At 47.3% G+C, this 144,179-nt stretch overlaps 1 protein-coding gene across 1 annotated transcript; it reads left to right on the top strand.

Annotated features, from left to right (window-relative positions):
* Positions 1-36,902: 36,902 nt before the first annotated feature.
* LOC147114879 (delta-type opioid receptor-like) lies at positions 36,903-120,955 on the top strand. Its single transcript, XM_085992926.1, has 5 exons — positions 36,903-37,283; positions 37,874-37,971; positions 38,646-38,916; positions 99,713-100,065; positions 118,950-120,955. The coding sequence occupies exons 3-5, from the start codon at positions 38,654-38,656 to the stop codon at positions 119,474-119,476; spliced, it is 1,143 nt and encodes a 380-aa protein (XP_085849052.1). The 5' UTR covers positions 36,903-37,283; positions 37,874-37,971; positions 38,646-38,653; the 3' UTR covers positions 119,477-120,955.
* The last annotated feature ends 23,224 nt before the right edge of the window (positions 120,956-144,179 follow it).

The following is a 144,179-nucleotide window of genomic DNA, read 5'->3' as shown; positions in this document are numbered from 1 at the left end:
TTACAAAGCAACAGGAGATGACCTGGGTGGTGGAGGCAGACTCAATCTTATATTTCAAAAGGGAGTTGGATAAGTATCTGAAAGAAAAAAATTGCAGGGCTACGGGGAAAGGGCGGGGGAGTGAGACTAGCTGAGAGTTGGCACGGGCCAAACTATGATTCTATGATTGATTCTATGCCAATCCCATAGAATTAATGTGGCCTTGCTAATAGTTGCTAATGTGTTAGCTTCAGTGCCTCTATTGTTCTGGCCAACCTGCGATTAACACCTCGCATGGGATGATGCCGACCTGTCTGCTTCATCATACACCCCCATTGTCCCAACTAATTGCCAATATTAGCATATCCTAATTGGACAATGACCCCGAGATGTTTTGATTAACTTTGATGGGACACCTGTCAGAGCAAATTCTAACACGAGACACGTGTAATTTAGTTTTTGTAAGAGCTCTGAGCTGTTAGAGATTAAATATAGCCACTAATAAGGTTTATAAACCAGAAAAGAGTACCTGATTTAATGATTTTTTTAAGAGTTTGTTTGATTGTCTCATGATTTGAGATGGTGGGGTGGCAATATGGCATTATTGTATATATGCTTTTGAGTGGTTACAGTTGCTGTCGTTGTTGCTGCTGTCGTTGTTGCTGTCATTGTTGTTGTTGTTGTAAAAGTTGTTATTATAAAAGTTGTTGTTGTACAATTTGTTGTTATAAACTTTGTTGTTGTAAAATTTGCCCACTGACAAAAAGGAGACACTCAAAGGAGTTCGTGGCCTGCTCAGTGCAACAAAAATAAGTGGGAACATTGGCTGAGACACCACTGATCTTCAGCACTTCCTCGTCTACAGCTGCCAGTTGTTAAATCAATGGAGGACCATCTCTGGTTCTCTCACTCTGCCTTCTGCAATGGGGGAAAGAGCAGACCTATGAGTGACTGCAATGGCATGTGTTCACCTGATGGGTTGAGTATGAGGGTGACTATCAGGGAGAAGCATCACAACAACTGGTTCCCCCTTATCTATTCTGCTAGTTACAACCTCAAAAAACTTTAATGAATTCGCCAAGCATGATTTCCCTTTCATAAATCCGTGTTGACGCTGCCCAATCCTATTATTATTTTCTAAGTGCCCTGTTACCACATCCTTATTAATAGATTGTAGAATTTTCCCTACTAGTGATGTCAGGCTAACTGGTCTGTAGTCCCCGTTTTCTCTCTCCCTCCTTTCTTAAATAGCGGGGTTACATTTGCTTCCTTCCAATCTGTGAAAACCATTCTAGAATCTATGGAATTTGGAAAAATGACAACCAATGCATCCACTGTCTCTGTAGCCACCTCTTTCAAAACCCTCAGGCCATCCGGTCCAGGGGATTTATCAGCTTTCAGTCCCATTCATTTCTCCAGTACTATTGTTTTACTAATACTAATTTCTTTCAGTTCCTCATTCTCACTATGAAGGGATTTTTTACTAGTCCTAGACCTTTTAGGGCTACCCCGGATCAGGCATTTTTCTCAGACGTTCACTTTCAACTAAAGTTTGAGGTATCAAATCCTAAAGATGCTTAACTGGGTCTAAAGGTCCGGCCTATCTCTCCCTAAAGGAAAGGAACAACCCGAGAATGTTACCATCCTCCAGATAGCGCTTTTAATAAGTTTAGCTAGACTGTAGCGTTCCGGATATTATGGAGGTCCAGAAAACTCCATCAGAATTCTGCAACTCTTCACCAAAGAGTGTACAGAGATTGAGTTCGTGAGTTTTTGATACAGAAGTCTTATGTGAGACAATGCTAAAAATATATAGATTTATTAAAGAACTGACATGCAATTTACAGTTGGTGAATCAGCCAATCACAACTTTAACAGTTCTAAAAAGAGAAAACTTACTGGCCTAGAAATTCAGTATTGCCACGTTTGGGGCGCTACAGCTGGGCGTTTGCTAAATTTAGCATCGGGCGCAACTTAGCGCCACCTTTGCCGAAATTGAGTTGCGTCGCCCCAAGAGGTTGCTGCTGCGCTAAAGCAGGCGGTGCATGACTATCGTAAGGCGCTAAGCCAGCGAGCCGAGGTGCTACCACTGAGGGCGGGCGCAGCGCAGGTGCGGCGAGTTATATATAGATTGCAGGCAGACACGCTGGCGCCGGTCAGCTCTTAAAGGTGGAGGGTCGATTTGTTTTGCTGCCACGCCCTGCACACTGCAGCCCTGAATCTAGGCCTAGACAGACCTGCTTCAACAACTCAACGCCCATGACCATGGAGAAGGCCAGGGAGCGAGCGCAGCGCTTTAGTGAGGGTGCCCTGAAGGTTCTGGTTGGCGCAGTGGAGCACCGGCGACCTACCCTATTCCCTGACAGTGGCAAGAGGCTGCTGCCCAGCGAATACAGGAAAGCTTGGAGGGAGGTGGCAAACAGAGTGACCTCCAGCAGCATGGTCCCCAGGACACCCACGCAATGCAGAAAGAAGTTCAACGACCTCACTCGGGTTGTCAGGGTGAGTACCCTTTCCAGTATCCTCTTCATCCCTGCATGTGCACCTCACTTTCTGGCCAAAGGGTCCTGAAAGCCCCAATGCCCAGCTCTCATCCAAGACCTATGGGACTCTCATGAAAATCACATGCACATTCACCACTTTACATACTGTCAGGGCTATTCCACCATGGGAGGCAGTGCAGACAAGATGAGGGCGTGACACTGTCAGGGCTATTCCACCATGGGAGGCAGTGCAGGCAAGATGAGGGCTTGACACACTGTCAGGGCTATTCCACCATGGGAGGCAGTGCAGGCAAGATCAGGGCTTGACACTGTCAGGGCTATTCCACTATGGGAGGCAGTGCAGGCAAGATGAGGGCTTGACACTGTCAGGGCTATTCCACCATGGGAGGCAGTGCAGGCAAGATCAGGGCTTGACACTGTACTCAGAGCCCATCCTTTCTCTTGCAGGGCAAGCTGGCCCACAATCGCAGGCAGCAGCTACGGACCGGGGGAGGCCGTCCTGAACTTAATGACCTCAGCGACCTGGAGCAGCGAGTGGAGCGGATTATGGGAGGCCGGCTGATTGGCCCTGTCACCACTGGAGATGCTGACCCCGTTCTGGACAACAATGGTAAGGTCATCACCTTTTTGACCTCTCTCTTTCCACTTGGGCCTCACAGCAGCACCCTTTGCCACTCTCGAACCAATGCAGTGCATTGCAGCACTCATGCCTCCCTCGCTGCTGCCCTGTCCTCACTCTAAAGCAACTCTTGTGCCTCCCTGCTTTCAGATGCTGAATCGCCAGGTGAGGAGGCGGGCCCTCAAGCTGGCACTGTGAGTGAATCGGAAGGCGAGGAGGAGGAAGAGGAAGCCGGACCATCAGTGCCACCCTCAGCTGAGGCAGCCCATGGCCATGATGGGGACACGTCTTCCCTGGAGGGGAGCAGGAGGGAAGGGTCTGATGACAGTGAAGCTCCGGGGCCCAGCGGGCTGCAGCAATGCGGGAGGGGTAGGGAAGCTCGGCGGCCTTCTCCCCGGAGGGTGAGTTCAGCCTCAAGTCCTGCTACAGTGAGCGCAGAGGAGGTGCGGCTCCTTGGTGAAATGGGCGCCCAGGCTGAGCGCAGGCACATTGAGCTCATGGCTGCAGCGGCAAGGATGCCTGACTGCATAGAGTCACTGTCAAGGAGTGTTCAGGAATTCGGGGCAGCACAGGCCAGGAGTCTGCAGGACTTCGGGGCAGCACAGGTCAGGAGTCTGCAGGAGGTCGCTGCATCACAGGCCAGGAGTCAGCAGGAGGTCGCTGCATCACAGGCCAGGAGTCAGCAGGACGTCGCTGCATCACAGGCCAAGAGTCAGCAGGACATCGCTGCATCACATGCGGCTTCCAGCCAAGTGCTTAGTCGTGCCATGCATTCACTGGCTGGTCCGATGGAGACACAGATCAGGGCCACACGGGCACTAACTGCTGCCACCCTCGCTGGATCAGCCAGGAATCACCGGGGCCCTCGCCGCGCCGCAGCAGCCCAGCAGTCTGTGCTTCAGCAGATTGCTGTGCATGCTTCAGTGCTGGCCCGTGCGAGTGCCAGTGTCTTGGTCGACCAGGGAGTGCCTGTGCTCTGTCAGGTTGTCAGCATTCCTGCTGCCAACACTGTCACTCCTCCGCTGCAGCTGCCACCATCCGTAGGACAGACTGCTGCCGCCCAAGCAGAGTTGGAGCAGTCAGCAGCCGGGCCCTCGAGGCCCAGAGCTGGTCCAGGCCGTCCCCCAAGGGCATCTGCCGACTCACTACCTGACCCTCAGCAGCCTTCCCCCAGCCTTGCTGCAGCCACTGGGGTCCCATTGAGGAGGAGCTGCAGGGCGGGAAGGGGCCAATCGCGCAAGCGAGGTGGATCACCCTTGCAGGCCAAAAAGTAGGAGGTGTGGCAAAATGTTGAGTTTTTTATGAAGGCTGAGAATGTTGTGTTACTTTTTTATGAAGGCTGAGAATGTTGTGTTACTTTTTTATGAAGGCTGAGAATGTTGTGTTAGTTTTTTATGAAGGCCGAGGATGTGTTAGTTTTTTATGAAGGCCGAGGATCATGGTCATTTTTGTTTCACTGTTTTGTTCATTTTCTCCAGGTTGTGAGAGCCAGTTATGTGTCTGACTGTTTTTTGGGGGGTTTCTTTGTATTTGTTTGTCATGCGGGAAGGGCACAGAGTTTGTTAAATAAAAAATTGTCTTTATTCAGATTGTCCATGTTTGCACTTTGGACTATTTGTTGCCTTGACCGCTTCAGGGTTTGCGGAGCGGCTCCATTCATGTTCTTTCAATGGCACAAGCCATTCTCTGAGAGGGGGCCTAGACGACTTGCAATAAGCCGCTGACGGACGACCCTTGCACTTTGTGCCTCCCTCCCATCTTGGTGCTCCTCCTCCTCCTCCTCTGGTGGTCCTCCAATGTCTGCTGGCAGTGGCTGAGTCCTGAGGATAGCCAGGTTGTGCAGCATGCAGCACACTACAACGAAATGGGAGACTCGCTCAGGCGAGTACTGTAGGGCTCCCCCGGAATGGTCCAGACAGCGGAACCATTGCTTCAGTACGCCGATTGTGTGCTCAATGATGTTCCTGGTCACCTGATGGCTGTCATTGTATCGTTCTTCAGCAGGGGTGGTGGGCACACGGAGTGGGGTCATCAGCCAGGTGCACAAAGGATAGCCCTTGTCCCCGAGAAGCCAGCCTCCTGGGTGAGCCGGGGCTTTGAAAATGTCTGCCACAGAAGTCTAGCGCAGGATGAAGGCATCATGGCTGCTGCCTGAAAAGCGAGCATTCACAGCTAGTGTGAACTGCCTGTGGTCACAAACCAACTGCACGTTCAGCGAATGGTAGCCCTTCCAGTTGCAGTAATCCTTGGTATTCTCTAGAGGCGCTCGCAAAGCCACATGTGTGCAGTCAATGGCGCCCTGGACCATGGGGAAGCCCGCTATTCTTGCAAATCCCATTGCACGCTCTTGCTGCTTGCCCGGGGTCATGGGGAAGGAAATGTATTGACGTCTCCTTCTGAAGAGGGCATTCGTGACCTGGCAAATGCAGCAATGCACCGCGAACTGGGAGATATTGGCAATGTCCCCAGTAGCGGATTGGAAGGAGCTGGTGGCATAGAAGTTGAGAGCCACTGTCACCTTCACCGCCACCGACAGAGACGTCCTGCTCCTCAGCTGAGGCTGCAGATCTCTCTGAAGCAGGTGGCAGATCTCTGTGACCACCTCCCTTCTGAATCGAAGCCTTTGAATGCACTGCTCCTCAGACATGTTGAGGTAGGAGAAGTGCTGTCGGTATACCCTGGGAGGGTAAGGCCTCCTGTGCTGGCGCCTGTTGGCCCTTCTCCGTCTGGCCATGATTGGCACTCTCTCTCGGCGTCTCTGAGCCCTTTCAATGCAATGCAGAAACCCAACGTTTCCACCCATTGCAGCCCCCATTATACGTGGCCACTCAAGGCTATGGCACTGAGAAATAAATCCAACTGCAAAGCTCTGGCCTGAAGCCAGAAGTACCTGTGCGAGCGATGAGTCAAAGCAGAAAGCTCTCTCCCTTTGTCTCTCTCCAAATCTCTCTCTCTCACACAGAAGGAGTGGAACAAAATGGCTGCCACAAAGAATGCAGGAAGAGTCCCCTTTAAATAGTGCTCCCCCAGCCCCACAGCGACTGGGAACCGTTCCACTCAACCAGTTGCTGGGAGCGCCAGGCGCAAAGAAGGGGGGCGCCACTGAAGTTCTGGTTCGGGGCGCACCAAGGGCGTTGCACCATGAAATTACGTCAGGATCTGCACGTGCAGCTGAGCGGGCACTGCGGTTTTGCGCCACCGCTAATTCTTGACACAAGTTCATGAGAGGCGCACATCGCACCGTGCCCGGGCGCTAGCCGCTTCGCGCCCCACTTCTCGCCCTCTTAAGGCGCTAGCAGCTGGCGCTAACAACTGAATTTCTAGGCCACTATCTTTTTAACAGAGAATCTTACTTTTAAATCTTAACTTCGCTACAGTATTATAGTTCTTAAAGTTTGCTATACAGGATATCCATCAATATCAAATACCTTTGATCCCCAAGGTACAAAAAGTGGTGACTACAGAGCCGCCTCTGAAGCCGAGAATCGCTTTGCCTGATTAAAGTGAGTCTGTTATCCCATTTGAGAGTTCAATATTTATACTCTTTTCCAGTGGTATTTCATTTAAGGTTTTCTGCTGATGCAAGCTAGTTATCTCTAGTCATTTTTCTGCTGACCTCTGCAACTCATACTGCCACCTCAGCCAGAATCTTGTCTCATCGCTAGGTGTTCTAAGTTTACCATATAAAAACGGTGTGATGGCAGGTGTTCCTTACTTTATGTCATCTTTATGAGGGCAGATGTTGCTTCTTTATGAAGTGTAAATTAGAACACCTTATCCAGGGTGAACCATTGTTTTTTCCCCAAAAGGTCAACCTGTTAATAGAAACATAGAAGATAGGAGCAGGAGTAGGCCATTCGGCCCTTCTACGAGATCATGGCTGATCATCCAAACCCTAGCACCCGGTCCCTACACCGACAGCCATCCCACCCAAGCCCTATCCCCGTGTATTTAATCCCCCCTAACACTAAGGGCCAATTTTTTTATTATCATGGCCAATCAACCTAACCCGCACATCTCTGGACTGTGGGAGGAAACCAGAGCACCCGGAGGAAACCCACGCAAACACGGAGAGAATGTGCAAACTCCACACAGACAGTCGCCCGAGGCCGGATTCGAACCCGGGTCCCTGGCGCTGTGAGGCAACAGTGCTAACCACTATGCCACCGTGCTGCCTGTTGGAGCCCTTCACCTTCTATTTCAATAAGGTTATTTATTTCGGGTCAACAACTGTCTTATCTCAATAGCCAGAATGCTTTCATAACTATTTCATAGTTAGCTTTCTAACTTTCCCAATTTCCAGACCCAGTTAGCCCTGTTTTAATAAGGCCAGAATTCTTTCAGAAGATGGTGTATTTTCCTGACGAGGTTCGACGGCTGATCCCGTCACAGCCAGACCCTTGGTTCGCCACTACTTCCGGGAAATTTTTTGCGTCTTCTTCCGTGAAGACAGACACAAAGTCTGGAATTTTGCCGGTGCTCAGAGGGCGGGATTGGAGGTGGGTCAGAGGTTAAATTTGCAATGATTGACGGCGTGTTCCGAACCTGCCATGATCCCGCCTCCACGCATCTTTCCCGAATGTCGGGTCTCCGATTTACAAACGGACCCGACAACAAGCGGCGGGAAAGGGATTAAAGGCACTTAACTGCCTATTAAGTGGCACTTTAGAGCTATTTTCACAGGGTTTTTAGATTTTCCAGCTTCTTGGTCAGGTTTCACAATGTTCCAACAACACGGCAGTGAGCTGGAGACTTCACAGCTGCAACTGCAGTGTAAAAGCTGCACTCTCAAATCTTGTCATTTAGAAATCTGTGAGGTTGCTGATTGAATAATTTGGGGGGCATATTCTGTGTTTAGGCTGCAAGTATATGTTGTGCACTGTAGATCCACTGTAACCTGCATTGCTGGATTTTAAAGACGCACTTACCCTAAACTATGCCACCTCAAATTGCCAGCACACATATGGCAATAATGCCAAACCTTCATTCTACATCAATTTATTTATTGGCAAAGAACAGAAACTTTACAAATAAATCTATCATAATACCCAAGTGAGAGCCCTTGTGATTATTAACGTGACATTTTCCTCTTACGCATGCTTCTACATTGTGAGACCCCTGTGGCTTCAGCATATGTGGCGGCAGCCTGCTCACTTCCCTGCTGCTCCTGCTTAGACGCCTTTGGCGGCCGTCCTCTGGTATTGTGAGCCTTGGAGGGCCCCGCCAAAGTCTGCTCCTCCTGTGGCTGTGCAGGGGCAGACTCGGCCATCTCTGTTGGCTCAGGCAGATGGGGCTCTGACCGAGGGCTCGGCCGTGGCAAGAGAGTGTGAGCGCTTGGAGAGGATCCCCCACTTCCTTGTGCTCGAACACCACCGTCCCTTTCATGGGTCACCTGCACTTCACTGCTAGAAAGTTGCTGGAGAGCACCATGCTGCACATCGGTGGGGCCATGTGGACCCGTCTCTGTACTGACAGTCCTCATAACCAAGACGTCCATGTACCTTTGGTTCCTCTCCACGATAGTTGGCCTCCTATCCTCCATAGCTGCCCATCTATCTAGAAGAGCCACCATGTTGGCTTGTGTCTGGCAAGTTAGGTCCTCCATGGAGGTTGCCATCTTTTCCATGGCGGCACCTAGATTGCCCATAGCGTTCACCACGGCATCACTAATGTTTAAGATTGACTCCTCCATTCTCTGCACACTCGCAGTTACCGTGGAAGCAAACCTACTCAGAGCCTCCTGCACTTGTTCCTAAAGCTCCAGCACCGCTCTGTTTCTGGATGGCCCCAGAGGCTCAGCGTTTACATGCAGCTGAGCAGAGCTAGGAGCACACTGCATCCTCCGACGAGGACTCTCCACTGCTGTACCTGTCTCCAACATCTGCTCCTGCTCACTTGTGAGCTGTGATATACCAGGTGACAACACTACTCTATCTCGCAAAAAACCCACCAAGGTGTGCATCACTGCGCTGATGCTGGGTGCGCTGAATGCTCTTCTCCACAAGTGGAAACATTCGCTCTGTATCCACTCTATCAAAACCTTTCATAATTTTAAAGACCACTATTGGGACACCCCTCAGCCTTCTCTTTCCAAGAGAAAAGAGACCCACCCTGTTCACCTTTTCCTGATATGTATACCCTCGCATTTCTGGTATCATGCTTGTAAATCTTCTCTGCACCCTCTCCAGTGCCTCTATATCCTTTTTATAATATGACAACCAGAACTGCATGCAGTACTCTTAAGTGTGGTCTAACCAAGATTCGATGCAGGTTTAGCATAACTTCCCTACTTTTCCATTCTATCACTCTAGAAATAAACCCGAGTGCTTGGTTTGCTTTTTTTATGGCCTTGCTAACCTGTGGCACAACTTTTAGTGATTTGTGTATTTGTACTCCAAGATCCCTTTGCTCTTCTCCCCCACCTAGACTCCCACCCTCCTAGTGATAAGTGACCTCCCTATTCTTCCTGCCAAAATGTAATACTTCACATTTATCTGTGTTGAACTTCATTTTTAAAAATTAGTTTATGGGATGTGGGCGTCGCTGGCAAGGCCAGCATTTATTGCCCATCCCTAATTACCCTTGAGAAGGTGGTGGAGAGCCGCTTTCTTGAACCGCAGCAGTCCGTGTGGTGAAGGTACTCCCACATTGCTGTTATGTAGGGAGTTCCAGGGTTTTGATCCAGCGACGATGAAGGATCAGCGACATACATCTAAGTCAGGATGGTGTGTGACTTGGAGTGGAACTTGGAGGTGATGGTGTTCCCATGCGTCTCCTGCCCTTGTCCTTCTAGGTGGAAGAGGTTGTGGGTTTGGGAGGTGCTACCGAAGAAGCCTTGGTGAGTTACTGCACTGCATCTTGTAGATGGTACACACTGCAGCCACGGTACACTGGTGGTGGAGGGAGTGAATGGTTAAGGTGGTAGATGGGGTGCCAATCAAGTGGGCTGCTTTGTCCTGGATGGTGTCGAGCTTCGAGTGTTGTTGGAGTTGCACTCATCCCGGCAAGTGAAGAGTATTCCATTACACTCCTGACTTGTGCCTTGTAGATGGTGGAAAGGCTTTGGGGAGTTAGGAGGTGAGACACTCACCGCAGAATACCCAGCCTCTGACCTGCTCTTGTTGCCACAGTATTTATGTGGCTGGTCCAGTTAAGTTTCTGGTCAATGGTGACCCCCGGGATGTTGATGGTGGGGGATTCGGCGATGGTAATGCCATTGAATGTCAACTGGCGGTGGTTAGACTCTCACTTGTTGATAGTCATTGCCTGGCACTTCTGTGGCGCGAATGTTACCTGCCACCTCTCAGCCCAAGACTGAACGTTGTCCAGGTCTTGTTGCATGCGGCCATGGACTGCTTCATTTTCTGAGGAGTTGTGAATGGCACTGAACACTGTGCAGTCATCAGCAAATTTGCCAATTATTTGCCCATTCTGCAAGTTTATTAATATCCTCCTGTAATTTGTTGAGGTCCTCCTCAGTATTGACTATCCCCCCAATGTTGCTTCATCCGCAAATTTAGAAATTGTGTTTTTGATTCCAAAGTCTAAATTGTTAATGTAAATTGTGAACAGCAGTGGTCCTAGCACTGATCCTTGTGGAACACCACTACCCGCCTTCTGCCATTGTGAATACCTACGCTTTACTCCCACTCTGTTTTCTGACTTGAAGCCAGCTAGTAATCCATTCTGCTACTTGTCCCCTGACTTCGCATTCTCTTACCTTATTCATTAGTCTATTATGGGGTAGCTTATCGAAGGCCTTTTGAAAATCTAGATAAATTACATCTACAGCATTACCATTGTCTACTCTCTGTTACCTCTTCAAAAAATTCAAAAAGGTTGGTCAAGCTATATTCTTCCTTTTGAAATCCATGCTGACTATTCATTATTATACTTTTTGTTTCTAGATGTTCTTCTATTCTCTCATTTAGTAGGGATTCCATTATTTTACCTACCACCGATGTTAAGCTGACTGGTCCTTAATTCCCCGTTAGCTGTCCACCAGTCCTCTGGCACTACACCTTTTTCAATGAATTATTAAATATGCATAGTAATGCCTCTGCTATCTCTTCCCTAGATTCTTTTAAAATATGTGGATGTAGTCCATCCGGACCAGGGGTTTTATCCTCTTTGAGTTTAATTAGTTTATTTAATATATCCCCTTTTTTATTTTAAATGCACGTATCTCATTACTCATCTCATCATCCAATGTCATGTCCACCTGTTCTATCTCCCTAGTAAATACCAAAGCGAAACAATGATTTAATATTTCTGCCATCTCCCTATCGTTACCTGTGGTATTGTCCTGTCTATCCCTTAATGGCCCTATTCCCATCCCAACCTTCCTTTTTTATTGATGTGCCTGTAAAATATGTTACTATTTTGTTTTATGTTCCTTGATAATCTAATTTCATAGGTCCTCTTTGCCTTTCTAATTGTTTTTTGACTTCTCTCCTAATCCCTTCGTATTCTCTCTTATCATGCACTCCTCTGCTGTCTATGTACTTAATGTATGCCTCTTTCCTTATCCTCAATTGTTTCCTTATGTCTTTATTCATCCATGGAGTCTCATTAGTGTTTAGTTTGTTATTTCCTTTTAGCGGAATATATTTTTCCTGCACTCTGTTGAACACCATTTTAAATGTTTCCCATTGTCGTTCTACATTGTTGTTTGCCAATATTGTTGCCCATTTTATCTTCCCAAGTTCTATTCTCAGCCCCTCAAAATCAGCTTTTCTCCAATCTATCAATACATTTTTTGTTATACTTATGTCCTTCTCTATTACCATCTTAAAGCATATTATATTATGGTCACTATTGCCTATATGTTCCCCTAAATTTACTTCTCTTATCTGCTCTGGCTCATTCCCCAAAACTAGATCCAATAGCAAATTGTTGGGCTTTTCACATATTGGGTTAGAAAGGAGTCCTCTATACATTTGAGAAACTCCATTCTCTTATCCCCTTTACCTATCCCTTCTGTCCAATTAATATCGGGGTAGGTGAAATCCCCCATGATTATTATTCTATGTTTTTACTTATTTCTCTAATTTGTCTGTATATTTCTTCCTCCACCTCCCTTCCACTATTAGGTGGTCTGTAGACTACACCTATTAGTGTGATTGATCCTTTATTATCTTTTATCTCTATCCATATGGATTCTATTTTTGTCGTGCTGATATCTACGTCCCTTTTTCTACTGCCATTATGTTATCCATAATAAGTACAGCTACTCCACCTCCCCTTTTTCCCTCTCTATCTTTTCTAAATATGTTATACCCTGCAATGTTTAATTCCCAGTCCTGATTTTTCTGTAGCCATGTCTCGGTAATCTCTACTATGTCTGATTCCTCCCAATGCATGGTTGCTTCCAGCTCCCCTGTTTTATTATGGACACTTTGTGCATTGCTGTACAGACAGTTTAACTAATTTTTAATAAGATTTCCACTCACTTTATGTTTAACCATCTTTTTAGACTTCTGTTCTATAACTCTATTTGCTCCCTTGCCATCAGTGTCCTCCCTTACTTTATTCTTTCCTATGCTCACTTTTCCTGTTTTGTTTATATTTAGGCTGCTTACTTTTATTGTAGATCCCTCCCCCCTTCTTACTAGTTTAAAGTCTTTGCCACTTCCCTATTTACCCAGGTCCCATCCCGGTTCAGGTGGAGCCCATCCCATCGGTACATCTCCTTCATGGTGCCAGTGTCCCATGAAAAGGGACCCCTCTTTCCCACACCAGCCCTTTAGACATGTGTTAATTCTCCTGATCTGTCTGCTTCTGTGCCAATTTGCACATGGCTCGGGCAATAATCCAGAGATTATTACCCTCAAGGTCCTGCTTTTTAATTTAGCTCCTCCCTGTTCCTACCTATGTCGTTTGTTCCAACATGGACCATGACAACTGGATTTACCCCCTCCCTTTCCAAGTTCCTCTCCAGCCATCGAGAGATATTCCATACCCTGTAGGTAACACATCCTTCAGGATTCTCGTTCTTGGTTGCAGAGGATGATATCTATCCTACTAATTATAGAGTCCCCTATTACCACCACATTTCTATTCTGCTCTTCCCTGCCGCACCACCCCAGCCTTCTGAGCCACAGTGCCTTGGTCTGCATTGTGGCTGTCCTCTCCTTGTCTCACAGGTAGCGATTATTTCGTACCTGTTGGACAGGACCAGTGTCTGCAGGACCTCCTTCTCAACCTCTCATAAATCCCTGCTATCTGTCTTCCTAACAGTCACACACTCCGCTTCCTGAATCTGTGCTTTCCTCTGGGGTGTGACTGCATTCTGAATAAAACTGTCCAGAAATTCCTCCCCTTCCCTTATGTGTCGAAGTGTCTCCAACTTGCACTCCAGATCAATGACTCTGAGCCAGAGAGATTCGAGATGGAGCCATCTCTTGCAGACGTGTTTGCTCGGGACAGTCTTGCTGTCCACAAACTCCCACATGCTGCAGTTCAGACACACAACCTGCCCTGGTTGTGTGTCTGAACCTGACTAGCCTTATTTTATTTATTTAATTAGTTAAAGTCTTTATTCAATAATTATTTATAGTTATATTAAATAGTTTAACTAGTTAAGCTATAAATTTAATACAGTACATTATAGTTTCCTGCTCCTAGTTTAAACCACTGTCCTGGGTTAGAGAGAAAAGGTTGCTGATTTACAGAGATTGAATCGGTCAAATTCCATTTTTCTTAAATTATATTCTGGGATTTCTACTGGTGCTATGAGGATTGAATTCCAAGATCATTAAGATGGAGAATGAAGTAGTTCACTCAGAGACTAGTGTCCTCAATTTAAATAAAGGAAACTACGATGGTCTGAGGCGTGAGTTGGGTAGGATTGATTGGGGAATGTCACTCAAATGGTTAATGGTGGATAGGCAATGGAAAACATTCAAATACCACATGGATGAACTACAGAATTTGTTCATCCCAGTTTGGCATAAAAATAAAACAAAAAAGGTGACTCAACCGTGGCTAACGAGGGAAATTAGGGATAGCATAAGATCCAAGGAGAGGACATATAAATTGGCCAGAAAAAGCAGTAATCCAGAGGATTGGGAGCAGTTTAGGATTGAACAAAGGAGGACAAAGGGATTAATTAAGAAAGGGAAAATAGAATATGAGAGTAAGCTTTCAGGGAACATAAAAACCACAAAGGAGGACACAAATAACCTTCCAGAGGTGTCAGGGAACATAGGGTCTGATGAAAGGGAGGAACTGAAAGAAATCAGTATTTGTAGGGAAATGGTGTTAGGAAAATTGATGGGATTGAAGGCCGATAAATCCCCAGGGCCTGATAATCTGATAATCTACATCCTAGGGTACTTAAGGAAGTGGCCCTAGAAATAGTAGATGCATTGCTGATCATCTTCCAACATTCGATGGAATCTGGAACAGTACCCATGGATTGGAGGGTAGCTAATGTTACCCCACTATTCAAAAAAGGTGGTAGAGAGAAAACGGGGAATTATAGACCGGTAAGCCTGACATCGGTAGTGGGGAAAATGCTAGAGCCCATTAAAAAGATTTAATAGCAGAGCACTTGGAAAACAGTGACAGGATCGGACAAAGTCAACATGGATTTACAAAAGGTAAATCATGCTTGACTAATCTACTGGAATTTTTTGAGGATGTAACTAGTAAAATAGATAAGGGAGAACCAGTGGATGTGGTGTATTTTGACTTTCAGAAGGCTTTCGATAAGGTCCCACATAAGAGATTAGCATGTAAAGTTAAGGCACATGGGATTGGGGGCAAGGTATTGACTTGGATAGAGAACTGGTTGGCAGATAGAAAGCAAAGAGTTGGAATAAATGGGTCTTTTTCCGAGTGGCAGGCAGTGACTAGTGGGGTACCGCAGGGATCGGTCCTTGGTCACAATATATATTAATGATCTAGACAAGGGAACTAGATGTAATATCTCCAAATTTGCAGATGACACAAAGCTGGGTGGGCGTGTGTGCTGTGAGGAGGATGCCGAGAAACTCCAGGATGATTTGGACAGGTTGGGTGATTGGGCAGAAGCATGGCAGATGCAATATAATGTGGATAAATGTGAGGTTATCCACTTTGGTGGCAAAAGCAGGAAGGCAGATTATTATCTGAATGGCAATAGATTGGGAGAAGGGGAAGTGCAATGAGACCTGGGGGTCCTTGTGCACCAGTCGCTGAAGGTAAGCATGCAGGTGCAGCAGGCGGTTAAGAAGGCAAATGGTATGTTGGCCTTCGTATCGAGAGGGTTTGAGTACAGGAACAAGGATGTCTTGCTGCAGTTGTACAGGGCCTTGGTGAGACCACATCTTGAGTATTGTGTGCAGTTTTGGTCGCCTTATCTGAGGAAGGATATTCTTGCCATGGAAGGAGTTCAGCGAAGATTCACCAGGCTGATACCTGGGATGGCAGGAATGACGTATGAGGAGAGATTGGTACGATTGGGCTTGTACTCGCTGGAGTTTAGAAGAATGAGAGGGGATCTCATTGAAACTTATAAAATTCTGGCAGGACTGGACAGACTAGATGCAGGGAGGATGTTCCCGATGGTCGGGGAGTCCAGAACCAGGGGTCACAGTCTAATGATAAGGGGTAGGCCTTTTAGGACAGAAATGAGGAGGAATTTCTTCACCCAGAGAGTGGTGAACCTGTGGAATTCTCTACCACAGAAGGCAGTAGAGGCCAATACATTAAATATATTGAAGAAGGAGTTGGATATATTTCTTAAGGCTAAAGGGATCAAGGGGTATGGGGAGAAAGCAGGGACAGGGTACTGAACTTGGATGATCAGCCATGATCGCATTGAATGGCTTGAGGGGCCGAATGGCCTACTCCTGCTTCTATCTTCTATGTTTCTATGTTTCTGTGATCCTATCCAATATTCTGTAAAAACCATAAATAAGTGACCTTTCTTTCCATATATTTAAGTTTTACCAGTTTTCAAGCTGTGAGTACACAGCAAGATGTACTAACTGAAGTTAGTTCTTGGGGGCTGAAATTCCAATTGCCCCTCTCTGTTAATGGGGTGGCGGTAAATCTGCTGATGCCTGAAGGTGTAGATCCCTTCCCAAGTTGTCGGGATGGGGTCTTTGACATTGTTGGGGTGGATGCCAGTGCCTGCAAGGGGACAGCTGAGATGCCTGCTCCAATATACCCTTTTAAGGCAGCAAGACCCACAGTCGCTTTACATGAAATGCCCCTAGATCCTTCCTCGACCAAGGACAAAGGTGAGTTTATGCAGTCTTTCGGCACTAAAGGGGCTAATTGCCAGTGAAACAATACTAACTGATCCTCTCCAGGTTCACTTATCTTTGTCTGGAAGACTTTTGGCACCATTTTTAGGGTTTCCACAGAACTCGTGCCAACTTTTAGCTGGTGAATTTCATTAAAGTCTACTGAGAGCATAATAGATGGAATTCTCAAAGTAGCTCAGGAACAGTTTGCCCCTTTAAACTAGGCTAGGTGGACAGAAGATTCAGTCAACCACCAGAATTTCTCACAAGGGTGCAAATGGGGCAGATTCCCTGCAGATCTGGGTTCCATCCCATTTCTGGTCCTCTGACTCCACTATCTGCTTCACTTATGCCTCTGCCCAAATTGAATTTCAGGATACTAGTATTTAGCAGTACTGGGGTAGGGGAGAGTTGAGTTTAACTTCACTTAGGGTGGGTTGCACTTTGGGATCCTTTGGTCTGACATCACTGGAGTTTGTCAGGCTGCAGAGAGGGAACATATTGATAGAACTGGGGTCTCTTGTGGAGTTTGGCCTACTGGTGGATTTCTGATGTCTTTGAGCAGTGAAGGGAGAGGAGGGCATGGGTTTGACAACATTGGGTAGAGGTATTTCAGGTACAGTAGTACTGGTTAGTAACTAAGAGATCTCTGCAAGCATAAATTTGGTATTTTGTGATTAATTTCTGTAAGTATCTGTCTCTCTTTCTCTCTGTCTCATAGGTGTCAGTAATTAAAATGCTTACATTTTCTATCAACAAAACACTGGGACTGGCCATAATTAGGTGATTACATTCATAATTGAACTTAAAAAAAAATAGGCAGTCAAGTAAGGAAGGGGAAACGCTGTTTATGTGTGTATGCTTAATATGCTTACTGATGTTTACTCAATGTCAACTGTGGCTCAGTTGGTAGCATTCTCGTCTCTGTCAGAAGGTTGTGGGTTCATAGCCCCACTCCAGAGCCTCGAGCACAAAATCTAGCACTGAGGGAGTGCTGCACATTGGAGGTGCTGTCTTTTGGATGAGATGTTAAACCAAAGCCCCATCTGCTCTCTCAAGCAATGTAAAAGATCGCAAGACACTATCTCGAAGAACAGCAGGTGCATTATCCCTGGTGTCCTGGCTAATATTTATCCCTCAAACAACAGGTTATCTGGCTATTTATCTCATTGCTGTTTGTGGGCAAATTGGCTGCCGCCTTTCTTACATTACAACAGTGACCACAGTTCAAAAGTACTTCATTGCTGTAAAATGCTTTGGGACGTCGTAAAAGGTGCTGTATAAATACAAGTCTTTCTTTCAATATACTTTCTGAAAAGTATCAGTCAGCATCTCTGTTTTAAAAATATATATAAATTTGATCTGAATAAGGCTCTTGAAATATATCTTCTAATTTTACTTCAAATAATTTTAAAGATTATCAACCAAATAGACATAGTTACATAGCGATGGAGGAGCATTCGATCATTCAGCTTGCTAAATGTTATTGATCCACTGCCAGAAAATTGTGCACACTGCAATGCTCAAACAGCAGGATCTGTCTGTAGCTAACCATGCCATTGCTCTGTGAAAAAACATTGGAGCTGAAAATCTGTATGTCCAACATCCCTCAGGGAGGCTAGATGATGGGTGTTTTGGGAACAACACCACGTTGGCATTAAATGGGCTGTCCTTCTGTGGTTGGGGTTGAGGCACATTGTTGGGAAAGAGCAGAGGGAGCTTTACTCTGCATGTGGCTGCACTATACCTGACTTGGGAATAACAACAGAAAATGCTGGAAAAACTCAGCAGGCCAGGCAACATCTGTGGAGAGAAGTTAGAGTGCCATTTCGGGTCTAACCCTTTTTCAAACTGGAAAGGAAATAAAATAGATCGAAGGCAGGGCTGCGATAGAACAAAAGAAGTAAAAGAAGTAAAAGAGACATTAAGAGGTATTCAAAACCAGACGAGATGGTAATAGGACAGTGGAGACAAAAGACGGCAAGATTAGGTGTGAAGTGTACTGGCAGGATGGGAGACAGCTGCCATGTGGGAGAGAGAAAAAAAGGAAAGGGGGGGAAGGGAAGATCCAAAACAAAGGGGTGGAAAAAAAATAAGTAAAAATGTAATAGGGGCCGAGGTTATGATCTGAAATTGTTGAACTCGATATGGTGTCTGGAAGGCTGCAAAGTGCCTAATCGGAAGATGAGGTGCTGTTCCTCGAGTTTACATTGAGCTTCCGTGGAACAATGCAAGAGGCCAAGGACGGTGAGGTCCGAGTGGGAATGGAGTGGTGAATTAAAAAGACAGGTGACCAGAAGCTCGGGGTCACTCTTACGGACTGAACGGAGGTGTTCCGCAAAGCGGTCACCCAATCTGCATTTGGTCTCCCCAATGTAGAGGAGACCGCATCGTGAGCAGCAAATACAGTATACTAGATTGCAAGAAGTACAAGTAAATCGCTGTTTCACCTGGAAGGGGTGTTTGGGGCCCTGGACAGTGGGAAGGGGGGAGGTATAGGGGCAGGTGCTACATCTCCTGCGCTTGCACGGGAAGGTGCCAGGCAAAGGGGAAGGGCTGTTGGGGGTGATAGAGGAGTGGACTAGGGTGTCTCGGAGGGAGCGGTCCCTACGGAATGCTGAAAGGGGAGGGGAGGGGAAGATGCGTTTGGTGGTGGGATCACTTTGGAGGTAGCAGAAATGGTGGAGGATGATCCGTTGGATGTGGAGGCTGGTGGGGTGAAAGGTGAGGACAAGGGGAACCCTATCATGGTTCCAGGAGGGAGAGGCAGGTGTGAGGGCAGTAGTGCGGGAGATAGAACGGACATGGTCGAGGGCCGTGTCAACCACGGTAGAGGGGAATCCTCGGTTGCGGAAAAAGGAAGACATGTCGGAAGCACTGGTGTGGAAGGTGGCATCGTCGGAGCAGATACGGCGGAGATGGAGAAACTGGGAGAATGGAATAGAGTCCTTACAGGATGCGAGGTGGGAGGAAGTGTAGTCCAGGTAGCTGTGGGAGTCAGTGGGCTTGTAGTGCATATTGGTCAATAACCTATCCCCAGAGATGCAGATGGAGAAGTCGAGGAAGGGAAGGGAAGAGTCAGAGATGGAGCATGTGAAGGTGAGGGAAGGGTGGAAATTGGAGGCAAAGTGAATGAAATTGTCTAGTTCGGGGCGAGAGCAGGAAACGGCACCGATACAGTCATCAATGTATTGGAAAAAGAGGTGAGGGAGGGGACCTGAGTAGGACTGGAACAAAGAGTGTTCCACATATCCCACGAAAAGGCAGTCATAGCTAGGACCCATGCGGGTCGACTTCTCCACCTCCATCTCTGGGGTTAGGTTATCGACCAATATTCACTACAAGCCCACTGACTCCCACAGCTACCTGGACTACACTTCCTCCCACCCCGCCTCCTGTAAGGACTCCATTCCATTCTCCCAGTTTCTCCGTCTCCGCCGTATCTGCTCCGACGATGCCACCTTCCACACCAGTGCTTCCGACATGTCTTCCTTTTTCCGCAACCGAGGATTCCCCTCTACCGTGGTTGACACGGCCCTCGACCGTGTCCGTTCTATCTCCCGCACTTCTGCCCTCACCCCTGCCTCTCCCTCCTGGAACCACGATAGGGTTCCCCTTGTCCTCACCTTTCACCCCACCAGCCTCCACATCCAACGGATCATCCTCCACCATTTCCGCTACCTCCAAAGTGATCCCACCACCAAACGCATCTTCCCCTCCCCTCTTCCCCTCCCCTCCCCTTTCAGCATTCCGTAGGGACCGCTCCCTCCGAGACACCCTAGTCCACTCCTCTATCACCCCCAACAGCCCTTCCCCTTCGCCTGGCACCTTCCCGTGCAAGCGCAGGAGATGTAACACCTGCCCTATACCTCCTCCCTTCCCACTGTCCAGGGCCCCAAACACCCCTTCCAGGTGAAACAGCGATTTACTTGTACTTCTTGCATTCTAGTATACTGTATTCGCTGCTCACGATGCGGTCTCCTGTACATTGGGGAGACCAAACGCAGATTGGGTGACCGCTTTGCGGAACACCTCCGTTCAGTCCGTAAGGGTGACCCCGAGCTTCCGGTCGCCTGTCATTTTAATTCACCGCTCCATTCCCACTCGGACCTCACCGTCTTTGGCTTCTTGCATTGTTCCACGGAAGCTCAACGTAAACTCGAGGAACAGCACCTCATCTTCTGACTAGGCACTTTGCAGCCTTCTGGGCTCAATATCGAGTTCAACAATTTCAGATCATAACCTCGGCCCTTGTTACATTTTTACTTATTTTTTTTCCACCCCTTTTTTTTGGATCTTCCCTTCACCCCCCTTTCCTTTTTTTTCCTCTCTCCCACATGGCAGCTGTCTCCCATCCTGCCAGTACACTTCACACCTAATCTTGTCGTCTTTTGTCTCCACTGTCCTATTACCATCTCGTCTGGTTTTGAATACCTCTTAATGTCTCTTTTACTTCTTTTGTTCTATTTTATTTCCTTTCCAGTTTGAAAAAGGGTTAGACCCGAAACATCACTCTAATTTCTCTCCACGGATGTTGCCTGGCCTGCTGAGTTTTTCCAGCATTTTCTGTTGTTATTTCGGATTTCCAGCATCTGCAGTATTTTGCTATCGTACTACTGACTTGGGAATGTTTGATGCTGAGACTGTGGGGATTAAATTGGTCTTCCGTGACAACGCAAAACAGGCGATAGCGAATTGGCAGCCTGTTTTACACCCAGACAGGTTTCTTTTCCATTTGACTTTAATGGAAAAGAGAACTGTGTGCAGTGTACAGTGGGCTGCCAATTCACTATCGCACGCTTCACACTGTCGCTGAAGACTAGTGTCACATTCTGTGTGCCTGAAATGGGAAGAGTTCCCAGTCCTGACATCTGTCACCCTGATTAGATTAAAAATCACGTGCTCATGTCCTTCATTACTGTGCTTACCAGTACTTGTTGGATCTATTCCATTAACGCACCTTTGCTCTGCTGGCATCCAGGCATTGTCCTCATTTTTCATTAGCCTTCTATAGTTCTTTTTCCAGCATTCAGAGCAATGATAAACACAAACCATTTGTCTGTTGTTACTTTCTCTTGGCAGTCACTATTCTTTACCTATGTCTATTTTTTCATTAAGATTATTGAATACATGTCTATCGGCCCCTAGATTTTATGGCATGTATTCAGTTTGCTGAAATTTTCTCAGCAAAGTGTCAAAATTAAATTTCAGGATCTGAAATCACATAATTTTGTTTTGAAAATGTCTCCCTGTGCACCTGTGCCATACTATTCTCAATTCTTCCCATCGTTGGTGCCATATTCCCCTATTACAGTGCCTGAGAGGCAACATATTGGAACTTAACAAACTGAAACACTCCGCATGATGCCCAAATTACAAATGGATTTCCTGTATTGGTAACTGCAGTAACTTTGAAAAAAGGTCAGCTTGACTTAACTTTGACAAATATATATTTTAGTTGTCAGTTTTCATTCTATCATTCAGATTCCGCTGTCCTGGAATTCGGTCAATGAAACCAAATCCAAGTACAGTATACTTTCTCCTTCCAATGATAAGATTGTTGGGGCTATGATCAGCGTCTAACACTTGCATACACATTTTTGGAGAAACTATGAATTGCTAATGTGGAAGATTCTTTCCATCTGCTGTTTAGTGTTTGTCGTGCAGCAACTGAGGCAGTAAATTTCTTGCATTTGTTTAATGTAAATAGAATCTATGCATGATGCAGCCCAGTGGCTATCTCACACATGACCACTGCATATCAGATAACCCAATTTGGTCTATGGATATCAGAGGACCTTCATCATGAGTCTGCTGAACATTTTTCTAAGTCTTGCCTAACTATATTTAGTTAATCGTATTTATTACAAATTTGGCTACAGTTTTGTTGAAATGGCAATATTCATTAAAAGAGAAAGTAATTACAAAGAGAATCAGAAAATATTTTGAAATGTTACATAAGATTACATAGGATATACAGCACAGAAACAGGCCATTTGGCCCAACCAGTTCATGCCAGCATTTATGCTCCACTCAAGCCTCCTCCTATCTTTTCTCATCTAACTCGATCAAAATAATCCTCTATTCCCTTCTCCCTCATATGCTTATCTAGCCTCCCCTTAAATGCACTTATGCTATTCGCTTCAACCTTTCCCTGTGGTAGCGAGTTCCACATTCTCACCACTCTCTGGGTAGAATCATAGAATCATAGAATGGTTACAGCACAGAAGGAGGCCATTCAGCCCGTCAAGCCCATGTCGGCTCTCTGCAAGAGCACTTCAGATAGTCCCACTCCCCCGCCCTTTCCCCGTAGCCCTGCAATTTTTTTTCCTTCAGGTGCTTATCCAGTTCCGTTTTGAAAGCCATGATTGAATCTGCCTCCACCACCCTTTAAGGCAGTGCATTCCAGATCCTAACCACTCGCTGCGTAAAAAAGTTTTCCCTCATGTCGCCTTTGGTTCTTCTGCCAATCACCTTAAATCTGTGTCCGCCAATGGGAACAGTTTCTCTCTATCTACTCTGTCGAGACCCCTCATGATTTTGAACACCTCTATCAAATCTGCTCTCAACCTTCTCTGCTCTAAGGAGAACAACCACAGCTTCTCCAGACTTTCAACGTAACTGAAGTCCCTCATTCCTGGACCCATTCATGTCAATCTTTTCTGCATCCTCTCTAAGGCCTCACATCCTTCCTAAAGCTCAGAATTGGATACAATACTCCAGTTGAGGCCGGGCCAGTGTTTTATAAAGGTTCATCATAACTTCCTTGCTTTTGTATTCTATGCCTCTATTATGGATCCCGTATGCTTTTTTAACTGCTTTCTCAACCTGCCCTGCCACCTTCAACAGTTCTTTGTATTTTATGGGATACACATCATTGTAGTGCCACCACATTTTAATGCACTTATGGGCTACGGTAGTGTAGTGTATGTACCCGTCTACCTTTAAGGAAACTATTGTATGTAACCGTTCACCTTTAAGAGAACTACTTTAGGGGTGGCACTACTTGTTGGCTTCTGTATACTGTAATACCGATAGTGACCACACCAGTATATAAGTGTTGTGGCAGGATTGCTGGGGCAGATTCGCCCTGACCTTCGAATAGTAAAGACCTGTTTGTTTGTTACTTCTGAAGTCTGTGTATTTATTAACTGCACAACCCACAGACTTTACAGTGGCGACGAGTCCGATCGTACCCTGTGGCAAGACTACCAAAGCAACGAAGAGCGTCGAAGAGAGGCAACCGCCCTTGTCATGCTGCTGAAAGAAAACACGAGGCTGCAGCAGGAGGAAGGAGGAAGACTTAGCAATAAAAGCTTCCATCAGCAACAGGCACTGACTACCCTTCTACCACGGTGCAGAGTGAGCCGATCAGCTGGAAACAAGGCGGCCGCGGAGACTGTGAGTAGGGGAAGGTGTAGAGAATATCCGGAGGATAAGGGTTGTGCACTCGACCACGGTCGAGGGGGAACGGAGCCGGTCAGAAAGTCGGGTCCAACGGCGTCGTGAGACAGTCGGACCTCGATCAGCGGGAAAAGCCGGGCAGCGACCGCAGCCACGAAGCGCTGAGACTGGGAGTAGGCGCGGGAAGAGAAACCCAGCCGCAGCCGGGGAGGGAAATACCGGTCTGCGAGAGGACTGGGAGGCGAACAGGAACCGTGCGGGTGGGAGAGAGAGACAGAGCCGAGCAAGGAGAGAGAGACTGCACGAGAGCCAGTCCAGCGGCTGAGCTGTTCTCCACCAACGGGGTACCCAGAGCTGGTGGAACCGAACGTGTGGGAGAGAGAGCGACAGAGCCGGGTACGGAGAGAGAGACTGCGCGAGAGCCAGTCCAGCGGCTGAACTGTCCTCCATTAACGGGGGTACCCAGCGCCGGTAGAGCCGTGCGGGCGGGAGGAAAAGACAGAGCCGAGTAAGGGGAGCTGTGCGGAAGCCAGCCCAGCGGCTGAACCTGTCCGCTGTGGGGAAAGTGTACCCCTTCCACCAGGGAAGAAACGCGGGAAGCCGCCATTAGGCGGAGAAGACGACAGAAGCGGGAAACCGCCAGTGAAGTGGGCGGGGCGAGAAGGAAAGAGCGGGAAACCGCCATTTTCACGGGAAAACCGCCATCTTAGAAATAAACAAATAAATAAGAATACTTAAAGAAATACTTGTGTTGTACCCAAGGAAAGGAAGATGCCTAAGCGGGCGGACATCAACGAGTTTAATTCGGAGATAGAAGACTGGGCCATGTACGTAGAACGTATTGAGATACATTGTAAGGCTAACAAAATAGCTAAGGATGAAAAAGCTTTAACCTTACTTAACATGATGGGTGCGAAAACATTCGGGTTGTTGAAGCATCTTCTCTCACCAGCTAAACTGGCGGATCAGACTTTCGAGGATATGGTAGCAGTGCTGAAGGATCACTTGAACCCCACACCGTTGATGCTGGCTGAACGATTCAAATTCTACGCAAGAACACAGAGGAAAGACAAAAGCAATGCGGAATACTTGGTCGAACTGCGTAGGCTAGCGAAATACTGCCAGTTCGGAGGGAATCTGACAGAGGCACTGCGTGACAAGTTCGTATGCGGATTGTCCAAAGAAGGAACGCAGAAGCGACTACTGGAAGAAAATGACCTCACACTGGACAGGGCTGTCCTCATAGCGGCATCGCACGAAGCCGCAGCGAAAGGAACAGCGGAAATGCAGCTAAAGGCGGCGGCACTAGGGGTGGACCAAATTACTTCGAGCACAATAAAATGCTACCGTTGTGGGAAGACAACACACGACCAGAATCAATGCCGGTTTAAAAACCAAGAATGCAGGAAATGTGGCAAGATCGGGCACATAGCTAAGGTATGCCGGTCAGGAGCAACGCACAACAATAAGGAGTCACCACAAAAATGGTACGGGAAGGTGCAAGAGGTGACTAAGAAGAGTCTGAGGGAACAGAAGTCGGTCTCACACTCCAAATGCAAAGGACTGGACAGTCTGAGAATTCACAACGTGAGCAATGAAGCTGACCGACAAACTATCTGGATAACGCTACAGATTGCAAAGGTCCAAGTAAAAATGGAAGTGGATACCGGATCGGCGTTGACGGTCATGAATAAGCATGACTATAAAAAAAATTTCAAGCATATTCCACTACGGGATACGGAACTAGTACTACAGACATACACGGGGCACAAAGTATTCCCCATCGGAAAGATAGAAGTCAAGGTGAGATACAAGGATAAAGATCATCACCGGTTGGACCTGTATGTATTGCCTGAGGGACGACCACCACTTCTGGGACGGGAGTGGATCCGAAAAATAAAGTTGGACTGGCAGTCACTAAACACCATGACGGTGGATTCCGAAAAAGAGGATGTCAAACCTGAACGGTTGTCCAGAATATTGGACGAAGCTAAGGAGTTATTCCAGCAAGGACTGGGAACACTGCGAGGAATTAAAGCAAAGGTTAAGATTGCAGAAAATGCAAGCCCAAAGTTTTTTAAGGCCAGACCTTATGCAATACGACCAGCTGTGGAGGCAGAACTGGAAGAACTTGAACGATCAGGGGTTCTGTCAAAAGTGGACTGGAGTGAGTGGGCCACGCCCATTGTTCCCGTCATGAAGTCCTCACCAAGTAATAAGCCAGGGGGACCGGGGAAGGTCCGTATCTGCGGAGATTTCAAGATCACTGTGAATCCGGTGCTTCACACGGTACAATACCCGCTTCCGCGGATTGAAGATATCTTTGCTTCGTTGGCTGGAGGGAAGCATTTCACGAAAATAGATCTGGCTCAAGCATATCTACAGATGGAGGTCGAGGAAGAGTCACGCCAGTACCTCACCATCAACACTCACAGAGGCTTGTATCGCTACAATAGACTGGTCTTTGGGGTAGCTTCGGCGCCAGCAATTTGGCAGAGGGCCATGGAACAGGTGTTACAAGGAATTCCAAGCACGCAGTGCTACTTAGATGACATTTTAATCACGGGAAAAGATGAGGAAGAACACCTCACGAATTTGAAACTGGTACTCACCAGGTTGAAGGAGTATGGCCTTCGGGTCAATCGCAAGAAGTGTGAGTTCTTCCAAAAACGGATCTCATACTGCGGTCATGTCATTGACCGAGAGGGACTGCATAAGCCACCTGAAAAGATAGAAGCGGTCGTGAAGGCCCCCGCTCCAGGAAACGTATCACAGTTAAGATCATTCTTGGGGTTGATTAATTACTATCACAAGTTTCTGCCAAATTTATCCACGGTGCTGCATCCGCTGAATGACCTGTTGCGGAAAGAAACACCATGGAAGTGGAGTGAAGAATGCAAAAAGGCTTTTCGCAGAAGCAAGGAGTTGATTACCTCTGAAGAAGTGTTGGCTCATTTCAACCCAGCATTACCCCTTCGTCTAGCTTGCGATGCTTCCCCGTACGGAATTGGGGCAGTACTCTCGCACAGGCTACCAAATGGCTCGGAAAGGCCAGTGGCTTTCGCGTCCCGATCATTGACACCCGCGGAGCGAAATTACGCCCAAATAGATAGGGAGGCCCTCAGTCTTGTGTGGGGCGTGAAGAAATTCAACCATTACCTACAATGTAAAAAGTTCACATTGCTGACAGACCACCAGCCGTTGGTGTCCATATTCAACCCAAATAAGGCCGTTTCCACCATGACAGCACAAAGGTTACAAAGGTGGTCCGTGTTACTTGGGGCACACCAATACGAAATTGAGTACAAAAGGTCTAAACAGCATGGAAATGCTGATGGGTTGTCCCGCTTGCCATTGCCGATGGTAGAAGAAGCGAGTATAGTGGACCCAGTAGAGTTGTTCCACTCATCCATAGTGGAGTGTCTACCGATAACAAACTCAATGATTGAGAATGAGACAAGGAATGACCCGACTCTTTCACGAGTCTATGATGTAACAGTGGAGGGATGGCCAGCACAGAGCGAACCAACACTGCAAGCATTTGCACAGAGGAAAGAACAACTGTCAGTGTGTCGAGGAACCCTGATGTGTGGATCTAGAGTGGTGATTCCACCCAAACTCCAAAAGAAAGTGCTAAAGGAGCTGCACGAAGGACATCTGGGTGGAGTAAAGATGAAGAATCTAGCAAGAGCGTTTGTGTGGTGGCCAGGCATTGATGGAGACATAGAGGAGATCACGAAGAACTGCCTAGGATGTCAGAGGGTTCAGAACGCGCCACCCCAGGCTCCTCTGCATCCATGGGAGTGGCCCTCATCGCCTTGGCAAAGAGTACACATCGACTTTGCTGGTCCATTTATGGACTCGATGTTTCTAATAGCGGTGGATGCCCACTCCAAGTGACCAGAAGTAATTAAGATGACCACCACCACGACGGAAAAAACCATCACAGTGTTAAGGACTATGTTTGCTCGGAATGGCCTGCCGGAACAGATCTGTTCAGATAATGGACCACAATTTGTGTCTGAAGAATTCAAGAAGTTCTTAAAGAGCAATGGGGTTAAACATTACACGTCAGCCCCATACCATCCCGCCTCCAATGGATTGGCTGAAAGGTTTGTCCAGACCTTCAAGAAGGCCGTAAAGGCCATGAGTAATGAAAACATAAGTCTACAACATAAGGTGGATAGCTTTTTGTTGGCATACCGAAATGCAACACATGCGGTCACAAATCAAACTCCCGCAATGATGTTTTGTAATAGACGCCTAAGATGCCGGCTGGATTTACTAAAACCAAACGTCAGAAGAGACGTAGAGAACTGGCAATTCCAGGGCATGAACGACAGGGTCACTAGATCTTTCCAGATCGGTCAACGAGTGTTGGCCCGGGACTACCGTACTGAGAAATGGCAGCCTGGAACTATTGGGAAAAGGCTGGGGCCGTTGATGTACACCGTGGACATTGGAGACAATATAATAAGGCGTCATGTTGACCAAATCATAGGGTCCGCCACAAATGGGCAACCGACTTCACCACTTTCTCCGGGTAAGGTTGAGACTGAGATACCCAGAACACCTACTTCCGACCTAGTGATACTGGAGTCAGCTGAACCTGACACGGCTTTTCAAGCCGAATCGAACTAGCCAGAAGCACCTCCTAGCCCGCCTGAAATGACGACACCACTGCGGCGTTATCCGGACAGAATCCGGAAACCCCCAGAAAGACTGAATCTATGAACTGTCTTACATAAACCTGCATATATGTTAGAATGTATGTTCACTATGGACTTAGTATGTTGAAAGCTAAAAAGGGAGGATTGTAGTGTATGTACCCGTCTACCTTTAAGGAAACTATTGTATGTAACCGTTCACCTTTAAGAGAACTACTTTAGGGGTGGCACTACTTGTTGGCTTCTGTATACTGTAATACCGATAGTGACCACACCAGTATATAAGTGTTGTGGCAGGATTGCTGGGGCAGATTCGCCCTGACCTTCGAATAGTAAAGACCTGTTTGTTTGTTACTTCTGAAGTCTGTGTATTTATTAACTGCACAACCCACAGACTTTACAGGTAGCATAGTGGTAATGTTACTAGACTAATAATCCAGGAGATGTGAGTTCAAATCCCACCATCCCACCAGGGGAATTTAAATTCAGTTAATTAAATAAATCTGGAATTAAAAAGCTAGTATCAGTAATAGTGACCACGGAACTATCAGATTGTCGTAAAAACCAATTTGGTTCACTAATGGCCTTTCGGAAAGGAAACCTGCCGTTATTATCCATTCCGGCGTATATGTGACTCCAGACCCACAGCAATGTGGTTGACTCTTAACTGCCCATTATGACAAAGTACCTTCACCACAAGGACTGCAGCGGTTCAAGCAGGCAGTTAGGGATGGGCAATAAGTGCCAGCCTTGCCAGTGACACCCATATCCTGTGAACGAATAAATTATAAAAAGGTGATCATGGAGAATGAAAGGGAACAGCAACCAATAATACTTCAATCCAGTACTTGAAAAAAAAATTAATGCTCAATTGAATAAGATATATAAACTCAAGAGACCCTAAGTGAGATTTCTAAGAACATGCACCACACATGGGGCCTCACTTGCTAGCATGGATCATAAAAACAAATCAATGGTTGGAAAATTGAGAGATCTGCACCACCTAGGCTCCATTGGTGGCATGGGGTCTCAGATAACTTACCCCCAGAAGTTAAAATACTGGAGAACAGATATTCCAGTTGGCAGGATTGGACCCGCCAGTGTAGAATGAGCATGCAAGGACTGGGAAATTGGACAGGGATCCCTGTTGCTGGGCCTCTGTGCTGCCTCTCAAGACAGTACCACACCTGTGGTCTCCTTCCAACTTTCTTAGATGACTGCACATATGCAGAAAGCATCAGGGCCAGGCTGCCCTTACAGCAGCAGATGAGATGTAGACTGCAGCACGTTCCTCTGGGGCCTCAGCTGTTCTGAGATTCTGTCCACCGTAGTCCTTAAAAGTTCCTGGAAGAAAACAACACCCAGTCACCTTATATCCTTCTTTCTCTGAGGGTTCATTGAGAAGCAGCAAAATAGGAATGAAAGGGCACACAATTGCAGGCACCAAGGGGAAACATAAAAAAAAAAGTGGGAAGGCACAATGATCTTTTTGCATGAAAGTGTGGTAGCACTACAATGATGAGTGCAGTATTTTTGGGGGAAGTGCCTTGAATATTGGCCCTTTTGCTGTAGAAATAATGGTGAGGCTGTCAGCGCGCATTGTTAATAAAGTGTAAATTGGATGATACGTTAAACTGAGGCCCCGTCTGGTCTCAGGTGGACATAAAAGATCCCATGGCACTATTTCAAAGAAGAGCAGGGGAGTTATACCCGGTATTCTGGCCAATATTTATCCCTCAATCAACATCACAAAAACAGATTATTTGCTCATTATCACATTGCTATTTGTAGGTGCTTACTGTGAGCAGATTGGCTGCTGTGTTTCCTACATTACAACAGTGACTACAATTCAAAAAGTACTTCATTAACTGTAAAGCGTTTTGGGATGTCCCGAGGTCATGAAAGGCGCTTTATAAATGCAAGTATATCTATCTATCTAAATCGGACAGCCAATTCCGGTGACCGCACATGCACAGCTAAACATGGAAATCAAGAAGTTCCTGTTTGAGTTGCCCTGCTCCTCCAGAAGCTTAGCTACACCGATATCTCGCTGAGAGACTCGGCATTGAAATACATGGAATGCATGAAGTTGCAGTACTTATGTGATAGATTCCTGTTAAAAAACTCACCAGAAAAAGTTAGGCCTTGCCCATTCCAGTGTAAGTACATTTTTAATGGCATGGTAAGTCTTAATTACAACCAAACAGCCTCACAAGCACTGAAAATTAACTTTTACAAGTACCGAGTCTCATTCCTTCAGATTTTAATTATTGTTGGAGATTTTGAAAAACTTATAAATTTAAACTTTTTAAAAACTTTTTCATTCTGTCCTTTTTATCTCTGCCGCTTAACCCCATATTTTTTCCCTCTCTTTATTTTGTTTTCTGTACATGATTTGGCATTGAATTATAACTTATACTTCCTGGTTCAGACTCTGTGTCCCTGAGTAACAATTGTTCAATCTGACTGGTTAAGAAAAGACACAAGTACGATAGCAAAATACTGCAGATGTTGGCAGCTATCTTTTGCCCTGCCAGTACACTTTACACCTAATCCCAGCCTATTACCATCTCGTCTAGCTTCTAATCTCTTTTACTTCTTTTGTTTCTTTTATTCTTTTGTCCGATCGCAGCCCTGCCTCCGATCTAGTTTCTTTTCTTTCCAGTTTTGAAGAAGGGTCCAACCCGAAACGTCAACTCAAATTTCTCTCCACGGATGTTGCCTGACCTGCTGAGTTTTTCCAGCATTTTCTGTTGTTATTAAGAAAAGACACAGTTGCTTGCCCTGTTCACACAGGTCTCAGATCCCCTGTAGAGGGTGCCATGCTGAAATGGCTTTTGAATCACAGCAAATTCCAGTGCAAAAGCCCATAGAAAGTCTGTGGGCAATTGTAAGTATAATGAACAGTTGGCAGCATTCGTTCACCACTGACCACAAAATCTGGGCCAATATTTCATAAATAGTGGAGAGGAAATTTGTTTCTGATAGTCAATTATTGTATTTGGAAAGGGGAATATGGAGTTAGGACTGCTCTTGCCAGGAGCTGAGCTAGCATTTAGAAAGATGTCCTGCATTAGCTGTCATACTCAAAGTGGTGTATCTGTTTGAGAGGGGATGTCCACAGGGGACCCCTGCACTACCTGCCTGCACCTAGTACTCTGCCTGTTGGTCACCCCTTCCCTTTCTGCCTGTCCAGCCTCTACCTGCGGTGTGTCCAACTCCCTAAACGTGCTATTCACGACGTCCTCAGCATCGCAAACGCTCCAGTATGCAGCCATTCACAGCTCCAGTGCCACAATGCGGTCTGTCAGTAGCTGCAGCTGGATACACTTCCTGCACATGTAGTTGTCAGGGACACAGGAAGTGTCCCTGAGTTCCCACATAGCGCACGAGGAGCATACCACGTGGCCAGGCTGTCCTGCCATGACTTACCCTTTAATTAATTGAAATTAAATTAAATCAAATAAATCCCACCAATTACACTACAGTTAAATGGTTTACCAACAGTCCCTGCTACACCAGAGAGACCTTAGTAACTATAAACCACAGAGTTAAAGTTTAAAAAGAGAGAAATACTCACCAACCAATCACTTACCTGCTTTCTGGTGACGTCACACTTCGATTACTTTTTACTTCTCTCCCTCCCTCTGAGTTCAGGGACTGCAGATTAGTAAGCCTACCTGGTTTCGGAGCCGCTTTTTAAACTGCCGCCTCGGTCACCTCGTTCCCCGCAGGTCCGCTGCCTGCTGCCGCTGCTCTGAGGCCTACCTGGTCTCGGAGCTGCTTTTAAACCGCCGCCTCATTCTCTGCAGGTTTGCTGCCTCCCGCCGCTGCTCTGAGGCCTACCTGGTCTCGGAGCCGCTTTTCAACTGCCGCCGGTCAGCCGCCTCATCCCTCGCAGGTCCGCCCGCCTGCCGCCGCTGCTCTGAGGCCTACCTGGTCTCGGAGCCGCTTTTCAACTGCCGCCACTCAGCTGCCTCATCCCTCGCAGGTCCGCCCACCTGCCGCCGCTGCTCTGAGGCCTACCTGGTCTTGGAGCCGCTTTTCAACTGCCGCCGCTCAGCCGCCTCGTCCCTCGCAGGTCCGCCCGCCTGCCGCCGCTGCTCTCTGTTCCCTGTTCAGGTGGAGATAGAAGTGTGTTGGTTTCTATATGTGTCTGTGAAGGTGTATACTGGTGGGGGCTAAACACCTCTGTGGTACCTGATGAGTCTTGCCTCCCTGTATTCTTGCTCTTCATCCTGTAAGTAACAAAGCTAAAAGCACATTCCTCATAGCACCTCCACTTTGCCAGCCATCAAACCTGAACGCTGGAATTTACCCAGTCCCGTGCATATGGGTTTGGGGGCGGGTCAGCAGTAAAAAATCGCAGAAATTGCCAGCACGCCGGGAACCCGCCGACTTCTGCATTTAATTCGGACACGTTGCCCAGCGCATGATGGACCCGCTCGGGGGAGGAGGGCGACCTCATTGAAGTACTTAAATGCTTGTTGAGAGACCATTAAGAGACTTTTTAACCTCAGGTTTTGGCTTTAACTTCTTGCGCACGGGATTCATGCACCTTGGGAACCTCGCCTGTAAAGGGGAGGAGGAAGTTCAGTGGCCATTGTGCGAGTCCATTAATTGACAGCTGGGAAAAACACAAATACTCACACATTACACTGCCTTCTTGCCTAATGGAAAGGCTCTTGCTGACTCCATTTAGTGCAGAGATTTAGTTGTCAGGAGTTTGCAGGTCATTTCTGCATCCTCGGAGGGCATCTCACCACATTGTTAGTCACTATCAGAACATTGAGGGATTGGTCTTCTGATCTCCACTTTACCTGCCATCTATTACATCAGCATGGGTGCCACTTATGCTGTCTTACCTTCAATCTCAGAATCGGACCAAGATAAACCCCAGCATCAACACCAGCAGCAGCCAAAACACCAGCAGCAGCACCAACCACAACAGCAGCCTTCTCCTCAACGACCTGATGCTCCACAAGAGAGAGGGGTCAGCACAGGGCTGCACCGCACCACAGGTGATACCCCCAACACAGGGTATACAGGCAGAGGATGAGCTTCCTGGACATGACTGAGCAGCAGTGCTAAAGGAGGCTCAGGCTATCTCACCAGGTCATCGCAGACATTTGTAGCTTGCTGGAACAAGACCTGCTGCCCAGAGGACCTGGTGGACACACCTTACCAGTGGCTGTCAAGGTCTCCACCGTCCTCAACTTCTTTGCTTCAGGCTCCTTCCAGCAGACATTTGCAGGATCTCACAGTCAGCCACACACAGATGCATCACCCAGGTGACCAATGCCATGTTTCACAAGTCAGCCAATTATTTAAACTTTGCCACTGATGATGCCAGTGTTAATGAGCGGGTGCTCGGCTTTGCGGCTCTGGCTGGCTTCCCACAGGTTCAGGGCATCATCAACTGCACACATGTGGCCATTAAAGCACCCCCCTCATCACCCAGGATTGTTTGTGAACTGCAAGGGCTTCCACTCCCTCAAAGTGCAGCTCGTCTGCAACCATAAAAAAATGATCATGCATGTGTGTGCCAGATTCCCTGGCAGTTGTCATGACTCTTTCGTGCTGCGCCAGTCCACCCTTCCGCACCTCCAAACAAACTTATCGGCTGGCTGCTTGGAGACAAGGGCTATCCACTGAAGATGTGGCTGATAACGTTATTGAGGAGGCCAAGCACTGAGGCTGAGGAGCATTATAATGACAGCCACATGTCCACCAGATGTGTCATAGAGCAAGCAATTGGCATGATGAAGATGTGCTTCAGATGCCTTGACAGATCTGGAGCAGCCCTTCAGTACACACCAGCCAGGGTCTCCAGAATTATTGCCATTTGCTGTGCGCTGTACAACATAGCACAGCAGCGAGGATTGGAGCTGCACGATGAGCAAGGCGCAGAGCACACAGCCTCTTTAGAGGAGGAGGAGGAACAGGCAGAAGATGAGGAGGAGGAGAAGGAGGAATCTGAGGTGGAGATGGCACCAGCAGTGGTGCACATTGCTGCCCGGGAGGCCCGGGATGGCCTCATAATGGCCAGATTTATTTAACTTGTTCCAGTGCACCCATATGGCTGCCACATACTGTACTAAGTTCTCCACCCCCCACCCCTCCAACAACACTACAAAGCAGCCCTACAATGACCAAGCCATTCCTCTCACCCAAACCCCCATTGCTCGAGGTTAAGTAATGTTTCACCATTCACTCCAAGTGACAAGGCCACTTCCCAGGTAGCAGGCAAAAATGGACAAGACCAGAAAGTGGTGCAAAGAAATAAATTTACGTGCGTCATAAATAGAACTGAAACTTATCACAAACATTTTTTCATACATCCATTTGCGTACCCTTGTGCACCTAGGATTGTGTCTTTTTTCTTTTCAATGTGCTTCCAAGAGGTCCAACCCCTGTGGCTTCAGCAGAGGTGGAGGCAGGCTGCTCACTTCCCTGCTGCGACTGCTTTGACACTTTTGGTGGACATCCTCTGGGTTTTGGAGCCTGTGAGGGCCCCGCCAAAGACTGCTCCTCCTGCAACTGTGCAGGGGCAGACTCAGCCATCAGGATTTGGGAAATCATGTGGGGGTCTGACTGAGGGGGAGGCAACAGGGGAGAAGTGTGAGCACTTTAAGAGCCCTTACTTCATTGTCCCCTCTCAACATGGGCCACCCACACTTTCCTGCTAGCAAGGAGCTGGAGAGCACCCTGCTACACATCAGTGGGGTGATGAACGCCCAAGTCTACGTTTATATCCCTCCTTGAGATGAGATCAATGAGCGGCTGCCATCTGTTGTCCACAGCTAGCATGTTCTTGTTGGACTGGCACATTTGCTGCTCCATGCAGTTGGCCATCCTTTCCATGGAACAGCCCACGCCACTATTGCTTGCGAGTTGGTGGTGCTCATGTTGGAGATGGACTCCTTCGTTCTCTATACATTTTCACACACCGCGGCTGCAAAAGCTGGCAGAGCCTTATGCAATTGTTGCTGCCCCTCAAGATCACCCTATTTCTCGATGGCCCCCGAGGTTCAGCATCTGCATGCAGCTCAGTAGAGCTTGTAGTGTCCTGTGCCCTCCGGCAAGGACTCTCCACTGCTGTCCCTGTCAACACCAAAGGCTCTTACTCACTTGTGATGTGAGAGACATCAGATGATAACACTACTCTATCTCATGCAGGACCCACCGAGGTGTGAATATCTGCGCTGGTGCTGGCTGTGCATGGGTCTGCTGATGCTGCACCCTCTGATAATAGAGCTCCCTCTGAGGAGTTGTCTTCCTCCTCCGGCTGGACAGTGGTGGGGTGGGGGGTGGCATTTGATGGACCTGTGGGAGAGTAAAGAGATGAATTAGAAGTCTTATAATAAGAATGGGTAATGTTATCATTATGCACATGATGACATTTCATTGGATGCTGACATCAGTCACCATATGAGTGACTGTTGTGTGCCATGTAGCTGTATGAGATGTAATTCTGCCACCGGGTTGCTGGGAGAATTAGGAAATCCACCTTTCAATTTGGATAACATTTCTTATGAGGTGGCTTAGGTCTTCAAAATTTAAAGCTTCCCCTCTCTCCATCTCCCACCACCAGCAGCTCTGGAACTCCAGAGATCTCTAGGGCCTCCTCCTCTTCTGGAGTCAAATGACAGAAGACTGGAGGGCCACTCCAGTTCTCTGCCTCTCCCTATTGTTGTGCGCTCTCTTCTCCTGCAAGGAGGGGAAGAAGAGAACTTTGAGTGAGAGTGATGGAATGAGTGTAAGGAATGGCTGAACTACACTCGTAGAGGGTGATTATGAGGGAGTGGCATGACATTGCCAAATGGCCTCCTTCTGTGGTGTTACTTGCTATGGTTGCATTAGGATGAGGGTGAGCATCAATAGTGGTTAGTCAGATGGGGATGTGAGTAGGCACATAGACAGAGGGGGATGGGTGGACCTGCAAGGTAGGCTGGTGTGAGGAGTGACATGCAGGAGTAAGCTTGGGAAGGCAGAGTGATGGGGATGTGGTGATAGGCTCATCAGGATGAAGGTGAGTGTGGCATTGCACTCATCTTTCCTGACCTCATGAGATCATTGAATCTTTTCCAGCTCTTGAGCCACATCCTACTCATGACATGCCTGCTACTGACCTCCTCTGCAATTTCCAGCCATGCCCTTTTTGTCTCTTTGGGTGGTTGTTTTCGGCGATCGCCAGGAAAGAGGACTTCCCTGCATGCTTTTACTACCTGCATCAGAATTTCCAGGGAGGTATCGGTGAATCTTGGTGCTGCCCTCTGCCTTGTCTCCATAACCCACAGTTTTATTGTGTAACTGAAACCTCTGGGAACCACCTTATGCGCTCTTGCATCAACTTTCAAATGAGATGTGAGCAAGGCTGCTTTAAATATCCGCGCTGAAAACGAGTCATTGGTGATGTCATCAGACCCGCTCCATTTGATTGTGCTGGGAAACGCACTTGACTGTTTTAATTGGGGCCTTTGAGTTAAACGTGCAGTGCAGAATGCGCTGTTCAAATCGTCGGGTTCCCGATCTACTACGCGGTCCGCACGCATGTAACCCGACTCCAAAGTAAAGATTGCGCCAGAGTTTCGGTGCTCCACTGCTCCAACAATTGCCACAGACCCCAGTTCCTGCATTCCCACTGGCTTTGCCATTCACTAGGTTTTTGGACATAAAGCCATAAATTATTGACCCCATATTTGCCACTTACCTTTAGCTATCTGCAGCTGTATCTTTAAATGCGTAGTACTTTTTAGAGCTGCTAACCTGACAGATATTTCATCCCTCCAGCCCCTTGACAGCTGCCGACGGATTGGCCCAGGACGATCTGGTGGGGGCAGCTGCGTTCTGTTCTTGCAGGTGCAAAGTGATTGTGAGTAGATCCTGTTGGAAGATCAGCAGAATTAGGAAATCCACCTTTCAATTTGGATAACATTTCTTATGAGGTGGCTTAGGTCTTCAGAATTTAAAGTTTCCTTCTGGCCATTGAAATAGCATCCTACCCAGTTCTGGTATCGATGTAAATGCTTTTAAATAATGTACAGCCCCAACCCTTGGAATAAAACTCCCTTTATGGTTCAGCCATTTAAAAGTTGTAATGAACGTAAACACGCAAATCACAGTTTGTGCACTGGACAATCTGGAAATTAAAAACCATCACTTGCAGCCATCAAGCAAGGACCTTTCAGGCAACACTCTAAATAGCCGCCTGAGAGGATTGTTCTGCACTTTAATGAATGTAACATCATGCACACGTATTCCGTGCAGTGCAGTGAATGGATTTAATACTAATGCCATGAACTGTCTTCTTTGGAAAAGATTCACGTGTGTGAGTGTGTGATGGTGTAATAACATATTTAGGGATGGGAACTGAAACAGACAACATATCAGATAAACCAATTTTGCACAGGCCTCCTTTTATCATCACTCAAACTGCAAACTTGAACATTTTTTTTGGAACAGGCTTTTTCACCTTTAGAAATAAAAAGGACGAAGAAATAACTGTTGTGTGTAGAGACGGGATCCTGCAGTTTATTGAAAGATCACCAAAGCGCTGAAGGGTGAGTTGATGTGTCGACTGATACAAATGCATGATGTTTCATCAAGAAGTAATTTAAGTGCATGAATTAAAATGGTTATGTGGGCGTTTGCTAGATTTAGTTCACCACCAGTTCCTTAATATAAGATTGCTATGGCGAGCTCTGAAAAGCGGCAGTCAGTGCGGTTTTACAGAAGATGTACCAAATTCTCCGATCTCCAATAAACGCCTCGATTAGAGAGCGTCATCGAGTCGATGTCACGTTGGGTTTCAACTGCTGCAGCCCAGTAGCGACGGAGAGACGGTACCGGGGATACGCTGCCAGTTCTCAGATCCTGCAGCAAGGATCTCTCGCCCTTCACACCTCACCGTGCCCACATCAAAAGTTGGACAGTGAGAACGTGAGGCTTCTCCCCGCTTACTTCACTGTTAAACGGAAGCTTTCAGTCTCGTCTCTTCAATTAACCTGGGTGAGAGTTGGTAATCGGGCATGGTTTTGTTTAATTTCCCTTTAGCTAATATTTTTGTATCCTGATCCTTTATGTCCAGCATTGTAGGTTTTCCTCCTAAACCTGTTACGATTTGTATGTAGATTTCTGGTTGATTTTATTCTAATTATTTTTATTCTAAATATCCTATATTTTTCTGTTGAAATAATTGTCATATGTTTCCTTGTTTGTTTTTGCTTTTTTTGAGATGCGACTATGGGTACTCCAGTGGTGATTACGAGGGAAGACATGGGTTCCAAATATATGTTACACTCCTGTGACGAATGTAGCCCTGGCGTTATCCTAAACAGCACTTTCCCACCCATGTCTTACTATTGGGAAAACAGCACCGACTTCCTTGACTTTCACAGAAACGGCGCCGTGGGCAGCCTGGTCCCCATCATCATCACTGCTGTCTACTCGGTCATTTTTGTGGTGGGTTCGGTGGGCAACTGTCTGGTTATGTACGTGATCGTCAGGTAAGAGGCTTCAGTTCGTTTGTCCCTTTGGTTTGGCATTTCCACGGTTCCCCAGTAGGATGCTGAAGTTAAAGTTTCGGGGAGACCAAACGGACAAAGTAAAGATTAGTTCTGGAAAAATGTAAGAAGTGTTAAAGTAAAATAGTGAAAGAAAAGTTAGTTGGTGGAACAGTCTCAAAGGAAAATAAACAATTGCCATAGGTGTAACCTTTGTGAGGTGGAATATAAATGAATCATGGCAGGATGTAGATTAATAGTCATAACAATGTTGCCACGGGAATTTGGGGTTTAGTGCAACTTCTGTAATTATTTTACTTACAAAAAACAAAAATACTTGAGAATGACTAACGAGGTACAATCTCCTCTGTTATCCACGTTAATGGCTGCAGTCAAAGAACACACATTTAACACAATTACGCGAAGGCCAGTGCACTACCAATGATAATGAAATCCCTAAATCTCTATTAAATTGGACCAGACGGTTCGTTTTAGAATTGCAACGCCCCCAGATGGGAGCAATCGGCAGCAGCCGACAGATTAATCCAAATAGTTCTCACACAAATAATTGGACATTTATCTGTCTCAAATGCAATTGCAAAAATGTATATACATGAATTAGAGGCTGTGTTAACAATGTCATTATTTTTTATGCAGGGAGAGATTCAGATGTATTAACAAAAAAAACTGCATATGCTGGAATTCTGAAATGAAAGCAGAAACTGCTGGAAACGCTCAGCAGGTCAGGAGCATCTTGATGGAAGGTCATCAACCTGAAATGTTAACCCTACCTTCCTTTGTCCACTAATGCTGCCTGACTTGCTGAATGTTTCCAGCATTTTCTGTTTTCATTTAAGATGTAATAATTTGTGTTGAGAGTTGGTTTGTGAGGCACATATGTTTTATGTTATGAGCACATAAAATTGATTGCACAAAGGTGCTGATCTAGTAGGAAGAATGTGCCAGTGTTGCATGTAAGCATACACACACATGCTTCTCTGAAATGAAGACTAACTTCTCTATTATGTAGAAAGCATAGTCATCAGTTCCTTAGAGTATGCTGTACCCCAGTGTCCTAACAATCTGAATCCCAGTTTAAGTTAATCACCTACTAACTTTGACTCCAAAATTTTCAACTGCTGGCCGTCTTATTCTTGCCTGAAAAATGGGAGATTGGCAGTTGAAAATCTAGGGCGGGGGTCACCTTGGCTGCCCAGTTGACACCCAAGAGCCACCTGATGCAATTTTCAGGTAGGACTGTAAATGGGTGAGCATTACACCTGGCTGTTTGAGATGAATGGTTGCTTAGATATGCAATTCAGGATCCTAGTTTGCAATTTTCCGGCACAAATGGCCATGCTCCGCCCATTTGCACCAGCTCCTCCTGGCTCTACAAAAGTATTGCAGTCCGCTGCCGGTGCACATTCATCTACAACCCCCCTACCCCAGATTGGCTCCTCCTTCCCTGGCCTGACCTGTTGGCTGGCTCAGTACAAGAACTGGCCTATTTCCTGCTCTCTTACAACTGGAGAGCTGCAGTGGAGTGGCCCTTTGGTGCCTGCAGCTTTGGGGTTACATTCAAATAAGTTCTGAATGTGAAATGTTTTTTGACAGTCTTTGTGTGGGCAGAGTGGCTGCTCCACCGACTTCACACCCCTTTTGGGCAGAAGTCAAAAATTCCCCCCCCAAAAGTGTCCACAGTGAAGTCAATCCACAGCATTTTCCTCTGGATTTTACTATGTTGATTGAATTGAACAATATACCCACACTCCACCAACTGTTTGTTCAATACAGTACTCTTTTTGTCTTAAGAGGATGCATTGTGTTCGGCAACCACCTGTCATTTACCCATGTGGGTAGAATGAAGTTGCCACATTCATATTGGTTATCACTGGGGAGTTCAATAGATTTATCAAAAAATCTGTTTGCATATATACAAAAAGACATATTTATACATCCATAGGCCAGGTGTATAAACTCTTTTTTCCTTTTAATACTAGATAGACCTGGATATTGGATTGCAAGAATGGATATAGCAAAGGGTAGTGGGTGATTATGGCAGTAAATCAGAGATGATGCAATGGCAACAGAGTGGAGTGTACTGGCATATATAGGAATTTAAAATTTATGAATAATTGTTTGGATGAGTTTAGTTAACCCATTATTCCTTGAACATAAAGACCCTGACATTACATTGTGATATTAGCATACAAATACTTAATGTATTAAATTCCTTTGTCCATTAATATAGCAGGCAAAGGAATTTCATATGCACGTGTTAAATGTTTGTATGCTAATACCGTAGCATACTTTAAAGGAGTGCAATTTATATGAAGTACAGAGCATCTTTCTACCATTTTAGGTACATTTTATAATTTTAATTAAAAAGTCTTCTATTCCCAACAAGCTGCAAAAATAGGCAAACACCAAAATAAGCCTTTACATTCACCTCCATCTCTAACAAACACACACAAGTGAAATGTGTATATATATTAAACATCTTGTGTATTGTATACACTTCCTGTAACACTTACCCCATCACACATTTCCATATACATTTTATCAATCACACATTGTTAATTGGCTCCAAATAAAACAGAAGCAGATCAGAGCTGATAACATAGGGAATGTATGAATCAATAGCAAGGAAAGCAGCTAGAATACTGCCAAAGATAAATTACTGAGGACATATGAAAACAACCAATCAGGCAAAACTACAAATAAAATAAAAAAGACGAACACTCAAATTAATTAATTCTTTTTGAGAACATTTTGTTTGCCGTTTTTTTCTTAGTGGTTGAAATTTCTGATGTCTAAAATAAGATGAAAAAATTACACCTTTCACAAAAAATAATTGTCTTTGAATACATTCATCATTGTTTTTACTTGAAGCTTAGAACTGTGACTGTAAACTAAAGAGAAATCCTGCAGTATGAGAGTCTGCAGTGTACACAATTTATCGAGGTATTTCAGTAACACTTTGTCAACTCAACTGGAAAAATGTTTCTCTTCAGCTCTAAAGTTTTTGTTTTGCCAAACAATTTGAAGAAAAGCTTGAAGGAAAAATTTCAAAAATTCATTCCAGTGAAGGTTATATTAAATGGTGGTAGATTACCTGAGTCTTCAATAGTTTGCTGCAAACATGGATTAAAAGATCACGGGCTGCTACCTGTAATTTTCTGATTCATACTTGTGGTGAGTCGAGTAAATCACCAAAGGATTCACAAACTCTAGTTGATTTAAAAAAAAATAGAGAACCAGTGTGTGTGTAAGTATATGCATGCATATATGTGAGAGAGAGAAACAGGAACAGAGGCACACTTTAAATATGACAGACAGCACTGATCATACACCTGCAGCAGTTTTTGTCTATCACTGAATTTCAAACAATCTAAGGCAAATTGGGGGCAATTTTCAACTGCTGCCCGCCCTGTTTGTTTTGGAAAATGGGGGTGGTCAACAGTTGAAATTGGAAAAAACAATGCCCACCCATTGGCTGGCTGGCGCAATTTTTCAGGCAGGTAGAGTTCCTGGCCCCACAAACATCTTCAGGCTCACTGCTAGCCACGCTGTGGACTCACAGATTGCTTCACCTCACTCTTCGTGGCCTGACTTCATGGAGGAGCCACTGGATTCTCGCGGCCCCCACCCCACCAACCCGCCCCCTTAGTCTGCTCACTGAGCATTGGCAACTCGCCAAAAATATTTAACTGAGGCCTGACCATGAAAATGGTTCAGACAACTTGCTGGAGCCAGAAGGTGGATATAGTGTGAGCCTTGCTCACCACCAACCTATTGTGGACTGTATTTTACTTTGTTTTTGAAAGCGATTTGAATACAAACTCAAATTATTTTGAGTAGGTTTTCATTAAATTTTAAAAGTAAAAAGAATTAAAGTAATTTTTTCTTTCAGAAAGCATGTCAAGCTGAGAGAGAGAGAGGGAGGCAGAGGCAGTCACACTATCCTTTTGTTTGCAGTTATAATTAGAAAACAACTCACTGCTTCAATAATATTTGTTTATCCAACTACTGTGGGTGAGCTAAACAGTAATGGCCACGATTTTATTTACCTCGGCGGGTCCGTGGTGGGCGATGTCGGTGGCGGGTCCAGGCCCCGCTGCTGGCTCCATCCTGCTTTGTGAAATTACTTTCTGTTGATAGGGCTTGTTAAGCCCGCCCAGCGCATTTCCCAGCCAATTAGAGGAAGCAGGTCTGGTGACATCATTCATGACGCATCATCAGCCGGTTTCCTTTAAAGGGACCATGGCCAACTTTATTTTGACATTTGTGCTGTCGGTGTTCTACAACATTTGAAGTGCTGCAAACACTGATAATGGTGCAGGGCTGCACCCAGGTTCTCCCATGACTCCCTCCATATGCTTATGGAGGGAGTCAGAGCATGTAGGGAGGTCCTCTTCCCTTCCAATGGGCGGAAGACACCTCCCCAGGAGACCAACACAACCTGGTTGCACATTGCACTGGAGGGCACAAGCAGTGATAGGGTCAGGAGGACCTGGGTGCAGTGGCACAAACCTTTCAATGATCTCATTAGGTCATGAAATGTTACTACAATGCCACACTCACCTTCATCCTGCTGTGCCTCTCATCACATCCCCATCACTCTGCCTTCCCTACCCTACTCCTGCACATCCTTACTCACACCAACTTAACTTGCATGTCCACCCATCCCTCTCTCACTATCTACATTATCACATCCCATCTCATTAGCCACCCCTTACACTCACCCTCATCCTAGTGCAATCATACCAACTAACACACAATGGTAGCCACTTGGGTGTTTTATCCAATGTTCATGTAAAGTTTCTATTAATGTGCTGTTAAACATGGAAACCTTTATTTTCAACACTTTGCATTCTTGGACAGATTTGTGTGCACCTTTGGAAGTGGCTTAGTGAGTTGCAGTGAATGGTGAGACATAACGGTACCCTCTGCAATGCTGGTGAGTGTGAAAGGAATGGCTTGGACATTGTAGGGATGCTTTATGGTGTTGCTGTGGGATGGTGCCAACCTGGTGCATCATGTGGCAGTCAGGGTGTACAGCATCAAGTGAAGTAAATCTGGCCATGGTGCGGCCATCCCTGGCCTCTCGGGCAGCAGTATGCTCGGGTGCTGATGCCCTGTGTCCTCAGAATCACAGAATCACAGAAACCCCACAGTGCAGATAGAGGCCATTTCGGCCCATCGAGCCTGCACCGACACATATCCCACCCGATCCCCGTAACCCCTACACCAACACATATCCCACCCTATCCCCGTAACCCCACGTATTTAATCCCCCTAACACTAAGGGTCAATTTTATCATAGCCTATCTAATCCCCCTAACACTAAGGGTCAATTTTATCATAGCCAATCAACCTAACCTGCACATCTTTGGACTGTGGGAGGAAACCGGAGCACCCGGAGGAAACCCACGCAAACACGGGGAGAATGTGCAAACTCCACACAGACAGTCACCCGAGGCCGGATTCGAACCCGGGTCCCTGGCGCTGTGAGGCAACAGTGCTAACCACTATGCCACCGTGCTGTCCTGTGCAGCATCAGGTGATTGTGGAGAAGGTTGGTCTTGTTGGGGCTGATTGTGGTCTGATTCTGAGGACCAAGGTGAGACAGTATAAGGGGCACCCATGCTGATGGAATAGATGGCAGGTGAATTAGAGATGACAGAAGTATTCTATCAATGGTGAGAGAGTTCTTCCAATGAGGTGAGAGCAGATGGAGTGGAAAGCCTGCAGAATCTGTCCTGGAAATGGACTGAGATACAGCTTGTGACTGAGGAAAGTGATGATCTGTCAGGTGTGAGCTTCTACTGTACATTTGAAGCTGTCAAGTAATCAGCTGGAGCAATGGCCACTGAACTCCCGCCTCAGGTTGACAGATGTTGTCCCCGAACAGTGTGGTTCCAGTGGCCATGAAGTTAAAGTGAAAAGGTAAGTTAAAAAAGTCGGTTAATGATCTGTTAACTAGATGTTAATAAGATTAATTGGGTCCCCTGCCGCTGCCTGTCGGGTCTGCTCAGTGCTGACAGACCCGACATTGGAAAAGGCGCGTGGCCACCCGATCCGCCACCAAACACGCCCGCTGACTCCCTGGAAAATCCTGGCCTAAGTATTTGGCATTGAGTGGAAAATCCTGGATGCATGTGACGTGATTTTGTTTTTGTATATTAACCTGATAACAACACAGAATTTTTTAAGCAGATTTGTATCCAATAACATACTTTGGGACTTATCCCAGGTATTTAATGCTCATTGTTTGCTGAGGTAATTTCTGGATATGTTTATCATTAACAGTATGCTTGCCCATTAACAGAGGATGTAGGTTATAAGCTCTACCACCCTCAGCTACCTGAAAGAGATGCAAAATTTGCTGAATTGATTTTGCTGTTTGAAAGTAAAAATATATTTTGTTATATAACCATCTGTTTACTGTCTCAAAAAGGCAAATCCAAAGCCACTGAGAGTGGAACCTGTATATTAATTTATGCAGCTGTGGCATTTATTTATATAAGCAAAATAGTTTTTCTTGTGTGTCCAGGATAGTGTTCTGCAACAATGGCCGTGATTTTAATGGAGGAGGCGGGTTGGAGACCAGTTGCCTGGTGGGTGGCTTCCGGTCCCGCTGCCGGTTTCAGCCGCTCTCCAATCTAGATTTTCAGTTAAGTGGGCTCATTAATTCTGCCATGCGCGCTACCCGGCCCAATGAGTGGGAGTGGGTCTGCTGCTCGCCTCTGACGTCACTCATTCAGTTTTTAAAGGGCCCATGTAGCCTTAGCTTCTCATTTCCTTTCTGCTGCTCTGGGAATTGTCCAGCTCATTATGACTGCTGCAAGGGCAAAGGCTTCTCCAAGGTTTGCTGAAGACTCCCTCCAAGCTCTTGTGGAGGGAGTAAGAGGGCGCAGGGAGATTCTGTTCCCTGCTGATGGCCGAAGGAAGCCTCCTCAGCAAACCAAGGCAAGGTCAGTTTGCTCATGCACATGGGTCCAGTGCCGAAAATGCTTCAATGATTTTCTGCACTCATCAAAAGTGAGTATCACATCACACTTTACTTCAATCTGCTTCCCTTCTCTTCTCATCACCAGCACGCTGCATTGTCAGCCTGCTCCTCCACATCCCACCTTACCCTTACTTCCCTTGCACCCTTACCTATCCCTCTCTATGTGCAGATTCATTTCTCCATCCTATTATGCACCTCTCACACTTGCTCTCACTGTTATGCAATGACAACAACTAACAACGCACAGATAGGCTCCTTCCTCTTGGCACTTCACTCCATCTTGGCCTCCCTCTAAGCTTCTATGTTATGGATTCTTCACACTCACTCCATCAATTTCGATGAAACTCAACTTGTGTCCCTCCTTGCAGGAAAAGATTGCCCATAATAAGAGGGAGAGAGCGAAGACAGGAGGAGGGTGACCATCCCTTTCGACATTGACTAGCATTGAGGAGATTGTGGGAGTTGGCGAGGAGCTGGAAGTGGGGGACAAAGAGACGGGCGTATTAGATGAAGCTGTTGACAGAATAGATTTTAAACCCTCTCATTTACATTTCATGATTGACTGAAATGGCAAATGATGTTCATAGAGATTGACTTTTGATCATCTGCACAATAGGATATGTCTGCTACCTAAATATCAGGGGAGCAGAAATTGGGTTGTACCCCCTTTGGGGCGCTAACTTTGCCGGGGTGCTAAAAGTAGTGCCCTCGCACCCAAAATTCACCGGTAGCACCCCAAGAGATGACGGGGGCGCTACTGGAAACACCCCGCCTCCCTCTTGGGGTGCTGTGAGTGAACATCACGGCGCTATGTGCTGCAGCGCCACGCTCTGCGGAACGTCACGCCACGGTACTGCAGGCCTTCCTCCCCTTATTAAAGGGGAGGGGCTGAGTGCAGCGTGACCCAGGGCCCAGCTGGGCCACCAGGGATCAGAGTGCCGGCAAAAGAGCCCAGCACACAGAAGTTCCGGGCTCACTGAACGCAGTTGGCACTCCTCGGGGGGGGGGGGGCTGCACAGAAGGCCGGAGACGGCAAAGCGGGCAGGTGCTGGCAGGCGACCAGCAACAAAAATGGCTGCCCGGCACCTTCCCTTTAATTTGCGCTGCCCCGGCCGCAGATAGGTCTCCTGACCCTGTTGGACATGGCGTCCAGCGGTAAATTGGGTGCTACCGAAGATCGCAGCCGGGGCGCTAATGGTTACCGCTAACCTCCAGCTGAATTTCACGGGAGGCGTTAGCAGCGCTGCGCCCAGGCGCTTGTTGCTTTGTGCCTCGTTAGCGCCCGTACACTGAATTTTTCCCCCCAGATGTCTAAATTACGCTTTTAGTCTCCCACAGGACCATCGAGAGAGCCCCCTCCCCACAGTCCAGGAGGAAGAGCTAGACGACTCCTCAGAGAAACCTGCAGCCTCTGAGGGAGCAGCATCACCAGAACTCGGCACACCCAGCACCAGCGCAGTGACACACACCTCGGCGGGAGATAGATTAGTGTTGTCACCTGGTGTATCACAGCTCACAAGTGAGCATCAGCAGATGGTGGAGTGGAGAGTCCTCGTCGGAGGTCGCAGGACTCTCCTAGCTCTGTTCAGCTGCATGCAGACGTTGTGCCTCTGGGGCCATCCAGAAAGAGAGCGGTGCTGGAACTTCAGCAACAAGTGCAGGAATCTCTGACAGGGTTTGCATCCATGGTAACTGCAAGTGTGCAGAGAATGGACGAGTCCATCTCAAACATGAGCACTGCCATGGTGGAGGCAATGGCGCATGAACGTGCCACCATGGAGAGGGTGACAACCTCCTTGAAGGACATAACTCGCCAGACTCAACAGAGCATGTTGACTCTTCTAACTAGATGGTCTGCTATGGAGGATAGTTGGGCATCTATTGAGGAGAGACACCAGAGGTACATGGACGTCCCCGTTATGAGGACTGTCAGTATAGAGATGAGTCCTCATGGCATCACTGATGTGCAGCAAGGTGCTCTCCAGCCACTTGCTAGCAGTGAAGTGCGGTTGACCCATGAGAGGGATGTTGATGGCCAACAACAAGGCAGTGTGGGCTCCTCTCCAAGCGCTCACACTCCCATGCCATTGCAGAGTCCTCGACCAGAACCTCAGATTCGGCACCCAGTTGAGATGGCCATCTCAGCCCCTGCACAGCCATGGTAGTGTAATGGTAATGTCACTGGGCTAGCAATCCAGAGGCTTGGACTAATGATCCAGAGATGTGAATTCAAATCCCACCACAGCAGCTGGGGTATTTAAATTCAGTTAATTAAATAAATCTGGAATAAAAAGCTAGTATCAGTAATGGTAACCATGAAACTATCGGATTGTTGTAAAAACCCATTTGGTTCACTATTGTCCTTTAGGGAAAGAAATCTGCTGTCCTTACCTGGTCTGGCCTATATGTGACTTCAGACTCACAGTCCTCTGAAATGGCCTGGCAAAGCACTCAGTTGTAACTAACCGCTACAAAACATATTGGGCCAGAAATTCGCGGCCAGAAGCGTGAGTACGGTCGGGGTACTCACGCATCTGGCCGTTGGAAATGCCGGCGTTCAGCAGGAACAGCGCATGCGGGGAACGCCGGCATTTCCAGACCCGAGGTCTATTCACAGTGCGTGCGACTGCACAGGCAGCGTTTGCGCAGTGAACTTTGTGGATTTCAATGATGGATTCAGTGAGGGTAAGTCCTTAGAAGTTACACTTGAAAAAAGCAAGTGTAAAGTTGTTCATTGGCTGCGGAGGAAGATATATTTTATCGTGGAGCTTCTGAAATGCAATATTTTTGTTTGGGAAAGGGAGGGAAGTTATTTTAAGAAATTTTAAGTAAGTTTTAAAGTTAAAAATTTTTTTTTTTAAAAAGGGTTTTCAGAACGGTAGGTAGAAGGAGCAATTGTGGCTGTGTGAATGGAATGTGAGAATGAGTTATGTATGTATGTCCACATATATTCCTTTACGTATATGTATGTATGTTTTATATTCCTTTACTAATGTGTATGAATGTATGTTTTTAATTATGATTTTCCAATAAGTTACTTTCTCTGAAAGTCATAATTAAATAATACATTCATACACATAAGTAAAGGAATATATACATAACACGCAAAGGAATATATACAGACATACATACTTTCAGAAGCTCCACGATAAGAAATATCTTCCTCCGCAGCCTCTGGAGCAACTGTACCCATGCTTTTTTCATGTGTAAGTTGTAATGACTTCACCTCACTGAAAGCATTAATGAAAGCGGCGAATTATACTGCGCACGCGCTGCCTGTGCAGTCGCACACGTTCTGCCTCTGAACCCCTTCGTTCAGAGGACAGGAAATGCCGGTTTTCCCCACATGCACTGTGCATGCTGAAAACCGGCATTTCATCCAGCCAGATGCGTAAGTACCCCGACCGTACTCGCGCATTTGGAAGGGAATTACTGGGCCAACATTTTACATGTCAATAAAATGAAAAATTTAACAATTGCACGACTTGCCCCCTCGCATCTGCGACTGAGGGTCCAAGGAGGTGCATTGCGCAAGAGGTCATCATCGTACGTATCCTCACACTGTTCCCTTTGGGGAACTGTATGAAGTGGTGGAAGGATTTATGGCCGTGATTAACGCTCATTCCGTGACCGTAACCATCTTTGAACCAGCCATTAGGGTGGTTAGTCCTATGGCGGGAGGGTTTTACGGGCTCCCACAACCCATCTGAGGGGGGGGGGCCACTAACACCCACGGACGCAAGTATCCCGCTGGATGTCCACCCAGAATTTAAAGTTGGAGCTCCGACTCCACTTGCCGGGACTGTCTGGAGTGGGGTTCAAAACCCTACTCCTTCTGGCCCAGCGGCGGGGATGCTTACTGCTACGCAAAAGGCCCACTCCGCACAAAAGGTGACACCCATACGTTTCCTGCGCCTTTTCCCTCCCCGTGACTGGAGCCCTATGCTGCCATTTCACGTTGCTAATCGGATTGGGCCTTTGTCATAGCGGTAGGATCCCTGCCGCTGGGCCAGATCAGGGTAGGGTTTCGAACCCCGCTCCAGACAGTCCCGGCAAGTGGAGTCGGAGCTCCGGCTCTAAATTCTGGGTTGACATCCAGTGGGATATTTGCGTCCGTGGGTGTGGGTGGCCCCCCCTCCTTGTATAGCTTGTGGGAGCCCGTAAAACCCTCCCGCCATAGGACTAACCGCCCTAATGGCTGGTTCAAAAATGGTTACGGTCACGGAATGAGCGTTAATCATGGCCATAAATCCTTCCACCACTTCATACAGTTCCCCAAAGGGAACAGTGTGAAGACATGTATGACGACGACATTGCTAAATAAATAAATGGAATTAAAAAAATTCTTTTAGGGCTTTTAAAAGTCTTTAAATTGCTTTAATTCTCTTTAAAACTACTTCAGATTACTCAAAATAATGTAAACATTTTAAAAAGTTTATAAAAGTTACCAAAATCTTCAAAAAACTTCCAAAAACCTATTTAAACTGCTGCTTTGCATGTAAAAATGCTTAGCAGCTTGACAGAAACATTGGGGGCGTGTCCAGTGAAACTGAGACCTCAAGGGGTGTGTCTCACTTGCACTGCACGCTCCTGGCTTCGTGCTGGCTGCACTCCTGGGCGGCGTGACGTCATACGCTGCCCGGGATTCTTTCTGTTTCAGCAAGTGCAGGCCTCCCTGGAGCTGATCGGCAGGAGCGTGGGGTAAGTGCAAAAATGGGGCTGCAAGCCCCGTTCAGCAATTTCTGGCCCAATAAGGATGAAACCAGATGGACCACTCGGCATCGGCTACGGACATGACAATAACACACCCAGCCCAGTCGACCCTCCAAAGTCCTTCTCATCAACATCTGGGGACTTGTGCCAAAATTGGGAGAGCTGTCCCACAGACTAGTCAAGCAACAGCCTGACATAGTCATACTCACAGAATAATACTTTTCAGCCAAAGTCCCAAACCCCTCCATCACCATCCCTGGGTATGCCCTGTCCCACCGGCAGGACAGACCCACCACTGGTGGTGGCACAGTTGGGAAGGAGTGGCCCTGGGAGTCACCAACATTGACTCCGGATCCCATGAAGTCTCATGGCTTCAGGTCAAGCATGGGCAAGGAAACCTCCTGCTGATTACCACCTACTGCCCTCCCTCAGCTGATGAATCAGTACTCCTCCATGTTGAACACCACTTGGAAGAAGCACTGAGAGTAGCAAGGGCATAGAATGTACTCTGGGTGGGGGCTTCAATGTCCATCACCAAGAGTGGCTCGGTAGCACCACTACTGACCAAGCTGGCCGAGTCCTGAAGGACATAACTGCCAGTCTGGGCCTGTGACAGGTGGTCAGAGAACTAACACGAGGGGAAAAACCTACTTGACCTCGTCCTCAACAATCTACCTGTTGCAGATGCATCTGTCCATGGCAGTATTGGTAGCAGTGACCACCGCACAATCCTTGTGGAGGCGAAGTCCTGTCTTCTCACTAAGGACACCCTCCATCGTGTTGTGTGGCACTACCGCTGTGCTAAATGGGATAGATTCAGAACAGATCTAGTAGCTCAAAACTGGGCATCCATGAGGCACTGTGGGCCATCAGCAGCAGCAGAATTGTATTCCACCACAATCTGTAACGTCATGGCCTGGCATATCCCTCACTCTACCATTACCACCAAGCCAGGGGACCAACCCTGGTTCAATAACAGGTGTGTAGAAAAGCATGCCAGGAGCAGCACCAGGCATACCTAACCTGGGGAAGCTGCAACATAGGACTACAGGCATGCTAAAAAGTGGAAGCAGCATGCTATAGACAGGGCTAAGTGATCCCAGAATCAACGGATCAGATCAAAGCTCTGCAGTCCTGCCACACCCAGTCGTGAATGGTGGTGGACAATTAAACAACTAACGGGAGGAGGAGGCTCCATGAATATCCCTATCCTCAAATGATGGTGGAGCCCAGCACGTGAGTGCAAAAGACAAGCTGAAGCATTTGCAACCATCTTCAGCCAGAAGTGCCGAGTGGATGATCCATATCAGCCTACCCTTGAGGTCCCCACCATCACAGAAGCCAGTCTTCAGCCAATTCGATTCACTCCACGTGATATCAAGAAACGGCTGAGCGCATTGGATACAGCAAAGGCTATGGGCCCCGACAACATCCCGGCTATTGTGCTGAAAACTTGTGCTCCAGAACTAGCCGCGCCTCTAGCCAAGCTGTTCCAGTACAGCTACAACACTGGCATCTATCCGACAATGTGGAAAACTGCTCAGGTATGACCCGTCCACAAAAAGCAGGACAAATCCAACCCGGCCAATTACTGCCCCATTAGTCTACTCTCAATCATCAGCAAAGTGATGGAAGATGGCATCGACAGTGCTGTCAAGTGACACTTACCAAAAACCTGCTCACTGATGCCCAGTTTGGGTTCCACCAAGACCACTCGGTTCCCGACCTCATTACAGCCTTGGTCCTAACATGGACAAAAGAGCTGAATTTAAGAGGTGAGGTGAGAGTGACTGCCCTTGACATCAAGCAACATTTGACTGAGTGTGGCATCAAGGAGCCCTAGTAAAACTGAAGTCAATGGGTATCAGGGGGGAAACTCTCCACTGGGTGCAGTCATACCTAGCACAAAGGAAGATGGTTGTGGTGGTTGAAGGTCAATCATCACAGCCCCAGGACGTCGCTGCAGGAGTTCCTCAGGTCAGTGTCCTAGGCCCAACCATCTTCAGCTACTTCATCAATGACCTTCCCTCCAAAATAAGGTCAGAAATGGGGATGTTCGTTGACGACTGCAGTGTTCAGTGCAATTCACAACTCCTCAGATAATGAAGCAGTCCATGCCTGCATGCAACAAGACCTGGACGATGTTTAGGTTTGGGCTGAGAAGTGGCAGGTAACATTCGTGCCACAGAAGTGCCAGGCAATGACTATCTCCAACAAGCGAGAGTCTAACCACCTCCCCATGACATTCAACGGCATTACCATCGCTGAATCCCCCACCATCAACATCCTGGGGTCACCATTGACCAGAAACTTAACTGGACCAGCCACATAAATACTGTGGCAACAAGAGCAGGTCAAAGGCTAGGTATTCTGTGGCGAGTGTCTCACCGCCTGACTCCCCAAAGCCTTTCCACCATCTACAAGGCATAAGTAAGGAGTGTGATGAAATAGTCTCCACTTGCCTGGATGAGTGCAGATCCATCAACACTCAAGAAGCTCGACACCATCCAAGACAAAGCAGCCCGCTTGATTAGCACCCCATCCATCACCTTAAACATTCACTCCCTCCATCACCAGCGTACAGTGGCTGCAGTGTGTACCATCTACAAGAAACACTGCAGCAACTCGCCAAGGCTTCTTTGGCAGCATCTCCCAAACCCGCGACCTCTTCCACCTTGAAGGACAAGGGCAGCAGGTGCATGGAAACACCACCATCTCCAAGTTCCCCTCCATGTCACACACCATCCTGACTTGGAAGTATATCGCTGATCCTTCATCGTCTCTGGGTCAAAATCCTGGAACTCCCTACCTAACAGCACTGTGGGAGTACCTTCACCATATGGACTGCAGCGGTTCAAGAAGGTGGCTCACCACCAACTTCGCAAGGGCAATTAGGAATGGGCAATAAATGCTGGCCTTGCCAGTGACTCCCACATCCCATAAATGAATTTTTTTTAAAAGCAGACTGTTGCAGAGCCCTCCCAGGCTCCAAAACTCAGAGGACACCCGCCAAAGGTGTCTTAAGCAGGTGCAGCATCAAAGTGAGCAAGGTGCCTCTACATCTGCTGAAGCCACAGGGGAAGTACCACATAGCAGCATATGTAAGATGAAGTTAACACACAAATAGTCACAAGGTTAGTCACTTGGGTGTTTTATTGTGTGAAAAATGACCACTTATCATCCAAATTGTGATTGCATTAAACAAAAATGATGGCAAAGGTTTGAGTTTTTGGTCTATGTGTGCTGAGAAATGGAAATTGCACAGTGAGGGCTCAGGGCCTTACTTGCATTTGTAATGATGTTGGTGAGAGTGATAGGAAAGCACCATTTATTGGCCAGATGATGTATGGCATGTTAAGAAGCCCGTCCTGACATTCATCTCCAAATGCCAGCCACCTGTGGTTGAGGTCTAAGCTTATGCGAATCTGGCATGGATGAATGCATCACTTACCTGACGGCCAGCAATGTGGTCGCGCGCTGCTGGATTGGCCACATCTGGCCCCGCAAGGCGTGGCTCCTCAGCCTGCTCCTCATCCTCCTCTTCTTCCAAGGAGGCTGTGTGCTGAGCCACTTGTTCATCCGGCAGCGCTAAGCCACGTTGCTTTGTGATATTGTGCAGGCACAGCAGACCATGATGATTCAGGACACCCTGGCTGGTGTGTACTGTAGGGCTCCACCAGATCTGTCGAGGCATCGGAATCGCATTTTGAGCAAGCCAATGGTTTGCTCTATGATGCTTCTGGCTCACATTGTACCGCTCCTCAGCCTTGTTTGATGGCCTTCTCATGAGCCACTTTTTCAGGGGATAGCCCTTGTTGCCAAGTAGCCATCTGGAAAGTTGGGTTGGCGGATTGAAGAGCTGAGGCCCAGTAAACTGCTGCAGGATGAATGAGTCGTGGCAACTGCCAGGGTACTTTGCGCAAACATGCATGATGATCTTGCTGTGGTTACACACCAGCTGGACGTTAAAGGAGTGGAATCCCTTGCAATTGACAAATACAGCTGCGTTGTGATGGGGTGCCCTAATGGCCAAATGTGTACAGTTTGCGATGCCCTGCACCCTTGAAGTCTGCCATATTTACAAAGCCAATTGCACGCGCGGTCACACTTGTTTCATCCGTGGAGAAGTGGATGTAATTGTGGGCCTTTGCAAAGAGAGCATCGGTAACCTGTGTGATGCAGGTGTCTGCATCTGGTCCCTGGAAGGATCCCAAAGCAAAGAACTTTAGTGCGGTGGTGACTTTGACAGCCACTGGTAAGGAGTGTCCACACCCTCCTCTGGGCTCCAGGTGTTGGTGCAGCATTGTGCAGATGTCAGCGATTACCTCTCGCGAAATTATCAGCCTCCTTTGGCACTGCTGCTCAGTCATAGTCATAGAGTCATAGAGTAATACAGCACGGATAGAGGCCCTTCGGCCCATCGTGTCCGCGCCGGCCATCAAGCCCTGTCTAATCTAATCCCATATTCCAGCATTTGGCCCGTAGCCTTGTATGCTATGGCATTTCAAGTGCACATCCAAATGCTTCTTAAATGTTGTGAGGGTTTCTGCCTCCACAACCCTTTCAGGCAGTGAGTTCCAGACTCCAACCACCCTCTGGGTGAAAAAGTTCTTTCTCAAATCCCCTCTAAACCTCCCGCCCTTTACCTTGAATCTATGCCCCCTAGTTATTGACCCCTCTACTAAGGGAAAAAGCTCCTCAGCATCCATCCTATCTATGCCCCTCATAATTTTGTACACCTCAATCATGTCCCCCCTCAGCCTCTCAGCTCCAAGGAAAACAAACCCAACCTGCCCAGTCTCTCTTCATAGCTGAAGCGCTCCAGCCCTGGTAACATCCTGGTGAACCTCCTCTGCACCCTCTCTAATGCGATCACATCCTTCCTGTAGTGTGGCGACCAGAACTGCACACAATATTCCAGCTGTGGCCTAACCAGTGTTTTATACAGCTCCATCATAACCTCCTTGCTCTTATATTCAATGCCTCGGCTAATGAAGGCAAGTATCCCATATGCCTTTTTTACCACCTTATCCACCTGTTCCGCCGCCTTCAGGGATCTGTGTACTTGCACACCCAGATCCCTCTGACCCTCCGTCTTGCCTAGGGTCTTTCCATTCATTGTGTATTCCTTTGCCTTGTTAGTCCCCCCAAAGTGCATCACCTCGCACTTTTCCGGGTTAAATTCCATTTGCCACTGTTCCGCCCATCTGACCAACCCATCTATATCGTCCTGCAGACTGAGGCTACCCTCCTCGCTATTTACCACCCTACCAATTTTTGTATCATCCGCGAACTTACTGATCATACCCTTTACATTCATATCCAAGTCATTAATGTAGACCACAAACAGCAAGGGACCCAGCACCGATCCCTGTGGTACCCCACTGGCCACAGGCTTCCAGTCACAAAAACAACCTTCGACCATCACCCTCTGCCTTCTGCCACTAAGCCAGTTTTGTATCCAATGTGCCAAGGCACCCTGGATTCCATGGGCTCTTACCTTCTTGACCAGTCTCCTGTGCGGGACTTTATCGAAGGCCTTACTGAAATCCATGTATACCACATCCACTGCGTTACCCTCATCCACACACCTAGTCACCCCCTCAAAAAATTCAATCAAATTAGTCAGACATGATCTTCCCTTGACAAAGCCATGTTGACTATCCCTGATTAATCCTTGCCTCTCCAAGTGGAGACAAATTTTGTCCCTCAGGATTTTTTCCAATAATTTTCCTACCACTGATGTTAGGCTCACTGGCCTGTAGTTCCCCGATTTTTCCCTACTACCCTTCTTGAATAATGGTACTACATTAGCGGTTCTCCAGTCCTCTGGCACATCCCCTGTGGCCAGAGAGGTCCTGAATATATGTGTTAGAGCCCCCGCAATCTCCTCCTTTGCCTCACACAGCAGCCTGGGATACATTTCATCCGGGCCTGGGGATTTATCCATTTTTAGGCCAGCTAAAACCGCCAATACCTCCTCCCGCTCGATGTTAATATGTTCGAGCATATCACAGTCCCCCCGCCCTATTTCTATGTCTACATCGTCCTTCTCCATAGTGAAAACAGATGCAAAAAATTCATTTAGAACCCCTCCTACATCTTCCGGCTCCACACACAGATTGCCACTTTTGTCCCTAATGGGCCCTATTTTTTCCCTAGTTATCCTCTTACCCTTAATATACTTATAAAACATCTTCGGATTTTCCTTTATTTTGCTTGCCAGTGTTATTTCATGGCCCCTCCTTGATCTCCTAATTTCTTTTTTAAGTATCCCCCTGCACTTTTTGTACTCCTCTAGGGCTTCCTCCGTCTTTAGCCTTTTGTATCTACCAAAAGCCCTCCTTTTTTTTCCTAATCCATTCTCGTATATCCCCTGTCATCCAAGGTTCCCTGTGGTTTTTGGAACCACCCTTGACCTTTACGGGAACATGTTGCCATTGTATGATCTCAATCTCCCTTCTGAAAGCCTCCCATTGCTCCGATGCGGATTTTCCTACAAGTAGCTGATCCCAGTCCATTTTGGCCAGATCCTGCCTTATCCTATTAAAATCGGCCTTCCCCCAATTTAGAACCTTTATTTCCGGCCCATCCCTGTCCTTTTCCATGGCCACCTTAAATCTTACCATATTATGGTCACTATCACCAAAGTGCTCACCTACTAGCACTTTTTCCACTTGGCCGGCCACATTCCCTAGAATTAGGTCCAGTACCGCCCCCTCTCTTGTAGGACTTTCTACATGCTGGCTCAAAAAGCTCTCCTGGATGCACTTTAAGAATTCTACACCCTCTGAGCCTTTCACACTCTGACTATCCCAGTTAATATTGGGGAAGTTGAAATCCCCCATTATTATTACCCTATTATTTGCACATTTCTCTGAGATTTGCCTACATATCTGTTCCTCTATCTCCCCCTGACTGTTTGGAGGCCTATAGTACACTCCCAGCAAAGTGCTTGCCCCCTTTTTGTTTTTAAGCTCCACCCATATGGCCTCATTAGAGGACCCTGCTAATATATCATCCCTCCTTACTGCAGTAATTGACTCCTTAATTAATATTGCGACACCCCCTCCTCTTATACCTCCCCCTCTGTCTCGCCTGAAGATTCTGTACCCCGGAATATTGAGCTGCCAGTCTTGCCCTTCCCTCAACCATGTCTCCGTGATAGCAACAATATCATACTCCCATGTGTTTATCAACACCTTCAGTTCATCCACCTTATTCGCAAGACTCCTTGCATTAAAATAGATGCCATCCAGCCTTGCCCTTATATATTTGCCCTGTCTACCAAGCTGACTTTTTTTCTCTATAATTGGCAGCACATCCCCCCCTATTTCAGCTCCCCTCTGTATCCCATCCCCCTGCCAAGTTAGTTTAAACCCCCCCCAACAGTGCTAGCAAACCTCCCCGCAAGGATATTTGTCCCGCTCTGGTTCAGGTGCAACCCGTCCGACTTGTACAAGTCCCACCTTTCCCAGAAGCAGGCCCAGTGATCCAGGAAAGTAAAACCCTCCCCCCTACACCAACTCTTTAGCCACGCATTCATCTGCTCTATCCTCCCATTCCTATACTTACTAGCACGTGGCACTGGGAGTAATCCAGAGATTACAACCTTTGAGGTCCTGCTCTTTAATCTGTTACCTAGCTCCCTAAATTCTTGATGCAGGACCTCATCCCTCTTTTTACCTATGTCGTTGGTACCAATGTGGACCACGACCATTGGCTGTTCACCCTCCCCCTCCAGAATGCCCTGCAGCCGCTCAGTGACATCCTTGACCCTGGCACCAGGGAGGCAACAAACCATCCTGGATTCACGTCTACGGCCACAGAAACGCCTATCTGTTCCCCTTACTATAGAATCCCCTACCACTATTGCTCTCCCACTCTTTTTCCCCCCTTCCTGGGCAGCAGGAGCACCCCCAGTGCCAGGAAGTTGGCTGCTGCTGCCTTCCCCTGGTGAGTCATCCCCCTCAACAGTATCCAAAGCGGTATACTTGTCAAGTTGAGGAAGCTCATCCTCTGCCTGTAAACCCGGTGTTGGGGGTATCTCCTGCAGTGACATGCAGCCCTGCACTGACGCCCTCTGCCCTGTGCAGCATCAGGTGGGTGAGGAGGAGGTTGGCGCTGCTGGTGTTGGTGTTGTGCCTGGTTGTGCTGCTGCCGCGGCTGCTCATCCTCCGAATCTGACGACCAGGTTGAGAGGATATAAATGGTTTCCATACCGTGGGTATATATCTCAGTTGAGGAATAGAGGTTGTTTGCGCTCAGCCAAAATGGCCAGGAGGTCACACTGCAGATGGATTTCAGCTTGAGCACTCACAAGATCAGTAGAGCTGCAAAATGTGTAACAAAACCTCAAAGCACTAACTTGTGCCATCTGAAACTCAGCTGTTGCAGGACCGTTTTAAGCTGTTGGAGCAGCTGCTAACAATTCAGGTCCTTGGTAAACCTGGCACAATGCAGCTGGCGTGTTTGACGATGGGCAACACTCAGAAAAAGCTGCGAAACTGCAACAGGCAGTTACAATAAGATTAGCAAGCTGTTAACTGCCTTAACTGCCTCTCCCGCCGTTTGGTGTTGGGTCAGATCGGGACTTGCTGAACTGACACTTGTCAAAGTAGTGTGGAGGCGGGATGGCGGTGGGTTCGCAACCCGCCATCAATCATTTAGATTTTCGCCTCCAAACTCGCTCTCTGAGCGCTGGCAAATTCATGGCCAATATGTCCTAGAACCAACAAGGGGGCATGCCATATTAGACTTAGTAATGAGTAATGAGCCAGATTTAGTAAACAGCCTAACGGTGCGTGAACATTTATCCAATAGCGACCATAACATGATCGAGTTCAATGTAGTGTTTGAGAGGGAGAAACGCAAAATAGCTACTAAGATTCCAGATTTAGTTAAGGCTGGCTTCAATGTGATGAGACAGAGACTGTCCACAGTAAACTGAGCAAATTTGTTAGTAGGTAAAATGACAGAAGTTTAGTGGGAGATGTTCAAAAAAGAATTGAATGTGATCCAGAACCAGTTTATACCCGTAAGGGGCAAAAGCTCTACTTGCCAAGAAAAAGGCCATGGACGACTAAAGAGGTGAGGGACAGCATAAAACTAAAAGAAAAAGCATACAAAAATGTAAAAAATAGCACAGATCCTGGCAAATGGGAAAGATATAAAGAACAGCAAAGGGTCACAAAACAGATAGTAAGAACTACAAAAAGCAAGTATGAAAAGAAACTTGCAAGGAATATCAAAATCAATGCAAAAATCTTTTACAATTATATTAAGAAAAAGAGGGTGGACAGGAGCAATGTGGGCCCCCTGAAAACTGATATCGGTGATATTGTCAATGATAATAAAGAAATGGCAGACATGTTGAATAATTACTTTGCATCAGTATTTGCAGTAGAGGAAGAGGATAGCAGGCCAGAAATCCCAAGGGAACTAATATTGAATCAGGGACAGGGACTCGATAAAATTAACGTAAGCAAAGTAACAGTAATGAAGAAAATAACAGCAGTAAAGTGTGACAAATCCCCAGGGCCAGATGGTTTCCACCCCAGGGTTTTAAAGGAAGTAGGTGAGCACATTGCAGATGCCCTAACTATAATCTTCCAAAGTTCTCATGATTCGTGAACTGTTCCTTTAGATTGCAAAATTGTGCATACTTTGTTTAAGAATGGTGAGAAATGGAAACCAGGAAATTATAGACCAGGTAGCCTAATATCTGTTGTCAGAAAATTATTGAGTCTATAATTAAGGACAGGGTGACTGAACACCTTAAAAGTTTTCAGCTGATCCAAGAGAGTCAGCATGGATTTCTAAAAGGTAGGACATGCCTGACGGATCTGATTGAATTTTTTGAGGAGGTGACTAAAGAAGTGGACAGGGGAATGTGTATGGATGTTATTTATATAGACTTCCAGAAGAGACTGTTAACTAAGGTTGAAGCCCATGGAACTGAAGGCAAATTATTGACCTGGTTAGGAAATTGACTGAACAGTAGGAGACAGAGAGTAGGGATAATGGACAGGTACTCTAACTGGCAGGATGTGACTCATGGTGTCCCACAGGGATCTGTGTTGGGGCCTCAACTATTCCCTGAATTTATTAATGACTTTGATGATGGGATAGAAAGCCACATATCCAAATTTGCTGATGACACAAAGATAGGCGGCATTGTAGGCAGCATAGATGGAAGCATAAAATTACAAAGCGATATTGATAGATTAAGTGAGCAAAACTGTGGTCTTAACTATAGAGGATACAAGTAACATCCCAGAAATAGCTATAAATCAAGAAATGGAAGGGAGGGAGGAACTCAAGAAAATTATAATCACCAGGGAAGTGGTACTGAGCAAATTGTTGGAGCTGCGGGCTGACAAGTCCCCGGGTCCTGATGGACTTCATCCTAGGGTCTTAAAAGAAGTGGCTAGTGAGATAGTTGATGCGTTGGATTTAATTTTCCAAAATTCCCTAGATTTGGGGAAGGTTCCATTAGATTGGAAAATAGTGAATGTAACTCCTTTATTCAAAAAGGGAGGGAGACAGAAAGCAGGAAACTAAAGGCCAGTTAGCTTAACATCTGTCATAGGGAAGATGTTAGAAGCTATTATTAAAGACGTTATAGCAGGGCACTTAGAAAAGTTCAAAGTAATCAGGCAGAGTCAACATGGTTTTGTGCAAGGGAAATCATGTTTAACCAATTTATTGGAGTTCTTTGAGGAAGTAACGTGCTGTGGATAAAGGGGAACTGGTGGATGTACTGTACTTAGATTTCCAGAAGGCATTTGATAAGGTGCCACATCAAAGGTTATTGCAGAAAATAAAAGCTCGTGGTGTAGGGGGTAACATATTGGCATGGACAGTAGATTGGCTAGCTAACAGGAAACGGAGAATAGGCATAAATGGGTCATTTTCTGATTGGCACGATGTAACGAGTGGTGTGCCACAGGGATCAGTGCTGGTGTTAAGTCTGTGTGTTCTAGTTATGGTTAATAAGAATCACTGCACACAGACCACAAGAGTAAATTCAACAGGTCTTTACTAGTCGGAGGTCAGGCTGAACTGCCCAATAAATCATTACACAGCACTTATATACCGGTGTGGTCACCACCGGTATTACAGTATACAGCAGCCAAGATAAAGTAGTGCATCTCTTAAAATAGTTCTCTTAAAGGTGGAACGGTTACATACACCACAATCCTCCCTTTTTAGCTTAACAGTATATATTCCCCATTAACATAACAACATATATACACAACTTCATGTAAAAACAGTTCACAGATTCAGTCTCTGAGGAGGCCTCCTGATCCGAGACGGATAACGCCTTTCAGGGGTCTCTGGTTCTCGTTGCTGGGGTGACTCATCTAATAGTCCTTCACTGGACTTAACAGCTTGAACTTTCGTAACTTCAGAACCAGCATTGTTGACTTCTAAAGGCTCGAGTACCTTGGGAAGTTTTTCTGCTTCCAGACTGATTTGGCTCAGTTCGGAGGGACCACGTGCGTGACCTGGTAGGGGTGATAATGGTTCAGATGAGTCATCATCTTCTGCTTCCTCTCTATTGTCTTCTATTTCCTCCATCACTTCAGCTTTTGCCTCTGCCACCAATTCCCTGAGTGGCTTATTACTGCTGACACTGCTCACAAAAGGGTGCTCTTTCTTCTTAGCTTTCAACTGATCGATGAATTTGACATATTCCCTTTCTTGCTCAGCTTTGATTCGTTTGGCCTCATCGCGCAGACGGTTTGTGTGTTCCTGTTCCATTTTCTCAATCAGCTGCTTCTGCTGTCTTTCCAGATTCTCCAACTCTGTGTCAAAGAACTTTTTCTTTGCATTCATCTCTTGCTCAAAACGGCGAATCATTTGTTCTAATTGCTGTTGTAGTTTGAAATTGAGTTGAGTTCGAGCCCGGTGTTCCTCCTTCTTAAGCAACCGCAACTCTCGCAGCTCCTGCCGCCTTAGGAATCGCATTTCCTCAGCTTTCTTCTCATCCTCACCAATAATCTTTGAAGTAGTGACACTCACTTCCACTCCATCGACAACAAATTTTCTAGTTCGTTTCAGAGTTTTGTTGTATGCTTGGTTACCCCGTATTGATAGAGAGCCACTTTCCTTGTTTAAAGAGAGATCACCTGAAAGGGAAATGTTCAAGTCAACGCTATCGGATGCAGATATGCTACCCGAATCAGAATTTCTCTTTGACTTTCTATTGGTAGAATCTACTGCTCCATTGAGAGTTAATGAATCTGGGACCAGAGTGACTTGTTTACTTTCCTTTTCATTTCTGGTTAGCAATTCTTTTTCATTCTTTGAATCAGCAGTGCCCTCAGAAATGTGCATGTCTGTAGACTGGACAGACTCAGAATTCTCTGTCAAACTATGTTGTTGTTCAGTGGAATTCTGTTCTGATACTTTGTTCTCTTCTGAAGCATTTATGCACTCCTTCGTTTTTCCATCATTAGTCTGCAAGTCCATTTTAGACTTGTCTTTTGCACATGGGCTGGTCTTACCATCATCAGTTCCAGAGTCTGAGCTGATTGTCTTCACCGAGTTCTCACTCTCTGCTTTGTCACTGTCACTGCTGCATATGCCCTCATCCAATATTCTGGACAATCGTTCAGGTTTGACATCTTTTTTTCCGGAATCTACCGTTATTGCTTTTAGGGAGTGCCAGTCCATATTTATTTTCCTGATCCACTCCCGTCCCAGAAGTGGTGGACCTCCCTCAGGTAGTACATATAAGTCCATTCCTTGGTGTTCTTTGCCCTTGTGTACCACCTTGACTTTTATCTTTCCGGTGGGGTATACCCTTTGCCCCATGTATGTCTGCAATACTATCTCCGTATCCCGTAGGGGAATATGTGTGAATAACCTTTTGTAATCTTGCTTATTCATGACCGTCAACGCCGATCCGGTGTCCAATTCCATCTTCACTTGGACTCCTGCTATCTGAAGTGTGACCCAGATAGTTTGTAGGTCAGCTTCCTTACTCACATTGTGAATTCTCAGACTACCCAGTTCCTTGCTGTTGGAGTCTGAATCCGAATTCTGTTCATCCGAACTCTTCTCAGCCACCTTATGTACCTTTCTGCACTTTTCCTGCAGTGACTTTTTGTTGCTGGTCTTCTTTCCTGACCGGCATACTTTAGCTATGTGACCAAGCTTGCCACATTTTCTACATTCCTGATTTTTAAACCAGCATTGGTTCTGATCGTGTGTTGTCTTTCCACAACGATAACATTTCGCTGTACCCAAAGCCATTTGATCTACGCTGAGTACCGCTGCCTTCAGCTGCATTTCCGCAGTGCCTCTCGCTGCGGCTTCGTGCGATGCTGCAATAGTGACAGCCTTATCAAGTGTAAGATCATTCTCTTCAAGCAGCCGCTTTTGTGTTCCTTCTTTCGACAATCCACACACGAATTTGTCTCTTAGTGCCTCTGTCAGTCTTTCCCCAAACTGACAGTATTACGCTAGCTTACGCAGTTCAATTAAATACTCCGCGTTGCTTTCCTCTTTCAGTTGCGTTCTCGCATAAAATTTAAATCGTTCCGCTAACATCAGCGGTGTGGGGTTCAAATGATTTCTCAGGACAGCAACAATATTAGCGAAAGCCTGATCTGCCGGTTTAGCTGGTGATAGAAGATGCTTCAATAGCCCGTATGTCTTCGCACCCATTGAGTTTAGTAAGGTTAGTGCTTTATCTTCATCTGATATTTTATTTGCCTTACAATAAATCTCTATGCGTTCTACATACGTGGCCCAATCTTCAACATCGGCATCGAAATCGTTGATGTTACCATGCTTAGGCATCCTCGCAATCTTCCTGAGAAACAAAAAGAATTTTTTTTTTTGAAAATGGCGGTTTCCCGCGCTTGTCTTCTTCCCCCGCCTACAAAAATGGCGGCTTCCCGCGTTTGCCTTTCTCCCCCGCTGGCTGTAATGACGATTGCCGTATTGCTGCGTTCGCCCTCCCCAGCGGTTCTCAAATCGTGCCTCCCAGCCCCTCTTGCAGTCCGGTCCTTTCCCCCGGCTGCGGCTGAGTTCTCCGCGTTGTTTTTTTTAAATTTTATCCCGCGCCTCGCGGCCTCGGTAGTTGCCCGGCCTTTTTCCCCGGTCGCGGTCGAGCTCTCTCTCAACGCTGTTGCGTCTCCCAGCCTGCTTGCAGCCCGGTCTTTTACACCGGCTGCGTTTGCATTCACCGCGGCTCCCGTGCCTTACGCTGCCCCAGTCTCGGCGCCTCTGGCCCCGACTTCTGTCCGGCTCTTTTCCCCGGCCGTGGTCGAGTTCTCCGCCCTTATATCCTCCGTTTTTCCCTCCCCTACTTCACAGCCAACGTGGCCGACTTGCTGCTCGTCGCTGATCGGCTTACCCACCACCGTGATAGAAGGGATGATCACTGCCTGTTGCTGATGGAAGGCTTCGTGTCAGGATTCTTCCTTGCTCTTCAGACCCGAGTCTTTTCTCGGCAGGATGATGAGGGCGGATGCCTCTTCTCGACACCCGTTAAACTGCCTTGGATATGTCTCTGCCGCAGGGTAAGATCGTCATCGTCGCCACTGTTAAGTCTGTGTGTTCTAGTTATGGTTAATAAGAATCACTGCACACAGACCACAAGAGTAAATTCAACAGGTCTTTACTAGTCGGAGGTCAGGCTGAACTGCCCAATAAATCATTACACAGCACTTATATACCGGTGTGGTCACCACCGGTATTACAGTATACAGCAGCCAAGATAAAGTAGTGCATCTCTTAAAATAGTTCTCTTAAAGGTGGAACGGTTACATACACCACAGCTGGGGCCTCAACTTTTTACAATTTATATAAATGACTTGGATGAAGGGGCCGAAGGCATGGTTGCTAAATTTGCTGATGACACAAAGATAGAACATAAGAACATAAGAACATAAGAAATAGGAGCAGGAGTAGGCCAATCGGCCCCTCGAGCCTGCTCCACCATTCAATAAGATCATGGCTGATCTGATCCTAACCTCAAATCTTCTATCACTGTGCATCCACCTGAACCCATGTGATCTCCCGGGAGAGGCAAAAAACCAGATAAAGACCCAATGGCCAATTTGGGAGAAAAAAATCTGGGAAATTCCTCTCCGACCCATCTAGGCGATCGAAATTCTTCCAGGAGATCACTCTGTCCCTATATTTTCTACAGTACTTACCTTCTGTAAAGGCGATCTCCACCCCAGCCAGGAACAGGAATAAAACCATCTCCTGAAATCTAACACAGAATTAGAACACAGTAGGAGCAGAACCAGGCTACACGGCCCCTGGGCCCACTCCACTACCCACAGGACCATGACCATTCCGAACCTAGACTCATGTCCAATTTCCTGCCCGCTCCCCGTAACCCTTAATTCCCTTTACTTCTAGGAAACTATCTATTCCTGTTTTAAATTTATTTAATGATGTAGCTTCCACAGCTTTCTAGGGCAGCAAATTCCACAAACCTACCACCCTCTGAGTGAAGAAGTTTCTCCTCATCTCAGTTTTGAAAGAGCAGGCCCTTATTTTAAGATTATGCCTCCTAGTTCTAGTTTCACCCATTGGGAACATCCTCACCGCATCCACCCGATCAAGCCCCTTCACAATCTTATATGTTTCAATAAGATCGCCTCTCATTCTTCTGAACTCCAATGCGTAGAGTCCCAATCTACTCAACCTCTCCTCATATGACCACCCCCTCATCCCCGGGATTAACCGAGTGAACCTTCTTTGTACTGCCTCGAGAGCAAGTATGTCTTTTCTTAAGTATGGACACCAAAACTGTATGCAGTATTCCAGGTGCGGTCTCACCAATACCTTGTACAACTGCAGCAATACCTCCCTGTTTTTATATTCCATCCCCCTAGCAATAAAAGCCAACATTCCATTGGCCTTCTTGATCACTTGCTGCACCTGCATACTAACTTTTTGAGTTTCGTGCACCAGGACCCCCAGATCCCTTTGTACTACAGTACTTTCCAGTTTCTTGCCATTAAGATAATAACTTGCTTTATGATTTTTCCTGCCAAAGTGCATAACCTCACACTTTCCAGTATTGTATTCCATCTGCCAAATCTTTGCCCACTTACTTAGCCTGTCTATGTCCCTTTGCAGGTTTTTTATGTCCTCCTCACTCACTACTTTCCGTCCCATCTTTGTATCATCTGCAAACTTTGATATGTTATACTCGGTCCCCTCCTCCAAATCGTTAATATAGATTGTAAAGAGTTGGGGACCCAGCACTGACCCCTGCGGAACACCACTAGTTACTGGTTGCCAATCTGAGAACGAACCATTTATCCCAACTCTCTGCTTTCTGTTAGAGAGCCAATCCTCCACCCACGCCAGAATATTACCCCCAATCCTGTGATTTTTTTATCTTGAGCAATAATCTTTTGTGTGGCACCTTGTCAAATGCCTTTTGGAAGTCTAAATACACTACGTCCACTGGTTCCCCTTTATCCACCCTATATGTTACTTCCTCAAAGAACTCCAGCAAATTTGTCAAACATGACTTCCCCTTCATGAAACCATGCTGAGTTTGTCCTATTAAATTATGTTTATCCAAATGTCCCGTTACTGTCTCCTCAATAATGGACTCTAACATTTTACCAACCACAGATGTTAGGTTAACAGGTCTATAGTTTCCAGCCTTCTGCCTACTACCCTTTTTAAATAAGGGTGTTACATTAGCAGTTTTCCAATCTGCCGGGACCTTTGCTGAGTCCAGTGAGTTTTGGAAAATTATTACCAATGCATCCACAACCCCTACCGCTACTTCCCTCAAGACCCTAGGATGCAAGCCATCAGGTCCAGGGGATTTATCCGCCTTGAGTCCCATTATTTTACCAAGTACCACTTCCTTAGTGATTTTAATCATATTTAGTTCCTCCCCCCCCTAGAGCCCCCTGTTTGTCCAGTGTTGGGATATTCTTAGTGTCCTCTACTGTAAATACTGATACAAAATAATTGTTCAGTGTTTTTGCCATCTCCATGTTTCCCACCATTAATTTCCCGGTCTCATCCTCTAATGGACCAACATTTTCTTTAGCCACCTTTTTTCTTTTTACATAACTATAGAAACTTTTACTGTCTGTTTTTATATTTTTTGCTAATTTACTTTCATAATCTATCTTCCCTTTCTTAATCAATCTTTTAGTTATTTTTTGCTGTCTTTTAAAGACTTCCCAATCTTCCATCCTCCCACTAGATTTGGCAACCTTATATGCCCTTGTTTTTAGTCGGATACTATCCTTAATTACTTTACTTAGCCACGGATGGCTATCTTTTCTTTTACACCCTTTTTTCCTCAGTGGAATATATATTTTTTGGAAGTTGTACAATAACTCCTTAAATGTACACCACTGATCATGTACCATCTTACCCTTTAATCTATTTTCCCAGTCCACTCTAATCAATTCCGCTCTCATACCTTCATAGTCTCCTTTATTCAAGCTCAGCATGCTTGTTTGAGATCCAACCTTCTCACCCTCGAATTGAATATGGAACTCAACCATGTTATGGTCACTCATTCCAAGGGGATCCTTTACTAGGACATTTTTAATTAATCCTGTCTCATTACACAGGACCAAATCTAAGGTTGCTTGCCCCCTGGTCGGTTCAGTTACATACTGCTCAAGAAACCCATCCCTAATACACTCAATGAACTCATCCTCAAGGCAGCCCTGCCCAATTTGATTTGTCCAGTTAATATGATAATTAAAATCCCCCATAATTATAGCTGTTCCCTTATTACAAGCCTCAACTATTTCCTGATTAATATTCCGTCCAACAGAGTTGCAACTGTTCGGAGGCCTAAAGACTACACCCACTAGTGTTTTTTTCCCCTTATTATTCCTTATCTCCACCCAAACTGTTTCACTATCCTGCTCCTTTGACCCAATATCATTTCTCTGTATTATAGTGATTCCTTCCTTTATTAACATAGCCACCCCACCTCCTCTCCCTTCCTGCCTGTCCTTCCTGATTGTTAAATAACCTGGTATGTTTAATTCCCAGTCATGGTCACCCTGCAGCCATGTTTCTGTAATGGCCACAAGATCATACCCATATGTCGTTATTTTTGCCGTTAACTCATTCATTTTGTTATGAATGCTACGTGCATTCAGGTAAAGAACTTTCAAATATGTTTTGTAACACTTAGTTCCTGTCTTTTCCCTTTTTAGTACTTTACTTTTTGCTCCATACCTTCTGTCCCTTCCTGACACATTCTGTTTTTTAATTCCCCCACTGCTACCTAAGTCTATGACCTTCTCTGTTGTCATTTCTATTATTTGCTCTCTAGAAACCTCCCCCCCACTAATTAGTTTAAAGCCCTCTCTACAGCCCTAGTTATATGATTCGCCAGGACCCTAGTCCCAGCACTGGCCAAGTGGAGTCCGTCCCAACGGAACAGCTCCCTCCTGTCCCAGTATTGGTGCCAGTGTCCCAAGAAGCAAAACCCATTTCTCCCACACCAGTCTTTGAGCCACGCATTTAACTCTTTAATTTTATTTATCCTAGCCATATTCGCTCGTGGCTCAGGTAATAACCCAGAGATTATTACCCTTGAGGTTCTGTTTTTTAATTTGACCCCTAGCTGCTCATACTCCTTTAACAGAACCTTCTTCCTTGTCCTATCTACGTCGTTTGTACCAACATGGACCACGACAACTGGATCCTCCCCCTCCCACTCCAAGTTTCTTTCCAGCCCAGAAGAGATGTCCTTAACCCTCGCACCAGGCAGGCAACACAGCCTTCGGGACTCCCGCTCTTGACTGCAGAGAACCCTATCTATCCCCCTAATGATACTATCCCCTACCACTACAACATTTCTTTTTACTCCCTCCACTTGAATGGCCCCCTGTACCACGGTGTTGTGGCCAGGTTGCTCATCCTCCCTGCAGTCCCCGCTCCCGCCCTCACAGGGAGTAAGAACCTCGATCCTGCTGGACAAGAACAAGGGCTGCGTCTCCTTCAACACTACATCCTGGATCCCTGTACCTTCCTCACTCGTAGTCACACCGTCCTGTCCCTGACCACGGACTACATCTGCAGTAATTAACTTCATAGGTGTGACCATCTCCTGAAACATAGAGTCCAGGAACTTCTCCCCCTCCCTGATGTGTCGCAGTGTCTGAAGCTCGGTCTCAAGCTCCATAACATGGAACTTGAGTTCCTCTAGCAGCAAACACTTGTCGCAGATGTAATCACCGTGAGCCTCAATGGGGACCACCGGCTCCCACATCTCGCAATGGTAACACATCACCTGCTCCATTCTATATAATTAATTACATTTCTTATTATTAGTTATGAAGACTCTGCCTGGATATAGATGATAATGTCACACCACTATTCAAAGGACTTAACCAACTTAGGTAGGAAAGTAAATTGTGAAGAGGACATAAGGGGGAAAAAATTTGGTTGGCTGCGCCACCCATTAGCGCCTAAAGAGGCCGAGAACTGGGGCGCTAACCAACTAGCGCCGGGGCGCAGCGAACCCTGCGCCTCTTCCCATATTGAGCGGACATTTTGCACCGGCGCTAAACCTTAGCACGCAGATCATGACGTCATTTCAGTGTGCAACGCCTTTGGGGCGCCCCGGACCGGAAATTCAGTGGCGCCCCCCTCCGTTCCGCCTGGCGCTAACAAGGACAGGTTACTGGAACATTTCCCAGTCGCTGTCGGGCTCGGGGGCGCTCTTTAAAGGGGACTGCTCTGGATTATTATTGGTAGCCATTTTTGGACCACAACTTCTTAGAGAGAGAGAGAGTTGCTCAGAGACAAACGGAGAGCCATTTCTGCAGTGAGCCAGCGCTGGCAGAGGAACTTTAGCCTTCTGAACATCACTTTGCAGTTGGAGCTTCTCAAATGGCATAACTTTCAGTGCACTCTTACTATGGGGGCTGCATTGGATGGGAACGTCGTGCTTCTCAATCATATTGACAGGGCACAGAGGCACAGGGATAGAGTGGCAGGCATGGCCAGATGGAGGAGGGCCTACAGACGTCACCCCACGAGACCTTACACTGCCAGGGTTTTCCGCCAGCAGTTTTCACATATCAACATGTCGGAGGAGCAGTGTTTCCGAAGGCTGCGCTTCAGTAAGGAGGTGGTCAATGAGCTCTGCCACCTGCTTCAGCCAGATCTGCAGCCTCAACTAAGGTGCAGGACATCTCTATCGGTGGCTGTGAAGATCACTGTGGCTCTAAACTTCTACGCAAGCGGCTCCTTTCAAGCCGCTACTGGAGACATTGCCAACATCTCTCAGTTCGTGGTGCATTTCTGCATCCGTCAAGTGACTAATGCCCTCTTTAGAAGGAGACGGCAGTACATCTCCTTCCCAATGACCCCGGACAAGCAGTGAGAGCGTGCAGAGGGCTTCGCTACGATAGCGGGCTTCCCCATGGTGCAGGGCGCCATTGACTGCACGCATGTGGCTTTGTGGGCGCCTCTAGAGAATGCGGAGGATTTCCGCAACCGAAAGGGGTTCCATTCTTTGAATGTGCAGCTGGTCTGTGACCACCGACAGCTGATCCTCGCTGTGAATGCCCAGTTTCCAGGCAGCAGCCACAATGCCTTCATCCTGCGCCAGACTTCTGTGGCAGACCTTTTCGAGGCCCCGGCTCACCCAGGAGGCTGGCTTCTCGGGGACAAGGGATATTCTCTGTGCCCCTGGCTGATGACCCCGGTCCGTTCGCGCAGCACCCCTGCTGAAGAACATTACAATGAGAGCCATCAAGTGACCAGAAACATCATTGAGCACACAATCGGCGTGCTGATCATAATCATAATCATAATCAACTTTATTGTCATTGTTAGTGCACAAGTGCAGTACAACGAAATGTAGGCTTGCGGCTCCCGAGAGTGTACATTTAGATTAAGACATTTAAACATTCAACATTCATTTGGCTTGTAATACATTAACATAAACATAATAAAGTGCATTGGCAGATGTGCAGGCTTTAGAGTTTATTTGTGGAGTTCAGTAGGATGACAGCCCTGGGAAAGAAGCTGTCTGGTTCCGCTGTCTGGACCATTCCGGAGGAGCCCTTCAGTACTCACCTGAGCGAGTCTCCCACTTTGTGGTTGTGTGTTGCATGCTGCATAACCTGGCAATCCTCAGGACCCAGCCAATGCCACCAGACATTGAAGCACCAGCAGAGGAGGAGGAGGAGGAGGAGGAGCAGCAGCACCAAGACAGGAGGGAGGCACAAGCTGCAAGGGCCATCCATCAGAGGCTTATAGCAAGTCGCTTCTAGGCCCCTCTCGGGGAATGCTTGCTGCCATTCCAAGAACATGAACGGAACCATTCTGCTACCCCTAAGCTGGTCAAGGGCAAAATTTGTGCAAAGAACAGACATGGCCATTGTGAATAAAGAAAGATGTTTATTTAACAAAATGTGCTTCCTTCCCGCCTGACAAAGCAATGGCAACAAAAAGCAAAACAAACAGACTGCCACATAAGTGTCTCTCATCCCCGGGAGACTGTCCAAAACATAACTAACATTCAGACCAGCATCCTCGGCCTTGAATGAAACAAATAACAGGAGTCAGCAACACCTTCTACTTTTTCCCCCCGATGGTGATCTGCTTCCCTTTCGGCATTGGCCCCTTCCTGCCCTGCAGCTCCTCCGTAATGGGACCCCAGTGGCTGCAGCAAGGCTGGTGGAGGCCTGCTGACTGTCCGAAACCGCAGATGCCCCTGAGGGACGGCCTGGATGAGCTCTGGGCATGGAGGGTCCGGCTGCTGACTGCTCCAACTCTGCATGGGCGGAAGCAGTCTGTCCTGCAGGTGGTGGCAGCTGCAGTGGAGAAATGCTGTCATCCTGAGAGCAAACAGCAGCTCCCTGGTCAGCCGACACACTGGCACTCTGACTGGGCAGCACCGCAGTATGCGCAGCAATTGGCTGGTGCACAGATTGCTGGCCTGTGGTGCTGCAAGGGCCCCGGGGAACCCTGCCCGATCCAGCGAGGGTGGCAGCAGTCAGTGCTCGCGTGGCCTCAATCTGCGTCTGCATGAGACCAGCAAGTGACTGCGTGGCAGCACTCAGCACTTGCGTGGCAGGTGCCATTGTTTCTCTGAAGCCCTGGACAATCCTTGCCAGTGCTGCGCTGAAGTCCTGCACTCTCCTTGCCTGTGCTGCGCTGAAGTCTTGGACACTCCTTGCCAGTGTCTCAATGGATTCGGGCATCCTTCCCACTGCAGCCATGAGGTCAGTGTGCCTGAGCCCAGCCTGGGTGCTCATTTCAGCAAGGGCACGCACCTCTTCTGTGTTCTGTGCAGCAGCACTCGAGGCCCGACTCGCCCTCCGGGGAGACAGCCCCCGAGCTTCCCTACCCCCCTCGTGTTGCTGCAGGCCGCTGGTTCTTGGAGCTGGGTCCTCATCAGAGCATTCCCGCCTGCTCCCCTCTAGGGAAGGAGTCTCATCTGGAGATGGGCTGGCTTGCCTGAGGGTTGAGCGGATGGTCCGGCTTCCTCCTGCTCGTCTCCTCCGGAGTCAGTCGCAGTGGCAGCTTGAGGGCCCGCCTCCCGAGCTGGTGATGCAGCATCTGAAAGCAGGGAGGTTCAAGAGTGGCTTTAGCGAAAGGACAGGGTGGCAGCAAGGGATGCATGAGTGCTGCAATGCTCTGAATTGGGTCGAGAGTGAAAAAGCATGCTGGTGTGGCGAACAACTGGAAGGAGAGAGGTCAAAAAGGTCATGGCCTTACCATCGCTGTCCACAATGGGGTCGGCATTTCCAGAGGCGACGGGGCCAGTCGTCCGGCTTGCGACGATCTGGTGGACTCGCTCCTCCAGGTCTGTAAGGGTCTGCAGGTGAGGCCGGCCTCCTCTGGTCCGAAGCTGCTGCCTGAGGTTACTCGCCAGCTTGGCCTGCAAGAGAAAGGACGGGGTGCGATGAAACATGCTGGCCTGATCTGGTATCACATGCCTCTCATGGTCGAATAGCCCTGACATTATGCACTGAGCTGGATGTGCATGTGTGTTTCCAGAAAGGGCCATGGGTTCTGGATGCCAGCTGGCCATTGGGGCTTTGCAGACCCTCTGGCCATAAAATGAGGTGCAGATGGAGGGATGAAGATGATTCTGAAAAAGGCACTCACCCTGACGACCCGAGTGAGGTCGTTGAACTTCTTCCTGCATTGCACAGGAGTCCTCGGAACCATGCTGCTGGAGGTGACTCTTTGGGAAACCTCCCTCCAAGCTCTGCGGTATTCAGTTTGTTGAGGCCTCCTGCCATTCTCCGGGTACAGCACAGATCACTGGCGCTCCACCGCGTCAACCAGAGAATCCAATGCCCCCTCTCTGAAGCGCTGCGCTCTCTCCCTGGCCCTTTCCATGTGGGTGAAGTTCTGGCCGCCACAGGTAGGTTACCGCCGATTTTGAGGCCTACAAGGCGCAGAGTGTGGCTGCAGATGAGAATCGATCCGGCCCTTTAAGAGCTGGCCGGCGCCAGCGTGTCTGGGTGAAATCGATAATTGACGGCACCTGCGCTGCGCCCGCCTGCAGAGAAATTGCATCGCGCCGCTGGGTTAGTGCCTTAAGAATACCGTGCAGCGCCTGATTTAGCGCCGCAATCACCTCCAGGGGCGATGCAACCCAATATCGCTCGAGGTGACGAGAACATGCGCCTGGCGCTAAACTTTGCGCACCGTCAATACTAGTGCCCCAAACGGGGCGATACCAAATTTCTCCCCCAAGGAGGCTACAAAGGGATATAAATAGGTTAAGTGAGTGGGCAAAGATCTGGCAAATGGAGTATAATATGCGAAAATGTGAAGTTGTACATTTTGGCAGGAAAAATAAAAAAGAAGCATATTATTTAAATGGTTAGAGATTGCAGAGCTCTGAGATGCAGAGAGATCTGGGTGTCCCAATGCATGAATCACAAAAGATTACTATGCAGGTACAGCAAGTAATTAGGAAAGCTAATAGAATGTTATTGTTTATTGCGAGAGGAATTGAATATAAAAGTAGGGACGTTTTGCTTCAGTTATACAGGGCATTGGTGAGACCACATCTAGAGTACTGTGTACGGTATTGGTCTCCTTATTTGAGGAAGGATGTAAATGCGTTGGAAGCAGTTCAGAGAAGGTTTAATACCTGGAATGGGCGGGTTGTCTTATGAGGAAAGGTTGGACAGGCTAGGCTTGTATCTGCTGGAGTTTAGAAGAGTAAGAGGTGACTTGATTGAAACATATAAGATCCTGAGGGGTCTGGACAGGGTGGATGTGGAGAGGATGTTTCCTCTTGTGGGAGAATCTAGAACTAGGGGTCACTATTTAGAAATAAAGGCTCGCCCATTTAAGACAGAGATGAGGAGAAATTTTTTCTCAGAGGGTCATGAGTCTTTGGAACTCTCCATCAGAGGGTGGTGGAAGCAGAGTCTTTGAATGTTTTTAAGGCAGAGGTAGATAGATACTTGGTAAGCAAGGGGGTACATAGAAACATTGAAATATAGAAGATAGGAGCAGGAGTAGGCCATTGGGCCCTCGAGCCTGCTCCGCCATTCAATGCGATCATGGCTGATCATCCAATTTCAGTACCCGGTCCCTGCTTTCTCCCCATACCCCTGGATCCCTTTAGCCTTAAGAAATATATCCAACTCCTTCTTGAATATATTTAATGAATTGGCTTCTACTGCCTTCTGTGGTAGAGAATTCCACAGGTTCACCACACTCTGGGTGAAGAAATTCCTCCTCATTTCTGTCCTAAATGGCCTACCCCTTATCCTTAGACTGTGACCCCTGGTTCTGGACTCCCCGACCATCGGGAACATCCTTCCTGCATCTAGTCTATCCAGTCCTGTCAGAATTTTATAAGTTTCAATGAGATCCCCTCTCATTCTTCTAAACTCCAGCGAGTACAAGCCCAATCGTCCCAATCTCTCCTCATACGTCATTCTTGCCATCCCAGGTATCAGCCTGGTGAATCTTCGCTGAACTCCTTCCATGGCAAGAACATCCTTCCTCAGATAAGGCGACCAAAACTGCACACAATACTCAAGATGTGGTCTCACCAAGGCCCTGTACAACTGCAGCAAGACATCCTTGTTCCTGTACTCAAACCCTCTCACTACGAAGGCCAACATACCATTTGCCTTCTTAACCGCCTGCTGCACCTGCATGCTTACCTTCAGCGACTGGTGCACAAGGACACCCAAGTCTCGTTGCATTTCTCCTCCTCCCAATCTATTCCCATTCGGATAATAATCTGCCTTCCTGTTTTTGCCACCAAAGTGGATAACCTCACATTTATCCACGTTATATTGCATCTGCCATGCTTTTGCCCAATCACCCAACCTATCCAAATCACCCTGGAGTTTCTCGGCATCCTCCTCACAGCACACACGCCCACCCAGCTTTGTGTCGTCTGTAAATTTGGAGATATTACATCTAGTTCCCTTGTCTAGATCATTAATATATATTGTGAATAGCTGGGGTCCAAGGACCGATCCCTGCGGTACCCCAAAAGTCTCTGCCTTCAACTCGGAAAAAGACCCGTTTATTCCAACTCTTTGCTTTCTGTCTGCCAACTAGTTCTCTATCCAAGTCAATACCTTGCCCCCAATCCCATGTGCCTTAACTTTACACGCTAATCTCTTATGCGGGACATTATCAAAAGCCTTCTGAAAGTCCAAATACACCACATCCACTGGTTCTCCCTTATCTATTTTACCAGTTACATCCTCAAAAAATTCCAGTAGATTAGTCAAGCACGATTTACCTTTTGTAAATCCATGTTGACTTTGTCCGATCCTGTCACTGTTTTCCAAGTGCTCTGCTATTACATCTTTTATAATGGACTCTAGCATTTTCCCCACTACCGATGTCAGGCTTGCCGGTCTGTAATTCCCCGTTTTCTCTCTACCACCTTTTTTGAATAGTGGGGTAACATTAGCTACCCTCCAATCCATGGGTACTGTTCCAGATTCCATCGAGTGTTGGAAGATGATCAGCAATGCATCTAATATTTCTAGGGCCACTTCCTTAATACCCTAGGATGTAGATTATCAGGCCCTGGGGATTTATCAGCCTTTAGTCCCATCAATTTCCCTAACACCATTTCCCTACAAATACTGATTTCTTTCAGTTCCTCCCTTTCATCAGACCCTATGTTCCCTGACATCTCTGGGAGGTTATTTGTGTCCTCCTTTGTGAAGACAGAACCAAAATATGTATTTAGTTGGTCTGCCATTTCTTTGTTCCCCATTATAAATTTCCCTGATTCTGACGGCAAGGGACCTACGCTTGACTTCACCAATCTTTTTCTCTTCACATATCTATAAAAGCTTTTACAGCCAGTTTTTATGTTCCCAGAAAGCTTACTCTCATATTCAATTTTCCCTTTCTTAATTAATCCCTTTGTCCTCCTTTGTGAAATCCTAAACTGCACCTAATCTTCAGGTTTGCTGTTTTTTCTGGCCAATTTACATGTCCTCTCCTTGGATCTTATGCTATCCCTAATTTCCCTTGTTAGCCAAGGTTGAGTCACCTTTTTTGTTTTATTTTTATGCCAAACTGGGATGAACAAATTCTGTAGTTCATCCATGCAGTCTTTGAATGTTTGCCATTGCCTATCTACCGTCAACCCTTTGAGTGACATTCCCCAATCAATCCTACCCAACTCGCGCCTCAGAGCATTGTAGTTTCCTTTATTTAAATTCAGGACCCTAGTCTCTGAGTCAACTACTTCATTCTCCATCTTAATGAAGAATTCGATCATATTATGATCGCTCCGACCCAAGGGGCCTCGTACAACAACATTGCTAATTAATCCTTTCTTGTTGCATAATACCCAGTCTAAGATGGCCTGATCTCTGGTTGGTTCCTCAACATATTGGTCCAGGAAACCATCCCATAAACACTCCAGGAATTCCTCCTCCACAGTATTGAAAAGTTAGCGGGGGTTGGTGGGAATGTAGAGTAATCGGATCAGCCATGATCTTATTGAATGGCGGAGCAGGCTCGAAGGGCTGAGTGGCCTACTCCTGCTCCTAATTCGTATGGATTTCAATATGGGCAAATGCGAAGTCATACACTTTGGGCCTAAAAAGTATAGATCAGTGTACTTTCTAAATGGTGAAAAGCTAGAATCATTGGAGGTCCAAAGAGACTTGGGGGTCCAGGTACATGGATCATTAAAATGTCATGAACAGGTTGAAAAAATAATAAAAAAAGATGAGCAGTTCTAGGCACCATACATTAGGAAGGATATATTGGCCTTGGTTGGAGTGCAGCGCAGGTTTACCAGAATGATACCTGGACTCCAAGGCTTAAATTACGAGGAGCGATTATACAAACTAGGGTTGTATTCCCTGGAAGGTTAAGGGGTGATTTGATCGAAGCTTTTAAGATATTAAGGGGAACTGACAAGGTAGATAGAGAGAAACTATTTCCATTGGTTGGGGAGCGTAGGACTAGAAAGCATGGTTTAAAATGTAGAGCCAGGCCATTCAGGAGTGAAGTTTGGAAACACTTCTACACATAAAGGGTAGTAGACGTTTAGAACTCCCACAAATGGCAAATGATGCTAGATCATAGAATCATAGAATGGTTACAGCACAGAAGGAGGACATTCGGCCCGTCGAGCCCGTGCTGGCTCTTTGCAAGAGCACTTCAGCTAGTACCATTCCCCGCCCTTTCCCTGTAGCTCTGCAAAATTTTTCCTTCAGGTACTTATCCAATTCTCTTTTGAAAGCCACAATTGAATCTACTTCCATCACCCTTTCAGGCAGTGAATTCCAGATCCTAACCACTCGCTGCGCAACAAAGTTTTTCCTCATGTCGCCTTTGGTTCTGTTGCCAATCACCTTAAATCTGTGTCCTCTGGTTCCCGACCCTTCCGCCACTGGGAGCAGTTTCTCTCTATCTACACCGTCTAGACCCCTCATGATTTTGAACACTTCTATCAAATCTCCTCTCGACCTTCCCTGCTCTAAGGAGAACAACTCCAGCTTCTCTAGACTTTCCACATAACTGAAGTCCCTCATCCCTGGAACCATTCTAGTAAATCTTTTCTGCACCCTCTCTAAGGCCTTCACATCTTTCCTAAAGTGCTGTGCCCAGAATTGGACACATTACTCCAGTTGAGGCCGAACCAGTGTTTTATAAAGGTTCATCATAACTTCCTTGCGTTTGTATTCTATGCCTCTATTTATAAAGCCCAGGATCCCGTATGCTTTTTTAACTGCTTTCTCAGCCTGCCCTGTCACCTTCAACGATTTGTGTACCTATACCCCCAGGTGTCTCTGTTCATGCACCCGCTTTAGAATTATACCCTTTAATTTATATTGCCTCTCTTCGTTCTTCCTACCAAAATGTATCACTTTGCAATTTTCTGCATTAAATTTCATCTTACACTTGTCCGCCCATTCTACCAGCCTATCTATGTCTTCTTGAAGTCTATCACTATCCTCCTCACTGTTCACTATACTTCCAAGTTTTGTGTCATGTGCAAATTTTGAAATTATGCCCTGTACACCCAAGTCTAAGTCATTAATATATATCAAGAAAAGCAGTGGTCCTAGTACCGACCCTTGGGGAAGACCACTGTATACCTTCCTCCAGTCCGAAAAACAACTGTTCACCACTACTCCCTGTTTCCTGTCACTTAGCCAATTTTGTATCCATGCTGCCACTGTCCCTTTTATTCCATGGGCTCCAACTTTGCTGGCAAGCCTATTATGTGGCAATTTATCAAATGCAATTTGTGAGAACATCATTTTATTTGTGCTATGTTAATGATATCATTTAAAAACAAGCAACCCTTAGGGAATGATTAATTTTAAATCTGAGATTTATAGATTTTTGTTAAGCAAAGGTAGTAAGAGATATGGGGTAAAGATGGATATATGGAGTTAGGTCACAGATCAGCCATGATCTCATTGAATGGTGGAGCAGATGCAAGGAGCTAAATGGTCTACTCCTGCTCCTATGTGCATATGTTTTTTTCTTTCAAAATTCCCTAAGGGTTGATTGTTTTTAAATGATATCATTAACATAGCACAAATAAAATCATATTCTCACAATATTATATATATCAATCTGCTTGCATATTAGAAAAGTTTTGCAAAAGAAGTTTCTACACTTGGATTAATATTCATATCAATTTAAATGTGCAATGTTCACATATTAGTTTTATTAATGATGGTGAATTTTTAATACATTTTTGCAACGTGTTCCATTTGAGATGGCAAAACATAATGCCCTGTCCTATCTCTCAAATACAAAGGACTACGGGGCCTAAATTCGGATACGCCCCATTTGGGGGCAGTAACTGAATTAGCGCCAGAGTACTGCCCCGGCCGCTAAATTGGGCTTACCGCCCTGGCGAGGAAGCGGAGCACTACCTCGGGCGCTTCACTTCCTCTTGGGGCGGTACCTGGGGTGTAAAGTGCAGTAGCGCCGGAGCGCGATGCAACCGCTCCACGTAGTGCTGACGCATTACAATGCCCCTGCCGTTCCGTTAAAGGGGAGAGTCGCTGCGCACTCTGCAGGCCATTTGATGACCTCCACTATCCCACCAGGGTGGCATGGTGCCGTGGCTGCAGCCAGACGGTGCCGGATGGCGTGATGGCAGCTACGAACCACGCCAAGGGCTGCCAAGAGAGGCCAACCTGGCGGTCGACCAAAATAAATAATATCGGTGCAGGGCGCAGCCGGACCACCCCTTTAATTACCACCTCACCAGCAGTGTGAGGCTCGGTTCATGGGGTGCAACCGAATTTCAGCCGCGGCTTGCTAAGGGGTCATGTCACTCACCAATGATGTTATCACCGGCGGCACAGCAGCCCAGGGCACTACCGGTGGGGGCGCAGTGCTATTGGCTAGCACCTCATTAGCACCCTGCTGAATTTCTTGGCATGCCCCCGCCCGGGCGATAAGCCCATTGTGCCCCCTTAGCGCCCCCCCGGAGGCACTAATGGTGGGCGCAAAGGAGGCGAATTTCTCCCCCTTATCCAATTTTGAATAAATTTAAGAGGCAAAGGCATTGCAGGACTTATTATTAATGCATAGTTTTAAACAGTAAAAGATTACAACATCTATAGCCAGAATTTTCCATGTCTGGGCGGGTCAGGTGCGGGTGGTCGCCCTGGCAGGTCGTGACCCTGTTCTTCATACCATGCCACTCCTCAGAACGTTTTTCCATTGATGGGACCTATTAAGGCTGCCCTGCGAGTTTCCCGGCCCTATTAAATGGTGCAGGTCTGATGACGTCATCGATGGTGCGTTTTCAGCTGGGATATTTAAAGGAGCCATGGCCACATTGCATTTGCAGGTTCATCTAGGAGTGTGCAGGCAGCACACTGCACAAGTGGACTGCTACAAAGAGTGCCAAACATGACTGCACAGAGCCAGAGGGCTGCACCCAGGTTCTCCGATGACTCCCTCCATATGCTTGTGGAGGGAGTGAGAGCACACAGGGAGGTCCTCTTCCCTTCTAATGAGCAGGAGAGACCTCCCAGGAGACAAAATAAGCCTGGCTCCAAATAGCAGCGGAAGTCAACAGCAGGGATGTGGCCAGGAGGACCTGGGTGCAATGCCGCAAATGTTTCAATGATCTCATTTGATCAGGAAAGATGAGTGCAAAGCCACACTCAACTTCACCCTGCTGTGCCTCTCATCACATCCCCATCACTGCCTTCCCAACCCTGTTCCTGCACAACCTTACTCACACCAACATAGCTTGCACATCCACCCATCCCTCTCTATCTACATTATCACATCCCCATCTTACTAGCCACCCTTCACACTCACCCTCACCCTAAAGCAATCATACCAACAAACAACACACAAGGAGGCTACTTGGCATTGCCACCCCATTCCATCATAGTCAGCCTCTACAGATGTAACCCATTCATTTCTTACACTCATTCCATCACTCTCACTCAACCATCTTTTTCCCTCCTTGCAGGAAAAGCGAGCCCACAATAAGAGGGAGAGGGAGTGAACCGGAGGTGGAACGCCATCATTGGACCCTTAACATCAGCAGAGGAGGCTGCCTTGGACGTCTCTGGAGTCGCCGAGCAGCTGGAGGTGGGAGACGGAGAGAGAGGTCATCTCAGCAACCTGGCGACAGTTACATATCATACAGCCACATGGCATTACGCAGTCACTCATATGGGGACTGATATCAGCAGCCAATGAATGTTCATCATGTGCATAATGATATCTGTACCCATTCTTCATATGACATATCTAACTCATCTCTTTACTCTCCCACAGGTCAATCAAGAGCCCCCCACCCCCCCCCCCCACTGTCCAGGAGGAAGAGGGAGACGACTCATCAGAGGAGCCTCCAGCCTCTGCGGGTGCACCATCACCAGGCACAAGCACACCCAGCACGAGCGCAGAGACGCACTCCTCGGTGGGTGCCACGTGAGATAGTGTAGTGTTGTCACCTGGTGTCTCACAACTCACAAGTGAGCAAGAGAAAATGGTGGAGACGGGGACAGCAGTGGAGACTCCTCACCAGAGGGCGCAGGACAATCCCAGTTCTGCTTAGTGGCATGCAGGCGTTGAGCCTCGGGAGCCATCTAGAAAGAGGGTGATCCTGGAGGTGCAGGAAGAAGTGCAGGAGGCTGTGACAGGTTTTGCGGCCGTGATGTCTGCAAATATCCAGAGAGTGGAGGAGTCCATTCCAACATGAACACCACCGTGTTGCAGGCGATGGCGACTGTCGGCTCTTCCATGGATAGGATAGCCACCTGCATAGAGCAGCTAATGCACCACTCACAGGAGCACATGGGGGGAAAAATTCAATTGGTTGTGCCTCCCATTAGCGCCTTAAGAGGGCGCTAATGGGGCGCAAAGCAACTAGCGCCCGGGCATGGTGATTTTTGCACCGCTCGCAAAATTAACCAGAAATTTTGCGGCGGCGCTAAACAATACCGCCCAATCTCCTGCGCACGCAGATCTTGACGTCATTCAAGAGTGCAACGCCCTTGTGATGCCCCGGAACGGAAATTGAGTGGTGCCCCCTTCCTTTCCGCCTGGCGCAACCAAGGAAGGTAGACTGGAACGCTTCCCAGTCGGTGTGGGGCTGGGGGGGGCGCTATTTAAAGGGGGCCTCTTCCTGGCTTTTGTGTGATAGCCATTTTTACATCACTTGTTCTGAGAGAGAGAGAGATTTTTAGAGAGACAAAGAGAGAAAGAGAGACTTCTGCATTGAGTCAATGCTGTCTGAGGTAGTTTTGGCTTCTGACCATAACTTTGCAGGTACTTTGGTTTTTGACCTTCATAACTTTGATTGCCTAGATACTATGGGGGCTACAATGGATGGGGGCATCGTCCTGCTCCATCACATTCGGAGAGCACAGAGACGCAGAGAGAGAGTGGCAATCAGGGCCAGATGGAGGAGGGCCAACAGGCTTCTGTACAGGAGACCTTACCCTCCCAGGGTATTTTGCCAACAGTTCTCCTACATTAATATGTCTGAGGAGCAGTGTTTGCGAAGGCTGCGCTTCAACAAGGAGGTGGTCACTGAGCTCTGCCACCTGCTTCAGTCAGATCTGCAGCCTCAACTGAGGAGCAGGACGTCTCTGTCGGTGGCAGTGAAGATAACAGTGGCTCTCAACTTTTATGCCACTGGCTCATTTCATCAGCTATTGGGGACATCGCCAATATCTCCCAGTTTGCGGTGCATTGCTGCATCCATCAGGTCACAACTGCCCTCTTTAAAAGGAGACGAGAGTACATCTCTTTCCCCATGACCCCGGACAAGCAGCAAGAATGCGCAATGGGCTTTGCGATGATAGCGGGATTCCCCATGGTGCAGGGCGCCATTGACTGCACGCATGTGGCTTTGCGTGCGCCGCATGAGAATGCCGAGGATTTCCGCAACCGAAAGGGCTTCCATTCCTTAAACGTTCAGTTGGTCTGTGACCGCAGACAGCTGATACTCACTGTCAATGCCCACTTTCCTGGCAGCAGCCACGATGCCTTCATCCTGCACCAGACTTCTGTGGTAGACCTTTTCCAGGCACCGCATCACACAGGTGGTTGGCTTCTCGGGGACAAGGGATATCCTCTGTGCACCTGGCTGATGACAACGCTCCATACACCCAACACCCCTGCTGAGCTGCGGTACAACGAGAGCCATCAAGCTACCAGGAACATCATTGAGCACACAATCGGCGTGCTCAAGCAACGGTTCCGCTGTCTGGACCATTCTGGAGGAGCCCTTCAGTACTCGCCTGAGTGAGTCTCCCACTTCGTTGTGTGCTGCATGCTGCACAACCTTGCAATCCTCAGGGCCCAGCCAATGCCACCAGGCATTGGAGCACTACCAGAGGAGGAGGAGGAAGATGAGGAGGATGATCATCAGCAGCACCAAGGCGGGAGGGAGGCACACAATGTATAAAGTGGAAGGGCCGTCCATTAAAGGCTCATAGCAAGTCGCTTCTAGGCCCCTTCTGAGGAAATGGCTTCTGTCATTCGAACAACCTGAATGAAACCAACCCTCAACCCCTAAGCCGGTCAAGGCAACAATGATTGCAAAGACCAAATATGTACATTTTGAATACAAAAACTTATTTATTTTACAAACTCTGTGTGTCTCATTTCCGCATGACAAACTAATAGAAAGAAACACAAAAAAACCCCAGTTATTAACATAACTGGCTCTCACAACCTGGAGACAATGCCCAAAACAGTTAAAAAAATTTGACCACGATTCTTGGCCTTTAATAAAACAATGAACAACATTTTGTCACACCTCCTACTTTTTGCCCTTCGAGGGTGGTCTCCTTCCCTTGCGCACTTCCCCTCTTCCCACCCTGCAGCTCCTCCGTATTGGGACCCCAGTGGCTGCAGCAAGGCTGGTGGAAGACTGCTGATTGTCACAACTTGAGACTGCAGGTGCCCTTGAAGGATGGCCTCAACCAGCTCTGGGCCTGGAGAGCCCGGCTGCAGACTGCACCAACTCTGCATGGGCGGCAGCAGTCTGTCCTACAGGCGGTGGCAAGTGCAGCGGAGAAGTGACTGGTGGCAGCAGGAATGCTGTCATCTTGAGAGAGGACAGCAACTCCCTGCTCGACCGACACACTGGCACTCCCACGGGGCAGCACTTCAGCATCCGGAGCAATCTGCTGGAGCACAGATTGCTGGCCTGCGGCGCAGTGAGAGCCCCGGGGAAATGTGTCCGAACCAGCGAGGATGGCAGCAGTCAGTGCTCGCATGGCCTCAATCTGAGTCTGCATGAGAGCAGTCTGAGATGGGCTCATAGCAGCCAGTGACTGCAATGCAGCACTAAGCATTTGCATGGCATCCACCTGTGCTACAGCGAAGTGCTCCACACTCCTTGCCAGTGATTCAGTGCATTCGGGCACCCTTCCCACTGCACCCATGAGCTCAGTGTGCCTGTGCTCCGCCTGGGCGCTCCTCCTCTGCGTCCAGTGCAGTAGGACTCAATGGCATACTCTCCCTCCGGGGAGAAGGCCCCCAAGCTTCCCTACCCTCATCGCATTGCTGCAGCCTGCTGGGTCCTGGAGCTTCATCCTCATCAGACCCTTCCCCCCCTGCTCCCCTCCAGGGAAGGCGTGTTCCCAGTGTGGGCATGGGCTTCCTCAGGAGAGGGTGGCGCTGATGCTCCGGCTTCCTCTTCCTCCTCGCCTTCAGCTTCACTCTCACTGGCAGCTTGAGGGCCCGTCTCCTCACCTGGTGAATCACCATCTGAAAGCAGGGAGGTACAAGAGTGGCTTTAGCATGAGGACAGGGTGGCAGCAAGGGAGGAATGAGTGCAGCGATTTAGTAATTTGGATTGAAAGTGTCAAAGGCTGGTGTTGTGAGGTACAAGTGGAAGGAAAGAGGACAAGAAGGTGATGACCTTGCCATTGCTGTCCAGAACGGGGTCGGCGTCTCTAGTGGTGATGGGACCAATCACCCGGCTTGCCACAATCCTCTGGACGCGCACCTCAAGATCGCTGAGGGGTTGCAGCTGAGGCCGCCCTCCACCCGTCCGTTGCAGCTGATTCCTATTATGAGATAGCTTGGCCTGCAAGAAGAAGGACGGCGTCTGAGTAAATATACAGCCATGGTCTTGCCTGATGTGCCTCCCATAGTTGAATAGCCCTTACTGTATGCAACCATGGTCTTGCCTGATGTGCCTCCCATAGTTGAATAGCCCTTACTGTATGCAGCCATGGTCTTGCCTGATGTGCCTCCCATAGTTGAATAGCCCTTAATGTATGCAACCATGGTCTTGCCTGATGTGCCTCCCATAGTTGAATAGCCCTTACTGTATGCAACCATGGTCTTGCCTGATGTGCCTCCCATAGTTGAATAGCCCTTAGTGTATGCAAAGTGTGGAATGTGTGTGTGTGTTTGATGAAAGGGCCATAGGTGTTGGATGAGTGTTGGGCATTGGGGCTTTTAAGACCCTCTGGCCATAGAGTGCGGTTGAGATGGTGGGATGGAGAGGTTTTGAAAAAAAGCCACTCACCCTGAAGACCCGAGTGAGGTCGTTGAACTTTTTCCTACATTGGATATGGGTCCTAGGCACCATGCTGCTTGAGGAGACTCTCTGAGCCACCTCCCTCCACACTCTTCTGTACTCACATGGCAAAGGCCTCCTGCCACTCTCTGGGTACAGTATAGATCTTCTGCACTCCACCGCGCCAATCAGAGCCTCAAAGCCTGCTCGCTGAAGCGCTGTGCTCGCTCCCTGGCCCTCTCCATAGTCCTTGGCTGGAAGATTTAGGCACAGGTCTGTCCAGGCCGAGATTCAAGGCTCCAATGAGCAGGGTGTGGCTGGAGAGCAAGATTGACCCTCCCCTTTAAGAACTGACTGGCGCCAGTGTGTCTGTATTCAATCGGTAATTGACAGCACCTGTGCTGTGCCCATGCTCTGAGGTAGCGCCTCGCTCCTCGGCCTTTGCACCTTAAGAGAGGTGTGTAGCGCCTGATTTAGCGCTCCAATCACCTCCAGGGGCGATAAAAGCCAAGTTTGCAGTCGGAGGCGATAATTAGCACCAGGCGCTAAATTTTGCGCATGGCCAATAATGGCGCCCCAAACAGGGCTATACCGAATTTCTCCTATGGAGAATAGATGGCAATCTATGGAGAATAGTTGGCAGAGGCTCATAGACGTCCTCTCTAGGAGGGATGTCAATGTACAAGTGGGTCTTCATGGCCCCAGTGCTGTGCAGCAAGGTGCTCTCCAGCTCCTTGCTGGCAGGAAAGTGCGGGTGACCCATAAGAGGGATAATGGTGAGAGGGGACATGCAAGTGGGGGCTCCTCTCAAAGCGCTCTCACAGTGCAGCCCTGTGCTGTTCAACATCATATGGTTGAGGAGAAGGTTGGTGGTGTTGTTGGTGCTGTTGGTATGCCTGGTGCTGCTGGTGTTGGGGCTCATTGTGGTCCGATTCTGAGGACCAAGGTGAGACAGTATAAACGGCATCCATGCTGATGGAATAGATGGCAGGTCAAGTAGCGATGAGAGAAGCAATCTGTCAAATGTGTGATAGGTTCTACCAATGAGATTGACAGTGAATTCCAACTTTGCTGGAAACACTTGCAATCTCTAGAAAGCTAAATCTGTGCTGGGAAAGCAGTCAGCAACAGCATCTGCCTTAGGAAAGTGATCAGCTTTGAGGTGGGACCTTTCATTATACTTTTCATGCTGTGCAGTAATGAGCTGGATCAATGGCCACTCAGCTTCCATCTCAGGTTCACAGACGTGGTTCCCAAGCTTCATGATTCCCGTGCTTATACAGGGAAATTTGAAAGGTAGGGTGAAAAAGGGTCTGGCAAATACCTCATAATGATTTAAATTAGCTCACCCGCCTCTGCCGTTTGGGTCGTTGCCGTGCTGGCAAACACGCCTGAGGGAAAGGCGCATGGGGGAGGGGGTGGGGCAGGATGATGGTGGGTTCCCAACCCGCTACAAGATATTTCAAATTTCCCACTCCGGCCTATATCTCATGAGATAAATCTCATATTTGAGGACATATAATGATGAATACTTTGTCAATAATTTTTCTTCTGAATATCTCTGGGTTTTATTGCTCTGGTTTACTAAAATGAGCCTTTAATGTTCAAGTCACTGAATCAGTTTAATTCCAATTCAATACATCACTCTGGTACTTGAACATGGATGACTGATGCGAGTATAGAATTCTGTTTAACATTTAATGGGAATGAATCATAACAGTAGTATGTATCCCTTAAAGCTGAATATGCCCATTGCAAATAATAAATGTGCTTTCTTCTAAAGTCTCCTTCACATACAGAGCTCATGAGTAGCAGGTGCAAGCAGCTTGTTATTTTTAATGCACCATGTAGGTTTTCTATTTTACATAACAGAGGTTCTGACCTGTTTATTGTGCTTATTAGCAGCAAATGTCAAAATTAATTAAAACAGTTTGACATTTCTAATATCTCCAACCCCAAGCTAATTAATACAGAAGCCAAACTGAGGATCATAATTAACACCATTGTTGCCCTCCAGAAGCAAAATGGTTGACACAGATGTTGGCTTTAATCTGTGTAGTCTATAATTACAAAATAAATTTATTTAAATCTAACACTGTTTTGAGAAGAGTTTAATCATATTTTCCCCACAAAAGGCAAGTATTAGAAATGTAAAAAATAAGATCTTGAAAGAAAAAAAAGCTCTACCCACAGTTGCTTCAATGCGCACTAGCCATGCTATTCTTTAAATCATATCTATGATCTGTAACTAAACTGTTCATACTTTAAAAGCACACAAAATACAGATTATGCTAAACAGCCTAGATAGTTTTCTAGCTAAAAATTAAATCATAAATATTAAAAGTAACAAAATTGTTAACTGCAATTTTGTTTGGGGTCCAATGAAATATTGCATATTTTTACATTTAAAAAATGTATTTAGAAAAATATACAACAACACAACAAATGTTGTGTCTTGTGCAAGCCTCTACACTTTGAGAAGGCACAGGGTCATATGTAGCAGTGAGCTGGTTGCATATGTCTCTGTGCAATATGCTAGCAGAGTGACAGAGTCAGCCTGTAAAGGGGTGGGACTGAATAGCCTCCAACATCAGAGTTACTTTAGTTTGAGAAGTTATTTAAATTTTGGCTTTATCTCAAATTTTGGTCTTATTTTAGAAAATGAAGTCCTAATTTTAATTTATTTGACATAGAACTACAATGGGTCAAAAATTGCGGTCGGAGACTGTAATATACTTAGGTAGAACAAATGAAGGACAGAGACATGATGAGTTGCTAGTCCATGTGATTGCGTTATTAGGCCAGAGCGAACTGAGCATGCTCATACCAAACCATGTGATAATACATTACACTGCTTTTCCCCTTAAAAAAATTGTTTGCATTCCCCTCTCAAATACAACAAAACTATGGTCCCAACTTTCCCAGGATTACATGTACTAGATAACAAAAACTCCTGGCATTTTTTCTTTTAAATGAACTACAAATCCAGTTTAATAACAGGTTTGTGGAGCCTTCCTGATCTCCTTACAAAAGGTTTTGGCGTTGAACCAATTTTCGGGCTGTTTTGTTTTGGTTTCAAACTCAAAGATGATCCTGTTTCTATCTCAGATTTGTTTGAACCTGGTACTTCAGTTACTGAAGTCTGAATTGAGTCAAACTCATGTATGTGTTCATGATCAAGTGGTTCACGATCATGTCTTGGTTCATCTCTAGCAGAGATCATTTGATCTACATGAACAAATTGGATTTTGTCACCAATTTCAACCAAATATCTCTTGGTTCCACCAACCTCTACTGTGGTGTATGTAACCTGTTCCACCTTAAGAGAACTTAAGCCTGTTCCACCTTAAGAGATGTACTACTTTCTCTGGCTGCTGTATACGTAATACCGGTGGTGACCACCGGTATATAAGTACTGTGTAGTGATATTGCTGTTAGTATAGCCCTGACATCCAACTAGTAAAGACCTGTTGAAACGTTATTCTTGTAGTCTGTGTCAGTAATTAATCTTAAATACAACTAGAACACACAGACTTAACAGTGGCGACGAGTCCGATTCTTACCCTGCGGCAGTTTATATCCACAGCGGCTTCGTCCACAGAACGGGCGTCGAAGAGAGGCATCCACCCTCATCACCCTGCTGGAAGACACGTCGCGCGGCAGGCATCGAGAACCCGGAGTGCAGAAGATATCCTGAACTCGAAGCCTCCATCAGCGGCAGTCAGCTATCTTCCTTCTACCTCGGTGGTGGGTAAGCCGGTCAGCGATGCGAGCAGAAAGTCGGCCGCGTTGGCTGTACAGACGGGGAGGGAAGACGGAGGAATAAGGGCGGTGAGATCGATCGCGACCGGAGATAAGGGCCGGGCCGCATTCAGGCCAAAAGGCGCAGCGCGGGGACATTGATCACGGCTGGTGATAAGGGCCGGGCCGCATTCGGGCCAAAAAGGCGCAGCGTCTGGGGCGACTGAAGGCGCGAGAGCCACGGTGAAGGCGAACGCAGCCGGTGCTAATAACCGGGCTGCAAGAAGGGCTGCGAGGCGCGACATCGGGGAAGCGCGAATGCCCGAGGGAGCTGCGGTGAAGCGGAGGCAGCGTCGGGGGAGTTACTAACCGCTGGGAAAGGGGAGCAGCAGCGGCACGCCAAACGCCATTGCAGCCAGCGGGTGAAGAAGGCGAGCGCGGGAAAGACCGCCAAGCGCGGGAAACCGCCATTTTGTAGGCGGAGGACGAAGACAAGAGCGGGAAGCCGCCATCTTGGAAAAAGGGAAATCACTAAAAAAATTGCAACGATGCCTAAACATGGGAACATTAATACCTTTGATAGCGACATCGAAGATTGGGCCACGTATGTAGAACGCATACAAAATTATTGTAAAGCAAATAAAATCCCAGATGATGAGAAAGCACTAACTTTATTAAACTTAATGGGTGCGAAGACATACGGGCAATTGAAACACCTTTTATCACCAGATGAACCGGCGGAGAAGACGTTCGAGGAGATTGTTACTGTCCTGAGAAATCATCTAAACCCCACGCCGCTGATGCTAGCGGAACGATTTAAATTTTACAGCAGAAAGCAGCTGAAAGATGAAAGCAATGCTGAATATTTAATGGAATTGCGTAAGCTAGCAAAGTACTGTCAGTTTGGAACGGGCCTAACAGATGCGCTAAGAGATAAATTTGTGTGTGGATTATTAAAAGAAGATACACAAAAGCGACTGCTCGAGGAGAATGAGCTGACGCTTGAGAAAGCGGTCACTATGGCAGCATCACACGAAGCCGCAGCGAGAGGCACGGCAGTAATGCAGCTACGGTCACCGGAACTCAGTACAAATCAATTGGTTTTGAGTACTGTAAAATGTTATTGTGGAAAAACAACGCACGATCAGAACCAGTGTTGGTTTAAAAACCAAGAATGCAGAACGTGTGGCAGGCTTGGCCACATAGCTAAAGTATGCCGGTCAGGAAAGAAGACCAGCAACAAAAAGTCACCACAAGGAAAATACATAAAGGTACACAAGGTGACAAAGAACAGTTCGAACGAACAGAAGTCAGATTCAGACGCCAGCAGTAATGAACTGGGTAGCTTAAGAGTACACAACGTTGGTAAGGATGCAGATCTCCAGACAATTTGGGTCACTCTTCAGATAGCAGGAGTCCAAGTAAAGATGGAATTGGACACTGGATCGGCATTGACGGTCATGAATAAGAAAGATTACAAAAGGTTATTCCAACATATTCTCCTACGGGATACGGAGATTATATTGAAAACATACACGGGGCAAAGAGTGTACCCCATCGGAAAGATAGAGGTAAAAGTGGTCCACAAGGGCAAAGAAAGCCAAGTAATGGACTTATATGTGCTACCTGAAGGAGGTCCACCACTACTGGGACGGGAGTGGATTAGGAAAATGAATATGGACTGGCACTCCTTAAAGGCACTAACGGTAGATTCCGGGGAAACAGATGTCAAACCTAAACGATTGTCCAGAATATTGGATGATGCTAAAGAGGTGTTCCAGCAGGGACTGGGAACACTGAGAGGAATTACGGCAAACATCAAGATTGATGAACATGCACACCCAAAATTTTTCAAAGCTAGACCGGTACCCTATGCAATACGACCTGCTGTAGAAGCGGAACTGGAAGCGCTAGAACGTTCAGGTGTACTGTCTAAGGTAGATTGGAGTGAGTGGGCTACGCCCATTGTTCCCGTTATGAAACGTCCTTCGAGCAACAAGCCAGGAGAACCAGGGAAGGTTCGCATCTGTGGAGACTTCAAGATCACCGTTAATCCGGTGCTTCACACGGTGCAGTATCCGCTTCCGCGGATTGAGGATATTTTTGCTTCGTTGTCTGGCGGGAAACACTTCACCAAGATAGACCTGGCGCAGGCGTACTTGCAGATGGAGGTTGAAGAAGAGTCACGCCAGTACCTCACGATCAACACGCATAGAGGTTTGTACCGGTATAATAGGCTGGTTTTTGGAGTGGCATCGGCTCCAGCAATTTGGCAGAGGGCCATGGAGCAGGTATTACAGGGAATTCCAGGCACACAATGTTACCTGGACGATATTCTGATTACAGGAGATGGTGATGAAGAACACCTCGCAAACTTGGAACTGGTGCTCAACAGACTGAAAGAGTATGGACTTCGAGTTAATCAGCAGAAATGTGAGTTCTTTCAGAAGCGGATCTCGTACTGTGGTCATGTCATTGACCGGGAGGGGCTTCATAAGTCTCCTGACAAGATAGAGGCAGTTGTAAAGGCTCCCGCTCCAGATAATGTCTCTCAGTTGAGGTCGTTTCTAGGATTGATTAACTATTACCATAAGTTTCTACCGAATCTATCCACGGTACTGCACCCGCTGAACGCTCTTTTACAGAAGGGGGTACCATGGGAATGGAGCGAAAACTGTAAGAAGGCATTTCGCAAAAGCAAAGAATTGATCACCTCAGAGGAAGTGTTGGCTCACTTCAACCCGACACTGCCTATTCGGTTGGCTTGTGATGCTTCTCCATATGGTATTGGGGCAGTACTCTCACACAAGTTGCCAAATGGCACGGAAAAGCCAGTCGCGTTTGCATCCAGATCATTGACCTCCGCTGAGCGCAACTATGCGCAGATCGATAGGGAGGCTCTCAGCCTTGTATGGGGAGTGAAGAAGTTTAATCATTACCTGCAGGGCCAAAAATTCACACTTCTGACAGACCATCAGCCTTTGGTATCCATTTTTAACCCTAAGAAGGGTGTTTCGGTGATGACAGCACAGAGACTCCAGAGATGGTCCCTTTTCCTAGGGGCACATCAATATCAAATAGAATTCAAAGGTACAAAGCAGCATGGCAATGCTGATGGGCTGTCGCGCCTGCCACTACCTGAAGAAGAAGAGACGACGAAAGTTGACCCTGTTGAGTTATTTCATTCGACCATCATCGAGTGTTTACCAGTCACCAATGCAAGTATTGAAAGAGAAACCAGGAACGACCCGACACTGTCCCGAGTCTATGAGGTGACAGTGAAGGGATGGCCAACACATGGTGATCCTCTGTTACTGGCATTCTCAGCAAGGCGAGACCAGCTGTCCGTCTGCCATGGTACTTTGATGTACGGGACAAGAGTGATTATTCCTCCCAAGTTAAGGGAAAGAGTTCTAAAGGAACTGCATGAAGGTCATCTGGGGGGAGTTAAGATGAAAAGTCTTGCTAGGGCTTATGTATGGTGGCCGGGTATTGACCAACAGATAGAGGAGTTGACGAAAAGCTGCGCTGGGTGCCAATAAGTGCAAAATGCACCTCCGATCGCACCGCTACACCCATGGGAATGGCCTTCAGCCCCATGGCAACGCATACATATTGACTTTGCTGGTCCATTCATGGACTCCATGTTCCTAATTGCGGTGGACGCACATTCCAAATGGCCAGAAGTGATCAAGATGAGTACCACTACTTCAGAAAAGACAATTGCGGTGTTAAGAACAATATTCGCAAGGAACGGATTGCCAGAACAGATATGTTCGGACAACGGACCACAGTTCGTGTCGGAAGAATTCCAAAAATTCTTAAAGAAGAATGGGGTGAAACATTATACCTCTGCCCCATATCATCCGGCGACAAACGGGTTGGCCGAGAGATTTGTCCAAACATTCAAAAAGGCAATAAAGGCCATGAACGATGATCAGATTCTGCTACAACACAAGGTGGACAATTTCCTAATGGCATATCGAAACGCCGCTCATGCAGTAACTAACCAAAGTCCGGCCATGATGTTTTATAACAGGAGGTTGCGGTCCAGGTTGGACTTGTTAAAACCAAATGTGCGGAGGGAAGTGGAAAACAAACAGTTCCGGCATATTAATAACAAGTCCACTCGAAGTTTCGACGTAGGACAACCAGTGTTGGCAAGGGACTATGGAAACGAAAAATGGCAGTCCGGAACAATTCGGGCCAGACAAGGACCTCTGATGTACACAGTAGATATTGGTAACAATGTGATAAGGCGTCATGCGGATCAACTGGTAGAATCGAGAGCAAGGGTCAAACCCATGGTTGCGACAGAGACAACTGTGGAAGACGTTAATGAACCTGAAGCATCTACCTCGGCAGGGAATGTACCTGATGATGACGTCCAATACATAGGAAACCAACTAGAGGAGTCACCTCAGCAACAAGAATCAGAGACCACTGAAAGGCGTTATCCAACCCGAATCAGAAGGCCTCCTGAGAGACTGAACCTTTGAACTGTTTATACCTGAAGTTATATATGTATATATGTTATGTTAAATGGGGATATGACTGTTAAGCTAAAAAGGGAGGATTGTGGTGTATGTAACCTGTTCCGCCTTAAGAGAACTTAAGCCTGTTCCACCTTAAGAGATGTACTACTTTCTCTGGCTGCTGTATACGTAATACCGGTGGTGACCACCGGTATATAAGTACTGTGTAGTGATATTGCTGTTAGTATAGCCCTGACCTCCAACTAGTAAAGACCTGTTGAAACGTTATTCTTGTAGTCTGTGTCAGTAATTAATCTTAAATACAACTAGAACACACAGACTTAACATCTACTATGGTTCCTACATCCCACTTGTGTGAACTTGGCTTGCCAGGGGGACTGAGAACACGAACATGTTTGTTTTGATTGAAACGACGCTCTTTCTGATTGGTGTCATAGTAACATTTCTGACTCAACTGTTTCTGTTCAACTCTTGAGGCCAAATTCAGTTGAACAAGACTCAATTGTGTTCTCAATCTCCTCTTCATCAAGAGTTCTGCTGGGGTATGTCCAGTTGTAGTGTGCGGAGCAGTTCTGTACTTCAGCAAGAAATTTACCAAATGTTGCTTCATGCTGAGTCCTGAAAAACCCTGCAACACTTGCTTTTTGAGAGCTTCTTTCACTATTCTGACTGACCTTTTGGCTGCTCTGTTTGAAGCTGGATGATACGGTGGAATGAGAGCGTGTTTGATACCGTTCCATTTCATGAACTCTTGGAATAGAGCAGAATGGAACTGAGCCCCATTGTCAGAAGCAAGCTCTTCAGGTAAGCCAGGACATGTGAAGATAGAGCGCAATCATCTATGGTACATTCAGTTGTGGTATTTGAACCCATGTGTTTCACTTCAATTCACTTTGAGTGACTATCTACAAATACCAGGAAATAATCATTTGCTTTCTCACAGAAGTCTACATGTACTCTCTGAAAATGTCTACTTGGCCATGACCAGGAGTGGAGTTTTGGGTGGTTTGTTTCTGCAATTTTGGCAAATGCTGCATTTGCTGACAAGTGATTCAAGATTACTGTCCAATCCAGGCCAGTAAACAAAGCTTCTTGCAATTGATTTCACACCGACAATCCCTGGATGTTCAGTATGAAGTTCGCCCAGAATTCTGTCTCTTAAAGAAGTAGGTACCACCACAGTGTTTCCCCACTTGAAACAACCTTGCTCACATGACAAGTAGTACGATAGTTATGGAATGGTGTCAATTCTGTGTCCAGACACTGATCAGTCCATCAATTCTAGGTGCTTTCATGAACTCTTTTCAGTACTGAGTCCTTTTGAGTCTCACCTGCAATCTCAGTTGCATTCATGGGAAAGTCTTTGTCAACTGCAATTAGTGTGAAAATCGTACCTTCACTCCCAACACACAACTACTAGTGTTGCCACTAGTGGCATAGATACTGTAGATGCCTAATTCTTCAACATCAGGTGTGATCAATTCAATATTGTGAACTCCTCCCTTTTGTTGTCACTGCTTTGCATTGCCACTAGAATGGTTCTTACTTCCTGCTTTAGATTTAACTCTGCAAGCTGCTAAAATATGGCCTTGCTTCTGGCAGTGAAAACACTTCACATTTCTGTATTGGCAGGACTGTGGTGAATGATTTCCATTGCAGTGATAACAATTCACTGAACTGCTCTCACCAACATGCTTTTGACTTGGTCTCACAGTTTTAGGTTCGGCAGTGGTTTTGTGACTGTAGACCTCAACTGCACTAGTCACTTGAGTTGGACGGAGCTCCCTAGCATTCTTAGATGCCATCTCCATAGATGGGGTAATTTTGCATGCTATGTCAAATGTTCGGTTCAGAGTGTTCAGTAACTTGGATTGTGTGCGCTCATCCACTAGCCCATACACAAACTTATCTCGCAATGCACAATCCAAAAATGTGCCGAAGTTGCAATGCAAAGATAGGTACTTAAGAGTTACAATGTACTCACTGATGGTTTCTCTTTGTTTCTGGTTTCTGGTTCCAAACTTATAGCTCTCTCCTATTTATAATGGCTTTGGGTCAAAATGGTCCTCGAGTTTCTCGACAATGTCTTCAAACGACGCATCCTTCGCTTTCCCTAGTGCAAGTAGGTTTGTCAACGTTCTGTAGACATCTGGCCCGATCACCATTAGAAAAATTGCTTTCTTCCATTCACTAATTACATTAGTTTGAGCATGAACATTCTCATCTGCACCTTCAGTCTCAATAATGTTATTGGCCCTAAAAAACATCTCCATCTGCTCAATGTAAGAACTGAATGGTTTGAGAGCTTGGTCATACCTGCCGAGGCTTCTGATAAATCCTGTAGGCATGGCCATGATTGTCCCAATCTTGTTGAACAGTGACTCAGCACACTACCTGTTTACCTGAGAATCAATGCCGCTGTTGCTGTGTATGCATACACGCGAAGGCAGAGCACAGACGATTCTGCATCAACATTAACGGTAAAAAATCACAAAAATTCAGTTTAGGTGTCACAAATTCACCTTAAACTTCTCCACTCGAAGGTTGAACACTTTGTCCTTCCATGATCCTTAAAAATGGCTGTGGGATCCCATCCTCATCGCCAAACTGTAATATACTTGGGTAGAACAAATGAAGGACAGAGACATGATGAGTTGCTAGTCTATGTGCTTGCATTACTAGGCCAGAGCGAACTGAGCATGCTCATACCAAACCATGTAATAATACATTACAGAGACCTACCTCTGGAGTATGCCTCTGACCCGCAAAAGAATTACGAACCTACCTGCTGGTGGCGAGGCTGCGAAAACTTGTAGCCTGAGGCTCTGAGGTGGAGGGCAGTGTAATGGCCCTCGGATCTCAGGGATGCAGGTGGTGCGGAAGTGTACCTGGTATCACGTGGGTCTGGTCCTCCAATCACAAAGCAGAATTCCATTTTAATCATTTCCGAAGGGAATCCCATAATGAGATGTAATGGAATCCTGAAATCTGAGCTAATTACTGAATTGGAATTTTATTCATAATTACCTTCATTCCACCAGCCTCACTAAAAATGTAATGTTTTGATAATTTTAGACATCATTAAAACTATAATCCAAGCCAATATTTGCATAAACTCATTTGATACAGTATATGTGCATAATTTACGATATGAAAATGTTTAATTAATGGCTGAGGTATCCCCTTACGCTGATGCAAACAGGCCCTGCACCCGTTTTCATCAACCATAACATTTCCGTGCGCAATTGCTGACCAGTCGATGGGCAAAAAAGTCCAACTTTGCGCCAGCGATTGCTTTTTTGTGGCCTGCGCGGATGGCCTGTCAACATGTACGTTGACAGACCACAAGGTCCGGATTTTGCACATGCGCTGGAAATTCCGAACTTGTGGTGGATTTCAAAGTTGGTATGGCGATGTACTCTGAGAGTACGTCACCATACCGACTGTAAAACCCGGGCAAATAGTTTTAGTTGATGCCTAAAACTCCTTTTTAGTTAACTAAATCAACACTGTGAGCACCTGAGCATAAATTAGGGATAAAGAGCACTTTCTTAATATATTATTAGATAATACAAGGTAGAAATTCTGATCAGCAAATTCCATGCCTTTTGGCACTGGCTACAAAGTTCACACACATTCTGACTGCTCTGAGACCTGGTAATATCAATCTGTGTGATGAGGTCTCTGCTCACTGACCTGGCAATCACAGAGGGCTCCAACCAATTAAAGGTCCTGCCCTTTTTTCAAAGAAATTAGAAATAGTCATTAATCAAAGGCACAACCCCCAGCTTGAGAATTATCTTTTGACGTGTGACCAAGCAGCCTGGTTGTGTGTCATACTGTGTGAATGGGATAGAATGATACTTTAACTGGCAAGATGCTGCAATGGTATTTCTGTAGGACAACAAGGCTATCTCCAACACGACTATGCGATGCTTGGGATTGTAAATAATACCCCTTGAGTTAATTAACTCATTAATATTTCAAAGCCCCATTGTGTATGCCAAAACACATTTATGCCATGAGTAAAATCTAGTAGACTAGTTGAAGCTGATAGTTTTCTGTTGAAAAGAATATAGTTGTAGTCTTGGTATTTAACCCTTCACATGATGAGTCCAGCATTACAGGAATACAAGTAAAATAAAAATCAATAAAACCATTTTTGTCCTACCCACTTTCTCTCTAAACTCCTCAAATGTGTTGTTGCTGCCCATCTCCATACCCACCTCTCCCAATACTCATTCTTTGATTTCCTTTGATCTGCTTTCCCCCTGTTCAAACCCCCCAAACATCCCTTGCCAAAGTTGTCAATGACATATGTTATTCCTACTTGTCCTCCTTGACCTCTGTGACTTTTGACTCCATAATTTTTCCTTTGTGGTCTACCTTCTTGGCACTGCCCTAGCATGGTTCCACTCATACCTGTCCCAGTGTGGCCAGCACATCTACTGTAATGGTCGTGTGTCTCTCTCCCCGCCTCCAACCCCCCGCCCCCCCACCTCCCCACCCCACCCCCCACCACCACAACAGTCACACCTGATGTGCCTCCAGGCTCCATCCTTGCCCCTTTCACATCTTTGCCCCTTGTGCACATGTTGCACTTTGGTGATATAGTTCATGCCAATGGATCAGCTTTCACATGTATGCTGACAACACCCAGCTGTACCTCTCTGCCACCACTCTTGATTCCTCAACCGCTACTGTGTTGTCCAACTATTTAAATGATGTTATGTCCCAGATAAGCAACAATTTCCTTCAACTCAATATTAGCAAGATCAGAGGAAAAGTTGACTTTGGCCCGACAGTGCCGAAAATAGGCAACGCTGCAAGTGTCATTAAAAGAGGAATTTCAAACTCTTCACTATTAGAAAATTAGCTATTAGAAACCTCTTAAACTTATAATAACAGTCTGAGAAGAAGCCTACATTAATTTAGCAGAATGCCTTATAAGAAGTACTTTGTTAATCACGACTTTATTTGTATTAGCTATAGTGAATAGTAGTTAACTAATGGAATCATCAGCAACTGACTGCACCACGCACTGAATAAAAGCTGACAATGCCTTGTATTTTGTTAGGTTTGGCTTGTGTATTTTCCAGTGTTGAATGCTTTTCATATATTCTGTGAATTGGCCATGTTTTATGCCCACCATAGCAAGCAAATTGATATTTGAGAGCAGGACACAATGTGTTGGTGTTAAAGAATTGGTATTTAATTGCCTAGCATCAAAGATAGGCACAGCAACTGTATAAATGAAAACATCTATTGAACAAATGGCACATAACTTCTGAATGATATGTATTCCAGTGCTGGGTTTTATTTTGCTTGTAATCGTCATTTTGTATGGACTATGAATGGTCACAGCAATGAACTAAGACAGCTTTATGTATTTCTTTTTAGACACACCAAGATGAAGACAGCTACCAATATCTATATTTTCAATCTTGCTGCAGCAGATGCTCTAGCAACAAGCACAATGCCTTTCCAGAGTGCTGACTATTTAATGGGGACCTGGCCATTTGGAGATGTGCTGTGTAAAATAGTGGTCTCCATTGATTATTATAACATGTTTACCAGCATTTTCACGTTAACAATGATGAGCGTTGATCGATATATTGCCGTGTGCCATCCAGTGAAGGCATTGGACTTCCGCACTCCATTAAAGGCAAAAGTAATGAATGTTTGCATCTGGCTCCTTGCCTCAGTTATTGGCATTCCTGTTATAGTGCTGGGGGCCACTGGAACAAGGGATGGTGAGTATTGAAGCTGCAGTCAAAGCCAACATCATTACTGTAGTTACAACGTATTAGAAAAGTCAGAATTTTATTGTAGCGTATTTAATTTTTACACGTTAAATTTTTTGCTGACTATCATTCACCCATTGATGAGTTTTAATGAAGTGTAAAACATTGAATATGCAAAAAAGGTTCTGGTCCAAATTAATGCGAATGAAGCTCCCTGTATGACGTTTCGCTTGTAATTTAAAAAAGAAAGAACGTGCATTTATATAGCGCCTTTTACAACCTCAGACCACTAGGCAATAAAGTACTTTTGAAGTGTAACCACTGTTGTAACCGTGGCTAACGAGGGAAATTAGGCATAGCATAAGATCCAAGGAGATGACATATAAATTGGCCAGAAAAAGCAATATTCCTGAGGATTGGGAGCAGTTTAGGATTCAACAAAGGAGGACAAAGGGATTAATTAAGAAAGAGAAAATAGAATATGAGAGTAAGCTAGCAAGGAACATTAAAAACTGACTGTAAAAGCTTTTATAGATATGTGAAGAGAAAAAGATTGGTGAAGTCAAGCATAGGTCCCTTACAGTCAGAATCAGGGGAATTTATCATGGGAAACAAAGAAATGGCAGACCAACTAAATTCATACTTTGGTTCTGTCTTCACAAAGGAGGACACAAATAACCTCCCAGAGATGCCGGGGAACATAGGGCCTGATGAAAGGGTGGAACTGAAAGAAATCAGTATTTGTAGGGAAATGGTGTTAGGAAAATTGATGGGACTGAAGGCCGATAAATCCCCAGGGCCTGATAATCTACATCCCAGGGTACTTAAGGAAGTGGCCCTAGAAATAGTAGATGCATTGCTGGTCATCTTCCAGAACTCGATAGACTCTGGAACAGTACCCATGGATTGGAGGGTAGCTAATGTTACCCCACTATTCAAAAAAGGTGGTAGAGAAAAAGCGGGGAATTATAGATCGTTAAGCCTGATATCGGTAGTGGGGAAAATGCTAGAATCTATTATAAAAGATGTAATAGCAGGGCACTTGGTAAGCAGTGACAGGATCGGACAAAGTCAACATGGATTTACAAAAGATAAATCATGCTTGACTAATCTACTGGAATTTTTTGAGGATGTAACTGGTAAAATAGATAAGGGAGAACCAGTGGATGTGGTGTATTTGGACTTTCAGAAGGCTTTCGATAAAGTCCCACATAAGAGATTAGCGTGCAAAATTAAGGCACATGGGATTGGGGGCAAGGTATTGACTTGGATAGAGAACTGGTTGGTGGACAGAAAGCAAAGAGTTGGAATAAACGGGTCGTTTTCCGAGTGGCAGGCAGTGACTAGTGGGGTACCGCAAGGATCGGTCCTAGGACCCCAGCTGTTCACAATATATATTAATGATCTAGACGAGGGAATTGGATGTAATATCTCCAAATTTGCAGACGACACAAAGCTGGGTGGGAGGGTAAGCTGTGAGGAGGATGTCGTGAAACTCCAGTACGATTTGGACAGATTGGGTGATTGGGCAGAAACATGGCAAATGCACTATAATGTGGATAAATGTGAGGTTATCCACTTTGGTGGCAAAAACAGGAAGGCAGATTATTATTTGAATGGCAGTAGATTGGGAGAAGGGGAAGTGCAAAGAGACCTGGGTGTTCTTGTGCACCAGCCGCTGAAGGTAAGCATGCAGGTGCAGCAGGCGGTTAAGAAGGCAAATGGTATGTTGGCCTTTGTAGCAAGAGGGATCGAGTACAGAAACAAGGATGTCTTGCTACAGTTGTACAGGGCCTTGGTGAGACCGCACCTTGAGTATTGTGTGCAGTTTTGGTCACCTTACCTGAGGAAGGACGTTCTTGCCATGGAAGGAGTGCAGCGAAGATTCACCAGGCTGATACCTGGGATGGCAGGAATGACGTATGAGGAGAGATTGTGTCGGTTGGGATTATACTGACTGGAGTTTAGAAGTTTGAGAGGGGATCTCATCGAAACCTATAAAATTCTGTCAGGCCTGGACAGACTAGATGCAGGAAGGATGTTTATGATGGCCAGGGAGTCCAGAACCAGGGGTCATAGTCTAAGGATAAGGGGTAAGCCATTTAGGACTGAAATGAGGAGGAATTTCTTCACCCAGAGAGTGGTGAACCTGTGGAATTCTCTGCCACAGAGGGCGGTGGAGGCCAGTTCATTAAATATATTCAAAAAAGAGTTGGATATATTTCTTGAGGCTGAAGGGATCAAGGGATATGGGAGAAGGCAGGGACAGGGTACTGAATTTGGATGATCAGCCATGATCTCATTGAATGGCGGAGCAGGCTCGAAGGGCCGAATGGCCTACTCCTGCTCCTATCTTCTATGTTTCTATGTAATGTAGGAACAAGCCAGCTGATTTGCGCACGGCAAAGTCCCACAAACAGCAACAAAATAAATGACCAGATCATCTGTTTTAGGTGTTGATTGTGGGATAAATATCTAGCAGAGCACTGGGAGAACTCACTTGTTCTTCTTTGAATAGTGCCAAGGGATCTTTTACATCCATCTGAGAGGGCAGATGGGGTCTTGGTTTAACGTCTCATTTGAAAACCGGCACCTCCAATAATGCAGCACTCTCTTAAAGTGCCCACCTAGATTGTGTGAACAAGTCTCTGGCGTGGGGCTTGAACCCACAACTTTTTGACTCAGAGGTAAGAGTACTACCAATGAGCCAAAGCTAACACTGTGAAATTCATCTAAACTAATTGTTATGTATTGTATTCTATCACATAAGTTTAAAGAGGGGACTGGGTAGCATGTGGATTAAGGAATTGATCTTTTATTTCAGGGACATGAGTTAGAATCCAACTCCGCCAACGTGAGGAAAGTTTTTTTCAAATAAGTAAGATCAGCCTCATTCCCAGTTACTATTGGGCATGAAATAACAACAGAAAATGCTGGGAAAAACTCAGCAGGCCAGGCAACATCCGTGGAGAGAGAAATAGAGTCAACGTTTCGAGTCAAACTCTTTGTCAAGAGTATTGGGCATGGTTTCACTAACCAGAATTCTGGCATAAATTGGTAGTATTCCTCAGAAAGACTATAAGGATGACTGCTTTGAGAAAAGGACATGTTACAGCTGTGCATTAGGGGTATCTTTTCTGTGCTTGCAGTTGAAGTGCATTGTTAGGGCACTATAGGTGGAGCTTCAACCTGTCCCTGACCTCCGTTATACCTGAGAAGGCATGATATTGAAGCTTAGCACAAAAATCTTTATTTTTATCTTGGACACAAATTCACCATTAAAATGGTTTTTTTGGAAAGATTTTAGATAAAATATATAGCAATATTTATGATCTAAGAGAAATTTCAAACAAGTTACTTCTAACTAGAGACCTTTCTAAATGCCAAGTCAGTTCCAAAATTATTTCTTCAGAATATATTTCTTGACTGGCACTGTCCTTGTATGAGTACTTGGCACATTTATACTGAAGTCCTCTGTGTAATTTAGATATTAACACAACTGAAGATAATGCAGGCTAATGAATGGGCTTCTGGTGGTAAGTTGCTGATTTCCTTTGTGATTTTTGTCCTGCTACTGCCCAGTTCATACCAAAAGACTGGGTAGTAGGGAGACAATAATCAGTCCACAGGTGTTCATACATGAACAGCGCTGGTTGGGAATTCTTAACTCAGACAACAATATCAAGAGTAGAAACTTGAGATGTTTAAAACCTTTCCACATAACTGTGCTTTTAAGAGCAGATTCTGTTTGGAGCTATTCAGCAACTAGTAGACATTTTTTAATCAATCTTAACAACAACAACTTGCATTTATATAGCACCTTTAAGGTAAAAAACGGGATGAGGTCCTAAAAGCTGAATATAGGGAGTTAGGAGGTAAATTAAAAAATAGGACCTAAAAGGTAGTAATCTCAGGATTGTTACCAGTGCCACATGCTAGTCAGAGTAGAAATAGAAGGATATTTCAGATGAATACGTGGCTAGAGGAATGGTGCAAGGGGGAGGGATTCAAATTCCTGGGACATTGGAACCGGTTCTGGGGGAGGTGGGACCAGTACAAAACGGATGGTTTGCATCTGGGCAGGACTGGGACCGATGTTCTAGGGGGAGTGTTTGCTAGTGCTGTGGGGGAGGGTTTAAACTAAAATGGCAGGGGGTTGGGAACCTGTGCAGGGAGACAGAGGAAAGGAAAACAAGGATAGAAGCAAAAGACAGAAAGGAGAAAAGCAAAAGTGGCAGTCAGTGTAATCAAGGGTTTAAATCAAACATGGCCACAGTAATTAATAATTCTAAAAGGTTAAAGAGTGTTAAAAAAAAGCCTGAAGGTTTTGGCCTAGAAATTCAGTTGGTTGCGCCAGCCGCTGGGGCCTTAAGAGGGAGAGAAGTGGGGCGCTAAGCGGCTAGCGACTGGGCACGGTGCGATCTGCGCCTCTCGCGAAATGTAGTAACGATTTAGCGGCATCGCAAAACCTTTGCGCACGCTCAGCTGCGCGCGCAGATCCTGACGTCATTTCATGGTGCAACGCCCTTTGTGTGCCCCGACCCGGAAATTCAGTGGCGCCGGCCTATTGTGCGTCTGGCGCCCCCAGCGACTGGTAAAGTGGAACGGTTCCCAGTCGCTGCGGGGGGCGCTAATTAAAGGGGACTCCTCCTGCAGTATAAATGTCAGCTATTTTGCTCCACTCCCTCTTTGTGAGACACTGATATTTGGAGAGAGACAAAGGGAGAGAGCTTTCTGGTTTGAATCAACACTCGCACAGGTACTTCTGGCTTCAGGCCAGAGCTTTGCACTTGTAATTAACTTTCAGTGCCATAGCATTAATTCGATACATCTAATGGGGGCTGCAATGGGTGCAAACGTTGGCTTACTGGATTGCATTCAGAGGGCTCAGAGATGCCGTGACAGAGTGCCAGTCATGGCCAGATGGAGAAGGGCCAACAGGTGTCTGCACAGGAGGCCTTACCCACCCAGGGTATACCGCCAGCAGTTCTCATATCTGAACATGTCTGAGGAGCAGTGTGTTCGGAGGCTGTGATTCAGAAGGGAGGTGGTCACTGAGATCAGCTACCTGCTTCAGAGAGATCTGCAGCCACAGCTGAGGAGCAGGATGTCTCTGTCGGTGGCAGTGAAGGTGACGGTGGCTCTCAACTTCTATGCCACCGGCTCCTTCCAATCCGCTACTGGGGACATTTCCAACATCTCCCAGTTTGCGGTACATTGCTGCATCCGCCAGGTGACCAATGCCCTTTTCAGAAGTAGACGTCAGTTCATCTCCTTCCCCATGACCCTCGACAAGCAGCAAGAGCGTGCAATGGGCTTTGCAGCATTAGCGGACTTCCCAATGGTGCAGGGCGCCATTGACTGCATGCATGTGGCTTTGCGGGCACCTCTGGAGAATGCCGAGGATTACTGCAACCGGAAAGGCTACCATTCGCTCAACGTGCAGTTGGTGTGTGACCACAGGTACCTCATACTAGCTGTCAATGCCCGCTTTCCAGGCAGCAGCCACGATGCCTTCATCCTGCGCCAGACTTCTGTGGCAGACATTTTCGAAGCCCAGCCTCACCCACGAGGATGGCTTCTCGGGGACAAAGGCTATCCTTTGTGCACCTGGCTGATGACCCCAATCCGTGCACCCAGCACCCCTGCTGAAGAGCGATACAATGACAGCCATCAAGCAACCAGGAACATCATTGAGCACACAATCGGCGTGTTCAAGCAATGGTTCCACTGTCTGGATCATTCCGGGGGAGCCCTACAGTACTCGCCTGAGCGAGTCTCCCATTTCGTTGTCGTGTGCTGCATGCTGCACAACCTGACTATCCGCAGGACTCAGCCACTGCCAGCAGGCATTGGAGGACCTCCAGAGGAGGAGGAGGACCAGGATGGGAGGGAGGCAGAAAGTGCAAGGGCCGTCCGTCGGCGGCTTATTGCAACTCGTTTCTAGGCCCCCTCTCAGGGAATGGCTTGTGCCAATGAAGGAAGATGAATGTAGCCGCTCCGCAAGCCCTCAGCCGATCAAGGCAACCAATACTTCCAAAAGCAAACATGGACAGTGCAATTAAAGAAAATGTTTTACTCTTACAACTCTGTGCCCTTCCCGCATGACAAACTAATTCAGAGAAACCCCCCAAACAAAAACACACCAGTCTCGGCCTTCATATAAAAAAGAAATACAACAGTGTCGGCCTTCATATAAAAAAGAAATACAACAGTCTCGGCCTGTTTATTAAAAACAAATACAACAATCTCGGCCTGTTTATAAAAAGCAACACAGTTGGCCAGACCTTCTACTTTTTCATCTGCGAGGGTGATCCGTCTCGCTTCCGGCCATGGCCCCTACCCGCCCTGCAGCTCCTCCTCAATGGGGCCCCAGTGGCTGCAGCAAGGCTGGGGGAAGGCTGCTGAGGGTTAGTTGGTGAGACAGCAGATGCCCTTGGGGGTTGGCCTGGACCAGCTCTGGGCCTGGAGGGCCCGGCTGCGGACTGCTCCAACTCAGCTTGGGCGGCAGCAGTCTGTCCTACGGGTGGTGGCAGCAGCAGTGGAGGAGTGACAGTGTTGGCTGCAGGAATGCTGCCAACCTGACAGAGCACAGGCACTCCCTGGTCGGCTGATTCACTGGCACTCGCACGGGCCAGCACTGCAGCATGCGCAGCAATCTGCTGAAGCACAGACTGCTGGGCTGCTGCGGCGCGGCGAGTGCCCCGGCGATGCCTGGCCGAGCCAGTGAGTGTGGCAGCAGTTAGTGCCCGTGTGGCCCTGGTCTGTGTCTGGATGACACCAGCCAGTGAATGCATGGCATGACTGACCACTTTGCTGGAGGCCGCCTGTGCTGCCGCGAAGTCCTGCAGACTCCTGGCCTGTGCTGCCCCGAATTCCTGCACACTCCTTGCCAGTGACTCTATGGAGTCAGGCATCATTGCCACTGCAGCCATGAGCTCAGTGTGCCTGCGCTCAGCCTGGGCGCCCATTTCCGCTAGGAGCCGCACCTCCTCTGCGCTCACTGGAGCAGGACTGGAGGCCACACTCTCCCTCTGGGGAGAAGGCCGCCGAGCTTTCCCACCCCTCCCACGTTGCTGCAGCCCGCTGGTCCCCGGAGCATCACTCTCCTCTGAAACTTCCCCCCTGCTCCCCTCCAGAGAAGACGTGTCCCCAGCATGGCCACGGGCTGCCTCGGCCGAGGGTGTCCCTGATCAGGCGGCTTCCTCTTCCTCCTCCTCTAGGTCTGAGTCCGACACAGTGCCAGCTTGAGGGGCCGCCTCCTCACCTGGCGAGTCACCATCTAAAAGCAGGGAGGCACAAGAGTTGCTTTAGAGTGAGGACATGACGGCAGCGAGGGAGGCATGAGTGCTGCTATGCACTAATTTGGTTCGATAGTGGCAAAGGATGCTGGCGTGAGGCGCAGGTGGAAAGAGAGAGGTCCAAAAGGTGTGGACCTTACCATTGGTGCCCAGAACAGGGTCGGCATCTCCAGTCACGACGGGGCCAATCAGCCGGCCTGCCATGATCTGCTCCACTCGCAGCTCTAGGTCGCTGAGATGCTTAATGTCAGGACGGCCTCCCCCGGTCTGGTGCTGCTGTCTCCGGTTGTGTGCCAGCTTGCCCTGCAAGAGAGAGGACGGGCTCTAAGTACAGTGTGAAGCCCTGATGTTGCCTGCACAGCCTCCCATGGTGGAATAACCCTGACAGTGTGAAGCCCTGATGTTGCCTGCACAGCCTCCCATGGTGGAATAGCCCTGACAGTGTATAAACTCCTGAATATGCAAGTGCTTTTCATGACAGTCCCATAGCTGCTGGATGAGGGCTGGGCAGCTGGGCTTTCACGTCCCTTTGGCCATCAACTGAGGAGCACATGCAGGGATGAGGAGGATACTGGAAAGGATACTCACCCTGGCAACCCGAGTGAGGTCGTTGAATTTTTTACGGCATTGGAGGGGAGTCCTGGCAACCACGCTGTTGGAGGTGACACTGTTTGCCACCTCCAGGCTTTCCGATATTCGGAGGGCAGCGGCCTCCTGCCACCTTCAGGGAACAGAACATGGCGCCTGCGCTGAACTGCGCCAACCAGCACCCTCAGGTCACCCTCGCTGAAGCGCTGCGCTCTCTCCCTTGGCTTCTCCATTCTCCTGGCCGTGGAGCAGTTGAATTAGCACTGTTCAGGCCTTCCCTCAGGGCTGCAGTGTGCAGGGCGTGGCAGCCAAACAATTCCACCCTCCCCCTTTAAGTGCTGACCGGCGACTGACTGCCTTCAGTCAATAACTCGCCGCACCTGCGCTGCGCCCGCCTTCGGTGTTTGCACCCCGGATTGCTGACTTAGCGCCTAATGATAGTCGTGCATCGCCTGCTTTAGCGCAGCAGTAACCTCTTGGGGTGATGCAACTGAATATCGGCGAAGGTGGCACTGATGATGTAGAATCTGTATGGGTAGAGCGGAGAAATACCAAGGGACAGAAAACGTTAGTGGGAGCTGTATACAGACCCCCAAACAGTAATGCGGAGGTTGGGGATGGCATTAAACGGGAAATTAGAGACGTGTGCAATAAGGGCACAGCAGTTATCATGGGTGACTTTAATCTACATGTAGATTGGGCTAACCAAATTAGTAACAATACTGTGGAGGAGGAATTCCTGGAGTGTATACAGGATGGTTTCCTGGACCAATATGTTGAGGAACCAACTAGAGATCAGGCCATCTTAGACTGGGTATTATGTAATGAGAAAGGAATAATTAGCAATCTTGTTGTGCGAGGCCACTTGGGGCGGAGCGATCATAATATGATAGAATTCTTCATTAAGATGGAGAGTGAAGTATTTGACTCAGAGACTAGGGTCCTGAATTTAAATAAAGGTAACTACGATGGTATGAGGCGCGAGTTGGGTAGGATTGATTGGGGAATGTTACTCAAAGGGTTGACGGTGGATAGGCAATGGCAAACATTTAAAGTTTGCATGGATGAACTACAGAATTTGGTCATCCCTGTTTGGCATAACAATAAAACAGAAAAGGTAAATCAACCATGGCTAACGGGAAATTAGGGATAGCACAAGATCCAAGGAGAGGACATATAGGCCTAGAAATTCAGTATAGCCACTTTTGGGGCAGTAAAGTCGGGCGGCCGCTGAAGTTTGCGCCCGGCGCAAAGTCGAGGCCACTTCGCCAATATTCAGTAGCATCGCCCTAAGAGGTTGCTGCAGCGCTAAAACTGGCGATGCACGACTATCTTTAGGCGCTAAGCCGGCGGTGCTGAGCTATACCGCCGAGGCCGGGCGCAGCGCAGGTGCGGTGATTTCTTCATTGACGGCAGACACGCTGGCGCCGGCCATCTCTTAAAGGGGGAAGCGTCGATTTGTTTGGCTGCCACGCCCTGGACACTGCAGCCCTCCACCTAGGCCTGAGCACTGCTGCTGCAACTCTTTACCGCCCAGGACGATGCAGAAGGCCCGGGAGAGAGCGCTGCGCTTTAGCGAAGGTGACCTGAGGCTGCTGGTTAGCGCAGTGGAGCGAAGACGCCATGTTTTGTTCCCTGACAGTGGCAAGAAGCCGGTGCCTAGCGTCTACCGCAAAGCCTGGAGGGAGGTCTCCAACAGGGTGACATCCAACAGTGTGGTTGCCAGGAATCCTGTACAATGCAGGAAAAAGTTCAACGACCTCACTCGGATTGTCAGGGTGAGTACCCTTTCCAGTGTCCTCCTCATCCTTGCATGTGCACCTCACATTATGGACAAAGGGACCTGAAAGCCCTAATGGCCAGCCCTCATCCAGCAGCTATGGGACTGGCATGAGCATCAATTGCACATTCTGCACTTTACACACTGGCCAAGCTATTCGACCATGGGAGGCAGTGCAGACAAGATCAGGGCTACACACTGGCCAAGCTATTCGACCATGGGAGGCAGTGCAGATAAGATCAGGGCTACACAATGGCCAAGCTATTCCACCGTGGGAGGCAGTGCAGACAAGATCAGGGCTACACACCGTACTTAGAGGCCGTCCTTTCTCTTACAGGCCAAGCTGGCTAACAACAGGCGTAGCCAGATTGGGACCGGTGGAGGCCGACCTCAGCACCAGGAGCTCATCGACCTAGACCAGCGCGTGGAGCGCATTATGAGAGTCCGTCTGATTGGCCCCGTTGCCACTGGAGATGCCGACCCTGTTCTGGGCACCAATGGTAAGGACATCACCTTTTGGACCTCTCTCGTTCCACTTGCGCATCAGATCAACATCCTTTGCCACTGTCCGACCAATGCGGTGAATGGCACCACTCATGCCTCCCTCGCTGACGCCCTGTCCTCACTCTAAAGCTACTCTTGTGCCTTCCTGCTTTCAGATGGTGAATCGCCAGGTGAGGAGGCGGGCCCAGAAGCTGCCAGTGACAGCCCCTCGGAAGAGGAGGAGGAGGAGGAGGAGGAAGAGGTAGCCGGCCCATCAGTGGCACCCTCTGCCGCAGCAGCCCATGGCGATGTAGGGGACATGTCTTCCCTGGAGGGGAGCCTGGGGGAAGGGTCGCAGGAGAGTGAAGTTCCTGGCCCCAGCGGCCTGCAGCAACGCGGGAGGGGTGGGGAAGCTCGGCGGCCTTCTCCCCAGAGGGTGAGTGCGGCCTCCAGTCCTGCGATGGTCAGCGCAGAGGAGGTGCGCCTCCTAGAGGAAATGGCCGTCGACTCGGAGTGCAGGCACATGGAGCTCATGGGGGTAGTGGCACGGATGCCTGACTCCATACAGTCACTGGCTCGGAGTGTGGAGGAATTCGGGGCAGCACAGGCCAGGAGTCTGCAGGAATTCGGGGCAGCACAGTCGGCGAGTACCCAAGTGCTCTCTCGTGCCGTCCAGTCACTGGCTGGGAGTGTGGAGGAATTCGGGGCAGCACAGTCGGCGAGTACCCAAGTGCTCACTCGTGCCGTCCAGTCACTGGCTGGTCTTATGCGGTCACAGACCAGGGCAACACGGGCACTAACTGGTGCCACACTGGCTGCATCAGCCAGGCATCGCCAGGGCACCCGCCGCGCTGCAGCAGCCCAGCGGGCTGTCCTTCAGCAGTTTGCTGCGCATGCTGCAGTGCTGGCCCGGGCGACTGCCACTGTCTCAGGCGACCAGCGAGCACCTGCCATCAGCCAGCTTGCCCCCATTCCTGCAGCCGACACTGCCACTCCACCAGTGCAGCTGCCACCAGCTGCTGGATACACTGATGCCGCCCAGCCACAGCTGCAGCAGTCACCAGCCGGCCCCTCGAGGGCCAGAGCTCGTGCAGGCCGACCCCCAAGGGCATCTGCCGTCTCGCCATGTGCCCCTCAGGAGCCTTCCCCCAGCCTTGCTGCAGCCACTGGGCTCCAATTGAGGAGGAGCAGCAGGGCGGGCAGGGGCCGCACAAGTATGCGCAAGGCATCGCCCTCGCGGGACAAAAAGTAGAAGGTGTGGGCAAATGTGTTGTTTTTACGAAGGCCGAGGATGTTGCGTTTGTTTTTATGAAGGCCGAGGATGTTGTGTTTGTTTTTATGAAGGCCGAGGATGACGGTCATTTTTGTTTCACTGTTTTGTTAATCCTCTCCAGGTTGTGGGAGCGAGTTATGTGTCTGACTGTTTTTGGTTTTTTTTTTCTGTTTTTGTTTTTCATGTGGGCACAGAGTTTGTGGAATAAACAATTTTCTTTAATCAGATTGTCCATGTTTGAACTTTGAAGTTTTTGTTGCCTTGACCGGCTGAGGGCTTGCGGAGCGGCTGCATTCATGTTCTTTCATTGGCACAAGCCATTCCCTGAGAGGGGGCCTAGAACCTACATTCAATAAGCCGCCGACGGGCGGCCCTTGGACCTTTGTGCCTCCCTCCTGTGCTGGTCCTGCTCCTCCTGCTCCTCCTCCTGAGGTGGTGCTCCAATTTGTGGTGGCAATGCCTGAGTCCTGCAGATAGCCAGGTTGTGCAGCATGCAGCAAACGACCACGAAATGGGAGACTCGCTCCGGAGCATACTGCAGGGCTCCGCCGGAACGATCCAGGCAGCGGAACCGTTGCTTCAGGACGCCGATTGTTTGTTCGATGATGTTCCTGGTCGCTTGATGGCTCTCGTTGTATGCCTCTTCAGCAGGGGTCCTGGGCGCGCGGAGTGGGGTCATCAGCCAGGTACACAAAGGATAGCCTTTGTCCCCGATAAGCCATCCTCGTGGGTGAGGCTGTGCCTGGAACATGCCAGCCACAGTAGTCTGTCGCAGGATGAAGGCATCGTGGCTGCTGCCTGGAAAGCGGGCATTGACAGCTAGGATGAGCTGCCTGTGGTCACACACCAGCTGCACGTTCAGCGAATGGTACCCCTTCCGGTTGCGGTATTCCTCGGCATTCTCCAGAGGTGCCCGCAAAGCCACATGCGTGCAGTCAATGGCGCCCTGCACCATGGGGAAGCCTGCTATTCTTCCAAATCCCATTGCACGCTGTTGCTGCTTGTCCAGGGTCATGGGGAAGGAGATGAACTGACGTCTCCTTCTGAAAAGGGCATTGGTCACCTGGCGGATGCAGCAATGCACGGCGAACTGGGAGATGTTAGCAATGTCCCCAGCAGTGGATTGGAAGGAGCCGGTGGCATAGAAGTTGAGAGCCACCGTCACCTTCACTGCCACCGACAGAGACGTCCTGCACCTCAGCTGTGGCTGCAGATCTCTCCGAAGCAGCTGGCAGATCTCTGTGACCACCTCCCTTCGGAATCGCAGCCTCCTAACACACTGGTCGTCAGACATGTTGAGATAGGAGAACTGCTGGCGGTAGACCCTGGGTGGGTAAGGCCTCCCTTGGCGACGCCTGTTGCCCCCTCTCCGTCTAGCCAGGGCTCGCACTCTCTCACGGCGTCTGTGAGCCCTTTGGATGTAATTGTGAAAGCCAGCGTTGACACCCATTGCAGCCCCCATAATATGCTGGCAAACAATGAGATATGAATGAAGGCAAAGACAATTGCAAAGCTGTGGCCTGAAGCCAGAAGTACCTGTCCTAGTGTTGGGCCAAAGCAGTAAACTCTCTACCTTGGTCTCTCTCCAAAGATCTGTTTCACAAGAATGAGTGCTGCAAAATGGCAGCCTTTTATAGTGCAGGTGAAGTGCCCTTTAATTTGCGCTCCCCGCGGCCCGCATCGGCTGAGCACCGTTCCACTCAACAGTCGCTAGGGACGCCAGGCGCGCAATGGGCCGGCGCAACTGAAGTTCCGGTTGGGGGCGCACAAAGGGCGTTGCACGAGGAAATGACGTCATGATCTGCGCGCGCAGCTGAGCGCGCGCAAAGACTTTGCGCCGGCGCAAAATGTCTACTGAAGTTGGGGCGAGGCGCAGATCGCGCTGCGCCCGGGCGCTAAGCGCCTAGCGCTCGACATCTACTCCTCCTAAGGCGCTAACGGCTGGCACAACCAACTGAATTTCTAGCCCATAAATTGGCCAGAAAAAGCAGGAAACCTGAGGATTGGGAGCAGATTAGGATTCAACAAAGGAGGACAAAGGGATTAATTAAGAGGGGGGGAATAGAGTATGAGAGTAAGCTTGCAGGAAACATAAAAACTGACTGTAAAAGCTTCTATAGATATGTGAAAAGAAAAAGATTGGTGAAGTCAAGCATAGGTCCCTTGCAGTCAGAATCAGGGGAATTTATAATGGGGAACAAAGAAATGGCATTCCAATTAAATACATACATTGGTTCTGTCGTCACAAAGGAGGACACAAATAACCTCCCAGAGATGTTGGGGAACATAGGGTCTAATGAGAGGGAGGAACTGAAAGAAATCAGTATTTGTAGGGAAATGGTGTTCGAGAAATTGACGGGATTGAAGGCCGATAAATCCCCAGGGCCTGATAATCTACATCCTAGGGTACTTAAGGAAGTGGCCCTAGAAATAGTAGATGCATTGCTGGTCATCTTCCAAAATTCTATAGACTCTGGAACAGTTCCCATGGATTGGAGGATAATGCTACCCCACTATTCAAAAAAGGTGGTAGAGAGAAAACAGGGAATTATAGACCGGTAAGCCTGACATCGGTAGTTGGGAAAATGCTAGAGTCCATTATAAAAGATGTAATAGCAGAGCACTTAGAAAACAGTGACAGGATCGGACAAAGTCAACATGGATTTACAAAAGGTAAATCGTGCTTGACTAATCTACTGGAATTTTTTGAGGATGTAACTGGTAAAATAGATACGGGAGAACCAGTGGATATGGTGTATTTGGACTTTCAGAAGGCTTTCGATAAGGTCCCGCATAAGAGATTAGCGTGTAAAGTTAAGGCACATGGGATTGGGGGCAAGGTACTGATTTGGATAGAGAACTGGTTGGCAGACAGGAAGCAAAGAGTTGGAATAAATGGGTCTTTTTCCGAGTGGCGGGCAGTGACTAGTGGGGTACCGCAGGGATCGGTCCTAGGACCCCAGATATTGACAATATATATTAATGATCTAGACGAGGGAACTAGATGTAATATCGCCAAGTTTGCAGACGACACAAAGCTCGATGGGCGTGTGGGCTGTGAGGAGGATGCCGAGAAACTCCAGTATGATTTGGACAGGTTGGGTGATTGGGCAGATGCATGGTAGATGCAGTATAATGTGGATAAATGTGAGGTTATCCACTTTGGTGGCAAAAACAGGAAGGCAGATTATTATCTGAACGGCAATAGATTGGGAGAAGGGGAAGTGCAACGAGACCTGGGTATCCTTCTGCACCAGTCGCTGAAGGTAAGCATGCAGGTGCAGCAGGCGGTTAAGAAGGCAAATGGCATGTTGGCCTTCGCAGCGAGAGGGTTCGAGTACAGGAACAAGGATGTCTTGCTGCAGTTGTACAGGGCCTTGGTGAGACCACATCTTGAGTATTGTATGCAGTTTTGGTCGCCTTATTTGAGGAAGGATGTTCTTGCCATGGAGGGAGTGCAGCGAAGATTCACCAGATTGATACCTGGGATGGCAGGAATGACATATGAGGAGAGATTGGGTCGATTGGGCTTATACTCGCTGAAGTTTAGAAGAATGAGAGGGGATCTCATTGAAACTTATAAAATTCTAACAGGACTAGACAGACTTGATGCAGGAAGGATGTTCCCGATGGCCGGGGAGTCCAGAACCAGGGGTCACAGTCTAAAGATAAGGGGTAAGCCATTTAGGACAGAGATGAGGAGGAATTTCTTCACCCAAAAAGTGGTGAACCTGTGGAATTCTCTACCACAGAAGACAGTTGAGGCCAATTCATTAAATATATTCAATAAGGAGTTAGGTATATTTCTTAAGGCTAAAGGGATCAAGGGATAGGGGCAGAAGGCAGGGACAGGGTACTGAATTTTGATGGTCAGCCATGATCTCATTGAATGGCGGAGCAGGCTCGAGGGGCCGAATGGCCTACTCCTGCTCCTATCTGCTATCTTTCTATGTTTAACGTAGTAAACCATCCCAAGGTGCTTCACAGGAGCGTTATCAAACAACATTTGACACCGAACCATTTAAGGTGATATTAGGAAACGTGGCCAAAAGCTTTATCGAAGAGGTAGGTGTTAAGGAGCGTCTTAAAGGAGGAGAGAGTGACAGAGAAGCAGAAAGGTTTAAGGAGGAAAATCCAGAGCTTAAAACCTAGACAGCTGAAGGCACAACTGTCAATGGTGGTGGAATTAAAATGGGGGATGCACAATGTGCCACAATTGGAGGAGTGCAGAGCTCATAGAATGATACAGCACGGAAGAAGGCCATTTGGCCCATCGTGACTGTGCTGGCTCTTTGTTAGAGCTGTCCAATTAATCCCACTCCTCTGCTCTTTCCCCGTAGCCCTGCAAATTGTTTCCCTACAAGCATTTATTCAATTAACTTTTGAATGTTTCTATTGAATCTGGTTCCACCACTATTTTAGGCAGTACATTCCAGGTCACAATGACTCGCTGTGTAAATAAATGTTTCCTCATGTCACCTCTGGTTCTTTTGCCTTGTCACCTCTGGTTCTTTTGCCTTGTCACCTCTGGTTCTTTTGCCATGTCACCTCTGGTTCTTTTGTCAATCACCTTAAATCTGTGTCCTCTGGTTTCTGACCCGCCTGCCACTGGAAACAGTTTCTCCTAATTTACTCTATCAAAACCATTCATGATTTTGACCGCCTCTATCAAATCTCCTTTTAACCTTCTCTGCTCTAAGAAGAACAACCCCAGTTTCTCCAGTTCCAGGAGGGTTGTAGAGCTGGAGGAGGTTACAGAGATAGGGCGAGGCAAGGCCATGGAGGAATTTGAATACAAGGATGAGAATTTTAAATTCGAGGCATTACTGGAGCAGGAGCCAATGTAGGTCAGTGACCACAAGGGTGATGAGTGAATGGGACTTGCTGTGAATTAGGGTACGGGCAGCGGAGTTTTGGATGAACTGAAGTTTATGGAGGGTGGAAGATGGGAGGCCGGCCAGAAGAGCATTGGAATAATCGAGTCTGGAGGTAACCAAAGCATGGATGAGGGTTTCAGCCTCAGATGGGCTGAGGCAGGAGCGGGGACAGGCAATATTACGGAGGTGGAAGCTGGTGGTCTTGGTGATGGAGAGGATATATGGGCAGATGCTCAGCTCAGGTTAAATAGGACGCTGAGGTTCAGCCTCAGACATTGGCCAGGGAGGGGGATGGAATTGGTGGCTAGGGAACTGAGTTTGTTGCGGGGGTGGAAGACAATGGCTTCAGTCCTTTTCAATATGTAATTGGAGGAAACTTCCAATACTGGATGCTGGACAATCAGTGAGACAAATCTGCGGCAGTGGAGGGATCGAGAGAGGTGGTGGTGAGGTAGAGCTGGGTGTCATTAACGTACATGTGGAATCTGAAATTATGTTTTCTGATGATGTCGCTGAGGGGCAGCATGTAGATGGGAAATAGGAACTTCTCTTGGAATGCTTGCTCAGTAATAGATTGAGTTAACATCTCTGAATATCTGATTTCAAAAATTTCCCCTTGACATCAGATATTCAGAGATGTTAACTCAATCTATTACTCAAGCACATAATTGCAGTCAAAAATAAAACCAGAACTAGCCTAATTGCATGACAACCTGTTACAAGTATAGCACTTGCTCACTTCAGAGCAGATGAGCAGACATCATTTTGCTGCAGTTTTTGTGCCTTCATCCCCATAACACCTTGCAGCATTGATGGTCATTAAACAACAACAACTTGTATTTATATAGTGCCTTTAATGTAGTAAAATGTCCCAAGGTGCTTAACAGGAGTATTAAGACAAAAAATTTAACACCGAGCCACATAAGGAGAAATTAGGGCAGGTGACCAAAAGCTTGGTCAAAGAGGTAGGTTTTAAAGAGTGTCTTAAAGGAGGAATGAGAGGTAGCGAGGCGGTTTTATAGCATCCTTCTTTCCTATCGTGTTCAGCATTGCTCTTTGCCCTTTAAAACTGATTTTCTGAGGAAATTGCAGCATGCAGAATCAATAATTTCCAGTCTAAGCTGTAATGCTCAATGCCTCAACTCATAGGAGGGAATGTAAAATATACAGCTATAATTGATTTAAGCAAGTGTTTTATCTATCTTTGTCTAGATTGGTTAAATGTCATAGACCCTTAATGCTCATGTTAATCTGTAGCACTGTAATAGTTAGATTCGATAAGTAGCATGAGCTTAGAAATTGTGCTGTGTGATATTGCTGTATGAACACTTAAGGAGTAATTTTACAAAATTGCATTCCCTTTACAGAGCCTCGTCCAACAGTGTTGCTATTGGGAATTTGGGCACACGCTCCCCACCATCTAATTAATGCTCCAAAATAAATTACTAAAGCATATGTTTTCATCTACCAATTTTAATGAAAATATAGATGATGGATACAAAGTGGAAAACAGTGCTTTATACTCACATCTATACTTTCTCTTGATTAGTGAACAGAGGAAGACATACTCCTAAATCACTTGCTGGTAGAGGTAAACATAAAAATGAGAACTAAATTAATTACTTGGAGAGGTAAACAGAAAATCAAGGACTATTTTTACTCCTTGTCAAAATATAAAACTTATGAGTCACCCTTTTAGTGAGAATAACAGAGAGATCATAAACAGCTAGAATTGGACACCTGTGATTTTACAGGCACTGGCCTTTATGGATAAGAGTATTCTAGTGTTCCCTTGGCAACAGGAACTGAAACACAATATTTTGAAATTAACTCATTGGTAAACCATAGGTAGGTAGCACAATTTCAATATATATCAGTTGCAACTTATCAACAACTGTCAATCAGTCTATTTGAAAAAATCTAAGTAGGAGAAAGACACCAGAACCAGTTTTCACTTTGTCACCATTTAGTACTTCATAGAGAATTATATAATATTTCTGGAGGTAATTTTCTAAATATGTCCGCTTTACACCTGCTCACCAGAAATACACTGAAGCTGATCTTCAGCTGACTTTCTGCATGCCAATTGGTCTCCAAATCACCTTCACCTGGTTACAAGTTGCGGCAATTGAATTTGACACAAAAAGCTGAAGGCCAAGCAGAATTACTATATATTTTTTTGCATAGTCAATTACCAAGCCTATCTTATGGAACCAGGTCTCTGCTACATACCATTAAACACACATCAGTTCAGTGGTTTTTTTTAATTGAAGGTTTTACTATAATTCAGCACAATACATAAAGAGACTGCTAAAATGGTTATACTGTCTTCTTGTAGGATCTGTACTATTTTCCTATTAATATTCCAGCTTGTTAATTAGAACAAGGTTAATTGGGCATTCAATTACATGGATAATATGTTTGGTACAGCTTGATTCCACTGAATTCCCAGTATAACTATTTATATTTGACTGAAGATAATCTGAAAAAAAAATAAAACGATACCAATCTCAGTTAACAAGGTTCAGCTGTAATAGGTTTGATTGTAGATTTCATCATAACCGCTGATTTTTGTTTTTCTTATTCAACAGGTATCGTTGAATGTGCATTGCAGTTCCCACATCCCTACTGGTACTGGGACACTGTGCTGAAAATCTGTGTTTTTGTCTTTGCCTTTGTCATACCAGTTCTCATCATCTCTGTATGTTACAGCTTGATGATCTTGCGTTTGAAGAGTGTGAGACTACTGTCTGGCTCCAGAGAGAAAGACAGAAACTTACGCCGAATCACACGGATGGTCCTCATTGTTGTAGCAGTTTTTATCATCTGTTGGACTCCCATTCACATTTTTGTATTAGTCAAAGCTTTAGTAAATGTCCCAGAAACCACAGCATTATCAGCCTGCTATTATTTCTCGGTAGCTCTTGGATATACCAACAGCAGCCTTAACCCCATCCTCTATGCTTTTCTAGATGAAAATTTTAAAAGGTGCTTCAAAGATTTTTGCTGTTCCTCGGGGTTGAGGCTGGAGTTGCAGACCAGCAACAGAGTAAGGAATACCACACAGAATGCTACATTGTTTCGCAATAGCATAGGGAATGCAAACCGGCAGGTATGACTAACAGTGGAAATGTCATCTTTCTCGCCACAAGCGAGAGATGACGTTCAGGATTTAGGTCTGACTCAAATTACTTCTGCAGTTTAATTCTTATTCTGCTGACCAAGAAAATGAGGTCTATTTAGCATTATAACAAATGCAGTGACTTGGTTTGCCTGTGCTCATCAATAAGAGATCAGTATGCATGGGAAAGTGAGTTTCATTTTAATATTCTTATCTTCAGCACGAAAAAGCAGATGCTTGTCATATTAGCATCTAAACTGGATAATTGGCATTGATTCTGAAACAGTGCTGTACTTACAATCCCATTTCATTGGCAAATGGAGCATGTCAAATTAACGTGGCAGGCATATCACAGAGACTGTGCTGCAATGGATATATTTGGAGTCTTTGCTTATATGATTCCAATGTTTTTTTCAAAAAATGCTTTCATTGCATATTAGCAACAAACAACTGACATTTTGTAATTTAATACAAATACAAATCTTAAATGAGAACCTTGAGTCAGATTAAAAGAAGAAACCGTCTGTGGTCAATCATACACAAAAGCATACATGTCATGAAATGTGTTGTTACTAATATATCAGTGGAGATACATTAAACATATTGCGCATTTCCAGTATATAAAAAAAACACAAATTGAATGTATTAAGTTCCAAAAGCAGTGAGTGGAATGCCATTTTAGAAAAATAGCTCTATTTGCAAACCAAGAGCCAAATGCTTTCTCTTGTAAAAAAATTCTTGCATTCTTGCATAAGGTTTAAGACCAAAAGTCTTTGATCATTGGCCACAATTTGGATGTAGCAATGCATTTAATGAACAAATGGCTCAACCATGGAGGAAATGTCAATGTCTGTGTACTAGAACTGAGATTCAGATAACAAAGCGGGCTTTGGAAAAGGCAATCCAGTCTGGATCAACAAAACAAAATCTCTTATTTTGTAAAATAACATGCAACAGAAAGGGTTAAACAAAATGGACAGAAATCTTACTCGGACCAATTTTACAAATGTGCACTCATGGCCAGGAACCTCACTCACCTGCCAGGAGGAAAATCACAATTTTCTGTCCACTATGTAAAATAGAATCTTTGTCTCACTCTCTGTTACAACTTTCTGTTTTTAACCCAAGGTGTATTCAGAAGTGACTGTGAATTAAAAAGCTTAGAAAAATGTTAAGTATGTTATCTTTGCTATTAATATATTGTAACATTTTCATATATTCAAATATTTCTCACTTAATTGAAGTAAAAGAATCAACTTGTATATAATGTGACTGGCAATGTTCTTGCTGTTTATCAGTGCTCAGAATTGTGGATGTGCTTTATTTAAATCTGTTCGATTTCTTTTTCTCTGGTGTTGCCAACTGTTGGCTATTTTCTGATGTCAGAACATATTTGCAGGTACTTTTATAGCCATGAAATAATTTATGATTTGGATCGTGTTTGTGAAATTGTTATTAAATAAAAATGAGAGTTCTAAATAATTGTAGCTTTTCCCTGGAATACATAATTTTGAGACTTATTTTGGAGCAGCATTAAAGCAAAGAGAATCATGCAGAATGCTTTTTTTAAACCACAAAAAAGCCAGAGTTTTCTGAACAGTCAGGATTGTAAAGTCTCCAAAGATCCCCATTCTCAGTGTAAATTTACTTGGAAAAAAAAATAAATCATACAGTTTTCATAAATTCTTTGCAACTAATCACATTACTGAGGAGTTCCACTGATAAAAGCCAAATAGTATGTTTGCTTTCCTTCACCTCAGTTAATTCACCAAACCCCCCTCACACAAGTGGAACAAATGGTGCACCAGATTGTCTTCTCATTCCCCAAAGTTTCAGTCCTGTGGCCACCCAGAGCAGGACTAATATTGTGTATGCCTATAACTACTGTTTAAAGCAATTTTGTTTATATGATTGCCAGAATTCATTTTAAACTAGTGTTGTATCCATTTGCATAACATTAACACTATAAATAAATTAAAATTATTTAGTGTATTCCAAGAATATGATAAATTAAGAAGTGCTTTGACACAGTTTCCAGGGTTGTCTAATGGTCTGGACCTGGCATTTCACCACCAGAATGTGGATTACAGTCGATTTGCTTCCTGGTGATAAAATTTAATGTATCAAAAGCTCCTGCAATGGCCAAACGTGTGGTGCGGTATTGAATCTTACAGACCAGAAAGGTCTCCAATTTGATTCTTGATCTGATCCTTGGTCTGTGCAAAATTAACTGATCTTAACTAGGGTGGTGCTGATGGAAGTGATATAGCACCCTCAGGAGGTCGGGTGGGCAGAGGATGGGAAGTGATATAGCACCCTCAGGAGGTCGGGTGGGCAGAGGATGGGAAGTGATATAGCACCCTCAGGAGGTCGGGTGGGTAGGGGATGGGAAGTGATATAGCACCCTCAGGCGATCGGGAGGGCAGAGGATGGGAAGTGATATAGCACCCTCAGGAGATCGGGTGGGCAGGGGGTGGGAATTGATATAGCACCCTCAGGAGGTCGGGTGGGCAGAGGATGGGAAGTGATATAGCACCCTCAGGAGGTCGGGTAGGCAGAGGATGGGAAGTGATATAGCACCCTCAGGAGGTCGGGTAGGCAGAGGATGGGAAGTGATATAGCACCCTCAGGAGGTCGGGTGGGCAGGGGATGGGAAGTGATATAGCACCCTCAGGAGGCCGGGTGGGCAGAGGATGGGAAGTGATATAGCACCCTCAGGAGGTCGGGTAGGCAGAGGATGGGAAGTGATATAGCACCCTCAGGAGGTCAGGTTGGCAGGGGATGGGAAGTGATATAGCACCCTCAGGAGGTCAGGTTGGCAGGGGATGGGAAGTGATATAGCACCCTCAGGAGGTCGGGTGGGCAGGGGATGGGAAGCGATATAGCACCCTCAGGAGGTCGGGTGGGCAGGGGGTGGGAAGCGATATAGCACCCTCAGGAGGTCGGGTGGGCAGAGGATGGGAAGTGATATAGCACCCTCAGGAGGTCGGGTGGGCAGGGGATGGGAAGCGATATAGCACCCTCAGGAGGTCGGGTGGGCAGAGGATGGGAAGTGATATAGCACCCTCAGGAGGTCGGGTGGGCAGGGGGTGGGAAGTGATATAGCACCCTCAGGAGGTCGGGTGGGCAGGGGATGGGAAGCGATATAGCACCCTCAGGAGGTCGGGTGGGCAGAGGATGGGAAGTGATATAGCACCCTCAGGAGGTCGGGTAGGCAGAGGATGGGAAGTGATATAGCACCCCCAGGAGGTCGGGTGGGCAGGGTGTGGGAAGTGATATAGCACCCTCAGGAGGTTGGGTGGGCAGGGGATGGGAAGTGATATAGCACCCCCAGAAGGTCGGGTGGGCAGGGTGTGGGAAGTGATATAGCACCCTCAGGAGGTCGGGTGGGCAGGGGATGGGAAGTGATATAGCACCCTCAGGAGGTCGGGTGGGCAGGGTGTGGGAAGTGATATAGCACCCTCAGGAGGTCAGGTTGGCAGGGGATGGGAAGCGATATAGCACCCTCAGGAGGTCGGGTGGGCAGGGGGTGGGAAGTGATATAGCACCCTCAGGAGGTCAGGTAGGCAGAGGATGGGAAGTGATATAGCACCCTCAGGAGGTCGGGTGGGCAGGGGATGGGAAGTGATATAGCACCCCCAGGAGGTCGGGTAGGCAGATGATGGGAAGTGATATAGCACCCTCAGGAGGTCGGGTGGGCAGAGGATGGGAAGTGATATAGCACCCTCAGGAGGTCGGGTGGGCAGGGGATGGGAAGTGATATAGCACCCCCAGGAGGTCGGGTGGGCAGGGTGTGGGAAGTGACATAGCACCCTCAGGAGGTTGGGTGGGCAGGGGATGGGAAGTGATATAGCACCCCCAGGAGGTCGGGTGGGCAGGGTGTGGGAAGTGATATAGCACCCTCAGGAGGTCGGGTGGGCAGGGGATGGGAAGTGATATAGCACCCCCAGGAGGTCGGGTGGGCAGGGTGTGGGAAGTGATATAGCACCCTCAGGAGGTTGGGTGGGCAGGGGATGGGAAGTGATATAGCACCCTCAGGAGGTCGGGTTGGCAGGGGATGGGAAGTGATATAGCACCCCCAGGAGGTCGGGTGGGCGGGGTGTGGGAAGTGATATAGCACCCTCAGGAGGTCAGGTTGGCAGGGGATGGGAAGCGATATAGTACCCTCAGGAGGTCAGGTGGGCAGGGTGTGGGAAGTGATATAGCACCCTCAGGAGGTCGGGTAGGCAGAGGATGGGAAGTGATATTGCACCCCCAGGAGGTCGGGTGGGCAGGGTGTGGGAAGTGATATAGCACCCTCAGTAGGTCGGGTAGGCAGAGGATGGGAAGTGATATAGCACCCCCAGGAGGTTGGGTGGGCAGGGGATGGGAAGTGATATAGCACCCTCAGGAGGTCAGGTGGGCAGGGGATGGGAAGTGATATAGCACCCTCAGGAGGTCGGGTGGGCAGGGGATGGGAAGCGATATAGCACCCTCAGGAGGTCGGGTGGGCAGAGGATGGGAAGTGATATAGCACCCCCAGGAGGTCGGGTGGGCAGGGTGTGGGAAGTGATATAGCACCCTCAGGAGGTCGGGTGGGCAGAGGATGGGAATTGATATAGCACCCTCAGGAGGTTGGGTAGGCAGAGGATGGGAAGTGATATAGCACCCTCAGGAGGTTGGGTAGGCAGAGGATGGGAATTGATATAGCACCCTCAGGAGGTTGGGTAGGCAGAGGATGGGAAGTGATATAGCACCCTCAGGAGGTCAGGTTGGCAGGGGATGGGAAGCAATATAGCACCCTCAGGAGGTTGGGTAGGCAGAGGATGGGAATTGATATAGCACCCTCAGGAGGTTGGGTAGGCAGAGGATGGGAAGTGATATAGCACCCTCAGGAGGTCGGGTGGGCAGGGGATGGGAATTGATATAGCACCCTCAGGAGGTCGGGTGGGCAGGGGGTGGGAAGTGATATAGCACCCTCAGGAGGTTGGGTGGGCAGGGGGTGGGAAGTGATATAGCACCCTCAGGAGGTCGGGTGGGCAGAGGATGGGAATTGATATAACACCCTCAGGAAGTTGGGTAGGCAGAGGATGGGAAGTGATATAGCACCCTCAGGAGGTCGGGTGGGCAGGGGATGGGAATTGATATAGCACCCTCAGGAGGTTGGGTAGGCAGAGGATGGGAATTGATATAGCACCCTCAGGAGGTTGGGTAGGCAGAGGATGGGAAGTGATATAGCACCCTCAGGAGGTCGGGTAGGCAGAGGATGGGAAGTGATATAGCACCCTCAGGAGGTCGGGTAGGCAGAGGATGGGAAGTGATATAGCACCCTCAGGAGGTTGGGTAGGCAGAGGATGGGAAGTGATATAGCACCCTCAGGAGGTCGGGTTGGCAGGGGGAGGGAAGTGATATAGCACCCTCAGGAGGTCGGGTGGGCAGGGGATGGGAAGTGATATAGGACCCTCAGGAGGTCGGGTGGGCGGGGGGTGGGGGGTGGGGGAAAGTCAGCCAGAATCTCTGGTCCAGATTGGTACCTAATGACCTCTGCTAGAAGTAAACCTATGCAACCATCAGGTGAGGACGAGATCAGGGTCAGCTACAATGACATTCACAATTGAATAGTTGCCCACATTCACTGTCTGGGCTCACAAATGAAGAATGATGATGTACCAGACGTTGCTGTTATCGGTGCAACTGTACCCCAGCAAGACTAATTGCCTTCAGGAAATGAGAAATAAGGGGACAACATAGGAGAAAGGTGGTAGAAATATCCTCTGGCCCAAAAACTTTCTTAGATTCTTCTTTCTAAAATTCATCCTTAAAAATTTGTAGAAAATATTTTATGCCTATTAGGACAGAGAAATGTATCTTGATAGATACACTTTTCATGAGTTAGGATTTGAGTGTTTTTCTTAAGAATGTCATTAGCACTCAGCACCGTTAAGTAGGTGTAACTTATTAGCAGTGACACACCAGTTTGCAGCACTTGATGATTAATTACATTTCCAGCACAGTTTCACAGTGCATTACAGTGAGCTTTCACAAATAAATACTTCTGCTTTTGATGCAAACATACTGGTGCGGTTGCTGCATCACCATTGACTGCCTACTTTCAATTAACCAGCTGATTTTCTCAGTGGAATCAGACTAGGCGCTGACTGGACCATCCAAGACTTGAATGCTAGAAAGAAAAAATAGGAGCATTCGGCCCTTTGAGCCTGCTCCACCATTCAATATGATCATGGCTGATCCTTTATCTCAATACCATATTCCTGCTCTCTCCCCATACCCCTTGATGCATTTTGTGTCTAGAAATCTATCTATCTCCTTAACTATATTCAGTGACTTGGCCTCCACAGCCTTCTGTGGTAGAGAATTCCACAGGTTCACCACCTTCTGACTGAAGAAATTTCTCCTCATCTCTGTCCTAAATGTCCTACCCCCCCACCCCCCATATCCTGAGACTGTGACCCCTCGTTCTAGACCCCCCAGCCAGGGGAAATATCTTCCCTGCATCCAGTCTGTCTAGCCCTGTCAGAATTTTATACGTTTCAAGGAGATCCCCTCTCATTCTTCTAAACTCTAGTGAATACAGGCCTAGTCAACCCAATCTCTCCTCATACGACAGTCCTGCCATCCCAGGAATAAGTCTGGTGAACCTTCGCTGTATTCCCTCTATGGCAAGTATATCCTTTCTTAGGCAAGGAGAACAAAACTGCACATAATTTGATTGAATTTTTCGAGGGGGTGACTAGGTGTGTGGATGAGGGTAGTGCAGTTGATGTAGTCTACATGGACCCCAGTAAGGCTTTTGACAAAGTCCCGCATGGGAGACTGGTCAAGAAGGTAAGAGCCCATGGGATCCAGGGCAATTTGGCACATTGGATCCAAAATTGGCTTAGCGGCAGGAGGCAGATGGTGATGGTCGAAGGTTGTTTTTGTGACTGGAAGCCTGTGTCCAGTGGTGTACCGCAGGGATTGCTGCTGGCTCCCTTGCTGTTTGTAGTGTACATTAATTATTTAGATGTGAATGTAGGAGGTATGATCAGTAAGTTCGCAGATGACATGAAAATTGGTGGAGTGGTAAACAGTGAGGAGGGAAGCCTCAGGCTACAGGACGGTATAGATGGGTTGGTCAGATGGGCAGAATAGTGGCAAATGGAAGTTAACCCTGAAAAGTGTGAAGTGATGCATTTTGGAAGGACTAACAAGGCAAGGGAATACACAATGAATGGTAGGACCCTAGGAAGGACAGAGGATCAGAGATCCCTGAAGGCAGCAGGACAAGTAGATATGGTGGTTAAAAAGGCATATGGGATACTTGCCTTCATTAGCCGAGGCATAGTAGGGAGGTTATGATGGAGCTGTACAAAACGTTAGTTAGGCCACAGCTGGAATACTGTGTGCAGTTCTGGTCACCACACTATAGGAAGGATGCGATTGCATTGGAGAGGGTGTAGAGGAGATTCACCAGGATGTTACCTGGGCTGGAAGCTTCAGCTATAAAGAGAGACTGGACAGGCTGGGGTTGTTTTCCTTGGAGCAGAGAAGGCTGAGGGGGGACCTGCTTGAGGTGTACAAAATTATGAGGGGCATAGATAGGGTAGATAGAAAGGAACTTTTCCACGTAGTAGAGGGATCAATAACCAGGGGGCATAGTTTCAAGGTAAGGGGCAGGAGGTTTAGAGGGGATTTGAGGAAAAACTTTTTCACCCAGAGGGTGGTTGGAATCTGGAACTCACTGCCTGCAATGGTGGTAGAGGCAGGAACACTCACAACATTCAAGAAACATTTAGATGAGCACTTGAAACACCATAGCATACAAGGCTACGGACCAAGTGCTGGAAAATGGGATTAGAATAGACAGGGCTTGATGGCCGGCGCAGACACGATGGGCAGAAGGGCCTCTTTCTGTGCTGTATGACTCTATGACAGTACTCCAGGTGTGGTCTTACCAAGGTCCTGTATAACTGTAGTAAGACGTCCTTTCTCCTGTACTCAAATCCTCTTGCAATGAAGGCCAACATATCATTTGCCTTCCTAACTGCTTGCTGCACCTGCATGTTTGCTTTCAGTGACTGGTGTACAAGGACACCCAGGTCCCTTTGTACATCAACATTTCCCAATCTATCACCATTTAAATAATACTCTGCCTTTCTGTTTTTCCTACCGAAGTGGATAACTTCACATTTATCCACGTTATACTGCATCTGCCATGTATTTGCCCACTCACTCAACTTGTCTAAATCGCCTTGAAGCCTCTTTGCATCCTTCTCACAACTCACAATCCCACTTAGTTTTGTGTTGTCAGCAAACTTGGAAATATTACATTTGGTTCCCTCATCCAAGTCATTGATATATATTGTGAATAGCTGGGCCCCAAGCACTGATTCCTGTGGTACCCCACTAGTCACTGCCTGCCACCCCGAAAAAGACCCTTTTATTCCTACTCTCTGATCCTGTCTGTTAACCAATTTTCAATCCATGCCAGTATATTACCCCCAATCTCATTCTGCTTTAATATCCCTCGTGCTTTAATTTTGTATACTAACCTCTTATGTGGGACTTTATCAAAGGCCTTCTGAAAATCCAAATACACCACATCCACTGGTTCTCTTGTAAGATTAGGATCACAAGCTCACACAGATTACCCAACAGGGCTTTAGAGGTTGTAAGGCTTTTATTAAAGATCTAGGCCTAGAAATTCAGTTGCGTTCGCCAGCCGCTAACGCCATAAGAGGGGTAGATTTGCAGCGCTAGGCACTTAGCGCCCGGGCGCAGAACGATCTGCGCCTACGCCCAACTTCAGTTGACATTTAGCGCCGGCGTAAAGTGTTTGCGCCCACTCAGCTGCGCGCGCAGCTTATGACGTCATTTCGTCGTGCAACGCTGTTTGTGCACCCCAAACCAGAAATTCAGTGGCGCCCGGCCAATGTGGGCGTGGCGCTGTTAAGAACTGTAAAGTGGAACGCAACAGAGGCCCTGTGGGCCTCGGGGAGCGCTAATTAAAGGGCACTTACACTGACCTATAAAGCCCAGCCATTTTGCTGCAATGACTTCAGTGCTTTGGATTTCTGGACAGAGACCAAGGAACAGAGCTTACTGATTTGGGACAACATAGGAGAGGTATTTTTGGCTTCTGGCCAGAGCTTGGAAATTTGAATCATTGTGATTTAACTGTTTGCAAGTTTATTATGGGGGCTGTATGGGGTTCCAACCCTCAGTTCCAGCATTATGTGCGAAGGGCTCGCAGACGCTGTGTGAGAGGGCCAGCCATGCCTAGACGCAGAGGGGCCATCAGGCATCGGCAACGTAGGCCTTACCCACTCAGGGAATACCGGCAGCAGGTGTCCTATCTCACCATGACTGCCGCGCATTGTGTTAAGAGGCTGCGCTTCAGAAGGGAGGTGGTTGCAAAGATCTGCCAGCTGCTTCACAGAGATCTGCGTCCACAGCTGATGTGCAGGACATCTCTCTCGGTGGAAGTGAAGGTCACGGTGGCTCTGAACTTTTATGCAAGCGGCTCCTTCCAAGCCGCTGCTGGGGACATAGCTAACATATCCCAGTTCACCGCGCATCGCTGCATCCGGCAGGTCACCGATGCCCTTTTCGCGAGGAGACACCAATTCATCTCCTTCCCCATGACCCTAGAGAGGCAGGAGCAGCGTGCAGTCGGATTTGGCAGGATCGCGGGCTTCCCCATGGTGCAGGGCGCCATTGACTGCACGCATGTGGCTATGCGGGCACCTATCGACAATGCCAAGAATTACCGCAACCGGAAGGGCTACCATTCCCTCAATGTACAGCTGATGTGTGACCACAGGCAGCGCATCCTAGCTGTCAATGCCCGCTTTCCAGGAAGCAGCCATGATGCATTTATCCTGCGCCAGACTACTGTGGCTGACATGTTCGAGGCACAGCCTCCACCAAGGGGATGGCTTATTGGGGACAAGGGCTACCCTTTGTGTACATGGCTCATGACCCCGCTCCGCGCGCCCAGGACCCCTGCGGAGGAGGCATACAACGAAAGCCATCAAGCCACAAGGAACATCATAGAGCAAACGATTGGCGTCCTTAAGCAACGGTTCTGCTGCCTGGATCGCTCCAGTGGATCTCTACAGTATTCGCCGGATAGAGTCTCCCAGTTCGTCGTCGTTTGCTGCATGCTGCACAACCTGGCTATCCACAGGACTCAGGCACTGCCACCTCACGTTGGACCACCACCTCAGGAGGACGAGCAGGAGGACCATGAGGAGGAGGAGGAGGAGGAGGAGTACCAGCCCAGGAGGGAGCCACAAGGTCCAAGGGCCGTCCGCCGGCGGCTTATTGAACGACACTTCTAGGCCCCCTGTCAGGGAATGGCTTGTGGCAATGAACGCACCTGAATGCAGCCGCTCCGCAAGCCCTCAGCCGCTTAACGCAACAACCACTGGAAACATGACACCTGGACAAGCTGAATAAATAAAAAGCTTTATTTAACAAACTCAGGGCCCTTCCCACATGAAACAGAAAAACAGACAAGACCCCCAAAAAACAGTCACAAAAATATCTCACTCCCACAACCTGGGGAGGAATAACAAAACTTGCCCATCCAATTGGCCTTCATCCTCGGCCTTACCAAAATAAGCCCCCCCCACAACACAAACACCCCCATATAAAAAAAACCGTTGCCAACACACTCTACTGGGTGTGCTGAGAGGGCGAGTCCTTGTGCAGCCTTGTGCGGCCCCTGCCCGACCTGTTGCTCTGCCTCAACCTGGGCCCTGTGGGTGTTGCATGGCTGGGGGAAGGCTCCTGAGGGGCAGAATGCGTGACGGCAGATGCCCTTGGGGGTCGGCCTAGACGAGGACCGGCCCTGGAGGGGCCGGCTGCTGACTGCTGCAGCTGTGGCTGGGCAGCATCAGTCTCTGCAGCAGCTCGTCGCACCTTGGCTGGGGGAGTTGCAGTGGCGGCTGCAGCAATGGGGGCAAGCTGGCTGATGCCAGGCGCTCGTTGGTCGCCAGAGACACTGGCACTCGGCCGGGCTGGCAGTGCAGCAAGCGCAGCAATCTGGTGGAGGCCAGACCGCTGTGCTGCAGCAGGGCGGCGGGTGCCCTGGCGATGCTTCCGCGACACAGCGAGTGTGGCAGAAGTGAGTGCCCGAACTGCCCTGGTCTGTGCCCGCATCAGATCAGTGAGTGTCTGCACGGCACCACTCATGAACTCGCGACTCGCGTCCTGCGCTGCCGCGAGTTGCTGGACACCCCTGTCCTGTGCTGCCGCGAGTTGCTGGACACCCCTGTCCTGTGCTGCCGCGAGTTGGTCGACACCCCTGGCCTGTGCTGCCGCGAGTTGTTCGACACCCCTGGCCTGTGAGTCCCCGAAAGCGGCCACACTATGAGCCAGGGACTCAATGGCCTGAGGCAACTGTCCCACAACCCCCATGAACTCCTTGTGGCGGCGCTCAAAATCCGCGGACATTTCATCCAGGAGGCGCACCTCCTGGGCGAGGACCGTCTCTGGACTGGAGGCCGGACTCTCCCTCTGGGGAGAAGGCCACCGTTCTGCCCGAACCTTCCCACGTGCCTGGACGCCACTGGGCCCAGGAACTGGCCTCCCCTGCAACACTTGCCCCCTCTGGGGAGAAGGCCGCCGTTCTGCCCGACCCTTCCCACGTGCCTGGACGCCACTGGGCCCAGGAACTGGCCTCCCCTGCAACACTTGCCCCCTCTGGGGAGAAGGCCGCCGTTCTGCCCGACCCTTCCCATGTGCCTGGACGCCACTGGGCCCAGGAACTACACCCCCCTGCAGCACTTCCCCCTGGCTCTCCTCCAGGCAAGACGTCTCCCCCTCCATTGCCATCCCCGGGCACGGATGAGGCTTCGCCCGATGTGCCGCCTTCCTGTTGGTCCTCGTCGTCCTCCTCTTCCGAGGGACTGGCACTCTCAGCTTCAAGGACCTCCTCCTCACCAGCTGAAAGCAGGAAGGCACAAGAGTAGCTTTAGAGTGAGGACAGGGCATCAGCGAGGGAGGCATGAGTGGTGGCATTCAGCGCATTGGTCGGACAGTGGCAAAGGATGTAGATCTGATGCGCTAGGGGAACGAGAGAGGTCCAAACGGTCATGTCCTTACCATTGGGTCGCAGCACAGGGTCGGCATCTCCAATGGCAACAGGGCCAGTCACCCGGCCACGCATGAGTCGAGCCACGCTCTCCTCCAGCTCACTGAGCTCCTGGAACTGGGCACGGCCTCCCCCGGTGACATTCTGGCTCTTCAAATTCCGGGCCATCTTGGCCTGCAAGAGAAAGGACGGCCTCTAAGTACATTGTGGTGGCCTGTTGTTGTGTGCACTGCCTCCCATGGTGGAATAGCTTGGCCAGTGTGGTGGCCTGTTGTTGTGTGCACTGCCTCCCATGGTTGAATAGCTTGGCCAGTGTGTTAAGTGCAGAAAGTGCTATTGAGGATCATGCCAGTGCCATAGCTGCGGGAGGAGGGCTGGCCATTAGGCCTTTGAGGTCCCTTTGCCCATAATGTGAGGTGCACATGCAAGGATGAGGAGGACACTGGAAAGGGTACTCACCTTGACCATCCGAGTGAGGTCGTTGTACTTCTTGCGGCATTGGTCACCAGTCCTGGGGACATCGCTGTTGACTGACACCCTGTGGGCGATTTTCCTCCAGGCTCTCCTGTACTGCCTCCTGGGAGCCTTCTTGCCACTGTCCGGGCACAAGATCTCTTTGTACCTTTCCAACCCCCTAACCAGCACCCTCAAAGCATGCTGGGAGAAGCGCTGCGCTCGTTCACGGGCCTTCTTCATGGCTTCAGGCGCTATTTGGGTCCACCAGCAGTGTTCAGGCCTAGCTGCAGGGCTCCACTATCCAGGGCGTGGCTGCAGACCAAGTCGACCCTTCCCCCTTTAAGAGCTGGCCGGCGTCAGGGTGTCTGCTGTCAATCAAAACATGACCGCACCTGCGCTGCGCCCGGCCTCGGCGTTATCAGTCCGCACCGCCGGCTTAGCGCCTAAAGATAGGAGTGCAACGCCAGTTTCAGCGCTCGCCCAAACTCTTGGCCAAATCTACTGAATTTCGGCGAACTGACCTGCACTTACCGGCGGGCGCTAACTTTAGCGACCGCCCGACTTTACCGCCCCAAAAGTGGCTATACTGAATTTCTAGGCCCTACAGTTTTAAAGCATAATCAGATATTACATATGGTTTAAGCTGAGTATAATAGACATACAACCCGTGACAGTAGAGAGCGATCTACGACTCTCGAATCGGAATGCCACGACCGGACGGACGGGGAGGCAGTACGCTGGTCTCGGATTGGGTGGATTCCTGCAGTATGCTGCAGTGGTCACTTCTGTTGGGTCATCTCTCAAGCTGTTGGAGGTGTGAGGCTGTCAGCCACCTCAGAGGCTAAACTTGACCAAGGTGTTAGACCGTAGCCACCTCGGGGAAGCCTTCGCCCCTAACTGCCTGATTTCCTCTCTTGGTCGTCTATATTTATAGTTATTTCGGTGGGCTGGTAATCACCTAGTGTCAATTATTTGATCCCCCATCTGATTGTCCAATTGTGAAGCGGGAAGGCATCCCTCACCGTCCCTTTCTGCATGGCTGACGAGGCCTCCCTCTTATCCTTCTGAGGAATGTTTTGTTAAGTTTTTTCAAGGGCATTTTATGGCTTCGTGGCTGCTTATTATCTAGCAGGTGCTATCCTCCCTGTTTCCTTGCATTTTACGACCTTCTTATCATTTTGCTGTTTGTTAATTGGCCTTGCTAACCTTTCTGCTCTCTGTTCCCGGCTGCATGTTGTCAGTCTCTTTTCTAAGAATTAAAACCCATCTTTGAATCTAACAGCTATTTCTTACAATTCCCTTCTTTGAGAAGGAAATATCCTTATTGATTTCTCACAATTGGCTCTTGACTAATCTAGCTAGCTCTTATTGCTCTTTCAACTTGGGCATTAGTTAGTAGGGAGTCTTGGAGATTTCTCCCTTCCTTACAGTCCATTCCTTTGAGGAGAAGGAGCAACCTCTGACCCCTTACTCAAATTCAATTAACTGTTCCAGTTTTCCAATTCTGCCCCGCCTGGGGTGTCCTCTGTTTCTTCTATCTTTCCTGATGTTACCCCGCCTGGGGTTTCCTCTACATTGCTTCGGATCGTCTCTTTCGGTTTGCTCAATTAATTTGTTAGTGCTGGTTAGTCATAGGCATGAGTATACAATTGGCATATGTATCAAAGTCTTACTACATAGTGTATACATATATCAAATACACTATCATTACAAGTTGGAGAACTACCAGAGCATGTGAAATAATACGAACCTAAGGGTGTGCTGATGTATTAAGCCCAATATCCCACCAGTGTGCGTTGTCCTCTATGCTGTCAATTTCAATATCTATTCACGAGTTGTCTTGCTCCAAAACATAAAAATGCTTTAGGGAGGAGTTCAGTTGGATAACAAGCTCACTGAAGCCCTCAGACAACAGGGGAATGTAGTATCCGAATTGTGCAGCTCATACTTAAGTATCTCATTTATTGTCAGTTTCACTTGAGCATAGGTTTCGATATTATGTAAAACATGTTGATTGATGGGACAGGTCCTGTTAGACCCATGAAGCATGGTAGTTGCGGTAGTAGTGACACAGGAGGCACCACCAAAAACCACTTCATACTGGATTCGTACTGATTTTTCCCACGCTCTGTTACCTACAAAACACAATTATTACAGTCACAGTTAAATTCAGTCTTACATTCATTTCAAGTGACATTACAGTTTAACATCTAATCAACAAATCATGGACTTAAAAGATTCTCCAGATCTCTCTTTTACTTGTACCCATCTTGTGGATAATTCTTACTAAACATGATTTCTCCTTAGCCCTCGATTGTTCCAATCCAGATTCCATGTAACTCTCCACTTCAACTTCAATTTCAATCCCTCTAACAGGTACCAGTGTGTTTAACTCTATTCTGATTGTTTCATTAATTAGATAGTTTCTCGATGGAGTATGTGTCAATGCTTTAAATGTTGTCTCGCTCTCCTGAACCACATTAACCATTTCATGTTTCACTGTTGTCAAGAAACTGAGCATATCTGAGACCCATTCTTCAGTGCAGATTCACCATACATTTGCGGATGGTAATTGCCTCATATGTAACAAATCACATTTGCACACTCATACCGGTATCTCAATATTGTGCCACACGTGCCATCCGATACAAGCCTTTCTCGGGCTTTCAGGTGATCTTATCAAAAGATTGTCTGGAGATCTTTGTTCATCTTCCACCGCATGGGCCCAATGTCTTGGGTAGTGGCCAGGCTATCGAATTCAGTTTTCTTAAAAAGTTCATTATAGGCAGGGACACAAATGCCTCCAAGAGAAAGCTATCAATTTACTATTCTTAACTATACTTTCCTGACTTTCACTAGAAAGTTTTGGAAAATTCCCAATTGGTGGTGTAATTCTCCTGTTTCTATCTCACACCCTCAATTACTTCCTCTCTTCATTTTACACATCCTCTTAATTACTATTCATATCTCATTCATGAGCCCTGGAGGAACTTTACTGTCCAGTACAATATTTAAGATTGAAAACATAGATCAAACATTCTCACTTGGTCCAAGTTATTAACACTTTTTATTTATCATTATTTTAGAGGATCTTTTATTTCCCAAAAGTAACCCAATATATAGTGCCTGAGTCCATTTTGTTATTACAAAATGATCCCAAAATCCAAACAGCAGTATAGTTGAACTGAGAGGTTTTGTCAATGTTTAATTTCATTTCTATCACTTTATCTTCCATTTCCAATTTCAGAAACAAGTGATTCCCAGGCTAGGTGGCTTACACAGTGTTTTAACATTAGAGACAGAAGTGCTGCAATTAGATTACAAGGTAACTTTCATATAACAAAAGAAAGAAGAGAATCCATTGTGACTCTGCTTAGAGCCCAAGGGGCTAATTTATCAAATCATAATTTTCCTTCTGGGAAATATTAACTTAAAATTAAGAAACTTAAATTTAATAATGTCCAATATCTTTAAATTTCATACTAAAGTTGTTGCTTGGTGAATTTAAACAGCTGTCAGTGGGAAGGGTTAACTCCTTTACAGGTTTTTAAAAAGGTTGAGCGAAACATTATCAGGTGCACGCAATTGCATCACTTCACATAAATTAAAAAAAAGCTTTCCCGATCGAAAAGACAGTTATGTTTTCACACTTTAATTAAACACAAACAGAACAGATAAAACAAAACAAAATAGCACATTCTTGCAGAAAACAGTAAATTATGTCATATTTCTTATTGTCCTTTCTTCAGCTGTCTTTCCAAAATACTGTAAAAACATTGAATATAACTGGAGAAAAATTAGTTTTTCACATTTAAGCAAATCAAATCAAACTGCTTCAGAAGATTTCACCATAGCAACTGCGACTCCAAGGTTAAATCTAAGACTGAAACTTAATCTTTTGTTAAACAAACTTTTTGTTGCTCTTCTCAGTTTTTACACACCGGCTTAATTTAAATTGTAGTTCAAAGTTTTTTCCCAATTATTTTGGCACAATCTTATTTGCACATTCTTAAAACTGCCAAAATCCAAGACAAGACAAAAGTTTTTAAACGCTTTTAATACAGAGAAGTGGGTGGAGCTAAACCACACATAACAGAATCTTTCTTTTAAAGACAGACTTTTCAGGCAAAAGAAATACTGTAACTTCTTAAACATTCATAGTCAGGAAAACATTCACACATTAACACACACTTTCACGCAAACTGAAATTCCAGCATTTTTTAAGGTTCCTTTCACTCAGCAAATCTTGGGCCAGAAATTCGCGGCCAAAGGCGTGAGTGCGCTCGGGGTACTCACGCATCTGGCCGTTGGAAATGCCGGCGTTCAGCATGAACAGCGCATGCGGGGAACGCCGGCATTTCCAGACCTCGAGCGCGTGCGACTGCACAGGCAGCGCTTGCGCAGTGAACTTCGTAGATTTCATTCATGAAATCCGTGAGGGTAAGTCCTCAGAAGTTACACTTGAAAAAAGCAAGTGTAAAGTGGTTCATTGGCTGCGGAGGAAGAAACATTTTATCGTGGAGCTTCTGAAATGCAATATTTTTGTTTGGGAAAGGGAGGGAAGTTATTTTAAGAAATTTTAAGTAAGTTTTAAAGTTAAAATTTTTTTTTTAAAAGGGTTTTCAGAACGGTAGGTAGAAGGAGCAATTGTGGCTGTGTGAATGGAATGTGAGAATGAGTTATGTATGTATGTCCACATATATTCCTTTACGTATATGTATGTATGTTTTATATTCCTTTACTAATGTGTATGAATGTATGTTTTTAATTATGATTTTCCAATAAGTTACTTTCTCTGAAAGTCATAATTAAATAATACATTCATACACATAAGTAAAGGAATATATACATAACACGCAAAGGAATATATACAGACATACATACTTTCAGAAGCTCCACGATAAGAAATATCTTCCTCCGCAGCCTCTGGAGCAACTGTACCCATGCTTTTTTCATGTGTAAGTTGTAAGGACTTGACCTCACTGAAAGCAGTAATGAAAGCGGCGAATTATACTGCGCACGCGCTGCCTGTGCAGTCGCATGCGTTCTGCCTCTGAACCCCTTCGTTCAGAGGACAGGAAATGCCGGTTTTCCCCAAAAGCACTGTGCATGCTGAAAACCGGCATTTCATCCGGCCAGATGCGTAAGTACCCCGACCGTACTCGCGCAGTTGGAAGGGAATTACTGGGCCAACATTTTACATGTCAATCAAATGAAAAATTTAACAATAGCACGAATTGCCCCCTCGCATCTGCGACTGAGGGTCCAAGGAGGTGCATTGCGCAAGAGGTCATCATCGTACGTATCCTCACACTGTTCCCTTTGGGGAACTGTATGAAGTGGTGGAAGGATTTATGGCCGTGATTAACGCTCATTCCGTGACCGTAACCATCTTTGAACCAGCCATTAGGGTGGTTAGTCCTATGGCGGGAGGGTTTTACGGGCTCCCACAACCCATCTGAGGGGGGGGGGCCACCAACACCCACGGACGCAAGTATCCCACTGGATGTCCACCCAGAATTTAAAGTTGGAACTCCGACTCCACTTGCCGGGACTGTCTGGAGTGGGGTTCAAAACCCTACTCCTTCTGGCCCAGCGGCGGGGATGCTTACTGCTACGCAAAAGGCCCACTCCGCACAAAAGGTGACACCCATATGTTTCCTGTGCCTTTTCCCTCCCCGTGACTGGAGCCCTATGCTGCCATTTCACGTTGCTAATCGGATTGGGCCTTTGTCATAGCGGTAGGATCCCCGCCGCTGGGCCAGATCAGGGTAGGGTTTCGAACCCCGCTCCAGACAGTCCCGGCAAGTGGAGTCGGAGCTCCGGCTCTAAATTCTGGGTTGACATCCAGTGGGATATTTGCGTCCGTGGGTGTGGGTGGCCCCCCCTCCTTGTATAGCTTGTGGGAGCCCGTAAAACCCTCCCGCCATAGGACTAACCGCCCTAATGCCTGGTTCAAAGATGGTTACGGTCACGGAATGAGCGTTAATCATGGCCATAAATCCTTCCACCACTTCATACAGTTCCCCAAAGGGAACAGTGTGAAGACACGTATGACGACGACATTGCTAAATAAATAAATGGAATCTTAAAAATTCTTTTAGGACTTTTAAAAGTCTTTAAATTGCTTTAATTCTGTTTGAAACTACTTCAGATTACTCAAAATAATGTAAACATTTTAAAAAGTTTATAAAAGTTACCAAAATCTTCAAAAAACTTCCAAAAACCTATTTAAACTGCTGCTTTGCATGTAAAAATGCTTAGCAGCTTGACAGAAACATTGGGGGCATGTCCAGTGAAACTGAGACCTCAAGGGGCGTGTCTCACTTGCACTGCACGCTCCTGGCTTCGCGCTGGCTGCACTCCTGGGCGGCGTGATGTCATACGCTGCCCGGGATTCTTCTTCTGGAAACACCAATTCCAGGCATCCCTGGAGCTGATCGGCAGTAGTGCGGGGTAAGTGCAGAAACGGGGCTGCAAGCCCCGTTCACCAATTTCTGGCCCATTGTGTTTTATTTGTCTCGGCACAGATGTTAATAACTTCCATGTTGGTAAAACTTTAAATTTATCTTTTTTTCCCCTTTTTAAATCGGTGTCTCAGCAGCTTTTCCTGGCTTTCCAAATCCCTGTTTTTTCCCTTCCTTTGCTAAGTTTTCAGATTGGTTAGCCTGCAAATTAGATCTTTTTCCTTCTTTATCTCTTCCTCTCTCTCCTGCACTTTATGCTTTACCTCCTTCAGGCTATCTATCAACTGTTCCCGGTGATATGCCAATGCCATTGTATTATGGTTTTACCTTTCAACAAGCTCTTTACTGCTCCCTTCTTTCAGTGAGAAAAAAACACTATACACAGTCTAACAACGATCATGTGCGTTCGACCGGTCCCTCCGGTCACCCCGACCGGAACCTTACAACTCCTAACTCTGTGTTCCCACTTTTGACACCACTGTAAGATTAGGATCACAGGCTCACACAGATTACCCAACAGTGCTTTAGAAGTTGTAAGGCATTTATTAAAGAGCTACAGTTTTAAAGCATAATCAGATATTACATACGGTTTAAGCTGAGTATAATAGACATACAACCCGTGACAGTAGGGAGCAATCTACGACTCCCGAATCAGAATGCCATGACCGGACGGATGGAGAGGCAGTATGGTGGTCTCGGATTGGGTGGATTCCTGCAGTTTGCTGCAGTGGTCACTTCCATTGGTTCATCTCTCAAGCTGTTGGAGGTGTGATGCCGTCAGCCACCTCAGAGGCTAAACTTGACCAAGGTGTTAGGCCGTAGCCACCTCGGGAAGCCTTCGCCCCTAACTGCCTGATTTCCTCTCTCGGTCATCTATATTTATACAGGAAACTCTTTATTATCCAGCACCAACGGGACCGGCGTGGTGCCGGTTTATCAAAAAGTCCGGATTACAGAGAGGTAAAGTTTAAAAGGTACGAGAGTTCCGTACACAGCAACAAATCCAGGCTTCCCTGTTGCTTAGCAACATGTGCAGGAACTCCGGCCACAGACCAAGCATCTCTGTTGCTTAGCAACAAGTGCACGAACCCCAGTTACACAGCCACAGATCCAGAAACTGCCACTAATATGAAGTAAAACTTACCTGAACCTACTCCTGAATTTTGCCGGTTAACAGAGGTTTCCGGTTATTTAGGTGCCGGTAAAAAGAGAGTTTCCTGTAGTTATTTTGGTGGGCTGGTAATCACCTGGTGTCAATTATTTGATCCCCCATCCTATTGTCCAATTGTGAAGTGGGAAGGCATCCCTCGCCATCCCTTTCTGCATGACTGATAAGGCCTCCCTCTTATCTTTCTGAGGAATGTTTTGTTAAGTTTTTTCAAGGGCATTTTATGGGTTCATGGCTGCTTATTATCGAGCAGGTGCTATCCTCCCTGTTTCCTTGCATTTTACGACATTCTTATCATTTTGCTGTTTGTTAATTGGCCTTGCTGGCCTTTCTGCTATCTGTTCCCGGCTGCATGTTGTCAGTCTCTGTTCTAAAAATTAAAACTCACCTTTGAATCTAACAGCTATTTCTTACAGTCCCCTTTTAAAAATGGGGCTCTTCCAATCTCAACCGGGAATGAAAACATGGTCTACATGCAGCCTAACTGGTGGTCCTTAAAGTGACTGCTGTAGGCCACTACCAAAAATATTTACCTGAATGTGGAGCCAGGAGGAGAAGGAGAGCTCCTCCCAACCCTAGATTAAAAGAACATGGGTCACTGCCACTCCAACTATCGATCCCTGCCCACCCCACCCCCCAAACCAGCTACCAATCACCGCTACCTCCCGACCTGATCTTGTAGCTGCAGTGGTCCATTCTTTAGACACGCCAGGTGAGCTGCCTCTTAATCTCTGCAGCTCGCCCACTTCCTGGAAATGAGGCCCAGGGCCCAATATCGGGGGCATTTTGGGCCTTACCATTCTGGGGCAGGGCTCGTATCCTGCACCCACATGCGCCCAAAATGAAACACATCCGAATATTTAGGCCTGTCTCTCCTCAGTCTCCTCCAGTAGGGCTTTGAGATTTGTTCACAGAAGTTCTTTGACCTTCTCTTGGATGGAGCTCTGCTCTGCTGCTTACTGGGTACAGATGGCACTTCAGTGGTCATAGTTCTGTCCAAGTACAATTCAAATCTTGATAAGACACGCAGGGAAGTAATCTGAGAGAGAAATGAAAGAGCAAAGCCCTATTCCTTACTCTAACCAAATAGATTCATCTTTTACATCATCCATATAATCCCTATGCTCCAGTGCTGCAAAGTAATCTTTGATTAATACTTCTATCCCTCTTCCATTTTTCCTACTCTATCCCTCCTATTTATTTTGCACTAGGCATATTTATCTCACAGTGATGTACCATCCTAAGCCATGCCTCGGTAAATACTATTATTTCATACTGTGAGGGTGCCGGATAGTTCTCCTAGTAACCCCTAGGTGGCACCTTCATGAGTGGTTACCCTCTCTTTTCATTGGACCAAAAAAAAAGAAACAATTTCACAAATAAGGTTACAAAAACCCAATTACCCTTTTAAATAACCCTCCACCAATCAAATTAAAATTTGGTTGTCCCGATTAACAATGCACTCCAGTCCCCGCGGCGCCCACCGGTCACGAAAGAGCTCGAGCGTGCCGACGGACACCGCGTGCTCCATCTCTAGGGCCACCCGGGCGCGAACATGGCCACGGAAGAGGGGGAGGCAATCCGGTCGGACGACCCCCTCGCTCGCCCGCTGCCAGGACCAATTGATGGCTTTCTTGGCCAGGCCCAGGAGCAGGCCCACGAGGAGGTCCTCCGACCCGCCCGCTCCCCTCCGCACGGGGTGACCGTAGATCAGGAGCGTGGGACTGAAGTGCAACCAAAAATGAGTGGTTACCCCTCTCTTTTCATTGGACCCAAATAAAAAAGAAACAATTTCACAAATAAGGCGACAACAACCCAATTACCCTTTTAAATAACCCTCCACCAATCAAATTAAAATTTGGTTGTCCCGATTAACAATGCACTCCAGTCCCCGCGGCGCCCACCGGTCACGAAAGAGCTCGAGCGTGCCGGCGGACACCGCGTGCTCCATCTCTAGGGCCACCCGGGCGCGAACATGGCCACGGAAGAGGGGGAGGCAATCCGGTCGGACGACCCCCTCGCTCGCCCGCTGCCAGGACCAATTGATGGCTTTCTTGGCCAGGCCCAGGAGCAGGCCCACGAGGAGGTCCTCCGACCCGCCCGCTCCCCTCCGCACGGGGTGACCGTAGATCAGGAGCGTGGGACTGAAGTGCAACCAAAAATGAGTGGTTACCCCTGTGTTAATCCTTAATTGACTGTTATTGGGCTTATGAGTTTCACCTGTGATTTGTAGTATATAAGTTCTGTTTTTCCCCTTCTCTGTGCTCAGTCTTGACAAGCCTTTGTGCCAAGTGGTCGCTGGTCAGAGCTGCTAAAGTGTAATTGTATCTTTGTGTTTATTAAGCAAAGTACTTTGTTTGAACTTTATACCTGCCTCTAGCCTTGTCTCTGCACTTGGGTCCAGAACCAGCCTCGCCCTGACAGCAAGACTGAGCCAGTATGGACCCAGCAGTGATGGAGGAACTTCGTTCTATTCTCTCCCATCAAGGTGCTTTCCTCGGCTGCCTTGAGCAACTTCTCCAAAGCATTTCGGACAAGGTAGATACGTGGACTCAGACCATTCAACACCTAGCCGCTGTGGCTTCTGCTCAGGATGTTCCTCTTCAGGGTGCTACCCCACTGGTCGCCGATCACCAGACTTACCGAGAGCCTCGCCTACCTGCGCCGGAGCGCTATGATGGCGATCCAGGCAAGTGTCGTGGCTTCCTGACCCAGTGCTCCCTGGTTTTTGAACTTCAACCTTCCATGTTCCATTCATCTCGCTCTAAGGTAGCGTTCATTATTTCACTACTCTCGGGAAAAGCTCTCGCCTGGGCTACCGCTATCTGGGAGCAGCAATCTTCGGTCTGCTGTGACGTTGTCGATTTCACCGATGAGATGGGCAACGTCTTTGACCATCCTGTGAGTGGACGGGAGGCAGCTAAGAGACTTTTGAATCTCCGCCAGGGCGGCTGCAGCGTAGCTGACTTCGCCATTGAGTTCTGCACACTCGCTGCGGAGAGTCGCTGGAACACTGAGGCCCTTCTTTCCATGTTTTTTTACGGCCTTTCTGGAACTATCAAGGATGAACTAGCGTCCAGAGAGATCCCGGAGGACCTTGACACGCTCATCTCCCTTGCTGTCAGAGTGGATAACCGCCTCCGGGGGCATGCTAGAGAGAGGAGATTCACTACTTCCACAGGGGTGAGATCGTCCGGTGTTCCGAATCTGACCAGGAGTTTCCAAGTACCCCCGAGTCCACCTGTTAGCACGGAAGAGACACCTATGCAACTCGGCAGAACTCTGCTCTCCCAGGTCGAGAGACAGAGGAGATTGAGAGAGGGATGTTGTCTTTACTGTGGCCTGTCTGGTCATTTCAGAGCCACATGTCCAGAGCTCCAGGAACAAGCCAGGAGGATTGGGAGGATACGGACTGATCAAACCCCTTCTCCTACCCCTTCTGTCTTCCAAACCCTGATTCCTACTCGTCTCTCTTGGGAGGGAAAGCAGTTCAATCTGCAGGCGTTCATTGACTCTGGGGCCGCGGGTTGTTTTATTGACCGTACCCTGGTGCACAGACTGAAAATTCCTTTCTCCCGCCTGGACCAGCCTTTACAAGTCACTGCCCTCGATGGCAGGCCCCTTGGTTCTGGGCATGTTCATCATATCACTGGAGTGTTACAGGTCCAAGTGGGGGAGAGACATCAAGAGTTGTTGCAGTTTCACCTGATAGATTCCCCTGAGCTCCCTCTCGTTCTTGGACACCCGTGGCTCTTTCTCCACAACCCTCATATTGACTGGACTACTGGGATGGTGCTGGAGTGGGGCCCTTCATGTTCAACTAACTGTCTCAAGGTCTTCCCTAGTCTGCCTCTTCCTTCCTCTTCCGAGCCAGCCGATCAGCTGGACCTTGCTCGTGTGCCTCCTGAGTATTCGGACCTCCATGCGGTATTTAGTAAGGGGCGGTCCTCTACACTCCCCCCACACCGGCCCTACGACTGTGCGATTGATCTCCTGCCTGGCACTTGCCCCCTCGTGGTTGGCTGTACTCTCTCTCTGGCCCTGAGTGTTTCGATGGAGGAATATATCAAAGAAGCCGTCGCCACAGGTTTCATTCGTCCTTCCACCTCCCCAGCGAGTGCAGGTTTCTTTTTTGTAAAAAAGAAGGATGGTGGTCTCAGACCTTGTATAGACTATCGGGGGCTTAACAAAATTACGATTAAGAACCGCTATCCTCTCCCTTTGATGTCTTCAGCGTTTGAGCAGCTACAGGGAGCTACCATCTTCTCCAAACTTGACCTCTGCAACGCATATAACCTGGTCCGCATTAGGGAGGGGGATGAATGGAAAACTGCCTTTATCACCCCGAGCAGTCACTGAGAATACCTTGTCATGCCCTTTGGTCTCACTAATGCTCCTGCTGTCTTCCAGGCTCTGGTCAATGACGTGCTCCGGGACCTGCTGAATCAGTTCGTGTTTGTTTATTTGGATGACATTCTCATCTTCTCGAAGTCCCCCCAGCAGCATGTCCAACACGTCAGGCGGGTGTTG

This window comes from Somniosus microcephalus, chromosome 7, assembly GCF_052327205.1.
Source record: "Somniosus microcephalus isolate GS21.2 chromosome 7, FLI_Smic_1.0, whole genome shotgun sequence".
Taxonomy (NCBI): Eukaryota; Metazoa; Chordata; class Chondrichthyes; order Squaliformes; family Somniosidae; genus Somniosus; species Somniosus microcephalus.
The sequence above is the reverse complement of the archived record's forward strand: the minus strand, read 5'-3'. Positions and strand labels throughout refer to the sequence as shown.

Excerpts from the sequence above, each read along its gene's own strand:
- LOC147114879 (XM_085992926.1), top strand. The coding sequence starts at position 38,654 with ATGGGTACTCCAGTGGTGATTACGAGGGAAGACATGGGTTCCAAATAT. Across the intron at positions 38,917-99,712 it reads GTTATGTACGTGATCGTCAG|ACACACCAAGATGAAGACAG; the intron begins GTAAGAGGCTTC and ends ATTTCTTTTTAG. Across the intron at positions 100,066-118,949 it reads GGCCACTGGAACAAGGGATG|GTATCGTTGAATGTGCATTG; the intron begins GTGAGTATTGAA and ends CTTATTCAACAG.